The 144,179-nt window shown below is 35.4% G+C and overlaps 1 protein-coding gene across 1 annotated transcript; it reads right to left on the bottom strand.

Moving 5' to 3' along the window:
• Window positions 1–53,455: 53,455 nt before the first annotated feature.
• On the bottom strand, window positions 53,456–125,935 carry MEOX2 (mesenchyme homeobox 2). The gene is made up of 4 exons (XM_025381249.1): window positions 125,749–125,935; window positions 125,073–125,609; window positions 66,397–66,569; window positions 53,456–54,854 (listed from the first exon to the last, which is right to left on the bottom strand). Exons 1-4 carry the CDS (start codon window positions 125,765–125,767, stop codon window positions 54,630–54,632), a joined length of 954 nt encoding a protein of 317 aa, XP_025237034.1. The 5' UTR covers window positions 125,768–125,935; the 3' UTR covers window positions 53,456–54,629.
• Between the last annotated feature and the right edge of the window lie 18,244 nt (window positions 125,936–144,179).

Here is a 144,179-nt window from a genome sequence, read left to right as displayed (position 1 = left end):
TAGGCACCTGTAGTCCCAGCTACTCGGGAGGCTGAGGGAGGAGAATTGCTTGAACCCGAGAGGTGGAGGTTGCAGACAGTGGAGATCGCGCTATTGCATTCCAGACTGGGTGACAGAGCAAGACTGTGTCTCAAGAAAAAAATGTTTTTAATAAAAGTGATCATATTAGGCATACTGTTTTATTACCTGCTTAAAAAAAAATTGGAAATTAACAATGTGATACATTACAAGAGGAAAAAAATACAAACAATATAGTTGTATTTAAAGTAAAAAGTGACAGCATCCTTTCTTCTCAATATATGCACACCTTCCACTCCACTTCAGAGGGATAACATATCCTCTTGGTGGATATTTTTGCCATATCTGTTTTTCCCTAAAAACGGTAGTTATTATCATTGTTACCATACGAATGCATTTCTATATACACATAATGGTTCGATTTTTCGATGGGCCATATCAAACATAAGATACAACAACTTCCTTCTTGGAGTTAATAACTTACCAGGAACTTTTTTTTTGGTATATGGTTATACAGGTATAGCTTTTTTTTCTTGGTTTTACTGGCTGCGGAAGTGTGTGTGTGCATTCCAATGAGCAAAACAAAATTATTTCTAACTTTTTAAAGCAGAGGCAATTTTATACAAAAAAAGAGTTGTTACACAGATGATGGGAGAAGTAAAAAGCCAAACAGTAACAAAGAGGTAATCTAGAGATTAGTACCAATAGGAAGCCACTAGCATTGTTAAGCTGTAGGGACAAATAGAGAAGGTGGTATTAGTAGAGCCCAGGGGCTATGGCCATCCAGGAAACGTTGGAGCCACGATTGGCTTGTCTAGCAAGAGCATTTCCCATGGAGCAAAGCCAATCAATGCCAGAAATAATATACATGGCAGAGAGGGAAGGGAGAGAAGTACTACGGCTTATCCCTTCTTCCTGCCTACCAGTCTCCCAACAGTACTTCCCATTAGGCTATGACATGGTTTGGATTTGTGTCCCTGCCCAAATCTCATGTCAAATTGAAATCCCCAGTGTCGGAGGAGGGGCCTCGTGGGAAGTGTTGAATCACGGGGGTAGATTGCCCTCTTGCTGTTCTCCTGATAGTGAGTGAGTTCTCAAGAGATTGGTTGTTTAAAAGTCGATAGCACCTCCCTCTTCTCTCTCTTCCTCCTGCTCTGGTCATGTAAAACATGCCTGCTTCCCCTTCTCCCATGACTGAAAGTTACTTGAGGCCTCCCTAGTCATTCTTCCTGTACAGTCTGCAGAACTGTGAGCCAACTAAAACTCTTTTCTTTACAAGTTATTCAGTCTCAGATAGTTCCTTTTAGCAGTGTGAGAATGACTAATACAAGCTAAAGGAGTTAAAAGCTAGTTGAGAGAAAAAGCTAGAAAAAGAAGCCTGGTGAAGGTAACCTCTTACTACACACAGTGCTGAAGGAGAAAGGGAGGGAGGAATCAATCTATGGAAAAAGTCAACCAAGAACCAGCACAGCATCATAACTTATTTAACTACTCCTCTATTGCTGTGTATGTAAATGTAGTCTTCCATTTTTAACTAGTAAATGTAATGCAATGATAAACATCGTGCTATAAATACTTATACATTTTGCACATTTTTGTGTTACATAGATTCCTAGCAGCAGAATTATGCAATGAAGAGTAGGTAAAATTTACCCTTTGATAATTGCTGCCAGATTCACCTTTCAGATTGCCTTCCCCTCCACACTCTTGGTAACACTGGCTACTATTAATCTTTCATAATTTTTAGCCAACTCGTTAATGAAAAAATGATATCTTGTTTTAATTTGCATCTCCCTAATGACACTGAACATCTTTCAGTACATTTATTAACCTTTTGTGCTTCTTAATCTGAAATTTATTTTTTAATATGAGCTGCACATTATTTTATTTCATCGTCATTATTGATTTATAGGCCATTTCTATTATAAATATATAATTCTATATACAGTATATATATTCTTATATATGTGACAAATGTTTTCTCATTTCATTTTCAATAGTTATCTATATGTTGTCATACTGCAATTGTAACTGTGTGTGTGCTGTTATCCTTTGTTTTATTACTTCTGCTTTTGGATCTTGCTTATGAACATTTTCCTTGCCAGAATTCTGTAAGAACAATCTTCTGATTTTTTCTGAGATATTTAAAGGATTTCTGTTGTTTAAATTATCCGAAATTTGGTTTTCCATATGGTCTGTAGTAATTATTTGACTTTGTACCTTGCCTTTACGGATCACAGTTCTTCCCACACCATTAGTCAGTCAATACTTTTCCCACTATTCTATGTACCTGTACTATTTCCAGGCTCTTCATTCAGCTCTGTGGATGTTTTTATCTCCTCTTATGCTAGTGTCATGTTGTCTTCATCATTGCAACATCATAATAAATTCTGGTAACTTGTAGAACAATTTCTCATGCTTGAATTTTATTTCTCAAAAATATGAAGCTGTTTTTATACATTTGCTCATGTAAATGTTTGGACTAAACTTCAAAGTATCCTGTTGGCATTTTAATTGGAACTACATTAAATTCATGGATTAATATGAAAAGAATTGACATCAGAGGCACTCAATAAATTTGTTTTGAATGAATGAATATATATATAAAATCATTTAAACTTAATTCTACGACTAAATCATGTCAATGCTCACTTCCAACACTTCTCTTCCTTATATCTTCCATTCTTGTTTTTTTTTTTTTTTCCTTTGTACTGTTGTAGATTGCAAAAGTTTTCAGGAGAGTACATGTATAACTGCATATCTTACTATAATTTTTTTCTTACCTATGTATGTGAAGGATAAGTTGGCTAAATATACACTTTTTGGTTCAAATAGTAATTCTTTCAAAATTCAACAGAGACAGAGCACTTTGGCTGAAGGCCTGTTAAGTGAAGCCAAGATGGACAGAACAGAGGACTTTGAACTTTCACATGAACCAAAAAGAGGACACTTGTATTAGTCTGTTTGAACCCTGCCAATAAAAGACATACCTGAGACTGGGTAATTTGTGAGGAAAAACAGGTTTAATGGACTCGCAATTCCACGTGGCTGGGGAGGCCTCACAATCATGGAAGAAAGTGAAAGGCATGTCTTACACAGGCAGCAGGCAAGAAAGAGGAGAACCAAGCAAAAGGGGTCTCCCCTTATAAAATCATCTGATCTCATGAGACTTATTTACTACCATGAGAACAACAGGGTTAAAGCGACCCCATGATTCAATTATCTCCCACAACACGTGGGAGTTGTGGGAGCTACAGTTCAAGATGAGATTTGGGTGGGGACACAGCCAAACCATATCAACACCTCAGCCATTTTCAGATGTCTTCTTGTCCGAGTAACTGTTGGATCTCTGCTCAAAGCTACCTAGTCAATGGGAGTCTGCTGGGGATTCCTTTTTTTTTTTTTTTTAATTTTCTTCTTTTTTTTTTTTTTTGGTCTAATTCAAGGGAAAAAGCTTGAGAAGAGTCTAATATGAATGTCAGACATCCCATGAGAATGTAAGACATGAGGAACTATTTACTCTCAGTATTTGCATCTGCGAATCAATCAGCACAAAAAGACATCAAAAGATTTTTATTGAAACGACATGAAAAAAAACAACTGATTAGGAACCTCTGGTGATATTGATAATGGTCCAAATTTGAGAGAGAAAACACAGTAATTTGAGTAGGAGAAGTTTAATATAAAGGTTTGTCAGCTATAACAGGTAGCTGGCATAATAAGGGAGTAGCTAATAAGAGTTGAGAAAACTCAAAAGAACATAGGAACAGAAGACAGAAGAAAAAGCCACTACCCCCAGGGTTGGACTGGGGAACTTGCTTTAAATCAGCCTTTAGGATGAAAAAGAACAGAAGACACTGTTCACCAGGAATTTCTTACTAGAGGCACTTCCTACAAAACCACTTGAAGAGGTGCCAGGTAAGTTACTGGCTGCTACGCATTTCAGGAACTGGGCACTGAAGAATCTGCCTGTGTTTCAAGACCCTGCCAAGTGAGCATGTAGGAACAAGGGAGGAAAACCGTTTCCTTTAACAATGACTCCGCAGCCCACTCCTGACAAAGCTTAACATCAAGTCAGCTAGCAAAGAATAATATTTAAAGGACCTATTTCCCTTTCACAGATCAGGTAATAAAATTTGAATTTGGAAATGAGAGTCAATAAATCTATAATTAGCCAAGACATAACACTCTTTAGTAATTATAAAAGGTCTTCATCATAGTCTCTTATTTATATGATACTTAGCTTCAATGTTTATAAAATTATAAAAAATGTAACGACTTTTCTGGGAGGTGTTTATGTAAGAAAAGCAGAGTGGTAGAATTTCTATAATTATAGATCTGCCTTTTCTTTTGACATCTAATATTTCAAAATAATATTAAGTCTGAGTTCAACTTGCCTTAAAAAAAAAAGTCATTCATTTCTACCTCCTGAGTGCTTGTAGAATATTTTTGTGCCTTTGAAATTACATCATTTTTGTTTTGTATATTTTGGGTAGAATATCTTGAAGAGGTGAGCATCCTTAAACCTCAGATTTGAATCTTTCTTTGCTTTAGGGCAATGTCTGCCATTGTGTGTGTGCTTATTATTTATGTTCCATTGATTTTTTACACTTCTTCACAAATGAGATTTATGTGTTTACCAGATCCCATTTATCTACCACATCTATCATATTGTCTGTGTCCATTTTCATCTCCTTTTTATTTTCTGAGATTGTCTTCTCAAGTCTATACTTTCAGTATAGTTTTTGTTTTGTTTTGTTTTGCTTTTTTCTATTTTCATCTTCCTTCTGGGTCTACTTCAAATTTCACAATGGCATTATTTGTTTTCTTAAATATTTTCCTAAACTCTCTCAGTCCTTCTTTTGCATCTATTTCTTATCATATAGCATCATTTTTTCTTCAATTTTTTCCTATTTCACTTGAGTGTATACAACAGTTCTGCCTAAAATTATTCTTAGTTTCCCAGAGATAATACACAAAAGCTGTTCTTTATCAACTTGTAATAAGCTGTTTCCCCTCCTTCACTCCCAATTTTCTTGTTGTGGATGGATAAGTGTTCTTTACACTTATTTCACCCCCCTCCTCACAAAAAAAAAAAAAAAAAAAAAAGAGAGAGAGAGATGTGGATGAATAGTCCTTGTATCCACTCCAGGTATATGTGACACTTTGGAGTTTAGGTCTATCTCATCGGTTCAGCATGAGATGGTGTAGGATAAAACTATCACTGAGCAGCCCCAGCTATCTCTGCAGGCATTTGCAGTGAATTAGAGCTGCCATGGAACACATCAGCTTTCCTTATTTTGGTTTTGTTCTCCTTGGCCTCTACTCTTCCTATAAACATACAAAAATACCATTTAAGCTCTTCCTATCATTTGTATTTATTGAGGCTGGGGAAGTCCAAGGCCTAGTGTTTGGGGCATCCCAGTCAGAAAACATGGCTTTTGCTTTTGGACAAATTGACAGTTGTGACAAATGAGAATTTGTTTAGAAGAAAGAGTCTCAATCCATGACATTTGTAGCTTGTAACAATTCCTGTAACTCCCCCTACTTTGGATGATAATATTCTCCTCAGCTGTCATTGGCCCTCAAAGCCAAAATGACTCCAATTAGAATGGATCAATATCACTAACAGTTCTCCCCACCAGTGCTGACTACATGCAGATTACAGGGTTCATCCATTACAGTAGAGGAGGCAAATTCTATTTTTTTTTTTTTTTTTTAAAGAAACTGGGTTTTTTAAGAGTAACATGTAGAGATGCATTTCAAGGGGAATTCAAGAAAGGAAATCCTAAAGTTCTGCTTGATGCTGCCAGATTTCCAAACTTTAACTCTCCAAAAGAGGGGACATATGGTTTGCTAGATTGTACTCTAAAACTGATGAAGTCCTTTCTTTCCCCACGTATCTTTCTCTTTAGTCATTAGAATCCGTTACTGGGAATTAGACTGGAAACCTGCACTGACATGATCATCTTAAAAAGTTTGTTTTTACCTCTAAAATTATAAAATAATATATATTTACTGTAGAAATATAGAAAAAGAAGAAGATATTTAAGGAAAAAGCACTCATAACCACACCTGTCAGATTGTAGCCTTATTAATATTCTAATGAACATCTTCTATTTAGGGTCTTTTTCACGCACATTATTTTACATAGATGAGTTCATACTCTATGTGTTATTTGAGGTCCTGCTTTGTAAAATTTGGAAGCCACATGATGAAATGACAAAGCCCCAAATTAGAAGGTGTCTGAGTCTCTGAATTAGTACATAGAGAAGAGCAGCCCATCAATCAGGTCATTATATGAGCAAATACCAAATTTGTAATGTATTTTGTGTTGTATTTGTTATTATTTGAACCTTGTTCACCTAACGGCTAACAGTCTCCTAACTAATATATGCAGAAAAGTATTGGAGGGTTTTGAACAGAAGAGTCACATGGTCCAAAATATGTATAAAATGATCATTTTGGTTTCTTTGTGAAGAATGGACTTTAGAGAGGTAGGCTGGAAGCAGAGGGCTGTTCATAAATAGTTGATATAGTTCAGGTAAATCTTGCTTACTTTCACTAGGATAGTTGCAGCAGAAGGAGTCAAAGTGAAAGGGTGATTGTGAAAACATTATAAGTAAAGCTGATAGCGTTTGCTAAGAGATCTGATGTGGGTAATGAGATTAAAAAGAGAGAAGACATGAATAATTTCAAGACTTTGATTCAACCTGCTGAAAGAATAAAGTTGTTATTTACTGTGATGGACAAACTGCAAGATTTGGCTTAAACCATGATATGAGATGCTTGTAGACATCAAAGTAGAGATGGTTACACAGGTTGATATATAAATCTGGAGTTCAAAGCCCAAAGTAGAATTCAAAATAGAATTCTCAATGAAAAGAAAAAGTACTGACAAAACTAATTACAAGCCAAACCTAAGAATGATTTTCATATACTCACTTCAATCATATTCAAATGCATAAATAATACTAATTTTTAGTTTGAAAACCAGATCTGTTGTATTTATTTTATTTTCAAGATCATTTTGGCATTCAAATGCAAATATAACATATGTTAATTTACACATTAGTATCAGTAATCTCATAATATAAGTAATTTTTAAAGAATCCTGTTTATATTGTAATATATAGTATGGTAAACATATTTTAATATTAAGACATACCCAAACTGTTTTTCAAAGTTTAGTATTTCCATTATTATGAGAGTTCCAGTTGCTCTGCATGACTTGCAGAAATTGATATGTGCAGGTTTATTTGTATTTTTATTTTCCCTTTCTGATCTAATTGGCTACATTATTTGTACAGAACATTATTTCCATAATACAAAGTTAATTATTTCCCCTTTTACTACAGTCCCATATATTTTGAGGACTTTTTTTTTAAAGAATCTAGTTGTGTGTTGCCAAAATTTTAATATTGTCTTTAAGAGTCTTTGAATCCTTTGTATTAATACTTTTCATTAGAAAATAGCAGCATATGAAACTTAAATCACTCTCTATTTTCTCAGATCAGATTGTATTACTTTTGGCCAAAGTCCTTTCCACGACTTAGAAGGCAAAGATCAGGTAGAACATGATCTTTGAAGAAATTGATGGCATACACTTGAGTTCAGATCATAAAAAACAAATAGTATTTCAGAAGTTATTTCTTTAAAATCCCATCAAACTAATACATCTCATTGTTATTGTAACAGTAGTCAGTGCCAAAAGAACGACTCAAAGTGCTGCATACATATCAGTGTCAGAATCTATGTAATTCTCTTTATGGGACTGATTGTGAGTCAGTGTTGGAATTAATCCAAATTCACAGTGTAGAATAAAAGAATGTGGAAGATCTCCTGAGTATTTCCTGGAATGTCTCATGAGATGCTCTGCAAAGAGAAGCTTTTGCAAAAAGTTTAGAAAATACCAAATCTATATCTGCTACTCAGAGATAAATTTTGTATGCAGATATTTCAAAGGTTCTGAGAAGTCTGGCAGCATATAAATTTATTTTAATTTTCTCAACCTGCAGTTTCTTAGTTGTAATTTACTATGGCATTCCAATTAACCTATCACTAATGAACGACTCTAAAAGTGCACATTACCTGATTCATGATTTTAGGTTGCTACTCTAACTTAGAATGTCTATAGGACTTGTTTCTCTGTTGAGAAAATAATAGATAATGCTGACATTGGTAATCATAACTAACATCCATAAATTGGAGGAAAAATTATTATAAAAGATGTGTCTATGTTTGAAAACAAATAAGAAAAGATTGGTTTGATCATGTTTTACACTACAGAGTGTGTTTCAAATAATGGCAGCAGATCAGGCACAGTCTTTTACCTAAGGACTCATCACAGGGACTGCTGCCTGCTGGTGACAGGCCCTGTAAACCTTCTCTTATGAGACAGAGTTGAAGCAATTCATCATAGACGTAAATCCAGTTCTTATCATTCGTTAGGACACGTGGTTAAGAATGTCTCTAGTTTCAGTACCAAGAATAATGTGTTTCTCCTGAACAACCTTTATGTTATTTAATTTTGTGGATGCTATGAACCACTTACCTAATCATGTTTCCCACTTCAGATGGTTAAATAGGTAGCTTAGTGTCAAATGTGTGACATAGATCTTAAGTGTATAGAATTCAAACGGCAGCATACTATCTTAGTCTGTTCTGATAGCTATAACAGAAAACCATAGACTGGGTGGCTTATAAACAGCAGAAATTTATTTCTCACAGTTTTGAAAGTTCAAAGTCCAAGAGCAAGGTGCCTGCAAATTTGTTGTCTCATAAGATCCTGCTTCTGGGTTCATAGATAATAATTTTTCACTGTGCCCTCACATGGCAGAAGAGGCAAAAGAGATCTCTGGGGCCTTTCTTATAAGGCCACTAATCCCGATCATGTGGGCTGCACCCTCATGACACAATCATCTTCCAAAAGCCCCACCTCCTAATATAATCAGTTTCTCTGTTAGGATTTCAACATAATGATTCGTGAGAGGAAGGGACACAAACATTCAGATCATTGCACAGGCTGAACTCATTCCAGAATTCATTCCAGGAATCACTGCATATATATATTTTATATATATATATATATAAATAAAACCTAAATCTTAATCTCATCACCTATTTCACTTTGTTTCATTGAGCTTTATTAAGTGTGTTGATATACAATGTTTTCATCTCTTCTTGTAAAGAAGTAGAAAATTTAGTAAGCTAATAGATCATGTGATGAATAAAAATAGCAGTTCTCTAGTTAGATAGTGCCTCATTTTATAGGCATTTCTCAGAAGACACCTACACATCTTTATAATCCTTACAACAGCACAGATTGTAACTAAGAAGAGCCATTATTTGGTGGGACTAGACTGTGGGCTATGCCAATGGAAAACAACTAAGGATTTTTAGGACACCAATTCATGATCCAAGCAAATTGATATATTTTTCGTTGATTTTAACTTTTATTTCAAGTATTATCTCCCTAAATAAACACATTTCGATATAATTGATTTTTATTTTAGACTTTTTCTTAGAAGAAGATGATTAGCACTTACTCAATATTCTGCATAAGGAACTGGGCTGCTATAGACTTCCAATGTGTAACTTCTTTGCCCTACCACTGTGCTATTGTTACTATCACCTAGTCAAGAATTCTTGTGTCCAAGCTGAAATCAGAAATATCTGAAAGAAATCTTCTGTTCATCTTCCTGCCAGCGCTGGAACATTATTGCCCATCATCGTCACCTGCTCTGTTCAAAGAAATGAATTGGATGCCTCACAATCCGCTTGTTGCTTTTTTCTTTTTCCTTTTTCTTTTTTTTCTTTTTGTTACCATTTGGGGTTGGCAGGGGAGCTTCCTAAGTCATGGCAGTTCTTCAAAATAATAGAGAGGATACCTTACACAAACAAATCCAAACCCACGTAGCTTCCACATCTTCCCTACTTCCTCAGAACTATATGAAAATTTAAAGCTTTCACTCATCGAAAGTTACTGTTCTGAGAATAAAAAGGTAAACCGTAAACTCCTAAAAAGCTTACATAACCTATATTTAATAAAATACTTGGATCTAGAATAAATAATGCTGAAAACACTAAACTCAAAAACAATTTTTTTTTAAAAAAAAAAAGGGCAAGAGATTTGAAGAGATGCTTTACTAAAGAAATTCATATGCAAATAAATAGTAAAGAAATGCTCAATGGCATTAGTCATTAGGGAAATGCAAATTAAAAACCCTACACACCTATTAAATAGATTAAATTAAAGAGACATGCTGGTAAGTGTTTGTGAGAAGATGTGGAGGAACTGAAGCCATCATAACCTGTTGGTGGGAATGAAGAAAATGGTACAAATCATTATGTAAACTTGTTTGGTAGCTTCTTAAAAAATTAAACATACATTTATCAAATAATTAAGTCATTCCACTCTTATTTATCCAAGAGAAGTGAAATCATATACCCATGCAAATACCAGCACATGCATGTTCATGGCACATTCATTTGTACGTATTACAGACACATCACACTAATCCATAGGCTCCTTATACAACCTGCTAAAAGTTCCCATTGTGGTGTTGAGTTTCTGGAAACTATTCAATTGTTCTGTCAAATTTTCTTGCTCATCTGGGAGTTTTCTTTGATGCATCCACTGTCTTACTTCCCATACTTAGTTTAACATCAACACCTACAAGTTTTTCTGGTAAGTCAGTATACTATTACAACCTACTAGTGAGTTATAAAATCAATTTAATGGGTCATGAGTAGAATTTTTTAAAATTGGATGGAACAGAAAAAAAACAAAATTATTCCAAAATTTTAATGTTTTACCAGTGATAAAATTAATTTTATTTACGAAATTTTGTTTCACAGCCACAGACATACACTTACACAGAATTGAATCTCTTAAAAAATGTAAATTGCAGTTACAAAATTATTGCAAACCACTGCTTCAAATCTGACCCTTTCTCTTCATTTATACTACTATCATACAATACACATCTGAGCCGCTCTCTACCTTCTATTCTGCCTCTCTGTTTTCTCTCCAACACACTTTGAATCCACTGCCAGACAGCCACTAGAAATATCTTTTTAGCATCTGAATCATATCAATCTTTTCTCTACCTTATGATTCTCCACTGGCGTCCATGGCCTTTGGAGTAAAGTAATGCACACCCACATGCCCACTGTACCCAGACTTGATGTTATTACATGAGCTGGCTCCTGTTTCTCTTACCCCAGCCATAACCTCAGTATATGCCTCCCACCCTTTCACTTCACTCTTTGTGATCCTACTGTCAATACCCCCCATGTACCTCAGCACCTTTAAGCTCATGTTTACCTCTGCCTGGAATACTTTTCTTGACTTCTTAGAATTCCTGGATCCTTCTCATTTTTTCATCAATCAGTGTAAGTATGCCCCACTTAGAGTTGTCCTCTTTGAATACCAACTACCATCTGGATATCTCCACTTGGATCCTATACACATATTTAGAATTTAACATGTCGTTATTGAGCTCATCTTTGTTCATCCTTGCCTCCCTTTTCACACCACCATCAACAGAACTGTATATCTTTCCTATATCCCTACTTCTGTGAATGTTGCCACTTTTCTAGAGGCTGGACGCATCCGTTTTCCTCTCATTCTCTCCACATTCACATCTATTCTATCTCCAAGTCTTTGAAGATTCTAATTCTGATACTGCCAGGTAGCTGTCTCCTTTTTAATCAAATTGTTTAAGGCTGGGCGCAGTGGCTCACACCTGTAGTCCCAGCACTTTGAGAGGCCGAGGCGGGCATATGTCTTGAGCATAGGAGTTTGAGACCAGTCTGGGCAACATGGTGAAACCCTATCTACAAAAAAATATACAAAAATTATCTAGGTGTGGTGGCACATGCTTATAGTCAGAAGCATACTCAGAAGGCTGAGGTGGGATAATCCTCTGAGCCTGAGGAGGTCAAGGATGCAGTGTACTCTAACCGGTGAACATGCCACTGCACTGCAGCCTGGGTAACACAGCGAGACCCTGTCTCAAAATAAATAAATAAATAAATAAATACAATAAAAATAATCAAAGAGCTTAGTATATAAGTTTATATTCCAGAAAAAAATGAGAATATTTGAAACATATAAATTTCTAGGATTTTTCAACTTTGTAGATTTTATTGTCATGCTATGATATGATTTACAGCATCCATGCTTATCTCTACAGCAGAATAATGTCCAGTTACTGTGTGCATTTAAAGCTTGGAGGATGGAGCATGAACCTAGATCATGCCTACATTAGGGCAGAGACCACTAAGCCCAACAGTAAAGAAAGTTTATCTGGAAAGTTCCAGCTCCCTAGAAGTTTCAGCCACCAACTGGGCCTTGCACAGCTACACAGCAGTGCTGAATTTTATTTGTAGTCATATCAATAAATTCCTGATTTGTACTAGGATTTTATTTTTTTCCTTTCTTTATATTACCCAATATTCTTTTAAGATAACAAAAGTTTGACAGCTTGGTTTAAATTTCTAGGAAATTTAAATCAATTTTTTGTCAATCTCTCTAGATAAGTTGAATAACTTTCTTAGCAAAAAATCTAGTGTTCTAAATTTGTTATAACTGGTTCAGTATTTCACTTGAACTTTTTGCATGTTAAAATAAAGCCTGGTTTCTTTGATAGTGTGTAGTCTCAGCTGAATTGAGTAAAACACATCAGAATTTTTAAAAAATCACTCTCTTGAGGGTGTTTATTTTTCATTAAAGAGTAAAGGCATTGTTTCCAAACTTCTTATGTTGGAAACTTTGATAATACAAAATGATACTTATATTGCTAACTGAATGGTAATTACAGGAGGTACAAAGTAATTCAGGGGAGAGAAAGAAGTTTGTGTTGTGGTCAGGAAAGACCCAGGAAGGAAAGGAGAAATGAATTTAAAGTACAAATCGGGGGGGCGGAGCAAGATGGCCGAATAGGAACAGCTCCAGTCTCCAACTCCCAGCGCCAGCGACACAGAAGACCGGTGATTTCTGCATTTTCAACTGAGGTACTGGGTTCATCTCACTCGGGAGTGCCAGACAATCGGTGCTGGTCAGCTGCTGCAGCCCGACCAGCGAGAGTTGAAGCAGGGCGAGGCATTGCCTCACCTGGGAAGCGCAAGGGGAAAGGGAATCCCTTTTCCTAGCCAGGGGAACTGAGACACACAACACCTGGAAAATCAGGTAACTCCCACCCCAATACTGCGCTTTAAGCAAACAGGTACACCAGGAGATTATATCCCACACCTGGCCAGGAGGGTACCACGCCCACGGAGCCTCCCTCACTGCTAGCACAGCAGTCTGCGATCTCGCAGCAAGGCAGCAGTGAGGCTGGGGGAGGAGCGCCCGCCATTGCTGAGGCTTAAGTAGGTAAACAAAGCCACTGGGAAGCTCGAACTGGGTGGAGCTCACAGCAGCTCAAGGAAACCTGTCTGTCTCTGTAGACTCCACCTCTGGGGACAGGGCACAGTAAACAACAACAAAAGCAGCAGAAACCTCTGCAGATGCAAACGACTCTGTCTGACAGCTTTGAAGAGAGCAGTGGATCTCCCAACACGGAGGTTGAGATCTGAGAAGGGACAGACTCCCTGCTCAAGTGGGTCCCTGACCCCTGAGTAGCCTAACTGGGAGATATCCCCCACTAGGGGCAGTCTGACACCCCACACCTCACAGGGTGGAGTACACCCCTGAGAGGAAGCCTCCAAAGCGAGAATCAGACAGGTACACTCGCTGTTCAGCAATATTCTATCTTCTGCAGCCTCTGCTGCTGACACCCAGGCAAACAGGGTCTGGAGTGGACCTCAAGCAATCTCCAACAGATCTACAGCTGAGTGTCCTGACTGTTAGAAGGAAAACTATCAAACAGGAAGGACACCTGCACCAAAACCCCATCAGTACGTCACCATCATCATCAAAGACCAGAGGCAGATAAAACCACAAAGATGGGGAAAAAGCAGGGCAGAAAAGCTGGAAATTCAAAAAATAAGAGCACATCTCCCCCGGCAAAGGAGCGCAGCTCATCGCCAGCAACGGATCAAAGCTTGATGGAGAATGACTTTGACGAGATGAGAGAAGAAAGCTTCAGTCCATCAAACTTCTCAGAGCTAAAGGAGGAATTACGTACCCAGCGCAAAGAAACTAAAAATATTGAAAAAAAAGTGGAAGAATAGATGGCTAGAGTAATTAATGCAGAGAAGGTCATAAACGAAATGAAAGAGATGAAAACCATGACACGAGAAATATGTGACAAATGCACAAGCTTCAGTAACCGACTTGATCAACTAGAAGAAAGAGTATCAGCGATTGAGGATCAAATGAATGAAATGAAGCGAGAAGAGAAACCAAAAGAAAAAAGAAGAAAAAGAAATGAACAAAGCCTGCAAGAAGTATGGGATTATGTAAAAAGACCAAATCTACGTCTGATTGGGGTGCCTGAAAGTGAGGGGGAAAATGGAACCAAGTTGGAAAACACTCTTCAGGATATCATCCAGGAGAACTTCCCCAACCTAGTAGGGCAGGCCAACATTCAAATCCAGGAAATACAGAGAACGCCACAAAGATACTCCTCGAGAAGAGCAACTCCAAGACACATAATTGCCAGATTCACCAAAGTTGAAATGAAGGAAAAAATCTTAAGGGCAGCCAGAGAGAAAGGTCGGGTTACCCACAAAGGGAAGCCCATCAGACTCACAGCAGATCTCTCGGCAGAAACTCTCCAAGCCAGAAGAGAGTGGGGGCCAATATTCAACATTCTTAAAGAAAAGAATTTTAAACCCAGAATTTCATATCCAGCCAAACTAAGTTTCATAAGTGAAGGAGAAATAAAATCCTTTACAGATAACCAAATGCTTAGAGATTTTGTCACCACTAGGCCTGCCTTACAAGAGACCCTGAAGGAAGCACTAAACATGGAAAGGAACAACCGGTACCAGCCATTGCAAAAACATGCCAAAATGTAAAGACCATTTAGGCTAGGAAGAAACTGCATCAACTAACGAGCAAAATAACCAGTTAATATCATAATGGCAGGATCAAGTTCACATATAACAATATTAACCTTAAATGTAAATGGACTAAATGCTCCAATTAAGAGACACAGACTGGCAAACTGGATAAAGAGTCAAGATCCATCAGTCTGCTGTATTCAGGAGACCCATCTCACACGCAAAGACATACATAGGCTCAAAATAAAGGGATGGAGGAATATTTACCAAGCAAATGGAGAACAAAAAAAAGCAGGGGTTACAATACTAGCCTCTGATAAAACAGACTTTAAACCATCAAAGATCAAAAGAGACAAAGAAGGCCATTACATAATGGTAAAATGATCAATTCAACAGGAAGAGCTAACTATCCTAAATATACATGCACCCAATACAGGAGCACCCAGATACATAAAGCAAGTCCTTAGAGACTTACAAAGAGACTTAGACTCCAATACAATAATAAAGGGAGACTTCAACACTCCACTGTCAACATTAGACAGATCAACGAGACAGAAAGTTAACAAGGATATCCAGGAATTGAACTCATCTCTGCAGCAAGCAGACCTAATAGACATGTGTAGAACTCTCCACCCCAAATCAACAGAATATACATTCTTCTCAGCACCACATCGCACATATTCCAAAATTGACCACATAATTGGAAGTAAAGCACTCCTCAGCAAATATACAAGAACAGAAATTATAACAAACTGTCTCTCAGACCACAGTGCAATCAAACTAGAACTCAGGACTAAGAAACTCAATCAAAACTGCTCAACTACATGGAAACTGAACAACCTGCTCCTGAATGACTACTGGGTACATAACGAAATGAAGGCAGAAATAAAGATGTTCTTTGAAACCAATGAGAACAAAGATACAACATACCAGAATCTCTGGGACACATTTAAAGCAGTGTGTAGAGGGAAATTTAGAGCATTAAATGCCCACAAGAGAAAGCAGGAAAGATCTAAAATTGACACTCTAACATCACAATTAAAAGAACTAGAGAAGCAAGAGCAAACACATTCAAAAGCTAGCAGAAGGCAAGAAATAACTAAGATCAGAGCAGAACTGAAGGAGATAGAGACACAAAAAACCCTCCAAAAAATCAATGAATCCAGGAGTTGGTTTTTTGAAAAGATCAACAAAATTGACAGACTACTAGCAAGACTAATAAAGAAGAAAAGAGAGAAGAATCAAATAGATGCAATAAAAAATGATAAAACAGATATCACCACCGACCCCACAGAAATACAAACTACCATCAGAGAATACTATAAACGCCTCTACGCAAATAAACTAGAAAATCTAGAAGAAATGGATAATTTCCTGGACACTTACACTCTTCCAAGACTAAACCAGGAAGAAGTTGAATCCCTGAATAGACCAATAGCAGGCTCTGAAATTGAGGCAGTAATTAATAGCCTACCAATGAGAAAAAGTCCAGGACCAGATGGATTCACAGCTGAATTCTACCAGAGGTACAAGGAGGAGCTGGTACCATTCCTTCTGAAACTATTCCAATCAATAGAAAAAGAGGGAATCCTCCCTAACTCATTTTATGAGGCCAACATCATCCTGATATCAAAGCCTGGCAGAGACACAACAAAAAAGAGAATTTTAGACCAATATCCCTGATGAACATCGATGCAAAAATCCTCAATAAAATACTGGCAAACCGGATTCAGCAGCACATCAAAAAGCTTATCCACCACGATCAAGTGGGCTTCATCCCTGGGATGCAAGGCTGGTTCAACATTCGCAAATCAATAAACGTAATCCAGCATATAAACAGAACCAAAGACAAGAACCACATGATTATCTCAATAGATGCAGAAAAGGCTTTTGACAAAATTCAACAGCCCTTCATGCTAAAAACGCTCAATAAATTTGGTATTGATGGAACATACCTCAAAATAATAAGAGCTATTTATGACAAACCCACAGCCAATATCATACTGAATGGGCAAAAACTGGAAAAATTCCCTTTGAAAACTGGCACAAGACAGGGATGCCCTCTCTCACCACTCCTATTCAACATAGTGTTGGAAGTTCTGGCTACGGCAATCAGGCAAGAGAAAGAAATCAAGGGTATTCAGTTAGGAAAAGAACAAGTCAAATTGTCCCTGTTTGCAGATGACATGATTGTATATTTAGAAAATCCCATTGTCTCAGCCCAAAATCTCCTTAAGCTGATAAGCAACTTCGGCAAAGTCTCAGGATACAAAATTAATGTGCAAAAATCACAAGCATTCCTATACACCAGTAACAGACAAACAGAGAACCAAATCATGAATGAACTTCCATTCACAATTGCTTCAAAGAGAATCAAATACCTAGGAATCCAACTTACAAGGGATGTAAAGGACCTCTTCAAGGAGAACTACAAACCACTGCTCAGTGAAATCAAAGAGGACACAAACAAATGGAAGAACATACCATGCTCATGGATAGGAAGAATCAATATCGTGAAAATGGCCATACTGCCCAAGGTTATTTATAGATTCAATGCCATCCCCATCAAGCTACCAATGAGTTTCTTCACAGAATTGGAAAAAACTGCTTTAAAGTTCGTATGGAACCTAAAAAGAGCCCGCATCTCCAAGACAATCCTAAGTCAAAAGAACAAAGCTGGAGGCATCACGCTACCTGACTTCAAACTATACTACAAGGCTACAGTAACCAAAACAGCATGGTACTGGTACCAAAACAGAGATATAGACCAATGGAACAGAACAGAGGCCTCAGAAATAATACCACACATCTACAGCCATCTGATCTTTGACAAACCTGAGAGAAACAAGAAATGGGGAAAGGATTCCGTATTTAATAAATGGTGCTGGGAAAATTGGCTAGCCATAAGTAGAAAGCTGAAACTGGATCCTTTCCTTACTCCTTATACAAAAATTAATTCAAGATGGATTAGAGACCTAAATGTTAGACCTAATACCATAAAAACCCTAGAGGAAAATCTAGGTAGTACCATTCAGGACATAGGCATGGGCAAAGACTTCATGTCTAAAACATCAAAAGCAATGGCAGCAAAAGCCAAAATTGACAAATGGGATCTAATTAAACTAAAGAGCTTCTACACAGCAAAAGAAACTACCATCAGAGTGAACAGGCAACCTACAGAATGGGAGAAAATTTTTGCAATCTACTCATCTGACAAAGGGCTAATATCCAGAACCTATAAAGAACTCAAACAAATTTACAAGAAAAAAACAAACAACCCCATCAAAAAGTGGGCAAAGGATAGGAACAGACATTTCTCAAGAGAAGACATTCATACAGCCAACAGACAGATGAAAAAATGCTCATCATCACTAGCCGTCAGAGAAATGCAAATCAAAACCACAATGAGATACCATCTCACACCAGTTAGAATGGCGATCATTAAAAAGTCAGGAAACAACAGGTGCTGGAGAGGATGTGGAGAAATTGGAACACTTTTACACTGTTGGTGGGATTGTAAACTAGTTCAACCATTATGGAAAACAGTATGGCGATTCCTCAAGGATCTAGAACTAGATGTACCATACGACCCAGCCATCCCATTACTAGGTATATACCCAAAGGATTATAAATCATGCTGCTATAAAGACACATGCACACGTATGTTTATTGTGGCACTATTCACAATAAAAAGACTTGGAATCAACCCAAATGTCCATCAGTGACAGACTGGATTAAGAAAATGTGGCACATATACACCATGGAATACTATGCAGCCATAAAAAAGGATGAGTTTGTGTCCTTTGTAGGGACATGGATGCAGCTGGAAACCATCATTCTTAGCAAACTATCACAAGAACAGAAAACCAAACACCGCATGTTCTCACTCATAGGTGGGAAATGAACAATGAGATCACTTGGACTCTGGAAGGGGAACATCATACACCGGGGCCTATCATGGGGCGGGCGGGGGAGGGATTGCACTGGGAGTTATACCTGATGTAGATGACGAGTTGATGGGTGCTGACGAGTTGATGGGTGCAGCACAGCAACATGGCACAAGTATACATATGTAACAAACCTGCACGTTATGCACATGTACCCTAGAACTTAAAGTATAATAATAATAAAAAAAATTAAAAAAAAATAAAAAAATAAAATAAAGTACAAATCAGGATAGTCCTAAAATATTATATTACTTGAGAGTATCAGATTCATCAGTTACACCATTAAAATATTTACACAATAACATAAGGACTTACTATATTGCCAATTAAGGCTTGGCTGTAAGGTAATGAGGCCGTGAAGTGTCACATATAAAATAAATAAAAGGACAGGGTGGGTGCGGCGACTCATGCCTGTAATCCCAGCACTTTGGGAGGCCGAGGTGGTTGGATCACTTGAGGTTGGGAGTTCGAGACCAGCTTGGTCAACATAGTGAGACCTCTGTCTCTACTAAAATTACCAAAAAAAAAATTGCCTGGCATGGTGGCTGGAGCCTGTAATCCCAACTACTTGGGAGGCTGAGGTAGGAGAATCGCTTTAACTCTATTAAACCATTAACATTAGATATCTCTGGATTAAAATGGGCGTGTAACAATTGTTGGGGACTTTCAAACTTTTTCTGTAAAAGGCCAAGTAGCAAATATTTTACACTTTACAAACTACCCAGTTATTCACTATCACAACTACACAACTATATTGCAGTGAGAAAGCCACCATAAACAATATATAAACAGGCGAGTGGGACTGAGTTCCAGTAAAAGGTTATTTGCTTAATAGGCAGCAGCAGCATTTGACCTGAAGGTCCTATTTTGTTAACCTCTGCTTTACAAACAGATGAATTATTAGACAATTTTGATAATGATTATATATTAATTTTAATTTTAAAAAGAACTGAATATTACAATGTTTTAAACCACATTATGGAAAAAGTAGCAAAGGAGGAGACATTTAGATTTCATTTTCAGATATTGCTCACACAGCAAGTTAAGACAAAGAGATCAGAATTAAAAAATATATGTCCATTAGTTCAATGTTTCTCTGTTGCCATAACTACAGGATCATTATATGAAACATGAGATGAGTTTGGAGGTTCAAGGGCAACTATTTGTCCAGGCGTCCCACTGAGGCGACTGAGGAAGTTCTTGGTACTGCTCCCTCTTTGCTGCTCAGGCTGCTGGAAGAAATGGCTTGGTATAAGCTGACATCCATCTGTATGTTACTGAGGTGGAGGCCACCATAACCATGGCATTCTTTCGCAACCGGAAATGGCAAAAAGAATGTGGTAGTATGGAGGAGATTAAAGCTCCAGGCCCCTCCATTTTCCCTGTTCCTCTCCCTCTACCAGGGCAGTTACAACCCTAGCTTATTAGTGTTGAAAGAAAAACTTTAGACAAGTTAAATTTAACAGTGTTGACTTGAGCCAAGAATAATTTGCAAATCAGGAAGTTCCCTGAACCAGAATAGGTTCTGAGCAACTCAGGCAGTGCTGCGGGGTTAAAGAGGATTTTTGAACCGAAAAAGGGAAAGTGATATATAGAAAACGAAAGGGAGGTACAGAAACAGCCGTACGGGGCGACCACTTTCTTGGACTGGCTGCCTGTGAGTGGTTGAGGTATGGCTGCTGAGACTGGCTGAGACTGGGCTACTTGTTACAAGTGTAGGTTACCGTCTACTTACAAATCCAGTTACGTTACAGTTTAGTAGGTAAGGAGAACCGTTTAGGCCCAACTTAATATATGTAAGGAAGCAGCTTTAGGTCAAATGTAATTTAACAGTAGGATACCTTATAGGGAGCGATAAGTGGGGTGGATGAAGTTATTTTAATTTCATAGGTTTCTTAGAATCCCTTTTCCTGAAATGAGGGTGAAGTGGCACCCAAGTCTGGGATGAGTGGGCATGAGTGAGTTTGTGTCTACTTTGTTCTCCTCCTCCACTTAACAGTCAGGCTGCCCACCTGTATGAAAATTCGAAGTAAGAATTCGAGTATGTCATAACGTTTATTACTGCTCTATACATGTACTATCTGTTATTCCTATGCTAATGGTATCAAAGGAAAACACAGAAACTTCTTGCAGTAAACACTCTCATCTTCATCTTAAAGAAAGCAATGCTGAGGCCAATGCAGAGTTCGTTGTCAACTGATATTTGATAATTTCATTTATTCATTCAGAAACATTTTTCAGTTATGCATTTAATAGATTACATTTTCATAATTTGTATTAAAGTTGTTATTTTTGTTAATTTTTAGACTATTGAATGATACTTTATTTTTATTGTATTCTTTCTTCAATTACCATCCATTTATAGAAAGTAATAAAGTTTTCTTTCTAAGTAATTTTATTTATTTATTTATTGTTTTATTTATTTATTTTGAGACAGAGTCTCGCTCTTGTTGCCCAGGCTGGAGTGCAATGGAGCAATCTCAGCTCACCACAACCTCCGCCTCCCGGGCTCAAGCGATTCTCCTGCCTCAGTCTCCCGAGTAGCTCGGATTACAGACATGCACCTCCTTGCCCAGCTGGTTTTGTATTTTTAGTAGAGATAGGGTTTCTCCATGTTGGTCAGGCTGGTCTTGAATTCCCAACCTCAGGTGATCCGCCTGCCTCGGCCTCCCAGAGTGCTGGGATTATAGGTGTGAGCCACCGTGCCCAGGCAATTTTATCTATTTTTAAGGTGGAATTTATTTAATAAATAGTCTGGCAAAATTTTTAAAATTGATATTCATATAAGTAATGTTTGATGAACATTGCATTATCTGATCTTATAGGAGGCCTCATATTTGAGCCGCCTTCTGTCATTGTTTATCGGTTAAAGAAAACTAGGGGTCATAAAGATTATTAAATTATTTAAGGTCATGTTAGTGATTTTTAAAAGCGACTAAAGACGAAGATAACTATGCCTACGTTAAAAAGAACATTTACTGATTATCACTTTACTTTAAAGCTGAATAAGAAATAAAAGCTGACCAGGCGCAGTAGCTCAGGCCTGTAATCCCAGCACTTTGAGAGGTCAAGGCAGACTGATCATTTGAGGTCAGCAGTGTGAGATCAGCCTGGAGAACATGGTGAAATCCTGTCTCTACTAAAAGTACAAAAAATTAGCCAGTGTGATGATAGCGTGCTTCTGTAATCCCAGCTACTCGCGAGGCTGAGGCACAAGAACCACTTGAACTTGGGAGGTGGAGGTTGCAGTGAGCCAAGATCATGCCACTGCACTCCAGCCTGGGCAACAGAGCAAGACTGTGTCTCGGAAAAACAAAACAAAACAAAACAAGAAATAAAAGCTACCTGAGGAAATTGCAGTCCTATTAATGCAAATCGTGTAAGCTCATCCTTAAGTTATAACGTGCTCAGTGTCTTGGCAGAAATGACTACACAAGGACGCCACAGAGAAGGTAGAATGCTGTAGCTATACTGACCCATCTGGGAAGTGAAAACTGAAATTGTGCAGTCTGGTTCAAACAATGGAAATATTTGAAAATCTTATGAATTAGAAAGTAAGAAACTGGAATTTTCCCACCTACTGACTTCAAAGTGCTTTATATGAATTACATTTTTACATTCCATTTGATGAAAATTATTGCACTATCTCAAGGAATTAATGATATCTGTCAAACTTGGGTGGAATCGGAAATTTAGCCCCCTTGAAAAGCAGGCAATATTCTCACCTCGCTAGGCTATTCCTGACCCATCCTTGCTTCAAAACAGAGAATCCCCAGATGCTTCCTGTTTGAATTTCTGAGTTCTGGACCTGAACTAAACACAACCCCTAAAGTATAAGCTGGAGAGAGGCTAGACAGAACAATGTGAAATAAGCCTCCACTGATTGGATTTGAAATGCTATTGAGAACTGAGCCAATGCAACTTACTTCTATCATTTAACATTATGTTGGAATATTAAAACAAGCTAACAAAAAGAGAATATCCTTGAAAAGGTGACTTTTATATTGTTTTTCCTGGGCAAACTATATCAAAACTGGCACTGCTATACTTTTAGGGATTTATATGACATTTACTATTAGTCTGTTTGCCAAGGGTAGCACAGTCTTGGTGCAGAGTATGCCAAACAAAAAGCTGCCCTTTGGCCAGCCACTCTGGGTTAAATGTGGTTTCACTTTTGTTGGTGTTGTGTGTATGTGTGTGTGTGTGTGTGTGTATGTGATTGTACTTAGAAAACAAACATGGCACTGACATATCTAACTGAAAATTGAATATGCTTGGATCAGGTCATTATGACTGAGCCAACTTGCTTGGTAAAGCTTCAAAGTAAATGATAAGACAAGTCCTAGTTAAATATTATTCCTTAACATGCTACATTGACAAAATACATGTAGTCAGATTTATGTAGGTTTTAACAGTGTTAAATGTAATAGCTGCTATTGCTTTTACCTCAATTTCCTATTAGTTTCTTTCTGGGAAAACTGGGTATTCCAAGTCAATAGCGTGCTACTCACAGAGCTGTAGCTCAGTTTGGGAAAGTAGTTGCAGACTGTCAGCCTGTTAATCGGAGATGAAAAAAGCATTGTCATAATTCTGGAAGATTATTCAAGGATCAGAAATAAAGTCCTTTCTTTAAAGTCAAACAAAACGATATTAATTTAGAAAACAAAAGCTATGATACTGAGCTACCACACAGAACCCACAGGCTGATGCCAAGTGCCACATTAGGGCATAATGGGAATCCCTAGTCTCTGAGGTTGACCAGATATAAATTTCAAACCGCTTATTGGCTCTCTTAATAGTAAAACTGAAAAAAATGCTTAAGTTTTCTGATGCTTTATTTACTCATGTTTTCAACTGAACTAATTATATCTTTTGAGGATATGTATTTGTTCAATAACCACTTATTGAGGCTTATACCTATGGTTGTTGTAAAGATTAAATAAAATTATATGAAGCAAGTAGCAGGCACTCAAAAACCATAACTATTTTCCCTTCCTTTTCTTGCAAATGAGCACTGACCACCAGCCAATAATTTATTATATACTAGAATTTGCTAGAATGAAAGGCAGAGAAAAGTAAAGTCGCGGATAAAATTACTTAAACTGTGTTGCAGTATTTTTTGAGGCAACAGCATTATCATGGCAGCCTGTATGTCCATGCCATATTTATTGAGCATCTACTATATGATAGACATGGTAATAAGCATCAGAATATAAAGAATAAATAAAGTATATACACCCAAGGTGATTCAACTTAAAGATGAGGCATTATTATAGAAGCAACTTATATGAATTAAATGCCAGGGAAAAAAATAATTTATTGTTTTACATAGTAATTTATATACTTTATTTATATAATTTATGAATTATATAAATTACACAATTATATTTTATAAAATGCAATCTAATATATAAAGATATAAATATTTTATATAATTAACATAAAACACATGACTAATGCATATTATATATTTTATATAATTACAATATAATTATTTATTTAATAACTGCATATATTTGAAAAAAGTGCTACAGAAGACATAATGTTGAAAAGCATCATTCTTCCTCTGTACCTCAGTACTATTTTCTACAAATAGAATTCTATCAAGTTTTTAATATTTTTAATTATGTTAGTGATAACCTTGAATTATCAGTTTGAACAGTTAGTTCCTGCCCACCTGATTATTTGAGCTCACTCTTGCCATCATGCTCCTCTACATATTCTGCTTTAAATGTTGCTGTTTCTAGGATTATTTATGTTGCTATTACAATTATGACTTTAAATAACTTATTTAAATCTCTGCTCTTGTTCAATCAACTTTCAACAATATCCCTTGCCTCCTATTTTTTAACAACTTATTTTTCCCTCTAACTTTCCTGCCAATTTCCACTGTCATGCCCCATCCTTGGTGAGCTCTTCTTCCATGACATCAGTGTTAATGCATGAATCTCTTTTGCAATTCCAACCAAGTCTTACAAGATTTGTTCACTCTAAAGGTTGGAAATAAATAAACAGGATCAGTGAATTATGTGACTATAAAAATATTGTTGACTGCTGGCCAAAAAATATACAAGGATTATATTTCTTTTCCTGTGTCCCAATGTCAGGAACCCTGGACTATACAAATAAAATGTTACTAACATTCTTTTTTAAAACACATACTCAACTGTTTAAAATCATGTCACATTTTAGTTTGCTTCATATTTGAAGCATAATTTACTTGTGCAGCTTTTAGAGGTTTGTTCCCTCGGTGTTTTAGATTCTTTGTTGTGTACTATTTGCCTTTATTATAACCTCAATTTGGCTTTTTTTTTCCTATTTTTCAGTTATGTAATGATTTCCAATGGTTCTCAAAGTGTGGCCTGCAAAAACTTGTGGTTCCCCAAGACCCCTTAGAGGACTTGAAAGACAAAATTATTTTTCATAATAATAAGACGTGATTGCCTTTTTTACTGTGTGCAAAAGCAATGGGAGGTAAAACTGGTAATAACCTGTACTAGGCACCTGTCATGACTGCACACTGGCAGTGGGGGAGAAAATGAAAAAGCTGAATGCCCTTGCTGAAGCAGTTAAAAATGCTAAATTTATTCAGTCTCAATCCCTGAGTGCACATCTTTTTAATATTCTGTGTGATAGATTGGAGGAGTGCTTACAAAGCACTGCTGTTACACACAGAAGTATCCTGGATGTCTCTTGAGAAAAATACCTTGTGGTGGAATGGCTAAATCATATAGTAAGTATACATTTACCTTTTTAAGAATTGCAAGCTGCTTTTCAAAGTAGTCATCCAATTTTCAATTCTACTGACAGTTCCCCTATATCCTTCTCAATACTTGGTAATAGTTTTCCTAAATTTAGCCTTTCAAATATGTATGTAGTTATATTGTGGTCTTATTTCACATTTTCCTAATGAATAACATTCAACTTCTTTTTGTTTACTTATTTGCCATCTTTATAACTTCTTTGGTGAACTCGTTGTTCAAATCTTTTGCCTATCTTTTTATTTTTTTTTAGTTGTTTTTTTGTTTTATTTTAATGGAGTTTTAAGAGTTCTTTATGTATTTTTATTAACATCCTGTATTAGACATATCATTTGAATTTATTTTCTCCCAGTCTGTAACTTGTCTTTACATTCTCTTAACATTGTCTGTTGACACCGAGGTGTTTTAAATTTTGATGCAGTACAGCTTATCAGCTTTTTATGAATTGTACTTTTTTTTGTCTTATATGAAAAAGTCTTTGTCTAGCCCATGGAAATAAATGTTTCTCCTATTACTAGAGTCTTATCATTTTTTAAATTTTATGATAGGTCTATAAAATGTTTTAAGTTAACTTTTATGTATAGTGTAAGATATTGATCAATATTCATTTTTATTTTCCATTTAAATAGTCAACTAGTTTGTTATCATATGGTGAAAAGACTATTATTTCCCCACAAATTGCTTTTGAATCTTAAGTGAAAACCAGTTGCCCAATTACAGTGTGGGTCTGTTTCTGGACCATGTATTGTATTTCATTAATGTAGTTTTCTCTCTTTACACCAATATACTTTCTTGATTATGGTAGCTTTATAATGATTATTGAAATCAGGGAAAGTTCTCAAACTTTGTTCTTCTTATTCAAAGTTGTTTTGGCTACTTTAGATCCTTTGAATTTCAACATGAATTTTAGAATTAGTATACCAATTTTTACAAAAATATGTTAGGACTTTAATTGGGACTACACTGAATTTATAGATTAGTTTAACTGGAAATGCCTGAAAGTCCAGGCAGAAGTTGGCTGCAGAGGTGAAGCCCTCATGGAGAACCTCTACAAGGGCAGTGCAGAAGGGAAATCTGGTGTTGAAGCACCCACACGGAGTCCCCACTGGGATACTGTCTAGTGAAGCTGCGAGAAGAGCGCACTATGCTATAGACCACAGAATGATAGATCCACTGACAGCCTGCATCATGTGCCTGGAAAAGCCACAGGCACTCAATGCCAGACTGTGAAGGCAGCTGTGAACACTGTACCCTGCAGAGACATGGGGGCAGAGTTGCCCAAGGCTTTGGGAGCCCATTTCTTGCATCAGTGTGGCCTAGATGTGAAATATGGAGTCAAAGGAGATTATTTTGGAGCTCTGATTTGATGATTGCCCTCCTGGGACTTGCATGGGTCCTGTAGCCCCTTTATTTTGACTGATTTCTCCCTTATGGACCAGGACTATTTACCCAATGCCTGAACCACCATTGTAATTTGGAAGTAACTAACTTGCTTTTGATTTTACAGGCTCATAGACTGAAGGGATTTGCCTTGTCTCAGGTGAGACTTTGGACTTGAACATTTGAGTTAATGCTGGAATGAGTTAAGACTTTTGGGGACTGTTGGGAAGGGATATTTGTGTTTTGAAATGTGAGAAGGACGCGAGATTTTGGAGGGCCAGGGGTGGAACAATATGGTTTGACTCTTTGTCCTCATCCAAATCTCAGGCTTAATTTTGATCCTCAATGTTGGAGGAGGGGCACTGTGGGAGTTGATTGTATGATGGGGGTGGATTTCTCCCTTGCTGTTCTCATGATAGTGAGTGAGTTCTCACATGATCTCATTGTTTAAAATTATGTAGCACTTCCCCCTTTACTCTCTCCCTCTTCTGCTTCACTATGTGAAGATTATGATTGCTTCCCCTTTGCCTTCTGCCATGATTGTAAGTTTCCTGAGACATCCCCAGCGATGCCTCCAGTACAGTCTGTGGAACTGTGTGTCAATTAAACCTCTTTTCTCTATAAATCACCCAGTCTCAGGTATGTCTTTATAGCAGTGTGAGAACAGACAAATACAAAAGGGCTTAAGTTTCTACATCCTTACCAATTTCTATGTGTGCAATTTCTTTTTGAGAAAGTGATAATTGAAACATCTGACTATAATTGTGGATTTTTTATTCTTCTTACAATCATTAAGGTTTTATTTCATGTACTTTTGAGCTCTGTTATGGGGTGACAAATATTTAGGAATGCTATGAGATCTTAATATATATATACTCTTCATTGTTATGAACTAGACTTCTTTATCAGTGAGTATATTTTTCTCAGAAATTCACTTCTTCCAATTTTAATATAGCCATTCCAGCTTTCTTTTGATTAGGATTATCATTGTATATATATTTGTATCATATTACTTTTATATTTATTTGTGTCTTTATACTTGAAGTCTGTTTCTTATAGGCAGCATATAGATTGCTGTTGGTTTTATGTCTAATCTGACAAGTTCTTCCTGATCATTGTGATACATAGTGCATTTATATTTAATATGATTATTGATATGATTAAGTTTAAGTCTATTGTCTTTCTATATGTGTTCTATTTGTTTTGTCTGTTCTTTTATTTTCTTCTTTCTCTATCTAGTTCTCTACTACTGGAGAATTATTTGATAAATAGAGCATCAAAAAAAGTTAAAAGTTTTGACATAGTTTTGCTTCTAGTGACTATTAGCAAAAGTTTATATTAACATCTTTGCAAAGACATTTAATCATCCTATATAATTATTAAAGTTTCTAATTAATTAATTCATATATTTTGCAATCTATTAAATTATCAGGATAAAGGTATTCATATCGAAAATTGAAATGAATTTTATTTAACTCCCAACAAAAATCTAAAGGCATGTTTTTTATAACTCCTGCTGCAAACAAGTATTACATAAAATATATTTTATTGATTCATATATTAAAATTGCAAGAAACTTTCAATGAACTGAGATATAATAGAGTATGATTTTTATAGAACTCATTAATTTCTAAACATCAGCAGTAAGTGCAAACCTTTTTCAAAGCAAGTTAGAGGAAATTGAAAGAAATTCTGACATTATGCACTTTGAAAACGGAGATGTTTGGATGACTTCAATGCTCACGGCTTAAGAGTTCTTAAAATAGGAAGGCCTGTTCTCTAGATTTCGCTGAGGCAAAATTGGCATAGACCCTGGCCTGCCTGGAAAAACTCCATTGTGTTGATGTATAAAGCAGAGCTAAAGACCTGTCTCCTTGGCATAATGTGGCCATATAGAGAAGAACACATATGGCTCTAGTTTAAATAGATTTTTCCTCAATTAATGTTCCTGCTGCTTTGAGGTTTAAGGATTTTTTCCCCCAACCTTGAAAATATTTACACAACTTACGGCTAATAAATTTTTCTAAAAGACTTAGGCCCAAGAAAATTAAGAAGACACTTTGGGAGGCCAAGGCAGGTGGATCACGAGGTCAGGAGATCAAGACTATCCTGGCCAACATGGTGAAACCCCGTCTCTACTAAAAATACAAAAAAAATTAGCTGGGTGTGGTGGTGCATGCCTATAATCCCAGCTACTTGGGAGACTGAGGCAGGAGAATCACTTGAAACCAGGAGGCAGAGGTTGCAGTGAGCCAAGATCGTGCCACTGCACTCCAGCCTGGGCAACAGAGCAAGACTCCATATCAATAAATAAATAAACAAATAAATAAACAAACAAACAAATAAATAAATAAATAATTAAGAAGACATAACACAACGTGCCTAGAACAATAATTAATAAAACCTTTAAAGTGTTTTCTTCATTGCTGGTATCATGGGGCCTGGCCCACATTCTTGTAAAGAGGAAACTGCCAGAAAGCATTTTAAAATAAATAAATGTGAAATTATGCCACCTTTCCTTCAGAAAAGGAAACTGTGCCACGGTATTTTCTCCTAGTGACTTTTTCTGACTGCAAGGTCGCCATTCAGTATAGAAAACATTGAACCACACCATATAAATCATGGTCGTTATCTGGGTTAGGAAGAGGAAACTCATCTTATCATCCCCAACAAGAATTTGCAATAGTGTTGTGAAAACACACAACCTAAAAAGATGACTCACAATAAAATGAAATAGTAGACTCCATAAGAGTTACAGAAATTGAGAAGAGTGAGCGTTTAGGGACATATCAGGTAGAAAGTAGGATGCAGGTTGTTGACATTTGAGTAAGAATGAGAATAAAAATACAACATTTTAATTGGGAGTGTGGGTCATAAAGTCCTGGAGGCAAGCTCTGTGAACAAACCAGTGGTTTTAATTTGCTGGATATATACAGGGTCTTTTCTGCAGTGAGAGAGAAATCTGAAGAGGTATTTGACAGTCACATTAGAAAAAAGCACGGAAAATGATGTAAGAAGATTAATCTAGCAGTGTTTCACAGGATTGATTGGAAAGATTAGAAAGTGGAAGCAGAGTGACAATTAGCAAGCGTCAGCAATCCCCTCAGGTGTGAGGCGATCAGTACCTGGTAGTGATGAAAGGAATTCAGTAAAAAGAATGGATAAAAGAATGATTAAAATGTAAGACTGGATATGGAGAAAGAGAATAGTTGAAGTAATTATTCCAAGAATTTAAGACCACTTTTCTTTAAGAATGAAGTCACATATCATTGAAATTGGAAAATACGCATTTTGGAAAATAATGGTAAACTCAGTTTTAGAAATGTTGTGTTTTGAGGTGAAAGGTCAAATGGGAATAATTTTATAGGAAGTTGTATAGCATCCAAGTCAGAAATTTAAATGTAATACAGTGATAATGTTAAACATTGGACTATAGAGAATTGACAAATCAAATTAAAAGTAGGGTTAAATACAGTGTAAAGTGTGTGAGATAAGTACAGAGCCACATTTAAGTGGGGAGGGATGAAGTAGATTCGATGGGGAATAGGTCAGAGAAATTGAAAAAACAATATACTTCAGTATAACGTAAATAATGTTTTAAGGTTGGATTAACACAGTCCATGTTTTAATGTATAGTCTCATAATAGATGCCTAAGATTAAAATCTTTAAGGATTTTATGTTCCTTTCTTATTGCTCTCAGATACATTATAATTTCCTTGAGACTGTTATTACAGCTTAGACTTCATATTGCTATACATTTAACTCTCTTTTGACAGATTTATAAATGGCATTAAGGAAATGTTAATTAGAAAATGCAAAAGAGAAGAAAATTGTTTTCTTACCATAATGCTATTTTCTCATTGAGGCCAACTGTGTACATACACACACACACATACACAGACACACAGACACACACACACACACACACATAGAGTTTACTATTGACTAGCTTGTAATCTAATAAAAAAGTGAGAAAGGGCTATAAACAGATACAATGTACTATCTTAAATACCTAAATACAATAGGAACATGGAACTACGTTTGCTGTACTCACTGTTGCGTACCAAATACATAGCATAGAGTACTTGGGCCAGAGTAGGTGGTCAATAAAAGTTTGAGTCTAAATAAGCCTTTGAGTGTTTTAGAATTGTACCTTCAATAATGGTAGACAACTTTGTTGCAAAGGAACTCTCCCATGGATTAAAAAAACAGATAACATGAAAAAATTATACTTAAAAACTCTATTTGATCATTAGGGAATTAAAAATTAAAATGACAATAAAATATGACTACACATCTCTTAGAGTGATCAAATTTCAAAACACTGACACATACCACATGCTAGTGAAGATGTGGAAGATAAGAACTTTCATTCATTGCTGGTGAGAATGCAAAATGCTCCAACCACTTTGGAAACAAATTTGTCAGTTTTTTACAAAACTAAACATACTCTTACTATGTGATCCAGAAATTGTCTTCCTTGACATTTATTCAAATGAATTAAAAACTTTAGTTCACACAAAACCTGCACACAGATGTTTATAGTAGCTTTGTTTATAATCACCAAAGACTGGAAGCAACCAATATGTCCTTCAGTATACGGATGGGTAAATAAATTGTGGTACACCCAGACAATAGAATATTATTCAGTGCTAAAACGAAATGAGCTACCAAGCCATGAAAAGATGAGGAAAAACCTTTAATGAGTAGTACTAAGTTGAAGGAATCCAATATGAAAAGCTTAAATGTTATATTATTCCAACTACGAAAAAAATCTGGAAAGGCAAAACTTCGTTGGCAATAAAAATATTGACGATTGTTGGGGTTATAGTGGGGAAGGAATCAAAGGATGGAACATAGAGGATTTCTGAGACAGTGAAAATACTCTATAGCAGACTATAATGGTGGGTACACTTCATTATGTATCTGTCCAAACCCACAGCATTTAAAACAGAAAGAGTGATGTACTCTTATGTCAAGTATAGATTTTCGATGATAATGTGTCAGTGTAGGTTCATTGATTGCAACAAATGTGCTATTCTGATGCAGATATTGATAGTGAGAGAGCTGTTGGGGATGAAAGGGAGCAGAGGGTATAAGGGGATTTTGTGTACTTTTCATTTAGTTGCACTGTGAAAGTAAACCTGGTCTAAAAATAGTCTATCAAAAAATAGTGTTGAAATAAATTATAAACACCAAAGTAAATGTGTTTATGGATAGGAAAATTTACTGTTATTATTCCATATTCATGGATTAGAAAACCTACTATTATTAAGATAGTAATATCTGCAGATATCAAAGTGATTTACAGATTCAACACAATCTTTATCAAAATCCTAACAATGTTTTTGGCAGAATTGAAAAAATCCAATCTTCAATTTATATGAAATTGCAAAAGGCTCCAGTTATCCAAAGCAATAATGAAAAATAAGAAAAAAAGACTCACATTTTCCAATTTTAAAAATTTATTAAAAGCCATTGTAATCAAAACAGTGTAGTACTGACATAGGCATGAAATATAGACCAGTGAACTATAATTGAGAGTTTAGAAATAAACCTGTAAACATCTATGTTCAATCGATTTCTGACAAGGGTCTCAACATCATTCAAAGGAGAATGAATAGTCTTTTCAAAAATTGGTTCTGAGAAAACTGGGTATCCACATACGAAAGAATGAAGCTGAACTCCTATCTGCTACCACACCACATAAAAATTAACTCAAATGGATTAACAACCAAGAAATGTAAGCTAAAACTATAGAACTCTCAAAACAAAATGTAGGAGTAAGTATTTATGACCATAGATTCCTTAAATTAGTCAATGAATTCTTAGATATGACATCAACGCCATGAGCAACAAAAGACAAAATAAAAAAATAAATCAGACTTCATCAAAATTATGAACTTGCATGCATCAAATAATATATTTAAGAAAGTAAAAAGCCAACTTACAAAATGTGAGAAAATACTTTTTTTTTTTTTTTTTGAGACAGAGTCTCGCTCTGTTGCCAGGCTGGAGTGCAGTGGCGCGATCTTGGCTCACAGCAACCTCCGCCTCCCAGGATCAAGCAATTCTCCTGCCTCAGCCTCCTGAGTAGCTGGGACTGCAGACCTGCGCCACCACGCCCAGCTAATTTTTTGTAATTTTAGTAGAGATGGGGTTTCACCATATTGGCCAGGATGGTCTCAATCTCTTGACCTCGTGATCCACCCATCTTGGCCTTCAAGTGTGCTGGGATTATAGGCGTAAGTCACCGTGCCTGGGCAGAAAATACTTTCAAATCATATATCTGCAAAGAGTAGTGTCCAGAATACATAGTGAAGTCTTACATAGAGAACCCAGAATACACAGTGAACTCAACAACAAAAAAGACAACCCAATTTAAAAATGGGATCAAGACTTGAACAGCCATTTCTCCAAGAAAGGAATACAAATGGCCAATGAGTACATAGAAAGATGCTCAAGGTTTGTCATTAGGGAAATTCAAATTCAAACCACAATGAGTTACCACTTTATACCTACAAGAATGGCTGACTAGTATCAAAACAAACAAAGAAAACATAACAAGTGTTGGAAAATGTTAAGAAATTGGACTTCTCCTACATTATCTAGGAATGTAAACTGGTTCAGCCTCTGTGAAAAACAGTTTGAAGGTTTCTCAAAAAGTTAATCATAAGAATACCATATCACCCACCAATTCCACTCTTAGGTATATAATACCCCCCATAATCAAAAACATGTACTTAACAAATACTTGGACATACAGGTTTATAGCAGCAGTATTCATAAAAGCCAAATAGTAGAAACACTCCAATGTCCATCAACAGATGAATGAACAAATATGTGACCTCTATATAAAATGGAATATTATTCACCCATAAAAAGGAATAAAGTGTTGATACACATTAGAGCATGGAAAACTTTTGAAAACATTATGTTAAGTGAAAAGTGAAACACAAATGTCATATACTATATAACTTCCATCATATGAAATACCCAGAATAGAAATTCATGAAGACAGAATTCATGGAGACAGAAACTAGACTGGTGGTTTTCAGGGGCTCTAGAAGGGTAAGAGGGAGATGGAAGTACTTGTTTAATGAGTATAGGGTTTTCTTTTGGGATGATGTTTGGAATTAGATAGAGATAGTGATCACCCAAAATTGTGAATGTACTAAATGCCACTGAATTGTTCACTTTAAAAGGGGTTAATTTTATGTTGTGTAAACTTTACCATATTTTTTAAAGTCACCCCTATTTTAAGATATTAGAGAGCAAACAGTGTAGGTAGGACTTGATAAGCTAAGGTTCTCAGGAGAAGGCAAGTGAAAATAAGTCATCCTGACATTTAGTGATAATTCCAGGCACCAACTAAGAGGCTAAATGATTGGACTGAGAGAAAATAGTTGACAGAACCTGAAGCTCAGTAGAACTTTCAGCAATCTGCTGGAGCTCAAGATGAGTGTGGAATATGGGGCAAAAATTAAAGCTCTTGTTTCCAATAATGAAGAGAAACCCAAAGAGTTGCAAGAATAAGGAAGAATTAGAAGTAGATCATCCCTACAATAGATTCAGCTTCAAATTACTTCATTCCTTATTGAATTAAGATTCTATGCCCTACCCTAAAAGAATTTCAGAAGGAAACAAATCCTTTCTGGAGAAAGATAAAGTCATCCAGATCTCCAGTGCTAATGAATGTCTTTGTCAAGGTAATGAGACCAAAGATGGGGCCCAAAACAATAGACTTAAAGCATAGTTAACTGAACTATCTACCATCAGTTTCAGTGTTAAAATAGAGAATAAAGCAGAAGGAAGAGGCAAATTTGACTTAAAATTCTAACTTGGGCATCTAGGAGGATGGCAGTGGTATAAATTCAGTAGGACATAACACAGGAGGAGTGGGTCTAGGAAATGAAAGAGCTAATAAGTTTGGATGGGGATTTATTACACTTTGAAGTATCTGTGGATTTATTCCAGGTGGAGATGTGTCCTATTACAGGAAAAGTGTCTAGGAAAACAATATTTTTTATATGTCTGGACCTGACTGCTTGCATTTGCCATCACTGGCAGCCTGAATATGCGTGATGTGAACGCTTTGCCACCTGTTACTGTTCATCTGAAATAGCTATGTGGTGAAAATCTAAAACATACAAATTGTCATATTAGTAATGAACTCTTCTAAGTGCATAAAGGAAAAGCAAATTTATAAAAGAGAAATGGAAGTATTACTTTACATATTTGAAGTACAATTTATAAAACTCGTAGTCCATTTGTTGAATCTCAGTGTGGTTTTCCCACTCAACTGGAAACGTGATGCTACTGAAACATCAGTATATGCTGGAAATATATTGTCTCCTTTAGTTTGCAACTTTACAGAAGACATTCCTCTCTCAATTTCAGTCTACATATAATGATTTAATAATATCTGAAATGGTGGATAACTAAAGAGATTTACATTTTTAACTGCTTGCAAACCTTAATCTAATCTGTAATTACATGAATATGCTAAATTCTATGTGATTTTTTCTCTTTCTTTCTCTTGGCATATTTACATAAAAATCCCTTTCCAATAAATGGTAATTATTTTCATGGTGAAAAATGAGTGTATAAATCAATCCGAGGCTATATAAAGAAAAAATATTTGGTGAAAAATGATTAATCCATTTATAAACTTGTTATCTAAAGGAAAATAATGCATTTTTACATTCAACACAAGCATATATCTTATAAATACATTATTTTCTTGATTATAGTAAAAAAAGTAGTGTAGAGATCTAAAAGTAGGGTTTATTTTCAATGAATAAGAAATGGGGATAGGGGACTACAAACACTTTCATTGCAGGAAAAGTTTCCACCTTGATTTTGGTAGAGAAGCCAAATGGTTAGTTTGGATAATAATTACTATCATTATTTATTGAAACTTTCAGAAAGGTGGTGAAAGAGTATAACAGCCAATCCTGCCAACTGTTTCAGAATCTCAGTTCAGCTATTTAGATTTTATCCCCTCCTGGTGTCTTTCCCTCAGACAGCTTCCTAGTGCAGAGGAGACCCTGTACCATCCTGCAGAGGCTCTGTATAAGCAGAGCCTGAAAGAATAGGTGCAGGCTTGTTAATTGCAGACAAGGAAGGGGTTCCAAGCAAAAGGAGGAATGAATTCTGCCAGGTAAGTGTTCAAGAGAAGCTACAAAGCTACAAAACAAACAAATGAAACTTGGAGCATTTGTTACAATGTTAGCAGGAGAAAAAAGATATTATGGCCAGGTCCAGTGGCTCAAGCCTGTAATCCCAGCACATTGGGAGGCCAAGGCAGGTGGGTCACGAGGTCAAGAGATCGAGACCAGCCTGGACAATGTGGTGAAACCCCGTCTCTACTAAAACTACAAAAATTAGCTGGGCGTGGTGGTGCAGGCCTGTAGTCCCAGCTACTCAGGAGGCTGAGGCACGAGAATTGCTTGAACCTGGGAGGCAGAGGTTGCAGTGAACCGATATTGTGCCATTGCACTCCAGCCTGGTAACAGAGCGAGACTTTGTGTCAAAAAAAAAAGTAATCCAAGGTTTGGAGATGTGACAGTATCACATAGAACTAGTAAATTGTGACTCCAGTGTCGGGTTTCTGGGAGTGGCTGGAAATAAGCTAGGAAGATGCCTTCACATGTTCTGTATAATAATTTAACTAGAAATAAGGTAAAATCATTTTCCTGCTAAAATGTGTGAAGACATATAAGGCCTATAGCTATAATCAAACAAACTGATATATCCTGGATTATTAAAATTACTTCTCTACATGTTTCATGTCAAACCTACTATTGGGAAATATACATTTGATTATATTTTAAATTACATACATATTTTCAAAGCCTTAATATGGGGCCTTAATATGGGGCCATAATATTCATTTACCACATATGAGTATTTTGTTAAATGTCATTTTGACTGTGAAAGAAACTCTTAGTTGAAAATTTCTGTAATAGTACTTGCAATGTAAGGCTAAAAATACTTGTCATTATTCCCAATTTCCTACAGCTGGATTTATAGACACTTTAGAGATAAAACTACTGCTAACAGCAAAATGTCATTCATTGACTAAAAAGGTAATAGCAATTTAAATATAATATCATAGAAGCAGGAGTGAAGAGCAAACACTCTTCCTAAACAAGGGGAAAGCTTGCATCAAGACCAAAGCAAAACATATTATGAATTTTTAGCAGAAAAGCACGGGTAAGATACAGAAAAATAATAAATTATGCTTCATGTAAAAATATAAACCAAATGTATAGCAGACAAAATCATGTTTTTATAACATACTATTTTAATTGGTCTTGTGAAGCCACTAAGTCAAAACCATAAAGTGCAAGAGTTATGTCTTTAGTTTGTTCATCTTCTTTGCACAAATCACCTACCCCTCCTTTTGTGTCATGCTTCCCCCACTTATGAACACAAGTAATTTGTACTCTCACTTTTCATCTCCCGTTGTAGGGGGAAAAGTGATCATCCTAAGTAGATATATGTGGTAATCTCCTAGAAAAAAAAATGTATTTTCAAAAGTCAGAACTCAAAGCAATAGTTTAAAAACAGAACAATATTAAAAACTTAAGGAGATTAGGGAGCCAGTCTTCCTTGGTCCCTCCAATTTCAGCCTTTGTGCCAACCTCAGAGATTTGTTCACAACTGACTTATGATTATCAATAGACCCTTGCTCCTTCAGCTGCAGCAGAGGCTCAGGGACAGAGAATATACACACAGACACCGACATTTTGAGAACCATCTCACATATACCTTTCACCCAGCTAGATTTTCCAAGGACAAGACTGAGTTCAGGGAACAGTTTCAGAAAGGAAAGACATGGTGAGAGTGTGGACAATAGTACGATTTAGTTTTTCCCAGAAGATGAGAAGATGTTAACCAACTGGCATATATTTTTTAAAAAAATATATACTACCATATTTCAGACTTTTTTTTTTTTTTTTGAGATGGAGTCTCTCCCTCTTGCTGGGACTACAGGCATGCACCACCACGCCCAGTTAATTTTTGTACTTTTAGTAGAGACAGGGTTTCACCATGTTGGCCAGGCTGGTCTCGATCTCTTGACCTAATGATCTGTCCGCCTCGGCCTCCTAAAGTGCTGGGATTACAGGCATGAGCCATTGTGTCCAGCCTCAGAAAAATGTTAAATGGAATTTTGAAAGGAAGAATATCATCAAAATGAAGTGAATGAAAGATAAAATAATTGCAATTTCCTATCAAGTGTTTTTTTGTTTGTTTGTTTTGTTTTGTTTTGTTTTGTTTTGTTTTTACTAAGGATCTTTAAAATGAATTCAAAACACAAAGTTAAAAAAAATTTTCTAATAAGAGGCATAAAGGAAGAAATAACCTTTATTGCTTTTGACAGAAGACGATTCCCTAATTATATTTTTGGTAGACCATACACATGTAAAGCTTACTTCAATCTAATGTGTAGGTGTTCTGGAGCTCTCCCTTTGACACAGGAGCTCTATAATATTGACCGTCCCAGGATTGTGCAAAAGAGCAGCATCCTGCCATTGTGCTTTTAACAATAATATGCTCTCTTTCCTTACCTTTTAATATGTTCTTATTTTCTTATAATATTTTATTCTTCCTTTTCCCTGACTAGCTGCATAAGATCTATATGGTGTATGATATTTTTTCTGAAAATGGAAACCTTTTCTTCATTTGTATATAATGTCACAAGCTACCAAATGTTTACAAGGAGATTAGGAGGACCAGTCCCAGGCAAATGGTGTGAGTTAGAGTAGAAACTCCTAAACCTTTCTCTCTTGATGAGTTCTTTCCCGTCTCCTGTCATATAATGTAGACAGATGTGGTGTTTTATTAGGAGCTAAAAAGGGGAGAAGGCTATAAATACTGTGAAGGATATGTAGAAGCTCCTTATGACTATGTAAATCCAATGAAAAGGAAAAAGCTACACCTTTGAGATGAGATTTAGGTATTATATTATCTCCTTGAGTGCAGAAAAATGGTAAATTATATTATAAACCAGATTAGTTTTTGTCTTTTTTTTAAACTACTCTAAGACATTTAAAAGCATTGATTGTTGATAGTAAATCCCTGGAACAACTTTCAGAGATGCTCCAGAATCCTGCACTCAGGTGAAACCTGGATAAATACATTGACACCTACAGTGGATTGAACCTGTGAAAGTAGGACCATGAGGGTGTCTGATCTAAACTTCTAGCAAGAGTTAATTTTTTATAAAAATCAATTTTATTTATTAATGAACAATGATAGATAATATAAGTTAATAACAAAATTTGGTTAAGCAATGGACACAGCAAGTCACTGAGCTCCCTAGAAAGACGATCATATAACAAGGTCTAGGTAAGAGAATAGTCCTACGCAATCGTAAGAGTAATCATTCATCAGTCAATGTTGAGTACAATTCAACATTGGTTGTCCTACACAGTTTTGTTGAAATGCATAGTTTATAGTCATGTTACTTCAAAATATGTAGTTATGTGTTTTGCTACCAAGTCACTCACTACAAATAGACACCATAGATTAATTTTTGCCATTAAAAATTAAATTGCATGTAAAATAATTTACAATCTCATAATTTCATCATGGTCTCAATATACGATATGTTCTAATTGTTTAATTTGTGAAATTAGTAATACTGTCAGTTCTCCTTGAAATCCAGTATTCATTTGAAGGATGAGAATAGTAGGATAATTTGCAAGATGCTCGCTAGCATTTATCAGCATAGAACAACTCTAGACAAACTATTAGAGATATTTTAGGAAGAAATGGAAAGATATTTTGGACCCTACATTTAAGAATTAAGAGATCTAGAATCATAGATGTTTCATGATTTGAAAATATTTCTAGTCTATGTCATTTTCCCTTAAACAATGTTATAGTCCTCTCTTTTTTCTTCTCCACTGAACAAGGGTAGCCAGTGTTGATTTGCGCTCACTTATTTTCTTAAAATATTTCAGACCATTTTCGTCTTAATATGTGGACTTGGATAATGTCAGATTCACTTGGCTTGGAGAGAATCTGAAGTGATAAATATCTAAAGAAATCTGTATTCTCCATGGCAGATCGTGGGATCAGCGAGGGACCTCACAGGGTGAAGGGAGAAGCTTATAGCAAGAAGCTGAGTTTTTCTTTCTTTCTTGACTGATTCATCCATCATTCATTCTTATGAGGGAATGATTAGGGTGTAAGGTTGGAGAAGGAATAAAATTTGGAGCGAAACATAAAATGTGTTGAGGGTAAGGATTTCTTATGTTTTATCTATGAATAGCAAAAAAAAAAATTATATTTTTGAGGCAGTTGTATGTTCTTATGGCTGCAGAAGAAATAATAAAACCTCCCAAGTTTAGTCTTTTTATGACTTACTCTACTTCAGGATTGCAATAGAGCAGTACCATAGTACTTAAAATGGGGTACTGACTCCATTAAAAGTACAAAAATAGTAAATATTTTATTATTGATTTTAGCTGAGTATTTTTTATATAGTGATGATGTAGGGAGTTTCTTCTTCTTGATGTTTTTAATATTTAACTACCTCATTTTTTTTTTTTTTACTGACACTGCAGTTTAAATGCACATTTTGCATTGCATTCTTTATACAACAATAATAACACTTTTCCCCCTTTTTATGCTTGTGCTTCCCATAGGGTTTTGGCACTTGAACTCATTAATCTTGACAGATATTTTTAAATGATTAGGTATTAACCTGAAAGGCTGTATGTGTGTATGTGTGTGCACACGTGTTCATGTGTTTTCTACTAGTGAAAATCATAATATTAGCATTTCCAAACTAAAATTCATTTTAAAATCATATATAAGTATATTTATATGCTCTCCATAACTTTAAAAATGGTTAATTCCCTAATGCTCCAAACTAGTATTGTTGCCTTAGGTGTTAGGGGACTTAGAAGACTACACTTCATGTAGTCACTACATGTGGCAGATAAAAGTAATTACTTTTATTAGGGTGCTAAATATTCTGTCATGGGATTCTTGGAGCAATGTTTTTCTGGCTGGAAACCTCTGTGGCCAGTGGTTCCTTTGCCGAGTTTTGCTCAGACCTGTTGGGCTCGTTCCTCCCACTTGGCCTGGTAGGCTGCACTCAGCTCATGCTACTCACCTCAATTCCACACCTGCCAAGGGCGAGTCCGGAATGGAGTGGTGAGGGGTGTGTGGGCAAGCGTGGGGTCTGGCCACTGTGCACAGCCAGACATGCTGGCTCTGGTGAGGCAGGCAGCTCCAGGCACCAGCACAGGTGCTGGCTCCCCGTGAGGCTGTGGCTGAACCAGTCATATGACAAGCAGCTTCCATGCTGGCACCAAGGAATGTGGTGTTGCCCAGAAACTTGGAGATGCCAGGAACTGCAGAGCCCCAAAATGGATGTCATAGCCCTGACTGGGGAACTCCTAGGTCTGGGGTCTCTGAAGGGCCACAGCTCTTCTCTCCTTCCCATTTCTCTCCTTCTTGTTGCAAGCAACATAATGAGCAGGGGGTGTATTTCAGTCCTGTTTGTATTATAGCTTTTTTAGCCCCGCCTTTTGGCAGGTCCAAATTTCTAGTTTCACGCACTGGAAGAATGAGGTATGCCAACAAGTGGAGGGTGAGCAAGGCAAAGAGGAGCTTTATTGAGTGATAGAATAGCTCAGAGGATACTCACAGTGAGTACCTCCTCTCTGCAGCTGATGTGTCCCAGTGAGTGTTCAGCTTCCAGCAGAGAGGGGACGCTGGAGTGGAAAGCTCCTCTCCGCAGCTGCTCGTTCCATCCTCTACTTGAGTCTGCCTGGGTCTGAGGCTTTTATGGACCGCAGAGGAGAGGAAGTGCATGCTGATTGGTCCATGGGCAATGGCCGGAAAAAGCACTGCAAACTCCCACTCAAGTCTGCAGGACCAGCTATCCGGTCCCCAAGCTTCAGGCCCTCACTGACTTGAAGGCAAGGCTTCATCAGAGATCTGCCCTCTTTTGCCCAGGAACCTGTATGCTTCCTGCCCCCATTCATGTTGCCCAGGCTGTGCCAAGGGCTGTCTGCAGATTAGCACCAAACTGCTCTCTGCACTCTCTCAGCCCTCCCTCCCATGCTTGTTGGTGCCCAGAGTTTAGAGGGGCCATGGTGGCAGAGGGCAGGTGTGTGTGAGCACTGCCCCAAGAGTGCCCACACCCGACTGGGTTGCAACAGTGCCCAGGCTCTGCCCCATCCTCACTCCAAGATTGGAGCATGTGTGCCAGGAGTGAGGAGAAGCCAGGCTGCAGGAGCAGACATCTCCAAACCTGCAGAGGTGGGGGGCCTTCCTGTGCCCCGAAGAGCACAGGGAGACCTGGATCCACACTGTGACTTGGGCTGCTGCAGCTGTGCCCAGAAGGGCAGTGCTGCTGCCTTCTGCCAGCCCCCAAGATCACAGGGGGGCCTGCCTGGGGAGGCACGATTTGGGCAGCTACTGTTGCATCCGGAAGGGTGGGGATCCTGCCTGCTCCCAGCTCCTGCTGGCTCCCTGGAGCCTGCAGCTCTGCCACACCTCGACTGCAGTCAGCATCTTGGTGGTGGCTGCTCCAGGTGGGCCACCACTGCCATCAATACTATTTTCCAAATTTCAAACATGTGACTTGAGATAACTAAATACTTTACAAAATTCGCCTCAAGATAATTTGTATTTTAGAAGTTTTGCTGTTTTACTAGATAAAATAAGAACAAAGATGGCTGATGAAAATTCTTAAAATTAGTTACAGATTTAAAAATATTTTTTCTCGCCTAATCGTATTTAAAATTGTTATTCTTTACATATCAGGGCAATTCAAAAATGTTGCTTCTGGAAAATTATCATTTCTTTTGGTAGCTTCATAGATTGCTAAGCTCATTTCTAGAGCTTTTGGTTCAGTTGGTCTGGGGTGGAGCCTGAGAATTTGCATCTCTAGCAAGTTCCCACTGCAATGAATTATTCTATCTATAGGTCATAATAACCAAATCCTCCTATACTACTATAATAGGCACATTTTTAATCTAAAGGCAATAGCTCCAAATTACTTTTTGTTTTTATTCTGTATCTTTGATATTTAAAATGCTAGTTCTGTTCATAGCCCGGTGTCTGGAAGCAAAAACTTTCCATTTTCTATTTGATACTTGTAATCCACAGCTTGATGAGAAACAAGCTAACTAAACTAAATGAAATTGAATGTAAGGATAAGCCTTCCACTTTTTGCCTATTGGCTTTAACAAACCCACTAATTACATGATGAGAGGGACCACTAAGCTTCCGGTTTGTGCTCCTATTTGCCTTGACTACAATGGCTGACATTTTGACTGTGACCAAGTAATATGCAAATTAAAATAGTTTACTATGCTAATGATATTTCCAATGAGATTAGATTGGCTAATAAAGTAAATCTGAGACCATTTATGGAGTAATCAAAACACAGACTTTGGAGGTCAACAGATCTAGAGAAATGTAAGCCTGAGCTCTGCCAGTTAACTGTCCTCTGTGACGCTTCAACTAAACTTCAATAATCTCACCTGAAACCTGGAACAATAATGGAATCTAGCCGCTGAGTTACCGTGAAGAGTAAATGACAGAATGTATTAGCTGTATTGCAAGCAGAAAATAGGTCACACATAAAGGCAATAACAAAGTTAGATTCGTATAATTATAATAAACTTTTCTAATTGTAGTAGCAATATTCATATTCATGCCTTAAAATTTATCTACAATAGAATTTTCTACTTTGCTACCTATAAGTTAGGATAGTATCAAATATATCATCATGAATCTGTAGTGAAACTGAGACAAGCTGTAATACTTCTAATGATTAATATGTTTAAAGAAAATAAATTGATCATTTTTTCCTGCAGGGAGCTAAATAAGTCTATTGAGGCCTATTTCCTGTAATTATACAAGGAATTCCAATGAATAACTATGGAAGACTGAGTCTAGTTTCTAAACTAATTAATTTATGTATTTTAGAATTAGCTGTGATACTTTTCAGGTTCCTCTTTCATCGACTTTCATTTAAAAATATATAATTGGGAAGATACTGTAGTAAGAAAATATATAACTTTGATCTAGTCAATAATCTTGATTTAAAGTAAAGCTTTCTCTTACTGTTGATGATGGAAGTGAAGTAGTTTAAAAGTTTTACAACCTTGCTATGCAACCTGACCTCTGTAACACCCAAAAAAATGGAATGCCTACATGCCATGCTTAAATTCCATTTTACCATATGGAATACCATTCTTTCTCAGTATAATTTGGTCATTTTAGGCAATTGTAAGCTTGACACCTGATTTTACTTTAACAGCACCTGCCCAGAGCATAATTAGCAGCCCGTTTTTAAAAAGGACTTCCATACTGCACAGATGGCATTCCTCATACCAGACAAGCAATGATGTATGTTGGAAGCCAGCCAAACTGTCTGCAAAAAAATGTGAGAATTTCAAGATGGGCATTTAAGAAGAAGGAAAATTTTCCCTTCTTCTCTAAATCATGGATGAACATCTGTTAAAACATGCTCTTAACTTTTCTTTCTACTTATTCTCTTCTGATTGCATATTATTAGTGCAATGATGTTTGAAAGATCATAACCAGATTTTGGGTTTGATTTGTGAGATTTGTAGACTCCCTATTAAAAAATATTCTAGGGCTCCATTTTCAACTATATTAATTTAGATATACAGATATATTTTGGATGAATCTTATGCCATTTAATTCATGCAATTACTCAAAAATATTTATTGATCATTGCAAATTGTCAAATTCAGAGTCAGTGCTTATGGTAGTGCAAATTATGAATTGCACACCTCCAGGGGGTATAATTTTTTCACAATTAGCATAGAGTTATACCATTTTTAGGTGGTCTCCAGGCAATGCTAGTGTTTGAGGCAGCCCTTTTCTAATTCATAAAAATTCTGGATGTGGGTTGGTGATGAGGCTGCCAGAGACCGTTCAAAGTGCTAGAGACATATAAATAACATAATAGACAGTCTCTGCTCTTATGAAACCTACACTCAATAAGGGAAAAGAGCTAAGTAGATAACTATCCAAGGGGTAAGAGAAAAACAATACTGTACTTCTTAAAATGGTAGAATGTCACAGTGCCATTTTGTTTGAGAAGATCAGATATTAGCTATGTGAAGAAATAAAAACCTAAAGGAAATGAGGGAGTAAGTCAAATGTATGTGGTGGAAGCGCATTCCAGGCAACAGGATTGGGAATACAGGCCTGAATGAGACAGGAGTGATCTCAGTGTGGGCAGAGATCAGGAGGAAGCCATGAGTGGTTGGAGCTGTGAGGTTATTCCGGGAAAGTGTTGGCAACAAGATGGGTGACCAGTGTGTGGCCAGATACTACAGTGTTTTGAGGCCCAGGTAAGAATCTTGGGGTTTATTCTAAGTCATTGGAGTGTTTTCTGCAAAGAAGGGCTATGATCTCCTTTGTCTTTTTAAAAATGTATAAAAATGTTTCATTACGGACCATTACAGTCTTCACAAGGTATTTTACATTTGCAAGTTACTATGAACCGCTTATTAATCTGATTTGCATTTTAGAGGGACCGCTGTAGCTGCAGTGTAGAAAATTGATTATATACGGCAGAAGAAGAATGGAAAACATGGGAGACAGCTATTTTAATGTGTTACATTACCCTAGACAGTTTGTTAAGTGACTTCAGTGTAGGACATTGTATTCTTCTGTCCTCTTGCCCAGGGAACTATCTAGAACTTCTACTGCTACTTGGAGAAAAGTCACTGTTTCATACAGCTTTATTAATAAAATTTTTTAATGCAGATGGCTTTTTAAATTTTGAACATGTTCATCAAAATTATTTTGAATATATTTAAGTCATGTTTTGATTATTTTATGTAATTGGACTCTCGATTAGAAAGAATAACACAAGGAACTGTAGATGCACTCAAACTCCTAATTATTTACAAGAAATAAACTTTTTGCATGATCTAATGACATTTTATACAATGAAAATGTGTAATATTTTCAAAGTAACAGCGATAAAATAATAAGTAATGATCAAAATAAATTTCAAAATATAAAGCATAAATGTCAGAATCAATATTGGTTTTGCCACAGTAGCTTGAAAATTTACTGGTGGAAAAATAGTAATAGTTAAACACACAGAAAAGACAAGTCATAAATGTCAGCCAGCCCTTATTAACTGCCTCTGAAGGTACTACAAGGACGGCTTTGGCTGCTCCTAACCCGTATTCAAAGAAATTGAATTGCTTTGTGCATTAACAAAATGGAACTGGGCTGAACAATATCCACAGAAATGCTGAATAGGTAATTATTTAAAATGTTCTCCAAGATTGAGGAATATGTTAACAGAAATCAATAACACGGCAAATTAAATGATGATTGAGCAGAACATTACCTAAAATTAGTACAGAAATATTTATAGAATGAATGAACTAATTAATTTGACTATAATAAAATATTGGCCAAGGTAGCCTGAAAAAAAAATTAAAGCAAATTTAAAGTAATATTATTGTGAACAACTTCTTTGATTCATTAATTTTGTAATATCTGAATGTTATATAGGCTTCTCCATAATGGTGTCCACTAATAATTTAAAGTTTTTCAATAGGTTTAAGGTACATTTAAAAAAATTAACAAGCAAAGTCCTCATGAGGAACAAGAAATGATTTTCTATTTGTTTCTATTTGGCTCTCACTATAGCAACTTATATAATGCTTTGCACACATGAAATTTTTAATTTTTAAATTTATTTTCTAGAGATGGAGGTCTGGCTCTGTTGTCCAGGCTGGACTCCAACTCCTGGCCCCAAGCAATTCTCCCGCCTCAGTATCCTGAGTAGGGGAAAAATTTTGGTAAACAATGGATTTTATTATCACCAATAATTTTATAATTAACATTAGCATTTACACAGGATCTTTAATACATCTGTAGTTCATTTTGATTGCTCCTCTAAAAACTAAAAGACCAAGAAAAAGATTCCCTCAAAGTATTTGTTTCTTCCTCTTTCTAAGACCTTATGCCTCTGTTAAAAGGCGCAGTTCTCACACCCACCAGCTCCCCCATGCCTGTTAAGGAAAGTTTTCCACAATGGTACTTTTTAAAGGCATATTTTTATCTTTGCAGCTCTATCTAGTGTTTTCACAGCTACACATGTGAGTTGCCTGGAAGACATGGCTGGAACTTCTAGAAGAAATCTAAATTGTAAAGATATAATCATTAGAAAATACTTGTCATTATGGATAGGTAGCTTTATTGTTGTGGCTTTGTTTTTCTGTTTAAAAAAGTTGTTTATTTTGCCTGTCTAACTTTTTGTGGATATACTACTGCCCCTAAAGGAAGAAAATATGTTTAAGGGAGACATCAAAGTTTGTCTGTGTTCTTGTTGTCTTCCCCAAACCAAAAGACCTAAGAGATTTAATAATAATTATATTTGTTACTATTAAGATATCATTTGCATGACCTCCTATTAAGTGAAATAATGTAGTTATTTAGTATTTTAGAATTTATGTATTATTAATAAGTAAAAGATTTACTGAAAATAAAATAAGATATATTCATTTAGTCTATTGCTTACATATGTAAGAAATGAGTTCTGAATGTATAGGTTTTTTCATTTGATCAATTTCTTTACTAATTACCTGTTGCTTTTTAAAAAGTAACATACTCTGGAAATTTACCAAAGTAGCAAAATTCTTAATTTTTAACTTCATAATTTTATAACTATATAACATGACATATCAATACTTAATACACTTAATATGTAAAAAGTTCGTACCAATTAATAAGAAATGAAACATTACAACTGAAAATATTAAGACTATGATCAATAATTTAAAAACTACAATTATCAATAAATACGTGAAGATGTTCAACTTCATTAACGATTGAACAAATACAAATTAAGATAGGCTTTATCATCAGATTCAAAATGATTTTTTAAAATTCTAATAATTAAAATTATCATATTTATGGAGAAATAGGTATTGGAATGAGTGTATATTTGTGATACAAAATTAACAATGTGTATGTAAAGTCCTAATAATAAACATACTTTCCTGTCCCAAATAATACAATTTCTATAAAATACCCCATGGGAAAAATTAAACTTTACAAAGAGGTATGTAAACAAAATACTTCAATGTTATTAAAGGGAAACTTGGAGAAAAAATAAATAATAGTAAGAGATTGCTAAATACCATATAATAGATCCATAAAAATAAATACTGTTAGCCATTAAACATATTTATATTTTATTATTATGCAAAAAAACCACCTCCACTTACAGAGCAGCATATACAGTATATTTCCAAAATTATTTAATAATATACATTTATACAGTTATATATTTTCTAAAACTATGTATCATGTGAATAAAAAGATTTCTCTTTTATGTTCTTTTTAAAAATTGCATTTATCCTAAGGAAATATCTGAACATGATTTAATATATGTTAGCGTTGTTTCTTAGCCTTTTGGCTAAGATCAAGTGTAATATATTGTTAGCAAGGACGTCTAAATCTATATGAGGTTTCCAGATAAGAATATGGTCACGACTGAACATCTCTTCATTTAACCAATCTGATTTGTGGTCTGTTTTTACATTGAATTCAAACAAGATATATCTCCTTTGATTTTTATTTCATAACATTTAGCAAATACTTTATTTCAGATACAAATGATAAGATTTTGCCCAATCATCATTCTTTGACACTGGATACAATCACGTTCCTCCAGTAAGTAAAAATTTGCCCAAAAATGTGGTAATCAAAGGCAACTTTGAAAGACTTATTTCATACAGTCTTCTAAAAGAAGTTAAGTTGGTGATACTTCTAAAAAATGTGCAATTTCATGAGCCAATTGTTTTTTGGTATTGAACAATTCAAGAAGTATTTTTAAGTTCTCTATCAGTGTAGCATCCACTTTTCTTTCAACTTTTTTGCTGCTTTTTAATACCTAAACACTCTCTTACACCATATATATCTGTGATCATGAAAAATTACTATATTTCAATGTTGATTGAGTTCAAAGAAAATAATTAACCTCTGCCCTAGAAAAATAAAAGCCAAAGAAATAATCCAATTGAATTAATAGCTTGACCCTAAATAACAGTTTGGGTCCAACATTTCATCAAATAGGAAAATTAGGAGGATCTTGATTGATTGTTTTCCTTTATTGACAGTAGTATATTCAGGAAAAGGTAGAATAAACCACCTTTCTTTAAAGAAAAACAAAGCCAGCAATGGTCATTTTTTTAAAAACTACCTATCCTTGCAATTCCTCAAGGATCTAGAACTAAAAATACCATATGACCCAGCCATTCCATTACTGGGTATATACCCAAAGCGTTATAAATCATGCTGCTATAAAGACACATGCACACGTATGTTTACTGTGGCACTATTCACAATAGCTAAGACTTGGAATCAACCCAAATGTCCATCAGTGACAGACTGGATTAAGAAAATGTGGCACATATACACCATGGAATACTATGCAGCCATAAAAAAGGATGAGTTCATGTCCTTTGTAGGGACATGGATGCAGCTGGAAACCATCATTCTCAGCAAACTATCACAAGAACAGAAAACCAAACACCACATGTTCTCACTCAAAGGTGGGAATTGAACAATGAGATCACTTGGACACAGGAAGAGGAACATCACACATCTGGGCCTATTGTGGGGAGGGGGTAGGGGGGAGGGATGGCACTGGGAGTTATACCTGATGTAAATGACGAGTTGATGGGTGCAGCACACTAACATGGCACATGTCTACATATGTAACAAACCTGCATGTTGTGCACATGTACCCTAGAACTTAAAGTATAATAAAAAATAAAAATTAAAAAATAAAAAACTACCTATCCTTAATGACAAGTATTTTCTAATTACTGTTTTTAAAATTGATATGTATTCAGCAAAAAATAATTTTTAATGTTTTCAACTATAGTTATTACATATATTCAAAAACAAAGTGTTATAGGATAATTGATTGCTCCCAAACCATCTGATTACTCTTTAGTTTAAAAAAATACATGTCTATCTCAGTGAATCACTCTTTGAAGTACAAAAATACAAAGTACAGCCTAAACTTGATATTACTATGTCCTCAAATCACTATATCATCTCTTCCATGAAATGAATGTGACAATAATTTGTATTTGCAAATTCATTCTATTCTGGGAGTTGTTTCTGAAAACCATCTGTAACCAAAATAAACAATATTTTAATGGGGGATTACTGAGCTGGCTAAATACATTGTGATGCAATAAAAAGTTTTCTGGAATTTTTCAAACCACAGTTTGAAGCTGCATTTGAATAAAATTTAGCTATTAAGGGGAAAAATAATACGTAAAATTTTTTGAGTCTTAATTATACTTTCAATGTATTTAACCATTGTAAATGTGAAGATAAGAGTATTGTAAAAATACATGATATTAGAGAATTACTTAAAGAAAAAAACGTATTTAAATTTTGAGCCTCATATTTTTATAGGTTCTTAGAGTTTGGTGTAGCAATCCTGTTTTCTGGAGCCATTTTTGTTCCTTTGTCTACTACTTTTAGCAACATTTTGCAAGAGTTGAAAGCAGAAATGTTGAGGTGCCCATGAGGATTATTATTCAATTACCCTGACCAGCTTTAGGCAGGAGATATAAAAACATAACCAAAAAAGCCACTTTTATGACAGTATTTGCAGATCAATCCTGCATATTCCATGCTTGTTAAGATTTGGAATGTTTGTAGCTTAAATTTATTTTTATTTCTAGATTGCTTTTTACTGAAAGAATGCAACAAAGGGAGCTGCCAAGAAAATACAATTATTCCCCCAAATATTTCAAAGAACTATGCCAGCTAGGTATTTGTTGCTCATAGTTTAAATATTATATTATAGTCTAAATACCAGTCACCTCAAATATGAACTGAATTATTTTAAAAGCATTTTATTAGAAAATAGGGCATGGCATAAATGGCTGCTTCTTAAAAATTACCAGCCTAAGTGTATTTAGAAATCAAAGTGAAAAATACTTTCTTCAAATCTTTTTAGTCACTACCAGGATACTCCGTTCTTGAGACTGATTTTAACTCCATAGTTTCTCAAAACTTCTGTCAGGCGAAAATTAGCATTTGTTGTCATCAGTACGCCAGGAATTTAAGAAATGTTCTAAAAAACTAGTAGCATTGGAAATACAAAATATTTGTTTTTATAACTTACTAAATATTTATTTTTACAACTTTCTTTGTTTTAACCTGGCCTCTAATCTTAGTTTACTAGTCTGAGAAAAGCTTTTATTGTATTTCACAAGTGATTCCCACATTTATTTCATGTAATGACATTCATAAGCATATTAAAACTGTAATTGGGATTATTTAAAATGCATTTATTTCATCTTTAAAAAACAAAATGACAAACTCAGGTATAATGCATGGTTTCTGAAGAAGAAAATATAGTCTGACAGCAAATGGTAAATATGGGAAGTAGGAAGTAATTGGGGTCGTGTGAATAATGAGTTAAAAATATGTGGATCAGCCTTTGGAAAAACTTTGTAGTGTTCATACCTCTGAATCCTACTGAAAAAAAAAAAAATCATCCTAACCATGATTTCATACTATTTTTAGAGAAACGTGCTTTCATGCTATTATGAATTTCCACAGAGCCACAGGATCTGAGATAGAATTACATGAAAAGGGCATTATGTAATAAGATACCATGGCATGCCAGGAGTCCAGTGTAGATTAAAAACAAGTAGAGTTCTTTCAGATTTTTGGCACCTTTGGAGTGAATTAAGCCCAAATAGTTCATGAGAATATCTTAACTTTCCTCTTAGAATTTTAATTCTAAAATTATATTGGGATATAATGTAGCTAACCTACCCATCAGTTTGAAGACAGGAGGATACTGAAACACTTTTTAAAAAATAGCAAGTTCCACTAATAAAAATTGCTCTGGCTTCCCTGTTTAATTGTCATTGTGTTGACAATGTGATAATGTGTCAGGTGTCTTATGCGGCAGATCATTTTAATTCATCATAAAGAAAGCGATGTCTCTTTTCCGTCAGCCATGTGGCCTTTCCTACCACTTTGTGCTCTCTGGATCAAATTTCATTTTAGGACTGCTTACAATTCTCTAATAAAGATATGGCCATGATACAAAAGCCTCCTATTTCCTGAATGTTATATCTATTTGGAATCTCTTTTTCCTATTTCATTTTCATACTACATTGGAATTCTTACATCTATTTGGCTACAACCTTTTAGCTACTTCTAAGGGGTCCTTTTCTCTTATTTCTGGAAATTATTTTCCTGCCCAAATGAATTATCCTCCACTTTGTCCCTATTGAACTCAATTTGATTTACATCTTCCCACTCCACCAATTTGTCAAGATGTTTTGAATTTAAATCCTATTCTACAATAAGAAAATCAGTCCACCCAAGTAGATGTCATCAGCACAAACAGACTTTGTATTAATTCAAGTGACTAATAGAAAAGTGTCTGTTTCATGTCTGGGAGACTTCAATTTGAATGGTCTATTTTAAAATACTGTCAACTTTTAAAATACTGTCAACTACTGAGATAAAATGTATTACAACAAAAGGAAAATGTGATACAAAAAAAATTTACTTTATTTCTGGAATACTCTACATATCATACTAGATTAAGTTAAAATATATGGAATCTAATTTTTGCCAGTCTAATCATTCTAAAGCAAGTGAAATCAATTAACTGATGAGTTTTTGGAAATTTTTACTGATTGTTTTTCTGTATTTGGTTCTGATTGTGGCAGGGAAGCAAGGCTGGCAATGTTTCCAAGCATTTCCTCTTAGAATATGAAACAAATGAAAAACAGTGTGGTAAAGTTATAAGTAGGACTCAGGCACCCTATGCGTGTACAATCAGGCATGATGCAAAATGCATTAGATTAATAGTATCCTTTACTTCTTACATTAGTCCCATTAGGACTCAGGACTCTGATTAGCTTGTTTAGCTTATATTTCACATCAGAGACTCTGCATATTCAGACTATAAAACCACTGTTGGATTAACTTACATATATCAGACATAACTTTAAAAATGTATGACTATTTTATTGTCCTCACTGTGGTGAATAATATTATTTAATACTTTTTTCCTACTTTTATCTGTGGCTTCATAAAACACACACCAAAAATCCATTCACTGTATTCTTCAAATTAGGGAAATAGCTTAATATATCTCCATTCTTAGGCATCCTTTGATTACACAAGGATTGATTTTTTTCCTGCCATAATAAAAAAATCGGAAATGAAAATATGTAAATAATTCACTAATTATAATCATTTGGATTTGCACAAGTGAGATAGATTTGAGACTTTGTTAATTATTGATATTGAAATCTATAAAAATTAAGGAAATTATAGTAGGGAGACCAAAGTTATTTACAAAGGATCATTTATTAAACACATTTTAAAAACAAAATACAAAGATTGTTGTTCTGCATGAATACATCACATATGAAAAAAATAATGTGTTTTTACCGAATTTAATTTGAAGATATTCAGAATTTTGTTTTCTATCAACTTGAGCAATCAGTTTTGCTTTGCACCTTGTCTAACACTGTTGTCAATCAGGAAGAAATGTTTCCTTGTTAATTAAATCATATTCATACAGCTAATATTTTACAGATATAAAATAAGACAATGTCTGTCATACAAAGCTCTTTCTGCAAGGTAACTGATTTGCCTATGATCCTAATTTTTTTAAGCTATAAGATAGGAAGAATTCAGGAGCTAGGTAAGTTTTATAATAATGTATTAGCAGCAGTTGATAGTAAATGCAACATAAGATTTGTTTTGTCTGTGGTACAAGAATATGTCCTATCAGACTCTACTGTATTTTTCTCTACTTGAACACAGGTAAGCACATACTGATTGTCTCTGGGATGACAAAATGTATAAAAAAGACAAGAAGCTGGCTCTGGTTGTCATTGTGAGTGCCTATTTTCATCAGCTAATATGAATGCATTGCTAAATTAGTGAAGACAGGAAAATGACTTAAGGGTAATATATACAGAGTTAAAATACACTTTTTATCCACTTGAGTGATTTCAGGCACTGTGGCTGTTCAGGATAAAATGTTTCATGGTTTATTCTTGATAGCAATTTAATTTTCAGTGCAAGCAAAAGCAAATACCTGCCCACTGTAATACACATGACCTCACACATCTGGAATGTTCAATGCAAGTTCATCCTCGGCATCTTCACTTTGGAGGCATCTTGAATAAAAACGTTTCATAGTTTGCTCTTGATAGCAATTTAATTTTCAGTGCAAGCAAAAGCAAATACATACCTGCTCACTGCCATACACACGACCAAACACATCTGGAATATTCAAAGCAAGTTCACCTTCTCCATCTTCACTGTGAAGCTCTTTAATAAGTGGCACTTCGTGTAAACCCTCTATAAATCATGAAAAACAGATTCGAGATGCCTGGATTTAATAATATTAAACATCACTGCCATAGTCATCTCTCTGTGTAAACGATGTTTGGGTAAGGCTTGCCATCACAACATTTCTTTCCTGAGAATGGAGCTAGTCCTCTGTGTATATCATAAGTGCGCATGCTCCGAGCTGTGGTCACTATCGTGACTGTCTTCATTTGCTAGAGAGTCCCCTGTTTGCTGGAGGGTGGCTGCACCAATTCCCGACAGCTCTGATGGGAGAAGTGTTCCCTTTTTCACATTCACCAGTTCCTTTTCCCGAGCCGCAGCTCCTTGCTGTCCGCCCTTTACCCTCTTCCACTTCATCCGCCTGTTTTGGAACCAGACTTTCACCTTCAACCACGAAAGGGAACAAACAAACAGAAGAAAAAAGATGATTAAAATGATATTTTCTTCTCCTTAGTGTCATCAATGAAAAGTAGCTCCTCAAAGGCTTGTACAAAGACACCTTGAAGGAGTGAAAAGAAAAATAAATCCACATTGAATTTAATCAGGTTGTATGTTCATGATAATAATTTTTAAACTTTCAAAAGGTGCATACAAAGTACTGTATTTGTATTTTACAGCACACAGTGTAAAATATGGAACTAGACAAAAACTTTGTCATTTACTCAAAGTACTTGTGTCTATAAAGAGTTTCTGTGAATTGGAGCTAACATAATATTGTGTTGGTCAAAGCCCCCTCACTCCTAACTTCTTCTTGGATTTGATATCTAGCTGTCATTTCCTGAACTAATTTAAAACATGTTCTGGGAGCTACTGATTAAGTGGCATCTGAAAGGCCATTCTCTGCCATTAGAAACCACTGCTGCTTTCACAAATCTTTATTTGACCATTCCACCTCACACTGAGCCTATCTTCTTTTGAACTATTCTTCTTATTTTCTACCTTAATTCATTTATTTTACTTAGCAAATATTTGCTCTAGTGATTTGTTTAAAATATGGTCACAATAAAAAATCTCAACATTTGTTAAATCACCAAGATTATATACTACATCATTCACATCAACTTTGTACAGATATTTTCCTTTTAAAAGCTTCATTGAAGTTGCCTAATACATTTAAATAAATATATATATATATATATAAAAATAACATATATGTGTTAAAAACAAAACAAAACAAAAAAACAGCAAACAGACGTTAAAGGTCTATCCATTATCAGAACTAGAATATTATTGGCATTATTGCATCTTGTTTAGGAGGAAATCCGTTTCTTTCACATTGCATTTCTCATAATTATAGCTTCTAGTAAGCTAAGTGTTCTTTTTACATTGTATTTCTCTGTCTACCCCACCTAAAATGCCACAGGCCTGAATTGTGTGTATCATCTGCAAGTCTTTCTTAAAAAAGAAAACAAATTTTTTTCATAACACGTAACATTAAAAATATACTCTTTAATTTTATTTGTTTGTTAGGTTTATCAATGGAATGTTCTTAAGTGCAGGCTTTTCGCTATATCTATGTTGATTCAAGAGACTGTATTTATTCATTTTTTATCATTGTACAACATTCTAAATTCTGTCAGTATAGCACGATTTTTCCACTCCATGGAAAAATCCATGGATTTTCGAAAAGTCCATGGATATTTGAATTCTTTTTTTTCTATATGTAAGCTGCTACAGATATTCTTGCATTTGTGTTCTGATAACCATATCATGGGAACTTGCCTGGAGACCACAGTTATATGGCTGCTACTGTCTATCTTCTCTCAATGTATGCTGTTTCTTTTTCCTTTTCTTAGAGTATCTTTTGATGATTAGAAACTCTTAATATTAATATGTTTAAATTTATCTACTATTTCTTTTATGACTAGTGTTTTTGTGTTTTCTTTTTTAAAAAAAAATCTATTTTCTGAGGCTACTAAGATATTCTATTGTGTCTTCTTCTAAGAGTTTTAAAGGTTGCCTTGTCCAACACAATAGGACCCTGTCTCTACAAATAAAATAAAATAAAATAAAATAAGCTGGTTGGGATGGCACAGTGCCTGTAGTCCCAGCTTCTCAGGAGGCTAAGGTGGGAGGATTGCTTGAGCCCAAGAGGTTGAGGTTGCAGTGAGTGGTGGTTGTACCACTGCACTCCAGCCTGGGCGACAGAGCAAGATCCTGTCTCAAAAAGAAAAAAAAAAAGTTTTCCTTTCAAATTGAAGTAGTTAATCAATGAAGTACTGATTTTAGTATTTGGTCTGAGGAATAGGCTTAAATTTACTTTATTTTAAATGGATAACACATTGCCTCAGGTCCATTTATTAAATAACTCAGCTTTTTTCCAGTGATCACTGTTTCATCTGTGTTCATAAATCAAGCTTCCATATATGCATAGCTTTATTACTATATTCTGTTCTGTTCCTATATTATTTTTTCTATAGTTGTGACAGAACCACATTATCTTACTAATTATAATTTTATAATAAACCTCTGCATCTGCTAGGGATAATTCTGTTTCATTCTTCTATATTAGGAATATTTTGAATATTCTCTATTTTCATTTTAGAAATAATCTCAATTTCTGTAAATAGTGCTATAGAGAAAGTGAGGAAAAATATATTAAATTTCCAAAGGCATTATTATATCAGTGATCTTCAAATCACGATGTTTTATCAGCATGCTTTCACAGTGAAATATTTAAACTGAGATATTTCTCTATTCTGGATTTTTCTTGGTCTCACTTTGAGCCATGGTTAAATTCGTGTATCATATATTACCCAAACATATAGTAATCAATTTGACAATAAAAAACAAGAAAAAATAGTACAAAGACGATTCACTAAAAAGTAGTTGATGGGTGTTCACATATTATTATTACTTACTAAACAAAAGAATCAGTAATTGCCTTTTATTATAGACCTACTTAGGGATAGACAGTATTCTCATACAGTTTTCCAAATATTATTACCATTATTCTTACATTATAGCTGAGAAAGTTGAGGTAAAGGTTAAGTGACTTACCTAAGATTACACAGAAAGAAAACCGTGGTGCCAGGATTTAAACTTGAGGGCTGGGGTTTGTTTGATTCCAGATTCTGTTTTGTTTGTTTGTTTGTTTGTTGTTTTTTGGTTCCTATTATATTTCAATCTCCTATTTTTAAAGCATTTGTAATAAAAAATAAAGCATATAGAGTATGTGAACGCCATCCATATGATTACTATCATTCAGGTAATTCTCCCACTTGATATAATTAGGTTTGTAAATACGACACAATTTTTCTGTACTATAATTTAGGTAATTATACTACTGAGTTCAATTACCTTTGCAAGCTTGACATTGCATTTTGCATTAGATCTATTGTACATGAGTTGGGTTCCACTCTTGGCTTTACTTGTTCATTTTGTGTGAATTTGAGAAAATTTTACTTCTCTCTACCTCAATTTTCATATTTCTAATATTGGAATCATAAGCCTTTCAAGACTTCCTATAGGGATATTTTCTCATGGACAACTCCAGATGGAAGAAATACATATGCCATGATCATCATCATTGTCCCCAAGAGCTGAAACATTCAGTCTAAATAATCCTGGCAGAAAAAGAGGAGAAATATACTTTTTAAGATCTACATATATTTCCTTTTCTAGAAGAAGGGGTATAGTAATTATATAATATCAGTATAAAAACTGTTATGGGCAATTCTAAATAAGAAAATTCTAAATGTAAGAATATGGTATTGATTTTAGATATATTATAGCCTATTTTGTGTGTTGTTTTCCATGTCTATCATGTGAAATTTTACCATTTCATTTTTAAAAATAGACTGAAGAAAGACTGAATAATTGCCAATAGTAGCTACATGTATATACATATGAATAGATATATACATATAAGAATATGCATTTGATTATATAGAGTAACTCTAATACCTTATATACTATTTCATTTAAAAACTAGATTATATATTTGATACTGAAATTCCATAATATGGGCAAGGAAACAAAAAATAGCAACAAATATATAATGGGCATATCTTATAGAAAAGAGAAGGAAGAATATAGAACTCTAAAAGTCAGTATGTTCAGATTTATTTTCAAATATACTATAAAGTATTGGGGTGAATTAAAATAAGTGGACAAGGATTTTGGGAAAAACACACATTTTTCTATTAGCATTACAGTATTAGCAACCCCCCCAACAAAATCTACAAATTTAATTCCAGATTATAAGTCAATATTGTCATTAATGTAGGACAGTAGTCAATTTATAAATAAAAAGACTTCATAGTATAATTTAGTATCATTTTATTAACCCAGCTTTATTGACTGTAATGAAAAAAAACTTTTTCTTTTAGTTTTTCTTTTTAAGACAGCTAAATTAAAATCATCCAAATGCCTAAAATTTTATTTACTAAAAAGTAAGTGTTTGAATTATTTTCATTAAAATTTATAAGCATATTTTATATAATAAGATTAATTTATAAACTACATAGAGTGCAAGAATTCTCACATCTCTTTGGTGACTTGGGATCTCTATTCATTCATTCATACATTTAAAAATATTACCAAATGTCCAGCAACCTGTACTGTGTTAGATCACAGATGGGAGGTATTGAAGCACAAATAAAACATAGTCCCTGCCCTTAAGGTATTCACAGTCAAGAAAATGAAGGAAATGTAAATGTAACTTATTTGGACATCACCTTACACCCTTTATCTTGTAAGTTCACAATACCTGTCCTTTTAGGTTTCACAATATATTACCAGACAAAATAAGTGACTTACGAATCTGTGTTGTTACACAATTTCCTAAGGTGTCCAGAGGCAAATAGGTTGATAGAAAGTTGAATCCATGTAATGCCATAACTCATATTTATGTAATAACATAAATGTCTGTGTTTTGAAGAAACAACCATGACACCAAACATCTGGATGAAAACTAAATATTTCAGTGACATACCCAGATGCCTCTAAACATCTGGGATTTGTAGATTCAACAGTCCAACTGTTTCCATTTTTATCTGGGCACTTGGAATATTGTAGACATGGTCTAATAAATATTTATTTATATCTTTGAGATATGAAAACATGCAAAGGATAATTGTACAAATAAAATTTTCAGATTTAATCACATCCCTAGTGATTACATTTGATCATGGCAGTGTGTCTAGTAAATTCAAAAACTCACCCAAGTAATTCAGTAACAAAGTAGCTGAACTACTGATTTAGCAGTATTAGAATCAGAAGCAAGAATGCTTAAAAGTAAAGGTGAAAAATGGGGAAGAGAAAGCTTTTTTTACCCTTCCTGAATAGATAGATTTATATCTGATTAAGAGAAGGAATTCTTCAGCTATTTCCAAAAGCTTATTGGAGCCACGAATTGACTCTGTTGTTTCTACACAATTAAAGGGTGTTTATGTGTGTTGGGGAGGCTGTGGAGGGTTAGGATACACTTCGTAGCTAAAGGCTGAAGTCCTGTTTACAGGACTGCCTCTCACCTTTACCCACTGATTTAGCACATTGGGAATCATTTTCTCCTTAGTAGTCATCAAAAAAATGATAGCTATTTTGAAAATACTTGGCATTGGGCCATTTGATGATTTATGAGTAAAAAACAAAACATAATCCCTCTCATTTCCACCAATGGAGTATGATCTAGTTAGGTGGGATTTTCCATTTATCTTGGCAGAAGTATGATTAATTTAGTCTGTTTATTCCAGTAATCTTAACTAGTTTACAAGTCTGCAACATTGCACCTTTATTAGCTCTGTGAAAAAGATGTTTTGAAGGGAAAAGATCTCCCATTCTTTCTACATTTTGGCAGCCTTAACTCTATAAAAATGTCCATTTTACCACTTCTTTTATATGCTCCTGCAGCTGCTTTCTCTCGTCTTCCCACTGTGAGATATTAAAAATCTGGTGGGAGTTTCCTCCAAGTTTATCTGGATGGAGAAAAAACACCAGAATAAGCTTGTCCAACTTAAAAATACCTTGAAACTGGAGAGCCTTTATACTGAGTTCTCTGCAAATCATTCAGGGTGACTCTGACAATTGAAGATTATTAGCTGTTGATCTTGAAGGGTATATGAGCATATATTGTAAACTAGAAGCTGTAAGTTAGAAGCTGGAAGATTTACTGGAGTGATCTGTAACTGTTTGACAAATAACACTATATAATTAAAATATTTGAAGCTCAGCTTCATTCTAGGTTCTGCATTTTTATTTAACATAATATAATTTTCTTTAACACTTGTATGCTAACATGGAATTACTTTGCAGAATGAGCCCTTTTTTTTTTACTTTTTATTTTTTTCTTCTTTAGCCGGATTAAGTTCAAAGAGAATTACAGACTACCCTGACACTGCATTATGGAAGATGCAAATGTAAGAGTGTGACATCTTTGTGTGATTCCATGACTATTCTTCAGAATGAAATTTGGAAATTCAAGTCCTGAGTGATATTTAAGGATTTAACATACCTTATGTTTTTCTAAAAGGAAACCTAATTATTATTGCAAATCTTCATGACACATATATGATTCATCATAAAATTTGAGTTAGATATACTGATCGGTGATATAAGTAAGGTAGGGGTAGCCACAAATAACATCGAATATAACATGCATATTTTATAAGCAATCATGTACAATTTCCACATGACAATATGTCTAAAGACTAGTTCTGATTATAAAGTAAGTTTTCATGTAGGAGAAAATTATTTCTCAAAAACAATTCTGTTACAGGCCAGGTGCCGTGGCTCAAGCCTGTAAATCTCAGCACTTTGGGCGGGTAAGGCTGGTGGATCAGGAGGTCAGGAGTTCAAGACCAGCCTGGCCAAGATGGTGAAACCCTGTCCTTACTAAAAATACAAAAAATTAGCCGGGGATGGTAGCAGGTGCCTGTAATCCCAGCTACCAGTGAGGCTGAGGAAGAGAATGGCTTGAATCCAAGAGGCAGAGCTTGCAGTGAGCTGAGATTGCATCCCTGCACTCCAGCCTTGGTGACAGAGCGAGACTCCATCTCAAAAAACAAACAAACAAACAAAAACAATTTTGTTATATAATTTAATTTTTTTTTCCCTGTTTGCATGATATCTTTCTTTTGATGTAGATAGATAGATATATGTATAGTTAGAGGTATGGAGATGTGTATATATCTATATGTACACACACACACATATATATCTGTGTATACATGTGTGTATGTGTTTGCATATGTATATATTTACACTCACCCACATAAAATGAGCCTATAAGTCCTGTCTCTGCATTTGACTCTCAAAAGACCTTGACAATGTTAAGGAAACTATTTTATATTCAGATAATTCTATTAAAGCTAAGGAAAATATCGAACAATATGAGGTTAGATGTAATATTCCTTGGTGTATATGTTTATTTTACTGAATCTCAGGTTATTTCAACATACGAAAAAAAAGTCTTAAAGAATGAATATGAAAAGACAACATATCTATAGTTAGATATTTTACATATGGAAATCCTAGGGAAAGATGTTATTTAAGATTATATAGGGTCAAGATATAGACTACATAGCTAAACATAGCATTTATGAGATTAATATAAAATCAAAATAATGGAATAGCTGTCCTGTGGTCTAAATATTTATGTCTCCCCCAAATTCTTTTTTTTTTTTTTGGGGGGGGGATGGAGTCTCGCTCTGTCACCCAGGCTGGAGTGCAGTGGTGCGATCTCAGCTCACTGCAAGCTCCACCTCCCGGATTCATGCCATTCTCCTGCCTCAGACTCCCAAGTAGCTCGAACTACAGGCATCCGCCACCATGCCTGGCTAATTTTTTTTGTAGAGATGGGGTTTCACTGTGTTATCCAGGATGGTCTGGATCTCCTGACCTAGTGATCAGCCCACCTCAGACTCCCAAAGTGCTGGGATTACAGGCGTGAGCCACCGCACCCGGCCTCTCTACCCCAAATTCTTATGTTAAGATCCTAACCCTCAAGGTGATGGCATTAGGAAGTGGGGCCCTTGGAAGGAGATTAGGTCATAAGAACAGATCTAGCATTACTCAGATTAGTGCCCTTATTAAAGAGGTTCTAGAGAGCTACCTAGCCGCTTCAGCCATATCAAGGTAGAGTGGAAAGACGGAAATCTATGAAGAAGTGTGTGCTCACCAGACACCGAATCTGCTGATGCCTTGATCTTGGACTTCCCATCCTCCAGAATTGTGAGAAATAAATGTGTGTTGTTTATAAGCCACCCAGTCTATGACATTTTGTCACAGCAGCCCCAATAGACTACAAGCTGCATTACAAATTACAGAAGATGGATTTGAAAGTGTTCTGATTATAATTCTGTCAATAACTTTAAAAGCCCAACCTCCAGAAAATAAACTGAAAATATTTCACTGGGATGAGAGCCCTGGCATTTTGAAAGAATATGCCATCTGACCTTCAAAAATAGCAAAGCTGATGACTGACATCATACTATATTTTTTCTGATAAATTCAGCATAGTAAAATTTAGCCCGGAAAATACAAATATAACTTAAGGTAGAAACATAATTAAAATATGCGATTTTTTTTTTTTTTTTTGATATGGAGTCTCACTCTGTTGCCCAGGCAGGAGTGCAGTGGTGCAATCTTGACTCACTGCAACTTCTGCCTCCTGGGTCCAAGTTTTTCTCCTGCCTCAGCCTCCTGTGTACCTAGGATTATAGGTGCCTGCCACCATGCCTGGCTGATTTTTGTATTTTTAGTAGAGACGGGTTTTACCATGTTGGCCAGGCTGGCCTTGAACTCCTGACCTCCAGTGACCGGCCTGCCTTGTCTTCCCAAAGGGCTGGGACAAGTACAGGCGTGAGCCACCACTCCCAGCTTGATTGTTAATTTAAGATATTTTGTGCACAGATTCTCAATTTAAGAAACTTAAGATAATATGTGTGCATAGAAATGTTGGAATGAAATGGTGCAACCAGAAACATTATCCAACACAATTACATCATCCCTCTCCTGTGACATTCTACATTCATAACAATTGTGAATACTTGTTCAACTTTTACCTCTTCTGTGAATTCTAACAGGTATTTCTTTAGCTTATTTTAAGAAGATTTTATTTCCAGCACTTAGCTTAAGAAATATTTGTGTTACAAAAGGATTAATTCAACATACTTTGCATAGCAAAGGTTTTTCCCACCTGGGTGATAATTCTGTTTTATAGTTTATGCTAAAAATTATTTCATATCCATCATGATATATAAATCTACATAGAAGAAAGAGCAGGTAGTTTTAATTTCCATTTTGTGCCTTGGGGAGATTGTTACTTACTTAAGAACACACAATTCTAATCGGCAAACCTTGGATTTTTATTCAGACTTTTTTCAAAACAATTACACTCTTTTTGACTAACCCATGTAGGCCCTCTAAAGACTTAGTGTTGATTAGGAATTTAAATTCTGCATGCATACATCTTTTCACATTAACTTGCAAAACTATACATAGAGATTTATTAAATAAAAATATATTGTGCACAGTAACAAATTTTCAATTCAGTGAAAACCGAATTATCTCTCATATTCTTCATTATTCTCCCCTCGTGATGCTGTGGTTAGATTATTTCAGGAACAACTTCCAATGAAGTGGTCTGTCCTATACTGGCACTGAGTTTGGTCATGTGGCTTGCTTTGGACATTGGGACATTAGAAAATATGACGTAAGAAGCCTGAAAAACCCTTGCTTACTAGAGTTTTCCCCCTCAGTGCTCCTGAGAATGCTTCTATCACCATTGGAAGGATCCCAAGCTAGCCTATAAGAAGATGAAACCACAAGCAACAGAGACTAGCTGTCCCAGCTGAGGCCCAACCATCTCTTTCTTAGTCAACCCACCAGCTGACTGGAGCTCCATGAGGATTCCATGTAGGGCCAGCAGTATTACTGTCCAACTAAGCCCAGTCAAAATCTCTAACTTACAAAATCTAAAGCAAATAAAACTTTAGTTATTATTTGAAGCCACTAAGATTTGGAGTTGTTTGTTACACGGCAAAGGGTAGCTAACACAAAATTTTAAAAGAATCTTTCAAAAAACATTAAAATAGTATGTATATCTATATATAATTCTTGCATGTAATTCTTTACCAAGCTTGTCAAGTCAGTTAGAAAGAAGAAATATCCAAGACACCTTCAACATTTTCAAACCAGATTTACAAAACTGCTTCTAAAAATAAATGATTCTGCTCCATGGTCAATGACAGATAACCCTAGAACATCCCTGAACTGGCAAGTACAGAATCTTGTTTTTCATCTTGGCTGAGAGCACAGTAGTGCATCCTGTCATTTCTACAGATTGGAAGCAAATCCTAGTTTCCTAGTTCCTTCGTGTATTGTATAAAACACACTTGCATTTCCTAGAGTTCACCATCTCTATATAAGAACATTACTGTGTAATTCTCCCTCCACATACACCTTTTTATTTTCCTGTTCCCTGTTTTAAAAAAATAATAATAAAATAAAGGTCTGATGATGTAGATTTTGGATCCTGCTTTCCAGCATGCCAAATGTTGAATACATAGAGGGAATTTTGTATGTGAAGTCCAAGGGAAGGAAAATGCTGCGCTCCATAACATAGGTACTAGTCATAATATGTAATAAAATATAAACTGCCAATAAATAAAACCACAGAAAAGTGTTCCTCTGCATATTTCTACTACCCATAAATAACCTACCAAAGCTGAAATGTAAAAATTAACAGAAGGAAAGCAGATTATTTAAGAAATTGGATAAAATAATTTGCTCTAGTAAGACATGCATTCATTTGTCCACACCCTGTTGATATTTCTTTGGTTCCAATGGGATCCTGGAGGAGGTACACACAGTGAAAGAGGAAATGAGACTCTAGCCCTAAGAGTGCCAATCATAACTGCACTGTCCATAAAGATGTTTGCATTCGCCTTTCAGGAATGTTTTTGTAAAGATTAGCAACTGTTAACCGGCAGTAGGCTAGATTCTCCTCGGGGAAACCAGAATCTGTACAAGGAGTTCACTGGGAAGACTATTAGAACAAACCATTTGTCATTAAAAAAAATGCAAGAAAGGGACCTGAAAAGCAATTAATTTAAAAATATTATTTAGGTCTCATTAATTAGAGTCCAAAAACATTAATAATTTCAAAATATTCTCTAAGTGGATAGCAGATTTTTCAATATCTGGGAGCCATTCAATTTCAAAAATATGTTGGGTAATGGGGCAGAAATATTTACCAATGATCTATGTGACCTTGCCTTTCATCATTTCCCAGCCATCTTGCACCTAAGCTGCACCATTTGACTCTTCTAGACATCAGTGTGTAAATAGAAGTGACATGGGTAATTTCCAGGTGAAAACATTTAAAGGTCAGTGCATAAACTTCCAATTCTTTCTTATTTCTTGTGGTTACCACGGACACCACATGTTGAGATGTTAAAGAGTCAGAATGGGTCTGTGAGTGATTATCTGGAATGCTGGACATGTAGAGTTTGTATGGAGAGTGAGTAAGTAATGAATATTTTTGTGTTACGCCATTGAGGTTTACGGGTGAATGTGTTACTGCAGGGTAACATACCCTATCCTGAGCAATACAGAAAACTAATCTGGGGTTACCAACTTTCTCATATGCCAAATAAGGAGATTTTAGCATATAAGCATACACAATTCCTCACTGTATGCCATCATTATGTAAAAGAAATAATATTTTAAAACCAAAAAATACAGAAGGATCATAATCATAGGAGGATTCTTTCTTAAACTCAGTAAGTATGGTTTTCTTTTAAATATCATTATATTATTTTTAATTTTGTCATTTTGCTGGCAAAATTTTATCGTGGAATAGTATACCTGTCTTCCAAATGGTATTGAAGAATTCTGGATCTAGGTATTTCAAATATGGCAAAGAAAACTGTGGACCCAGAGCAATTAAAAAAGATCATATAATGACAATGTCCAGCTTTACCTGTCTTTCAGTGAGATCCAGATTCACTGCTATCTCGTATCGCCTCAGTCTGGTGAGATAATTATGATGGGCAAATTCTGCTTCAAGTTCTCTGATTTGCTCTTTGGTAAAGGCTGTCCTTTCTTTCCTGGGTTTGCTGTTGACTTCTGACTTGTAATTTCCGTCCTGGGAGTCTGAAAAAAAGCGAGACAGAATTGGTAATAACTCATTTATTCAAACACATGCAATCATGTCATTCACAATTATTGAGTTACTACTTTTCCAGGTTCCGCACAAGACATGGAACAAATATAGACCAAAGACAGTAAGACTGATGGCAACTCAACATGGGGAGATATGTTTCTTATTTTTCTCATCTTCCTTCAGGTAACTCGCAACCTAATTGGGAAAGCAGGTAATTTTCCTCTTATAAAAGATTGACAAAACTTCTAACTGCTTGTAATATGATTTTAAGATAAACCAAAACCTCTCTAGAAAACAATTTTAGATATGAAGTTTTGTTTCATAAGTTGTTGAGCATACGTACTTGAGGTCTAAGTAAGATTGAACATAGTAATCCTTTAAAAAGTGGCATCTAGTACATGAGTATTTGAGAAATTCAAACATTCAGCAACTGGACCACAAAAAATTTTATGCTCAAACTGAGCATATGTAGAAGTATGTGTGTACTTATTGGTCTTTTTATCTGTATTTAAGTAAAGTTCTTGAGGGCAATAGCAATGTTCTTTTATTATATATGATACTTAGTCCAACATGGACTCTAAATGAAATTGTGTTCATATGACTTAAACTATGAACAGAGTTTTTCAATGTTTTTCATTACATATAAGATAAACATGAGATGCACAACATGTACCATCAGTGATCCACAACATCAAATCTTATAATGCAGTGTAAAATACCAATAACAATTTTGAGCATATCATTCCATTTTTCCTCTTAAGGGTTCAAGACATAATTAATGTATAGAATTTCTTTCACCCTCATAGTACCCCTGAAATGTAGGTCAGAAGATATTCTTAATACACGAAAAAACAGAATGTGAATCAATAGTAAACACACACGCTAAGTAAAAAGTAATCATACCCAGCTCTAATAACTTATGGCAAATTTATCCTCTGTGAAATATCAACATAATCAAGATAAAGGAGCACATTAATGCTCTCCTGAAAATTATTTCTGCTATCTAATTATTTTTGCACATGTACAAACAAGCTGTGATATCTTTAAAAAGTGTGAATACAATTAACTCTTTAACTCTTCTAGGAGCCCAAATGATACAAAATTGATGTAGAAAGATCATCATTAACCAAAGGTTTCAAAGAGTGACATTTTAATTGTTTTTTTAATTGACAAATGTAATATTGCATGGCTTATACAGGATCTTTTTACATTATGGTTTTTTTTTTGTGCAATGATGCTTAAATATGCTAAGAAGTACAAAAATGAATTTTTTAGTGTTCTACTTCTTTCTATCTGCCTGAGGGATGTTTAACTGAACTAAAGAGAATCTGCATAATAGAAATTCACTAGACAAGGCACTGTAACGTAAACACTTTTATTTTGATTCTTAGAAGTATGTAAGTGAGCCAGATGTAAGGTTTTTTAGGTCTAGTAGCAGCAGCAGCAGCAATAAGTTGCCTCAACAACTTGGCACACTGGTCATTATCCTCTGATGGATCACAGAGTGTTTCACTCACTGGTGCACTGGCACTATCTAAAGCTCTTCATTCACTGACCACATTTCTGGGCTTGTCACTTACCCCTGTATCAGCTAGCTTCTCACCTTAGCAGGGCACGTGGGGCTTTATCCAGCACAAAAGTAGTTTGTGACATGTCATGCACAGGCTGACTGCACTTTATAGAAAGCCACTGGGACCGGGAAAGTGACATAAGAGATGATGCGTGTACTCTCAGGTAGGCCATGTTTACATGGTACCAACTTACCTGGCTGTGAGGATGGAAACTGCAGTCTACCATCCAATTTTCTCTAGCTACAGATATGTCAACATCCACACTGGTGGAGCATTTAGCTATTCTGGCATTGCATGAACATTTCCAAATGATTGATTATTTTTTTAACTTTTCCGTGGGCTGTTCTTGCAGCCTGTGAACTGTTACAGTACAGAATATTCATATAACAAGATCCTCTCACAAGCATTCATGTTCTCAGGTGAATTGAAACAACTTTTTCAAGTTTGAATCCCTGCTTTGCCTAAAATCTGTGGCTGATTATTCTTTATGTGGAGACAATGCTCTTTTCCTTTCACTCTGGAAACTGAGAGTAAAGCCAGCACATTTCTTCTCATGAGCAATTCAATTTGAATGATTCATAGTTAGCACATTCCCTTATGCAAGCATGAATGAACAAATTCAAATTCAGGAAAGCCTTTGACTTGTATTTATTTGAGTTTCTTTGAAAGTGATCTTCTTTAACTTTTGCAATATTCAAAAGTACTTCATAAATACCACACAGTAACACAAACCAAAACACAAAATACGGGCCAGTACTCAAAAGAACACTCACAGGTACTGGGTCTATATACACACTCATTGTAACTAGAAATATACAATAGGAGGTTTATACAGCCAGTGACTGGATTTAAACTAAAATCTGGCTGTAATTCAATATTTAAATCCATAAATTATTTACTGAATGCCTGACTACTAAACCAAAAATTGCTCACAAAGTGAAATCCAATGACTGAAATGAAGTAAGTTGTGCACACTCATATTTATAACCACAGAAGGAACCATTAAATTGTAATTAAATTACATTAAATTAGATGACAGAGAGTGGATGTGTGCTTCTTGACCTTACCTCCTGTGAGAGAGAACGTACATGCAGTTGAAGTGGCACCAGTGTTGATTAATCCGGCCACTACTTTTACCCTTGTATGGTAAAAGGTACTTTTACCCTTGTAGTGTGGTTTCCATCACAACCCTCCTTCTCTTTTATTAAAAACATGCTTCTTGGAATTGCATTTCTGGATTTGTATTTCCTACAATCTTGGGTTTTTAATTTTTTTTTTTTTTTTTTTTTTTTGCTTCTTTCTTTACAGTTTCCAAAGCCTATCACTTGCTGCCATCGCCTAACTAGACTTTCTTTGGTAGAAAATGGGTGGAAGATTTGCACCATGCATTTGACAATTTTCGCATCAGTTTCCATCTGTTTCCCAGCTGTTTTAAGTGAGGCAAAACTCCCTCCCTTTTCTTCAACCTCCCATATCCTATGCCAAATGGTAGGTGTTGAGGGGGGAATCTGGAAACTGCCTTCCTTTCTTCCCTACAACCACAAACAAAATGTCACCATCTGTACAGTATATTCCCATGTAAAATACTACAATTGTTGTTTTTCGTCTCAGATACTTTAATGCACCTGTGGGTCCATTCACACACTCTCTCAGCGCTTCGAGGAAATGTTGACTTATGTGTTCAGGTATGGTTGGCAGTCCCAGTTCCCTAACCTTTTGCTCCCTGGGACTACGCTAATGGAAGAAGTCTGCAATACTTCCGTGGAGGATAAAAATTGCCCTCCAAGGATCATTTCTGTCTAGCATTTAGAACTTCTCCACATGTGACTTTTTATTTCCCCTAGTGCAAGAGAATGCCAAAAGATAATAATGTTTTATTGAAGACAAGTAATGGGAGGGCTTGGTCTGTTCACTAGTGGCACAGAGTGCTATTTAGCAAACGAGAAATAAAAGTACGATTGAGTATATTTTTGGCTACACTGGGTAAATGTATTAGCTCGTCTAAATGAAGAACATAATTTACCTGTGTCTGTAAAATGTCAAAATTGAATGGAATGTCTATATAGCTTGGACTAATATAAATTCTTCTTCCATATCCTGAATAAAAATGAATACTAAGCCTCAGCATATTGATGTAACCTTTGTATCAATGTTTTGTAAACTATTCAAAATGAGAGGTATTTCATTATTTATTAACAAAACAGCACAAACCCGTAGTTACGGAAAGCTAATAATTTTTACGTAGGCATAGGGATTGTGGATGGAGGCAGAAAAATTTATGAAATCGTTCTATTGGTGCTAGTAATTTTCACATTTAAAGGGGAAATTGCCTTCTTTATGGGCACTTATCCAATTTGCTACTCCAGCTTATTAATGAATGAGCATTTCAGCTTCTCAGTGTTTCTTCTTTTTTCAAAGTAAACAACCTTCTCCAGGAGTTCTTAAATCCTCTTACCAATCCACTTTCCAGATTTGAGAACCACAGTCATAGTGAGCTACTAAGATTCATGAATGTGTCTATTATACACTAAGGTGTGTGAGGAGTTAAAAATTGGATCAAGTACCACTATGTTAGATCCAGAATAGGATAGCCAGAAAACATCTATTATTTCTTGTACCTCTTTGATAACGATAATAATATTTTCTCTTACAAAGCAAACCCAAATTTGACATACCAAAAAAGGAATTTCCATTGATTTGTAATTATTATTGTAATAGTTGTCTTCAAAATACAAAAAAAAAAAAAAATCATTGTACCTGCTGAGCAGTGATTATCAATTGGCAGATGTACTCTTTTCACTATCTGTCCTCTCTGCTCAACATCTTCATTATTCATGGGTTTGTCTAATATGCTTTCAGGGAGGAAATAAATCAGATAAATCCCAATTTAGTATAATTGAAGATAGATTTTTTTATTATATTTGCATAGCCAATTATATGTCTTGAACAAATAATTTATATAGGACATCCTAGTTATTCCTGTTAAAGGCATTTAAGTTCATACTTAGTGGTCTACATTGAAAGAGTAACGGTGTGGCTAAAAATTTTATCTAATAGTCTTTCAATTTAAGTTTATAGATTTGACTTTTTCTCAATATATTTAGGTTTATGTTTATACCACTCATTTTTAAAATGAGATCGATGAAAATTTTATGCACATGATTGCATCAGTATTTAGCAATAGCTACTTACATAAGAAAATATTTCAATTGCTAACTTATAACACAATTTATGCTGTACAAAGCAATAATATAAAAGGGAAAAGTATAAAGATTTGAGATGCTTTATAAAATCTATATATTTTACATATTATTTTAATATGAAAGAGAATTTTAATTTTTGGAAATATCATAAATTTATCACAGGCTATAAAATTTTACCAAAAAGTAAAGAGCAAGTTAAGCCAAGGTTAAATGTGTGTGTGTGTGTGTGTGTGTGTGTGTGTGTGTGTGTGTGTAGAGAAAGAGAGAGACAGAGGAGAAAGTAGCACAAGATTATTCTTAAATGGGTAGAAATTTAGCAACTTAGCATGGATATGGATTTGAAAAATTTGCAAACACGTATCTCAGAATTTACACAAAAGTAAAATACTTAGGTCTCTAAAGTCCTCCACATCTTAGATGTAGATGTTTCCTTGAAGTAGGTAATAAAATTTCCTTGGCATTGCACCGCATTCCTGGAATAAACTGGCGAGTATTAGAACAAAGTCTTTCATTTTGCTTCCTCCTCTCTTCTCCACAATTTTGAGGTGATGGAAGTTACAGAAATTTTAGCTGTTTTAAAATAGGTGCATAGTACATAACTCACTTTAATTCCTTATTTTTTGTGCCCATCATATATGAATTCAGTTTTACCTTACAGCCTGTTTAGTAAAGATCCTTATTTTTAAATGATGAGATTTTAAAGTGTCATTTTGTTTTAATTTTATCTTTCCTTTTCTATAACTTATTATTATGTAATGCTTCCTCATAGTAAGAAGATGCCAACCCAGTGGTTCTTCCTCCATGACCTAAGTACAGAGACAAATTCACAAAGAACTAAAAATGGTGATGAAGTTACTATCATGATTAATGTGCAATTCCAAAACCATTTAACAAAAACAAAGTATTTTTGTTAAAAATATTTTTAAAGGCCAGAGACATATAAAACAGGAATATAATGCAATTTACTTGAGTCAAATTTGACACAGATTTGATTCTTCTAACTACCAACTTCAAAGCACAAAAACAAAACCAGGACATGTCTTCTGGGTAAAAATAAACTTTGTAGATTTTGCTACACATTTCTAGGCTTAGAAAGAGTTTACAGAGCCCAGAATTGACTTTATGGCTCTTGCTATAGTCCAGAGAGAAAACATAAACTACAGAAAGATCATGGCCACCCATCCAACAAAACAAGGCACATGTGCCTGGATCTGCCTAATAGCAAAGGACTTCTCAAAGGTCATCGTTTGTACCTACAGTGGGACTAAAGGCCCTAAATAAGACTTTTTGACATAAAGCATTCCATTCCATTTTCCATGATTATATTAGTTTAAAGAGGGTACCCCTTCTGTTGGCTCCCTTCAAACTCTTTTTGTTCTTTTCTTACAATGCTTACCACATTCTGTCACTGTATGGATGCTTTCTTTCCTACACTAGAACATTAAGTGTTTGAGGCCAACTCTTGTTCTAGTTTATTCAGATGTTGGAGGTCAATAAGAACAATACTTGCATTGACACTTACATTTTAATACATGCAGAAGCAATAGGCAAGATAGTGAAGAGAACTCAAGCTTCCACATGTGTCCCCCATTCACCTCCTATTCAGCTCTTATGTCAGCAAATGGCCTGGAATTACATGGTATTACTGCATATTTGAGAAGATGGGGAGGGATAGAAACTATTTTCACAAATTAAGGACAATAGTAACTTGGCAACGACCAGAAGAATTGTGACACTTCTAATTTACAGCTGTCAACAGAGCAAAAAGGATTGAGCCCTCTTATGATATCAGATAACACCATACAGATTTGCAGTGTGATGCCAGAAAATTCAGCACCAATTCTGCTAGTAGTGCAGTAAAACCCTTGGACATGCAACAGGAGAACTTCCATAGAGTTTTTTATTTATATTATGAAAGACAAGTTCACGCCTTCTCAGAGTGTAAGGACTTGCATTTATGCCATAATTCTGAGCCATTTCTTCAGCAAGTCATCTTAGCGGCTTTAATGTATTTTTAAGTAGTGACATAGAAATTATTGAACTTTTCATTTATTTTCGTGTCTGCTTTGCTTCTCTGGACTCTAGACTCTGGGTAACTGAAGATTATGAATTTCGGCCGGGCACGGTAGCTCAAGCCTGTAATCCCAGCACTTTGGGAGGCCGAGACGGGTGGATCACGAGGTCAGGAGATCGAGACCATCCCGACTAACACGGTGAAAACACGTCTCTACTAAAAATACCAAAACAAAATTAGCCGGGCACGGTGGCGGGCGCCTGTAGTCCCAGCTACTCGGGAGGCTGAGGCAGGAGAACGGCGTAAACCCGGGAGGCGGAGCTTGCAGTGAGCTGAGATCCGGTCACTGCACTCCAGCCTGGGCGACAGAGCGAGACTCCGTCTCAAAAAAAAAAAAGATTATGAATTTCATCTTCTTCATCTTTGTATTTCTAATACTAAACACCTAATATTCTGCTGTATCTTTGATTTTATGATCTGGTTATAGATTACAATTACAAAATAACCCTAACCCTTAAGAAGCCTCATTCTAGTATAGTAATTTAACTGACCTTCAGCTTAGAAAAAGGAAAATTATCATTTATTATTGCTTTCTATTAACTTTTAAGACATGTTTACACATATCTCGTGTAACTAATGGCAGACTGGTATTTATAATGATACCTCCAAACATGTTCACATAGAAAAGTACCAAATCAGTCTCCCTATTGTAAAATTTGAAACCAAAATGATTGAATGCTATACTAAGTGAAGGAACATACTGCACAGAGATTATAGTTCTGAACCTCAGCACTATTGACATTTTGGACTGGATAATTCTTGTTACATTTATATTCAATGAAACATAAACATATTCAAAATAAAGACGTCTGGTGTGAAGTAGGGACAGTTCTGGGCATTGTAGAATGTTTAGAACATCCCTGACTTCTTCTACTCACTGGATGCCTACAGCAAACCCCAACCCTAATTTTAGTGTTGCCAGATAAAATATGGTTCTCCCGGTCCAATTTGAATTTCAGATAAACAATAAATAAAGTTTTAGTATGTTACAAATATTACACAAAGCATACTTATATTTTAAAATGTTTATTGTTGTATGAAAATAATTCAACCAGATATCTGTAGTTTAATTTGTTAAATCTGGCAATCCTAAACTGCCAATGTACCCAAGGGGAAAAACTGCTCCCAGTAGAGAATCATTGCATATGGATAATATTTGGATGAAGATATCAATAACTTTCAGTTATACAACTCTGTCTAGGAATGATCAACCTGATTCATAAGTTAGCATGCATTATTTATGTGTAAATAATACCACCTTTATACTGTGATCAAGCCTTGTCTCCTCCAAGCCAATGATGAGATTATTTGCAGATAAAATTGTTCAAGAAGAGATTTTGTCAGTGCTAATTCACCCAAAATATAACTACAGAATAAATGACTCTAACTTCAGAGGATTATCTACACAGAACAGTAAAATGACACATATGGCATCACCATAGAAATTGTTATGTCCCTAAGCCATCCCTTAGAGGTGTGATAGTTTCAATAAATTTCAGAGGGAAGTATCATGTTTCTACAATGCATCAAAGCACATAAGCGCTAATAATAAATCAACTATTTGATGACATCCATATCATTTAATTAATAAACACTGACTGAATTAATAAATATTGACTTTGTAGGCACACATTTTAGAAATTGAGGAGATTCTTACAAACCATCTATTTCCATCTGCTCTCTACCTCAGAAAAGTGAGGCTCAAAGTGGCTGAAGGGCTCATCAATGGTCACAAATAGTCACAGAATGTTTCTAGGCCTAAGTGTCATTCATCTACAGAAACCAACAGGAATACATTTTATGAACTCCTGAAATATCTTTTACCTACTGCACAGCCTTTTCACAACAAGGATTTGAGGACCACTGCCATTTAATTGTGATACTAAATATGGTTATGAAACCTAAAATACTCAAACAGAATCTTGAGTACAAAAGATTCCAAATACGCAGATATTAAGAGCATTGTCTCTACTCCTTATCTGCTTATTCAACCCCTATTGTCTCCACTGTGCTCATCTTTAATACAGAATTTAAGTGAAGAGGGTTAAATTAAGCAAATCATGTAGAACAATGCCTACATATTACGGACACTCAATAATCCATTATAAACTCTAGCCGTTATTAGGAGAGGATTGTGGTCCAAGACCTTAGCAATCGAAGATTATGCATTTGACAAAATCATGTGTTAGAATTAGCTTTTTTAAAATGTAGGAAAATTTTATTTTTAAAATGGACCTCAATCTAAAAATCTAAGAATTTAGGAATTTACACAGTGACTAACAGAGTTCCACTTTACACTGAAAAATGGTTGGGCCCCTAAAAGTATCTATGTGTTATTTTTGGCTAATGTACAAATGAAGCTGAAAGTTTAATTACAGTTTTCCAAGGAACCTGGGGAGGTGACACTTTACAAGTCTTAGTGGTATCAATGTATGAAATTTTATTTCCTCTGAAAGTTTTATTTGGAAATTCAACGAAACATAACCAAACCTGGTATACCCAATAAAATGGAGTCAGATAGTGTGCTTGTGTTTGTGTGAGTATGTGTGTTTCTTCTCCTTTAAAGTTCTGGCAAACAGGTACATAAATTTAGGAAGATAGGAATCATTCTGCCTAGTTGTTAAGGTATAAAAAAAGTTTAATTAATACTTTTAAATGGATTTTTAAAAGAGCAAGATAAGAAGTATTTACTGAAAACACTTACAAGCCAATTCTCTTAAATGTTGTGCTCTTATTTGTTTACTTAGAAATATTCTCTAATTATGAGTTTCTTCATATAGAGGGTTTGAGAAAAAAAATCCCTTAGATATTTTTTCTGAAATAATCATATTGAAGGATTAATGACTAAGAATTCATAAATTGATTTTCCTTTAGTTTCAAAGTATAATAGACAAATTATAAACAATAACAAATAATGCATAAAGGTAATGAAATCAAACTAATTATAAAATCCAAACAACATAGGGTTCTAGCTCAGGCATCAGTTTCCTTTTGACTGAGCCAGTGAAGTTAAATTCTTGTGATCTATTTCATGATTGCAACTGTACTGGCAAGAAGGAAAACAATCTCAGGTTGACGAATCTGCATTATAATCAAATTGTGATTGTTTTTTGCAAAGATTTTCCCAATTAGAGAGCATCTAAATCATTTCTTTGAAGATCTTAAATTCAATTATACATGAAATATCGAAATTTAAGAACTTAAATGTAATTTTTATCTGCCTCAGTCCATTTTGTGCTGCTATAAAAGAATACCTAAGTGAATAATTTATTTAAAAAAATTTATTTCTGACAATCCTTGAGGCTGAGAAGAAGTGCACAATCAAGGCAGCAACATCTGGTGAGGGCTTTCTTGCTACATCCTTAATGGCAAAAGGCAGAAGGGCAAAAGAGCGTGATCCCATCCATACAAGCCCTTTTCATAGTGGCATTAATCCATTCGTGGGAGTGAAATCCTCATGACCGAAACACCTCCCAAAGGCCTCACCTACCAACACTGTTGCCCTGGGGATCAGGTTTTCATCACATGAACATTGGGGAACACGTTCAGACCATAGAATTATCCATTCATTTATGATATTTTAAAGACTAACTTTAATGTTCTGTTGAGTAAATTATACTAGGAAAATAATGTCACTGAAGTCTGAAACTTTTTTAAAAATCATACTTAATTTCATATTAGATTAAATGTGAAAAATGTTCTACTAGTTCTGATCTCTCCCAAGATAGCCTATAATGATACAACATTAAGTTTTTGTGAATGGGAAACTTTCATCTAGGTCTTACAGGCAATCCTTGGGTTGTAATTGTATAACAAATTCAGGCATTCAAAACTCACAATACTTTTTTCACATGTCATAGGTTACATCTTATAATCTTTGAAATGATTCGTAAGTTTCTTACAGTTAGATATTAGACCACATTCAGTATTCTATTACACAGTGGAGAGAAAGGGACTTGAAGCATACACATTTGTATTTTACTTAACACCTATGCTGTCATCCACCAAGAGAGTACGTGCTTACTTCTAAAATGTAATTTTCCAATACACACACACACACACACACACACACACACACACGCACATAAAACATACCATCCGCTAATCTTGCAATACTTCTCAATAAGCAGAAAAATCTTAGTAGTATCCAGTTTTTAACGGTTTTCATTGATTAAACAGAACTGTAGTTATAATTATAGCTGTATAACTTCTGTAGTTTTGTTTACAATTCAAATATTTAGAAGGAAAGAATGGCTGGGGAATATATCAGGGGCTTTGAAGCCAGCAGAGTTGAGTTGGACATCCATTGTTGCTACTTACTGTGTGGTCTTCTGAGCCTGGTCTTTTGAAATTCAGATTCCCCATCTAAGAATCCACAAGATGGTTGTAAATAGGAGAATAAGGGAATTTAAAGTGTGTGTATCTGAGATGTAGTAAATTTAATCATACAAACTTACTATTAGCAATATTAAACTTAAAATGTACCAGGAATAGGATGGTACTGTTAAATTTATTAGCCTTTTCTAAGTCAAATTTATTAGTTTTCCAATTCCATTTGAATCATTTAACTTTCATTTAACACCTATCATTTAGTGAAATACACCTTTATTTCATTTTTAGTGATCTTGAACTTAGTAAAAAGGTGATTTTTATTTTCTAGCTCTTTCTACCTATGTGTATTTTAAAAGATCCACAATCCTCATAATTTCTTTAAGCAATCAGCGAGAGTAGTATATGATTACTTTTTAAAAAGTTAATAGGTTGTGAAAGTCTGTATGCTTTTATTTCTTTCATGTCTTATAGCTTTGCTGCTAAAAAGTGCAGTCAAGTTTAAAGCATAAATTATTTTTCTGAGTCCAATTAAATGGCGTTATCTTTTATTTATGTACATTTGTATGTGTGTGGTCATATATATTACAGTTAACACACTTAAAATACTTTGTTTTATTTAGTCATCATTGGTCATATATGCATTTAGTCAAATTCATGCAAATGTTGTGCATACGTAAAGCATTTCTAGATCTTCTGTATTTTTTAGGTTCAGAGGGGTACATGTGCAGGTCTGTTACGTAGGTATATTGCATAATGGTAAGGTTTGGGCTTCTAGTGAACCCATCACCTAAATAGTGAACATGGTAGTATTTTTTACCCTCTCCTCCTTCTCTCTCTCCGCTTTTGGAATTCCCAGGGTCTATTATTTCCATCTTTGTGTCCACGTGTACCTATTGTTTAGCTTCCACTTGTAAGTGAGAACTTGTATTTCATTTCTTTCCGAGTTATTTCACTTAAGATAACAACCTCCAACTCCATCTCTGTTGATGCAAAGGACAGGATTTGATTCCTTTTTATGGTTCCATAATATTCCATGGTGTATATATATCACAATTTCTTTACACAGTCAATGGTCGATGGACATTTAGGTGGATTCCATAAATTTGCTATTGTGAATAGTGCCGTGATAAACATGATAAACAGGTGACTTTTTGATACAATTATTTCTTTTCCTTTGGTTAGAAACCCAGTAGTGGAATTGCTGGGTGAAATTATAGTTCTTTTTATAGCTGAGAAATCTCCACACTGGTTTCCATAGGATATAAGCTAATTTACTTTCCCACCAATGGTGTATAAGTATTCACTTCTCTCCACATCCTCACCATCTGTTATTTTTTGAATTTTTAATAATAGCCATTCTGACTGGTATGAGATGGTATCTCATAGGGGTTTTTATTTGTATTTCACTGAAGATTTGTGATGTTGAGCATGTTTTCATATGTTTATTAGCAGTTTGTATGTCTTCTTTTGAGACGTATTTGTTCATGTCCTTTTTCTACTTTATAATTGGGTTGCCATTTTCTTGTGGATTTAAGTTCTTTATATATTCTGGATATTAGTCTTTTGTTGTATGCATAGTTTTTGAATATTTTCTTCCATTTTCTGATTGTTCAATTGATTGTGTCCTTTGCTGTGCAGAAGCTCTTTAGTTTAATAAGTCCCATTAGTCTGCTTTTGTTTTTGATGCATTTTCTTTTGAGGTCTTAATCTAAAGGCCAGTTTCTAAAAGAGTTCTTTCTAGATTTTCCTTTTATATATATATATATATATATATATATATATATATATATATATATAGTTTTGGGTCTTATATTTAGATCTTTGATCCATCTTGAGTTAATTTTTATATACAGTGAGAGATAAGGTTCCAGTTTCATTCTTCTGCAAGTAGCTAGCCAGTTTTCCCAGAACCATTTATTAATTCATTCTTCTGCATGTAGCTAGCCAGTGTTCCCAGAACCATTTATTAAAAAGCGTGTCCTTTCTCCATGTTTGTTTTTGTTCATTTTGTTGGAGATCAGCTAGCATTGGGAGTGTGGCTTTATCTCTAGGCTCTCTACTCTGTTCCATTGATCTATGTGTCTATTGTACCAGTACCAAACTGTTTTGGTTACTAAAGCCTTCTAGTATCCTTTTAAGTTAGGTAATGTGATATGCCCAGTTTTGTTTGCTTTTTTGTTTGTTTGTTTTGCTTATGACTGCTTTGGCTATTTGAGCTCTCTTTTTTGTTTCCACGTGGATTTTAGAATTGTTTTTCTAATTCTGTGAAAAATGACCTTAGTAGTTTAATAGTAATTGTGTTGAATCTGTAGATTGCTTTCGGCAAATATAGTCATTTTAATATTTATTTTTCCTCTCAATGGGATGGTTTTTCCACTTGTTTGTATTGTCTATGATTCTATAATCAGTGCTTTGTAGTTCTCCTTGTAGAATTGTTTCACCTCCTTAGTTAGATATATTTCTAGGTTTGTTATTGTTGCTGTTTGGGTTGTGTGTGTGTGTGTGTGTTTTCTGGCTACCGTGAATGAGACTGGGTTCTTGATTCAGTTCTGAGCTTGAGCACTGTTGTTGTATAAAATACAATTGATTTTTATACATTAATTTTGTATCCTGAAACTTTATTGAAGTTATTTTTCATATCTGGGAGTCTTTTGAAGGAATGTTTATAGAGTTTTCTAGATATGAGATCATGACATCAGTGAACAGAGGTAATTTGACTTCCTTGTTTCAAATTTGAATGCCTTTTGTTTCTTTCGCTTGCCCTGCTAGGACTTCCAGTACTATGTTGAATAGCAATGGTGAGAGTGGGCATCCTTGTCTTCTTTCAGTTCTTAAAGGGAATGTTTTCAAATTTTCCCCATTCAGTATGATGTTAGTTGTGGGTTTGTCATACATGGCTTTTAGTATTTTAAAATCTGTTCTTTCAATGCCTGTTTTGTTGAGGGTTTTTATCATGAAGGATGCTGGATTTTAACAAATGCTTTTTCTGCATCTATTGAGATTATCATATGGTTTTTGTTTTTAATTCTGTTTACATAGTGAATCATATTTATTGATTTGTGTATGTTGAACTATCCTTGCTTCCCTGGAATTAAACTCACTTGATCGTGATGAATTCTTTTTTGATATATTGCCAGATTTGGCTTCCCAGGATTTTCTTGAGAATTTTTGCATCTGTGTTCATCAGAGATATTGGCTTATGATTTTCGTTTTGTTGTTGTTGTAGTGGTCTTGCCATATTTTGATATCTTGGTAGGATGAGTTAGGAAAGAAACTCTCTTCCTTGATTTCTTAGAATAATTTCAGTAATACCACCTTTGTCTTGTATGTCTGGTAGAATTTGGCTATGAATCCATCTGGCCCCGGGCTTTTTTTCATTGGTAGACTTTTTTTATTACTGATTCAATTTCATAACTCATTATTTGTCTGTGCAGAATTTCAATGTCTTCCTGGTTCACTCTTGGGAGATTATATGTTTCAGGAATTTATTCATTTGGGTTGCATGTATGTTTAGGGTAGTTAAATCTTACTGAATTGAATTGAACCCTTTATTTTAATAAAATCCCCTTCTTTTTTTTTTATTTTTTGGTTTGTTTGTTTTAACTGTTGTTGGTTTAAAGTCTGTTTCATCAAATACAAGAATAGCAACCTCTGCTGTCTTTTCTTTTCTGTTTGCATCATAGATTTTTCTCCTCTTCTTTACTTTGAACCTGTGTCATTACATGTTAAGTGGGTCCCATGAAGGCAGCAAATGGTTGGGTCTTATTTTTTTCATCCAATTTGCCAATCTGTATCTTTTAAGTGGTGCAGTTAGGCCATTTATAATCACGGTTAATATTGATATGGGAGGTTTTGTTTCTCTAATAGTGTTGTTAGATAGTTGCTTTGTAGTCCCAGTTGTGTAATTGCTTCATAGCATCTGTAAACTTTGTATTTTCATTTGCTTTTGTCCTAGTAAGTATTGTCCTTTTATTTCCATTTTTAGAACTCCCTTGAGCATTTCTTGAAGGCCTAGTCTCATGGTGATAAATTCCATTAGTGTTTGCTTGTCTGAAAAAAATATTTTATTTCTCCTTCATTTGTGAAGCTCAGTTTGAGAGGATATAAAATTTTGGGGTGCCATTTTTTTAAAAAGGCTAAAAATGAGCCCCCAATCTCTTCTGGCCTATAAAATTTCTGCTGAGAAATCTTCTGTTAGTCTGATGGGATTACCTTTATAGGTGATTTGACTCTTTTCTTTATCAGTCTTCAAGATTTTTTCCTTCATGTTGACCTTGGATAGCCTGAAGACTCTATGCCTTGTTGATGTTCATCTTGTATAGTATCTTGCAGGTATTCCCTGCATTTCTCGTTTCTGGATGTTTACCTCTCTAGCAATATTAGAGAAATTTTCTTGAATTATCCCTTCAAACATGTTTTCCAAGTTAGTTACTTATTCGTCTTCTCTCTCTGGAGAGCCTTCAAGTCATAGGTTTGTTTGCATCACATAATCCCATATTTCTGAAAGTCTTTGTTCATTTCATTAAATTATTTTTTTCTTTATTTTTGTCTGACTGAGATAATTCAAAAGTACAGTCTTCAAGCTCTGAATTTCTTTTTTTCTGTTTGTTCTACTCTACTGCTAAGTTTGCCACAGTGTTTTGAAGTTCCTTCGTGCATTTTCCATTTCCAACGGTTCTGTTTTGCTTTTCTTTAATATATCTATTTTGTCTTTGTCTCCTAAATTGATTTTCTGGTTTCCTTGTGATTATTTTCAACTTTCTTTTGGATCTTATTGATCTTGCTTACAACCCATGTTTTGAATTCCTTATCTCTCATTTCAAAGTTTTCATTTTGGTTAGGAGCCATTGCTAGAGAATTAACACGGTCCTTTGGGGGTGTCACAGCACTCTGTTTCTTCGTGGTGCTAGAATTCTTTATGCTGGTTCCTTCTGCTCTGCAGAAGCTATTATTTCTTATTTTTTAATTTACTTTCATTTGGGTGGCGGTTTCCCCTTCTTGGGGATGTAACTATTGCATATGCTGGGTAGGGTCCTTTAGCTTTGCTTCTTTGTGTTTTAGGGGGCCGAGGCTCTATATGAATTCCTTGGCTATAGAGAACCTAGTTTAGTGGTTTTCTCAAGTGCTAATTGTTTTCATGTTGTAGTAGTGATGTGCAGTGCTTGTGATCAGACTCACTGTCTCCTACAAGGATAAGGTGTTGGAGGTCTAGAGAGGCTTATCTTGTTCCTTGCTGTGCAGTTCTGTCAACAATTATATCGGGTTGTGCAGTTTATGCTACAGGTCAATAGGTAGCTCTTGCAAGTAAGAGCCAGTTGAGTTCCTTACAATCAGGTTAGAAGTTGTAATGGGACATACAGTTTGACCTCTCAGCTAGTAGATGATGCTTGCAGGTGAGAGGCAGTTCCACTGTTGGCAGTGGGATTTTTGCTTGGCCTTTGTGGATCAAAGGAAGTATTAGTATGTCCCTGATGAAGGGTGGCACTGGGGCTCCTGGGGGTATGTTCTGCACTTTGCTGCCAAGGTAGCTGGAGGTAGCAAAGCTGGGTGGAGCTGGGTCAGGCAACTCAGTCACCAGGCTCTCCAAGGCAGGTACAAGCATTGACCTTGGTCAAGGTCTAGGGGCAGCTCTCAGGCCACTGGGCCTACCCTTCAGGGAAGGGCTGTGTTGTCCCTCCTGTGCCACAGAGCTCACATAGGGGAACGGGGTTGGGGGAGGGTGCTGGGGTTTACAGCCTAGCAGACAGACATGGGGCATGCCCAGGGGATTCTCCCTTCCATGTCCAGCCCAGCAACAGGCCTGAGCTCATCCCAAACTGCCTGTTTCAGGTCACTGAGCCATTTTAAGCTTTCTAGACTGTGGGACTCCCTGAGGGAAAAAGTGCAGCTATCAGGCCACATACCCTTCACATTCCAGTTTCATGAAGGGAGGGGTACCCAGCCCCTGTGCTCCTAAACAAACCTGTGCACACTCTTCTCTGTTTTCTAACAATGGGCAAGTGAATCTGTAGTGAAGATCAAGCCATAAATCCCATTTTCATGCCCCTATGCAGAGTGCTTGTGTCCTGGGGAACTGGGACCAGACCAGCAATTTTGTTCTCTGGCCCTCGGGGTCAAGCATCAACTGTGATGGGGTTGGTGAGCTGCTCCCAGGCCACCAACAAAACAAGACAATGCTGTGGCCCCACTGCAGGAACAGCCAGGCAGGCAGTCTTGGTTGCAGGGGTGACTGGAAGGCAAGGGGATATGTGTTTAAGAGGCATCTTGGTCCCCTGACAATGGCAGTTGACCTGTCCTGGGTGCATGAGTGTCTGGGCTCTGTTTTCTCCTAGCCAGGCAGACAACAGGAGCTGTGGCTTTTCAGTGCAGGATGAGGGCCTTGGGAGATGAGCACTCAGAGTCACATTTTCTTTGTAGCTGCCCAGCACAGCAAAGCCTTCTGGGCTCTATGCAGGTTCAAGCAGTGCCTCCATATGTTCTCCATTGGCTCCTCTGCCAATCCAAAGGTCTGTGAGGGTGTGGAAATTCCTCCTGTCGCTGGGATCTCAGAGTTCTGTGGCAAAATATGGTGCCTCGGGGTTCCCTCTTTTACCCCTTATGATAGAATTTCAGTGTTTTCTCTCAAAATATTTGTTCAAAGTGTTTCACAAGGAATCTAAAAGAGCAAAATCCTTCTATGCCTGAAACAGAGGAGGATGGAGAAGCACATGGACCCAGGAAAATTCTCCAAGAAAAGGTGAATCTGCTCCTGGACCTCGGACAGATCTGCAACACAGCCTTTCCTGTGATGTCACTTTCTGCAGCTCACCTCCTTGCTCCAGGATTCGAGGGAGGTGCTCTGGATATGCTTTAGATAGTGGTAGAACCCAGAAGGACGAGAATGCAAGCCTGGCCTCGAAAAGAAATCTAGATTTTTTTTTTTGGTTGTCAATTACTTATGCAACACATGAATCTTTTTCTGGAGTAATTTACAGTGAATTATACCCAGTTGTGTGCTGGTAGGAGGGAAGAAATGCTCGTTTTGTATAATTTGCCACCTTCCATGAAGTAAATACACCCACCAAAGGGGATTCCAAGCCATTAAGCTAAGGTGACATCAACAGGGTTACAAACTTCCTGAAAATTTAACAGTCAGCCTCCTAGACCCCCTACTCACTGGCCCCAGAACACCCACTGCTGTAATACCTTACTACTTCACAAACTAAATCCTGGTATTCAGAAGCTGTCATAAAACAATAGATAAAGATCTCCTTAGTGATAACCTAATAAAGAAAGAAGATTAAGGGTAAGGAGGTATGATTAGCTAATTTGAAAGTTCTCTCAATGATTAGACAGCAGTATTGAAAGCGATATTCTAAAAATTCATCTATAAAACTGATTAATGAATTATTAATAATTCATTAATAATGTTTCTTATAGTGTTAATCTGACAATCAATTCACCAAAATGGGTAAATCATAGAGGCTATGCAAATGTCATTGTAAGCGAGGAAACTGCTAGGAGTAGCCATAAATAAGTGCAAAAGATGTCTTTTTAATCATGTGCAATACACAATAAGCAGTGTTCTTTAAATGAAATAACAGCTATGACAAATCTAAAGCATTGAGAAAAGATATCAAGGAGAAACCAAACATCCTTTTATATCCAAATATCGAAATGTAAAAGTATAGACATGGCCTCGTACCAGTGACCAGTGAAAAGAAACACCAAATTCCCCATGACTGCAATAATAGTTTTCTTTTAAGACGGATATTGGAATTATTTTTTCTTGAAAATATTTCTACATTGAAATTACTTAAGGAATTTACAACTGAAAACAAACAGAAATGTAAAGAATTGGTTGGTAAAAAACACCCTTGGTAGTTACTGAGTAACTGAATTATCTGGGGACTATTAACAAAAAAAGAAGCATTTCTCAAGTGGTCTCTTGGCTGTCATGCTATTTTAAATACTAGACAATGAAAGTAAAATATGCAGAGTGCCTGACCTCTAGAAAGAGTTGGCTTGCAAATAGTAAACAGGAGGGAAATTATCACAGAAATATACATATACCTTGTATTCTGAGGAATGTATATGAATATTTTTGTGTCACAAGCATCGTGTGTGCATATGTGTATGTCCTTGTGGCAGTGCTAAAAGAAAGTATTTCTGGTTTATATCTTCTCTTTAAGTACAGAATCAAAAGAAATCTTTCGTAAGTGGATGCATAATATTCAAAATTAAGAAGAATTTATGAGATAATATCTATGTTAGTAGCCACACAATAAATGCTAATTACTCGGCACTAAAACCCTACATTTTGTGGTGGTAGCTATGAAAATAAGAATAGCAACAAACTTGGCATAAAAACCTCTGTTCTAGTCCCTGTTTATTTATCTGATAGTTTTAACATCTCTCTACTCTTAGCTTACTCCCTGACTTACAAATTTTTGTAAATGAGCAAGTGGGATAATATATGTGAAAGAATTTTATAAACTCCTCCATAAATAAGCATAAATTTTCTTCTTTGGAAACTTTCTATAGCACTTATATCTTCACAATATAATTGTGCTTTTTCCTTCCCAAACCTCAGATGAAACGACACTGGCTTTCTATTATTCTACTATCATCTGTCACATAGCTACACAACTACTTCTCCCTGCTCTGGAACGTATGATTTCTCAACTGAAGGAGATTCTCTTTGTAACATATACAAGTTTAAAATTTGAGTTTGACAAAGTATAGTCAATAAAATCCATGCCATTAAAACTCTGGGTTACTAAAAATATTACTTGTTTGATTATATTTTAAATCCTTATTATTTTACAAACAGAGCTCTATCATACTTATCAATGAAATAATGTCTTCTTAAAAGAAAGCACTTCAAGAACATAAGAAGGTTTTCATAGTGGAAGGAGAAATCTCCATAATTCATAATTACATTTAATCACAAATTTGAAAAGAGCACCAATATTCACCACTTAAAAAAATCACACTGACATAAAACTAATGTTCAGAATATGAAAGATTGATATACAAATTATTGAATCAGCATGTACTCTTCTTCTCTAAGGTGACAGTTGCTTTTAATTAATGTTTTATATTTATTAATATTCTATTATATTCAAGATACTATATTGGCTGTGTTGAAGTGCTTATGTCAAAATATATTTGCTATATCAAAGGCAATTTATAAACAGCACTATCTACACATTCAGTGCATTTATATATCTGGACATACCCCCTCAAGAAACAAATACAGCAAGTATATATTTATTATGTTACACTATAGCTAAAGATTGCATTTGTTTGATGCTCATAAGAGTCATATATTAAAAATACTCCTTAATTTAGGTATTTCAGTACTTCTACAGGAAGAAAGTTTTTATTAGCTAAGTACAGTTGTTTTTGATAGATATCATGCCTTAAAAATAGTAAAGTTTCTGTTGAGAAAAAAATAATCATCCAATTCCCAGAAATCTATGTTACTCAAACATACATAAAATGAGTGTTGGAAGAACATCACAATTGCTTATTTTTACCAATAATCCAAGTTTGCCTCATGAACCTACCATAGCAGTATCTCAGAGAGGTTCTCATGCTTTCTGCGTTAAATGGTAAGACATTTCCAGACATATGGCTGCAAGCTACATTTTAGTAAATTCTCTAGCTAAGCTCAACAAGCATTAAGAGTCTGCTTATTATGCAAGAGTCTACTTTGATGGTTCAATTTCTTTGTCTTCTCATATTACAGTATTTCCTTTCCTTAGCAATCTTATGCATTAGCATAGACATTCTCAAGGATAATGATCTAGGTTCTAAAATATAAAGACAGGAAGCTCAATTTTATGGAACATGAAGATGAAACTAAAGCTGCTGTGAACAGTCACTGTATACTAGTAGCAATGCTACATGGCTGAAACTTTATAATTGTTTGTAATAGCCAAAAACAAAAACAAATCATGAAAAGTTTTATTATTTCAATTTTCTTGAAATTACTAAAATGTAATTTCTCATTTTAAAAGATAATCTTTTAATGAAGCAGTAGGAATTTTAAAATTAATTGACCTTAAAAAATGATCACTGTTTCTAGGATTACCACATATGCATTAGCCTATCTTCTAATAAATAAATGACTTCAGAACTCTCCTTTATTTTTAAACTTCTCAATTTACAGACCATGTTTTGGATCACTTGTAAGACACATTCAAATAATTGAGACATAATAGTGTCAGAAGCATTTCTTTTACTCACTCATTGAAGTTGGGAAATCTGGCCTTCAACATGCTGAATATTAAGATATTGATACTATCAGGCTAGAGATATTCCCATAGCATGCAAATACTTCCTTAGCGACATATATTTTTAATTAATAGGTATTTTTAAAAAATCAAAAATAGACAAGTTTACCCATTTTACATTTTTAAGTTTTTAAGATTTAATGTAATATTTACTTCTCTGAATTATTATGAACAGCATGAATAAATATTTACAGATAAAACACAGCTATTTAAAGAAGTAAAACTGAATAAGCATTATTTAAATGAATGAAAAGCAATTTTAACCCTATAATGATAGTATACTAGACTGCTTTTTTCCTTAAAATTGTAACCAACTATACATAAAAAATAATTTTATGTCGGTGCGGATGAAGGAATAAAAAGAAAGCGTAAATTACATCCCAGAATATACAAAAGAGAGATTGTATTTGGAAGGTTTAAGATGGCTCTTTTTTGGAAACTCTGTAATCAGTGCTGGGATACAGAGGAAAGGATAGCAGGCCGGAGAAAGGGATCTGGGTCCTTTATTGTTACCATTAAAGTCTTACATAAAACTGTCTCCACATTCCATAAAAATGCCATGGTGCTTCAGGAAAAATACAGACCTGAGATAATAGTTTATTTTGGCTGGGACTAAGGTTCCAGAACTGAAGAGTTACTGCCAGAAATAGAAACCAGCTTTGAGAAAAAATTTGACTGAACTAGGATGCAGCGAAAGTGCTACAGCATCAATAACCTAGCGCTTCAGAATCTGAATCAAGGGTTCTTTGTTTAGAACCTTGTAACATAATTAATCACCCAGAGGAAGTAAAGAGATTTGAGGTTGGAGTTTAGTTACCCAGGGAATTCCCTCTTCCTTTGGCACCCACTTGCCAGCACAACTATAAAACAGGAGCAGAAATGCCTCACTCTATAAATGATTAATAATAGCTGATTTACATGAAATTAAGTTGTTCACTTGCTGAGACACAGTTGACCTGAATTCTGGGAGGCCCTCCCACAACTCCCTGAGTAACAAAGCAAGTCACCATCTCCAGGACGCCTCATCTCTGTTTCCATTACTCTTTCCTCCCGAAATAGGAAATTCTGCAATAGCCATGCATATGCTGATCTTTTCTATAAATAATTTCCATATCTTAAACAGTTCACCGTTTTTAAGGTGTTAACTACCACATGAATTCCACTCAACAAATACACTATTTATTGAATATTTACAATGCAAGGTATTGTTTTAATCACTAGGAAACAAATTGTAAGTAATATATTATGTAACTTCATTAAGGAGCTTATAAAAATAGTGTGCAGTAAAGGTGGGGGGAGACATCAGAAACAGATAAAAATTATTTCAAAAATAGCTAAAACATCAGAGAACATGCTTTGTACTAGAAAAGAGATACAAGCATCTACGGATGATGAAAGGTGGGAGAATCACTTAAATTGAAGAATCATGAAGTTTCACAAACAAATTACATTTACGATAGTTCTTCTAGAAAGGACAGAGCTTCTGCGATAGCCGAAAATAACTTCCCAGATGACAAGAAAAATAAGAACAAAGACTTTAGGTTAGGGACTGACTAGTGGTTGCAGGAAACAGTAAGTATCTGGAATACAGATGGGAAAGATGGTAAACTCATTTCAGAAAAATAGTTAAGGCCGTGTCAATGCCATGAGTGAATGGCAGGCTGAGGGATGAAGTTGAACATTTTTGAGCAGAAAAACTGTTCTGTGACAGCAACAAGTATGGGGTATTGCAAAAGTACAGGTGTCCAGGCAATGGTATCATGGGGCTGAGTAGATCAGGACACTGTGCTGCTGATAAGCCATCAGGAACTCAGGACAGGGGTCTCGCCCAGCAGAGCATCTAATATTTTGGGGTAAGCAAGGCAGAGGTCTCCGTATTAAGTCAACACTGTAGAAATTAAGCAGAGTGCTAGAACCATATTAAATTGCTGCAAAGCAATTTGGTCCAAACTCACAAAGCTGGTGACCAGGTAGGCCCAAGCATATAGATCAAAGGTTTTAAGGATCGATAGTAAATAGAGGTGGATCTCAGGAGACTTCTCACCAGTCCAGCTCTTCTAATTGCCTACTGGGAAACTGCACTTGGATGTTTGGCCATCCCTTACAAGTCAACTGGTTTAGAGTTAAATTCCTCTTCACAAAAACGACACTTGCTTCCTTTTCCAACCTCTCTGTAAATTGCACCACAATTTTCCCAACTGTGGGCTCAAAATCATTAAAGAGTTCTAATGTTTTCCACTTTTCTCCATACCCCATAACTTAGTTGCAATGTTCTGTGTAATTTTCCCTTGAGATGGCAAGTAACACCTGCACCAGATTCAGCATCTTGTGCTAAGATGACTGCAATAATCTCTTAGTACAATTCACACTTAATTTTTTACCTACCTTCTAGGTACCTTTCAATTTGCTTTTACTGTTCCTTTGAAAATTGTTTCTATTTTACCATTTATGTTTCATAAGTGCAAATGATGCTGATCTCATTACATATTTCAGACTAATGCCATATCTTGTGAATATGTTATTTATAAATGTTTACTGAATGCTTCCTATGTGCCAGTAACTGTGCGGGGCACTGAGGAGACACAAAGATAAGTGAGAAATTATTCCTTCCCTTAAGGATCATAGCATTTCACACAGGAGAGAGAAGAAATAGAGGGGAAAAAAATTGACACTCATTTATTTTCTTGCACTTTTCCATACTTTTAAAATTTTGAATTATAAAAGCAATTAAACGAAAAAAGTCAATGCAATGAAAGAATTACTATTAGCATGGAGGGATTTCCACAGTGATTTAAAAAGAGAACAGACAAGAAGACAACAGAGGCACTCAATCTGTCTGCCTTTTATTAAAAGGGACTTCCAGAGAAGGTAAATATGAGTCAGGACTTGGAAATGGAGAGGAGTTTGCCTAAAAGAGAAATGAGGGCAGACTGCATTTGGACAAGTGAACAGAAGACTGAGATAGAGCATGTGGAATGTACTGGGAACACTTACTTTCTTAAAGTGCTGGAAACAAGGACATGGAGCAAAGAGGAGAGATGAGGCTGGGACCAGCCTGTGAAAGTCCTCGATCTTCATACTGAGTATTTTCTCTTGTTAATAGGAAGCCATTGGTGATTTTTAAAATTGAAAGAGAGTGGAGAATAAAATAGGTTTGAATGTCTAACTTTGGTATGTATAAATGAAATGTGATATACTTCCCCTCAATACTGCTATGAAAATATTCATGCTCCTTGGATATTCTGAGAATTTCTCCTGCCTATAATAGTATATATATATATATAGTATATATATATATATATAGTATATATATATATATATATATCTCCAGTATTGTCACATTGTAGGTATTGAACAAAAAATAATCAGTTAACCCTGGCATGTTCTTAATGGTCAAAAAATTGTAAGAAATTGTCTCTTATAAAATTGCAATGCAATACTATTTCTAATCACTCAAAATAAAAGAAATTATTTTAGAATATAATGTCATTTCTACAGTGTTCTTGATATTGACATAATAATATCTAACCTTTAGAGTCCTGATTATGCACCAGGCTGTATTCTGAGCACCTACATTTATTTACACTACCCTGCATTTCAAGACTGAGGAAACTGAGGCACAAGAAGTCTAGTAGCACATGCCAGATCACATAGCCAACAAGGGCTGGGGTTTAATTGTGTGAAGTCTTGCACTAGACTCTGTCCTCTTGATCACTACTCAAGACCCCCTTGTCCAAGTGTTCTATTTTGAGCCCACACTAAGAAAGACTCTACTGAAAAAAAGGAAAAATAAGGAGAAAAGATATGAACAACATTTAGTGGCTTCTACCTTCCCTACTGAAAAACTTCAAAGTCATATATGATTTCAACAGTCTCAGGGTCTTCAGTTACACAGGTGACCACATCATTAACAGACTCACATGATTACTTAGTAATTTCACTTCCCCAACAGAAGACAACTGAATGTTAACAAGCATATCCTGAGAAGAAGGAATTATCTAGAACCCAGTCAATGATTAACTCATCTTCTTCCCGGTCTTAGAATCTACCAACAAAGGATCTGAACAGCTTACAAAATACCATCTTTAAAAGAAAAAATCTTTTAAGATAATAGGGATTCAAGACTCAATTGCTTTGAACCTATAGGCTTCTCAGCAATTAATTCATTTTCATTTGACTTTTCTGAAAATGTGTTTTCAAATGCAGTTACGTGCTTTTACTGTTCAAAAGAACTTTTAGGTAAATTAATTGTGACTGATTTATAGGATATTTTGGGATGCCTCTTTAGAACTCTGTTATAAAGTAGAAAATGTATTTACTCATGCATTTGAATACTCTCATTAAGTAATCTATAATGTTTTAACAAAATGTACGTGACATAAAAGTATGTAATATATGTCGCAGTATCTTTTGTAAACACCAGTCATATAAGCAGATCTTCTACTCTCAGCCAGAAGTATTTTCCATTTTAAAGGCAGCACTAACTCTGCCACATTGGAAAATAAAATATCTAGAAAGAGTATAAAGCATATCATAGCCCATATAAATAGTAAACATATAAATAAATAAATATATGTTACAAATAAAGATATTCTAAAAAACTAAGCCACCATCTTTTTAATTACGTTAATCTTTTTATTTTGAGATAGTTGTTGATTCCCATGCAATCTCTATTTCTGCAAGTTCTTGATGTCTGTAATTTTTGTCCTCTTGAGAATGCTATTTATATGGAATAATACATTGTTAGTCTTTGGGGAATGACTTTTTTCACTCACCATAATTCTTTAAAGATTCATCCAAGTTGCTATAAATACATCAACAGCTCCCTTCTCTTTAATTGCTGAGGGTATTCCATAGTATGGGTGTACCACCGTTTGTTTAACCATTTGCCTATTGAAGAGCATTTGTACTGTTTCCAGATTTTGCATATTATGATTAAAACTTCTGTGGATATTCACTCACAGATATTTGTATAAACATGTTTTCATCTCTCTGAAATAAATACTCAAAAGTGCAACTGATGAGTCATATGGTAGTTGCATGTTTTGTTTTTTTAAGAAACTGTCAAACTTTTTTCCAGAGTGGCTGGGGCATTTTACATTCCCACAAGTGGTGGTGTCTGGATGATCCAGTTTTTCCACATGTTTGCCATCATGTGTTAGTATCACCGTTTTTCAATTTTAGCTAGTATGATAGCTGTGTAGTGCTATCTCAGTGTGGTTTTAATTTGCTCTTTCTAAATAGCTAATAATGTTGAACACTTGTCGTGTATTTATTTGCCATCTTCATATTCTGTTCGATTAAAAGATCGCTTTCTATCCTTGGCCCACTTTCACATTTGATTTTTTTATTGTTGGGACTTGAGAGTTCTTTACGTATTTTTGATATTCATCCTTTATCAGATATGTGGTTTGTTAACATGTTCCCCCATTCTGCAGCTGGTCTTTTCATCCTCTTAACAGGGTCTTTCACAGAGCAAAAATTTGTAATTTTGATGAAGTCTGCTTTATCAATTTTTCCTTTTATGGACTATGCTTTTGCTGTCAAGTCTAACAAGTCTTCACCAAGCTCTATGGATTCAAAAGATTTTCTCATATGTTTTATTCTAATTATCTAAGTGAATGTTTTGTATTTACATTCATGATTCATTTTGATTTAATTTTTGTATAAGGTCTGAGGTTTAGATCAAGATTCTTTTTTACCTATGGTTGTCCAACTGCCTTAGCACCATTTGTTGAAAAGAGTATGCCTTCTCCCCTGTTGATTTTCTATTTTTTTCCATTAATATATGTTTCTATGTCTCCACCAATAGCACACAGTTTTGATTAATGTAGGTATGTAATACATCAAAACAGAATCCATGACTTCTTATCACTTCATTCTCCCTGTTCAAAATCATTTAGCTATTCTAGTGTCTCTGATTTTCATATACATTTTAGAAAATCTCATGTCTATAACAATTCTTGTTGGGAATTTGATAGAGTGACATAAAACTTACAGCAAATTGGAGGAAATTGACATCTTTACTATGTTAAGTTTTCCAGTCCATAAACACAACATGTCTGTCCATTTATCTAGATCTTCTTTGATTTCCTTCAGCATTTTGTAGTTTTCTGCATGCAGATCATGTGAATGCTTTGTTAGATTTATACCTAAGATATTTCTTGTTGAGCTATTGGAGCTTGAATTGTGTTTTAATTTTAGAGTACATGTGTTAATTACCAGTAAATAGAAACACAATTATGTAATTTTTATATGTTTATCTTGTATTCCACAACTTTTCTATACTTACATATAAGTTCTAATATTTGGGAGATTTTGTTGGTAAATTCCATGGTTTTGCCTTGAAAACGCATGTATCATCTGCAACTAAGGCAGGCTTTTTTTTTTCCTTTCTGATCTGTATGCATTTTATTTCCTTTTCTGGCCTTATTGGATTGGCTATACCATTCAGTCTTATGTTGAATAAGAATGGTGAGGGAGGACATTCCTGATATTAAGGGTAAAACATTCAGTCTTTCATCATTAGTATGTTAGTTGTAGGCTGCCACTAAATTTATTTTTATCAAGTTGAGGAAGTTTGCCTCCGTTTCTAGTTTTCTGAGAGGTTCTATGGTAAATGCTTCTAGAAATTTGTCAAATATTTCTTCCGCCACCAACTGGTTTAATCATGAGAATATTTTTTGCTTTTAATATAGTGAATTACATTGATTTTTAAATATTTAATCAGCTTTGCAACCCTACAATAAACAGTACTTGATCATAGTATATAATTATTTTTATATACTACTGAATTTTATTTTATATTATTTTAAGAATTTTTACATCTATATTCATGAACAATATAACTCTGTAGTTTTCTTCTGTTATACTGACTGTCTGCTGTTGATATTACAATAATACTATCTTCATTAAGTAAATTGGAAAGTATCCGCTCCTCTGTTATTTTCTGGAAGAGATTGTATAGAATTAACATAATTCTATGTTATGTCTTATTTCAGTTTGGTAGAATTCTGAAATGAGTTCATATGGGTCTGTAGTTTTTTTTTGACATTTTAAAATCATAAATTCAATTTCTTAAATAAATTTAGAACTATTGAAATTATTTTTTTCACATTGGGTGAGTTGCACTAGTTTGTGCTTTTTAAGAAATGGGTCCATTTCCTCTACATTGTCAAATTTATGTGAGTGGAATTCATCATGGTATTTTCTTTTTGTCCTTTTGGTGTCTGCAGGATCTGCAGCAATATCTTTTATATAATATCTAATGCTGGCATTTTTGTGGCTTCTTTCTGTTTTTCATTATCTGTCTTGCTAGAGGATTATCAGTTTTAAAAATCATTTCAAAGAACAAGCTTATTATTTCACTTATTTTCGTTATTATTTTTATATTTTCAACATCATTGATTTCTGGTCTTATCTGTTCTATTTCCTTCCTTTTGCTTGCTTTGAGTTTATTTTTCTCTTTTTTTCTAGATGGGAGATTAGACAATTGTTTTGAAACCTTTTCTCTTTCCTAATGTTCATTACTGCTATAAATTTCCTTCTCAGGACTGCTATAACTAGATCCCAAAAAATTAACAATGTTGTATTTTCATTTTCTTGCAGATCAATGTATTTCTTATTTCTATCAAGATTTCCTTTTTGATCCATAATATTTAGAAGTGTGTTTAATTTCTGTGTTTGAAAATTTTCTATTACTAATATCTGGCTTACTTTCAATGTGGTTAGAAAACACATTTTGTAAGATTCCAATTCTTTTAAGTTTGTTAAGATTTGTTTTGTAATTCAAGTTACGGTGTACCTTGATATATGTTTAGTCAGCTTTAAAAATGTGTGTATTCTACTATTTCAGAATAGAACATTCTATAAATTGTCCATTAGTTCTTGTTGGTTTATGGTGTTGTTAAGTTTTTTTATATCCTTGCTAGTTTTCTGTCTAGCTGTTTTATCGATTGAGAGAAGAATATTAAAATCTCCAACTATAATAATGGGTTTATCCATTTCTCCTATTAGTTCTATCAGTTTTTGTATGTATTTTGAAGTTCTGCTTTTGGTGAATATACATTTAGGATACCTACATCTTCCCGATGAATTGACTTTGATCATTTTTAATATCTCTCTCTGTCTCTGGTAATTTTTTTCTCCAAAATCTACTTTATCTCATATTAATATAGCCACTCCTTCCTTCTTTTGATTAAAGTTTGAGTGGTAAATCTTTTTTTTATTTTAATATTCTTTGATCTCAACCTAGATTTATCATTGTATTTAGAGTGAGTTTTTTGTACACAACAAATGGTTGGTTCATGTTTTTAGTCCACTCTATCAATCTCTGACTTTTAATTGTGTGTTTTTAGGCCATTAACACTTAATATAATTATTGTATGCTAGAGCTTAAGTCTGCCCTTTTACTTTTTGTTTTTTCATTGTTACCTTGTTTTTTCATGGTTTTTCTTTCATGTTTCTTTTATCTGCCATTCTCTTGGTTACTGAACATTTAATTAGAACACAGTTTTGATTTGTCTCATGTTTTTGTGTGCTTTAACCTCTTTGAGGTTAAAACCTTTTTGTTTAACCTTTTTGTTAAAACCTTTTGATGTTCTAAGATTACTTCCTTTATCATTTCTTTTTTGTCCAAAAAAAAAAAATTCTTCAGTCATTCTTTTTGGGTAGTCTTACTAGGAAAATTCTCTTAGTCTTCCTTCACTTGAGAATGTCATAATCTCCCTGTCCTTCCTGAGAATATTTTTTCTGGGTACCAAGTCCTGCATTGACTGTTATTTTCTTTCTGCACTTGAAAAATGTTGTACTACTTCTTTCTGACCTCCACGGTTTTTAATGTGAAATCTACTATCATTGAAAAATTGCCCTTCATTGGTATAGCTTCTCTTTCACTGATTTAGACATGCTTTTATTTTCTTTGTCTTTAGTTTTCAGAAGTTTGACTGTGATGTGTTTAGTGTAAATTTCTTTGTGTTTATCCTATTTAGGATTCTCTCAGCTGCTTGTTTTTGCAGGTTTATGTCTTTTGCTAAATTTGGAAAAGTTTCAGCCATTATTTCAACAATTTCTCTGTCAGTTTCACCCTCTTTTTTTCCCCTTAAGGAATTCCAATTACACAAATATTAGATTGCTTTTGGTCACAGACTCACAGATCCACAAGGTAAAAATCTTTTCTTTTTTTTTTTCATTTTTCTTTTTATCATTCATTTTGGACAATTTCTATGGTTTTATCTTCATGTTTTCCAGTTCTTCCCTTTGTCCTGTCCATCCTGCTATTAAGCTCATCCATTGAGATTTTATTTCGGCTAGTATATTTTTAGTCTTAAAATTTATGCTTGTTTCTCCTTTATGTCTTCTAGAGCATTGTTGAATTATTTGCTTCTTTGCTGAGATGTTCTATTTTTTCATTTGTTCCAAGCATGTTTGTACTTAATCATTGAAAAGATTTTATGATTATTGATTTAAAACATTTTTAGCCAATTACTACATCTAACTTCTCTATTATCTCAATTTTAAGGTGCAATGATGGTCACTCTTCATTCAACTTCAGATTTACCTGGTTATTGGTAAAGGTCTGATGAGTGATTTTTTTCACTGAAACCTGGAAAGTTTAAGTATTATATATGGTGCTCTTATTTAAACCTTCTGTTTCAGCAGGCTTCTTTTGACACTGCTGTGATAATGAGTGAATGAGGGGTAAGGCAGGTGGAGCAGGCTCCTTACTGCTACCTGAAGTAGAAGTATAAGTCCCCCACTAAGCCTCAGTTTACATCAGAAGTGGAGAAGGTTCTTGATTACTCTCAGCTGGAGGTAGGATTTCTAGCTCCCCACTAGGCCTCTGATAATACCACCTTAGTTGGTAAGGATAAGACTAGCTTTTTGCTAATACCACAGAGTAGGTAGGTGGAGTCATCCTCATTAACACTGCTTGGTTCTGAAAGTCCGGACTTTCTATGAGACCTCCTCTGGAACCATCCCTTTGGGGAACAAGATGAGTAACTCATTACTGCCAGTTGGCTCTGGGTCCTTATTCAGGTTTCTCTGACTTCAGCCTGGTGGGGAGGTGGGAGGAAGATTGGGGTTCTCATTAAAGCCTGGTGAGGGCGGAAGTCTAGGCTATTCACTCAGCCTTCACTAGTGTGGATGCAGAAGAAGCCAGGGTTTTTTTTTTTCCTACGGTGTTTAACTGGAGTAGAGAGGTGGTTGTCTTAAATTGGTATGCTTTGCGAGGCTCCTCCTTTCCTGGATTTTTGTCTAAAAACAGCAAACATTTGTTAGAACTTTTTGTCTGTATGTATCAGTGTATTGGATTTCTGGCTTCTTCAATTCTGGTATTAATGAGGCAAAAAAGCAAAAAGAGAACTCACGATCTCAAAATCCCTAGCTGTTATGGACCAAAAGTTTGTATCTTCCCCCAATACATATGTTGAAATCTCTAATCCCCGATGTGATGGTATTTTGAGTTGGGGCTTTTGAAAAGCAATTAGGTCACAAGACTGGAGCCCTGAGGAACAGGATTTGAGCCTCATAAGAAAAGATGCAAGAGAAATGATCTCTGTCTGCATGTGAGGACATAGTGAGAAGACAACCATATGCAAATCAGAAAAAGGATCATCATAAGACACTCAATCTGCCACCCTGGCCTTGGACTTCCCAGCCTCCAGAACTGTGAGAAATAAAGATTTATTTTTTAAGACAACCAGTCTATAATATTTTGTTATAGTACCCTGAACTAAGACACTAGCTATTCTGCCTCCTCTTTCTACCTTTCAGAAATTCCTTCTGTTTGTTTTACATGTAATATCCAATGATCCAGTACTTTCTTTTGGTAAGACAGGGTCTCACTCTGTCACCAAGGCTGGAGTGCAGTGTCATGATCATGGCTCACTACAGCCTTGATCTCCTGGGCTCAAGCAATCCTCCTACCTGAGCTTCCCAGGACTACAGGCATATGCCACCATGTCTGGCTATTTTTTATTTTATGTTATTTTGTAGAGATGAAGCAGAAGTCCAAAAATTTACTTTAATATATAACTTATTTATAAACTAGGCAATGTTATTTTAAAATATGAAAGGTGTGGAAACCATAATGTTGCATCTTTATTGCAACCAATTTTCATATATTTATATGTAAGCATAGGAATTAGTGGTAGTAAAAAAAGAAATGCTTTTGCAGTCGGGTGTATGCATATAAAACGAAAATTTTATATCTATGTCTGCTATGTGTCAAAGAATGCCTAATGTCTAAACCCAGAATTTTAAGCACTTGAAACTAAAGCGGGCCGGCACAGTGGCTCATCCTGTAATCCCAGCACTTTGAGAGGCCGAGATGGGCAGATCACGAGGTCAGGAGATCGAGACAATCCTGGCTAACATGGTGAAACTCTGTCTCTACTAAAAATACAAAAAATTAGCCCGCGGTGGCGGGCGCCTGTAGTCCCAGTTACTTGGGAGACTGAGGCAGAAGAATGGCGTGAACCCGGGAGGCAGAACTTGCAGTGAGCCGAGATCGCGCCACTGCACTCCAGCCTGGGCGACAGAGTGAGACTCCTCTCAAAATAAAAAGAAAGCGAAGAGGATCCAGCTTAATGATTTTTAGAAGTTTTATGTGATATAGATTCTTTATTCTCTTTCCACAATTATTCAAATATTTATTTTATTCTTTTATCAAGTACTTGAGTGATATTCTGTACCAGTCATTGTCTTAAGCACATGGAACTAAAGACTTGGTCTCTGTAATCAGGTATAGGAGACACAAGTTAATAAATGATTACAATGCAAAATGACTTATTCAAAAATAAAAGCCTGTGCAATGATCTATCATATTGAGAGGAAAAGTGAATACCTTTCCTCCTTGAATGAGCTAAGGATGGCTTCTAGGAGGAAGTGACACCTGAGCTAGATCTTAAAGAATGAGTGAGATTTCTGTAGATGCAAAAGTAAGGGTATTCCACACAAAAGAAAAAGCAAGAACAAAATCTAGAAACACAAAAGAGTACAGAATGTCCTGTGGAAAATCATACTGTCCTGGGACTAAAACCAGCACATGGAGAACACCGGAGAATGGTAGAAAAAGTTAGCAAGAGAGTGTAGACTGTGAGCAACGGGAGTATAAATAAAAATCAAGAATTTCACTCAGCGCAGTATTAGATGAGTATGCCTGAAGAATAGAAACCTGATCTTATTCTTTAAATCCTGTCCACCCTACTCTCTCGAGGATTTTTCAGCTTTGGCACTATGCACCTTTTGGGTGACGTAATTCCTGGTTGTAGGGCACTGTTGTTTGCATCGTAAGATATTTAACAGCATCTGTGGCCCCTAATCACCAGATGCCAATAGAACTACTCCTACTTCCAACGTGTCACAACTATTTGTCTCTAGAGATTACCAAATGCCTCCCGAGGGACAAAATCACTGTGACTTGAGAACCACTGATCCCACATGAAAGGTCCATGCCTGTCATAGAATGCTCAATGAACAATGGTTAAATACACGGTCACAATGGCATTAGAAATGAGAAAGGAGCCAGGCGTGATGGCTCATGCCTGTAATCCCAGCACTTTGAGAGGCCGAGGCAGGCGGATCACCTGAGGTCAGGAGTTCAAGACCAGCCTGGCCAACATGGTGAGACCCTACCTCTACAAAAATTAGCCAGGCATGATGGAGGGTGTCTGTAATCCCAGGTAGTCGGGAGGCTGAGGCGGTAGAATCACTTGAACTCGGGAGGTGGATGTTGCAGTGAGCCAAGATCGCGCTATTGCACTCCAACATTGGCGACAGAGTGAGATTCAGTCTCAAAAAAAAAAAAAAAAAAGAGAGAGAGAGAGAGAGAAAGGAAGCATCAGGATACACTGAAGAGGGGTTGTTGTAATGACACAGGTGAATAATAGCATTTCTAAATTAAGAAAGTGGGTTAAGGGAAATATTAAACAGTTGTCTAGAATGTAAAATTGGTAGGCTTTGATAACTAAAAAAATAAATAACTTTTCTGTGGATAAGTGGCTATTTTTTTCCTTATCAAATCTGCCATGACCTATAGCTGAGCTACTTCACATAATAAACTAAGAAGCGTATTCACTCACATCTCTAATTGTTCTTAGAGCTAAGCTAATTATGGTTTGAGAGAGGGATATTCAAAGTTTCTCAATTTTCTGTATGATTGATTAATATATTAGCATATTCACCAAACTGATTTGATCAAATAGCCACCTACATAAACCATGGGGCCTGAACTTTTGGAATACCTTTTCTTTTAAAATCAACCACATGTGTTTTTAGAAGTTCATCACTTTGCCAATGGGAGGGACTCAATATGCACTTTATGAGTGACTGAATGACTGAAGGAGTAGGGAGATGAATCAGTCATTCTAAAAAATATGATCAGCCATTTCAAAGTGGCATTCTTGATGTGTTTTCCATTTATGGCAAGGCAAACATACAAAGTTCCCTGTGTAACACAGAATGCATTTATTATATGGCTGGTAATGATTGGGGCAGTGCTCTATTGTCACAAAAGAAAATCATTCTCTGAGAGAAGCTAACGTTCAAAACCTAAGCCTGTGGTTTTGACATTATTAGTACCACTCTACCTACTTAAGCATTGACAAATTATTCAGTAACAGATAATGACTGGCTGGGGTGGCAAACATAGATGCTACTACCTCCATAGTTGCACACTACATACTATAAAATTGCATTATGCAATGGAAATAGTCAAGTTAAATAGGGTAAAATAAAATAAACTTGTTTTGTATTTAGACAGAACTTTGCAAGGATAACAATTTCATTTTCATTTGAAGCATGTTCATCCTTACACCCTGGAATTAAAATGAAAAAGATCAGTGTTTCCCCACCCCCCACCCCACCAACTCCATTTATTCTCTCTACCGGTGTTGACCAGGAAAATCTCGAACAGAAAACTAGCACTACTACCACTATCTATATTTCAGTTAATTTTTGAAAAGAAAAAATAAAATCAGTCAAAGTCTATTATTTAGAGAAGTCTAATTTAGCAACTTTGAGGTCTTCAAATAAGAGTGTAATATTAATGTTATACATAATATTTTTTTCTTTAGGGATGTGTATTAGTTATAGGGGTTTTCAGTTCTCCATTTTCTTAAACTAAAAGCAATTAAGTAGATAGGGAAGGAAAGATTGAGACAATTTTACTTATATTTAATTTTAAAAGTGTGTATGCCAAACTGCTCCAATAGCATGAACATCAGCTGTACAATAGTCTAATGAGAAGTGAACTGTCAGCAGAATAGAACTTTTGAATGATACTCTTTTCAAAATAAAAGAATAAAGACAGAAGGACTGGGAAAATTAAATGGATTTTGTAGTTGCCAGGCAATATAATTTTTCAAGGTTGAGTAATGCATTAATCCCCTATAGAAATAAGCAGACTTTTAGTTTCCATAGTGTTATAAGCCAAATTTTGATATTTTTGGCTTAGAACAATGGAGCAGGTCCCCATTCCTTCAAAGTTTTTCCACATCCTCTTTAAAATCCACACTGCACAGTGACTGAGAGTATTTTTGGTAATTTATTTGCATTTCATACTGAAATTTATAAAAAATGAAAACACTTCAAAAGATATATGACTGAATGCAGGACATATGAAAATTTAAAAACACAGTTCATTAAACCAATCAATGAGTCCCGTGATTAGAAAACAATAATCTAACAGACAATGCATTTTTTTCTGAAGGTCAAAGTCTAAGTTATTATCAATACTTTAGGAAGAGAAGCCCCACACTTAAAAGACCTCCATCCCCTTTAATCACATAATTCATGGATGTAAATAGCATGAAATATACTAACATAGTGGTCATACCCACATCTATAAATAACCAATCTCCAAATCTATTCTACAGAGAGAACCCCAGCTTTCTTACCGAAGTTCCCAGTGACTGAGGCCACACAGAACACACAGGCATGACACTCTTTCACAGCCACAAATAACATTTTATTTAAAAAATATCAGAGGTTTCTGAAAATCAATATAATTATAAATTTATTATTGAAAATTAATGAGTAAGAAGATTCAATTTTCAAAAGTGATGTAAGAACTCATCTTGCAACCAACCGTGTTAATGTCAAGCAAGATACATTTCTGTAGTAATCTTTTTTGCTGGTTTTTTTTTTTTTTTTTTTTTTTTGAGACGGAGTCTCGCTCTGTCACCCAAGCTGGAGTGCAGTGGCGCGATCTCAGCTCACTGCAACCTCCGCCTCCCAGATTCAAGTGATTCTCCTGCCTCAGCCTCCTGAGTAGCTGGGGTTACAGGCACATGTTACCACACCCTGCTAATTTTTGTATTTTTTTTTTTTTCAGTAGAGATGGGGTTTCACCATGTTGGTCAAGTTGGTCTCGAACTCCTGACCTTGTGATCCGCCCACCTTGGCCTCCCGAAGTGCTGGGATTACAGGCATGAGCCACCTCGCCCAGCCAATAATCTTTAATATAAACGAATGACATAGCACTAAACTTATGTTTTGAAAGATGAAAATAACATGCAAGCTTTCTGAAGGCTGGGACTATTGTAAATTAAATTAAATGCACAGTGGCAGGTATGTAAAGAGAAAGATAGACAGGTATAAGGCAGGCAGTAAGAAGCAAATCATAGCTCATAGGAACAGCATCATTCCAATGACTAAGCTGCTGGAAGACACAAAATAACTTGTGATTTGATCTCCTGATTAGGCTCTTGCTCTTTTCAATACTATCTGTTTGAAAATATAGAGATATAAATAGATAGATAGATAGATAATAGATAGCTAACTGATTTAAGAAGTTTATCAAATCTTGAGAGAAAGAAAATTTTGAATTCATATAAAAATTTTAGTTCAGATCAAGATTTGTTTCTGTTTTTATTTTGTTTTAGCTAAAGCAAATATAAACTACAGTTGACTGTATTAAAGAGCCAATATATGTGAAGGAGATCGGTTAAGAGGGATTTACTCTGCTCTTGAGACAAATCAATTCATTAATTAAAAAAAATAAGGAATTAAAACAAAAATATGCTTTTCAATTTAATTTTGGGATATACTTTTTGTCTTCCTCTTAACGTCTGTTTCTTGCCTTTGTGTTTTATTTGCTTTTTGATCTTTCTAGTTGTTGTGACATTTGGCTTCTCTTTTTCTTACCTCTTACCTGACCTTGTATTTCCCTATTAAATTGCTGGCGAGAATATATATGCAATTACTTTGGAGGCACTCATTTGTTTTGATTGAGGTAAATAACAATGAGTCATATCTCTGAAATTTTCCAACATCAAATATGCCAGCAAACAAACAACAGAAACTCAGCAATAGATGCTTGATGTTTACTCCTTAAGCAAGACCCCACCTTTCTAGTAAAAGCTCCTATATATGGATCAATTATCATTTGACTTAAAGTAGAATATGAAATAATTTAAAGATAAAAATAGTTCAGAGCTAATTCATTGGGTGGGGGACACAACCCTCCAGCTATAATTACTAACATTTTATCTTCAAACTTCATATGTTCCCACAAATCAGTCTTTCTAATTAAGAAGTTTGCAAAGGCTGTACAGATTTCTTTCTTGGCTTAGTCTCTGCAATTTTGCTAAATGTCAAAGCTTGAGATTTGTTAGAATTCGTGCTCTGTGGATATCTGCTGGACTTCTAGCAGGTGTGAAGACTCCACCACTCCTTCTGTTGCATCTCATTTCCACTTATTAAATACTTTATCTTAAAGGATGAAGCAAAAGTGATTTTTGTGTTTCCTGGCAGTCTCCTATTTCAAAGGACTTAATAGTGATTTGTTTATTTCAGAGGAAATGAACACCAGTCAGTGATGACAGATTTATTATTAAGTGGACATCACACACACACACACACACACACACAAAGCCTCTACTTTTCTTATATTTCAGGGTTCCTTCTAACCACGCTCTAAATTGTCAAGACAACGTTACACATTTTGGCAAACCGGAGGCATGTGATTCAATATCATCAAATCTGTGAATCTATATAACTTCCTCCAGATATGTTTCCAGAATAACCCAGGGAAAATAAAATGAGCAAAGAAAACTAAGGTTACCTTAAAGTGAGAGAAAAAAGCACCTTAATGAATCAATAACCCTAATTATCTTTTGGAAAATACTTGAAGGAATATTAAAAACAAAAAGAGATTAATTTCAGGAATTCAAGTAAGATGCCTGTTATTTAGAAAGAGCATACAGGAAAACCCTGAAACTTCAGATCCTGAAGTAGTTTCAAGTACAACAGCACTATAGATTTACTTGTCATTTTAGTCACTAATGAAATATATTAATGTTAAGTGGAATTTTCAAAATAAATTTGAAGAATAAATATCAACTCCAGAATGGTCCAAATTATTCTTCCCACAAAATGACCAATTTTACCATGTAGTAAATATCGTGCAGGTCAGACACTGAGCTCTCATCAATGAGAATTACATCCCATTTAGATTCAATTTTTAAAATACTGGCAAACTAATTTGCAGTATTCATTCAGATCAAATGGACAGCAGTAATGGAACAATAATTTTGTTAGACTAGGAAGGTAGACTTACATGCTATCTTTACCCTTATTGCTGAAAGTGCTCAGCTGAATAATCCTCAAAGGTAAAATTTCAGTTACTTGACACTTTAATAAATAAATGAAATGAAATGTTCAAACAACAGATTATAGAAGACACTTAATTGGATGCTATTATTCCCAGCTCTGCATATATGGTCTTAGGGGTGCCACTTTCAGAGCCTCAATTTTCTCAACTTTAAGATGAGATGGTGGTTTTGATGGATTCTAGATCCCCTTCCAATTCTAACATTCTGCAAATGTGTTCAAATGTAGACTGCAGGAAAGTATTAAGAGCTCTCAAGATAAAGATGGAAATAAAGGAAGAAATGCCAAGACCAATGGAGGGAAACTCAGAAAGGGCTAAAAGTCACATCACTTGTTTCGTAATTTTCATCTAAAGTCAGTCCTTGAAACATGGGAGAGCTAATACAATCAGTCATGCCTGTAAATGTAATTCTCAATGACTTCCATAGGCCTAGTCCTCCCTTACCTTATCAAAATGGCATTGATTTCATGCCCAAAATAATACAGCTTATATATATTTAACCAGCTATGAAAATCTGCCTTTCACTGTGACTTTATCTAATGATGTCCTAGGAATTGTATTTTTGAAATACAAAGTTTAGTAACCTTGGATCGATTACTGCTTCACAAACCTTGGTGCATGAGACAAAGAAATATTCAAATGGGGCTGGGCAGGGTGGCTCATACCTGTAATCCCAGCACTTTGGGAGGCCAAGGTGGGCAGATCATGAGGTCAGGAGTTCGCAACCAGCCTGGGCAACACAGTGAAACCCTGGCTCTACTAAAATACAAAAAATTAGCCGGGTGTTGTGGTATGCACCTGTAATCCCAACTTCTTGGGAGGCTGAGGCAAGAGAATTACTTGAACCCGGGAGGCGGAGGTTGCAGTGAGTTGAGTTCATGTCACTACACTCCAGCGTGGACAACAGAGCAAGACTCCATCTTAAAAAACAAAACAAAACAAAAAGAAATATTCAAATGGTAAAAATTGAGGATATGAACAAGAATATCCTCGGAATAGATTTTGCACAGGATTCCAGGAACCCAAAAGCTACACTGAATTAAATATCCTCATTACTTGACAAGGTTCCTAATATTTTTCTTCAAAATGATTTGATCCTGGCCACCATCTACTAGATATTCATGTACTCATCACCTTTTGTAAGTAGGAAATACGACTGGGTGCAATGACTCACACCTGTAATCCCAGCACTTTGGGAGGCCGAGGGCAACAGATCACGAAATCAAGAGATCTAGACCATCCTGGCCAACATGATGAAACACCAACTCTACTAAAAATACAAAAAAAAAAAAAAAATAGCTGGGCGTGGTGGTGCGTGCCTGTAGTCCCAGCTACTGAGGAGGTTGAGTCAAGAGAATTGGTTGAATCCAAGAGGCAGAGGTTGCAGTGAGCCGAGATTGCACCACTGCCCTCCAGCCTGGCGACAGTGAGACTCTGTCTCAAAAAAAAAAAAAAAAGAAGTAGGCAGTCAGAGGTGAGAGGAGTTGAGGCAGCCACCATCCTTTTCCTGGAACCTCCCGGATTTCTCTGGATATTTGCATCATGTTTGCTGCATTATTATACCCTCTATCACAGGTTGTCACCATTTGTTTCCATCTTTGGCTTCCCTATTATACTGTGGACCCTTCCAGAAACCTCAAGGTGTTCTATTTATCTTAGAGTACTCAAAACATAGGGCCAAGTCCCTGGAATTTAGAGAATTATGTACAAGCTTATTAATTATTATGCTGCTGAAACACCGATTGCATTGGTGTGTGTTGGGGGCCCTAGGGGAGGTAGGCTACAATTTGAAATGAATAACCATTTAGGAAAATCCTCCTTTTCTGAGCTACCTGCCTTTAAATAATTCATCTTGGGCTAAAATACTAATGTGCTTCCTAAGGTTAATAGGTGATTTTAAGTGAAGTATATTTTCATTAGGAAATGTAGAAGGAGAAAGTTTTTAAAAGGTAGAGAAAATGTGAGGAAGTATTTGTATCTGACCTGAGAATAGCACAGCTACTTGATGAGGAAACTCCCTTCATCACATTCTGTGTGTGATTCTTGTGGTAAGTAGTCCCTCCCTAGTTCAGCACCTCTTTACAACACAGTTAAACAACAGATCCACTTTATTCCATCCCCTTGGAATAACATATTTAAATTTCCTGTTGGTTTAATTTGTTTTTCTCACATCTCGAGTTTTCAAGGTGAAGCCAAGCAATGTGGAAACTACCTATTTCCACTGTGTGCTAACATGCATTTAACTATAGCTGACCTTTGAATAACAGGGGGTACAACTGCCTGGGTCCACTTATGCGTGGATTCTCTTCCACCTCTGCTACCTGAGACAGAAGACCTTTCCCTTCTCTTGCTCCTTCTGCTCATCCTGCTCAACCTGAAGGTGATGAACACTGAAGCCCTTGATGACAATCCACCTCCACTTAATGAAGAGTAAATATATTTTCTCTTCCTCATGATTTTCTTAATAACATTTCTTTTCTCTGGTTTACTTTATTGTAAGAATACAGTATACAATACATATAACATTGAAAATGTGGATTAATCTACTGTTGATGTTATTGATAAGACTTCTGGGCAATAGTAGGCTAGTAGTAGTAGTTAAGTTTGTTTTGGTTTTTTTTTTTTTTTTTTTTGCTCTGTCACCCAGGCTGGAGTGCAGTGGCGCGATCTTGTCTCACTGCAACATCCGCCTCCTGGGTTCAAGTAATTATCCTGCCTCAGCTTCCTGAGTAGCTGGGATTACAGGCATGCACCACCACGCCCAGCTATTTTTGTATTTTTAGTAGAGATGGGGTTTCACTATGTTGGTCAGGCTTGTCTCGAACTCCTGATCTCAGATGATCCGCCCACCTGGGCCTCCCAAAGTGCTGAGATTACAGGCGTGAGCCGCCACCACTGGCCAGTAGTTAAGTGTTTGAAGACTCGAAAGTTATACATGGATTTTCAACTGCACATGGGGGTCTGCCCCCCTGACTTCCGCATTATTCAAGGGTCAACTATACTTTACTGCATTTAATTAACATTAATTTAATTAGTGTCTCTAATAGGGATGCTATACATATGCAAACTATTTCTTCTAAGTGGTTTCTATTTAAAACATCATCTCTTATCTCTCCTTACTATGTCCATGGAAGAAACAATAGCACCTTTTCTTTATTTGCAAAAAGTCAGTTTTATTAATCTAAAGGAAAAAACAATTGGTATTAATAACACAATTACCACATCCACACATTTACACACCAATGACACTGATATCATGAGTAAAGTTTCAATATAAAAGTAAACTCATAAATGTCACTCAGTGAAAACTACTGAAAGGTTTTCTCTACCCTTCTGCTATACTGCCAATAAAACTTTACTACAAATTATATTTGGTCTAGACTTATTTCTGTTCCAAAACCCTTTGTGAATAATGAGAATTGCCTGGGCACTTATTTATATTTGGCTCAATGTTATAATATGTATATTTGTTTTTTTGTGTTTCTAAGATATCCTGATTGCAATCATTAACATTTTTTCTACATTTTCATACTTTAACGCACACTCTCAACTCATAAATTCTAACGTGAATACATCCAGTAATATTTTTGCCTGATGTGTAGTGTTAATACTACCTTTTCTACCACAAATCACTAACAGGTTAACCCTCAATTAATTCCTAATTAACCTTTATTAAAAATGAATTCACTGGTGAATAGTCCTCCTGCTTCCCACATAGTCAAAACTCTGCAGTCGTGGCAGCTGAATTGTGTAATGTATGGCCACAGCCAAACAGGCCCAGATGTTTCACGGTATAGACCAGAGACTCCCTATACGTCACTCTTACTTGCATTTGCTCTTTTCTAATGCCAAGATGAATACTTTATTCCCATTTTCCTTCTAAAAAGTTAGAAAACTCCTCTAGTAGCTTCTCCTGTTTCTCAGCTACCTGACTTGTGATTCTGGAATTCAGACCACGGATTACTAAAGATTACATCTTTTGAGAGGCTTGAAAGGTGAATGATTCCAGGTCATTAGTTGCCACTGCCTGATTCGATTAAGTTTTCATACTTTCCCCCTGGAAAATCTAGCCTAGTTCCTGGCATGTTCCCCATCCTTTCCCAGAAAAATATCTCCTCCCCATTCCTCAAGAGGCCTGGAAGAATCTCCCTAGTTGACCTTACATTCTTGAATAGGCTTTTATTGTTTGCTTTCCTGCTTCCAAAGTTCCACTTTTTTTTTACATTCACTTCCATTGTTATGTCGTGCTTTACTCCATTTTCATTGGGTATCTTCACTTGAATGATTTCATATTTCTGACTTTGCTTTTATTTTGATAAGTCCCCATAACTTACATGTATGCATTATATTTAATAATTATTTTAGGATGCATTTGTCCTCTTCAAAACAATGAATGCATTTTATTTTCATAAATATGTGGTTGATAGATGCAAGAATTTATCCACAGAGGCATTTGGTAAAATAGTACTCTTACATTTCACTTTCAGATATGTTTCAACTTTTTATTATAATTGGCTTCTTGTGGTATTTGAATCTCATAATCTCTTTGTCCATTAAGGTGGGAGAGGGATACCATCCTTGATGCTTCCTTCAGTAGCTGAAGGATAAGAAAGTTTGTCTCGTTGTTTAGAATGACTGTCCAACTGGAGTTACTAACAGATGAAAATGTTCTATATTTGTGCTGCCCAATACATTAGCTAGTAGCCACATATAGTTATTGAGTACTTCGAATGTGCTTAGTGGAGCCAAACAATTGAATTTTAAATTTTATTTAGTTAAAATTTAAATTTAGACAGCAACATGTGGCTTTACATACCATACTACATGGAATAAAACAGTATTACAATAATTGATGCTAATCATATATGTACAGATGGCCATTTCTAGCACATTTGTAGTATTTGCTGAGCAACCCTGTCTGACATTGGTCTCCAGGTGCAGAAAAAGATCATATTTAGACTACAGGGTCCTTGACTCTCAGAACTTTTCAACTGAGAAACAAGACTATTCTAAACTGGTAGTTCTCAACTTTGTCCATACATTCCAGTCACCTGGAAGTTTTTTTAAAACTACTAATGTCCAGATAAAATAATAAGATATCTGAGATGTTTTCAAAATAATTGGGACACTATGAGGCAGAAGTGGGATGGTACAAATAAATAAGATTTGCCAGGTGTTGATAAACATTGAACATAATGGACACAGGGAAGTCCATTATACAATTATCTCTATTTTTTAGATGCTGCAATTTTCCAATATAAAATTTTTTAAATGCCAGCTCCATTATAGATGAACTTAATCATATTCTATGGGGTATCATTATTTCTTTAAAATGCCCATATCATTCCAATGTAACATCCGTGTTGAGAATTACTGGTCAGAAAAAAAGTAATTTTATGATAAATTAAGGAAGCATGGAGAGTCTGACAGTGATCTGTTCTTATGAACTAAATAAATTGCTAAAATGGAATCAGTATCAGAGTCATTGGTAACAAAACAAATCAGATTTAACAGATTTTTTAAAACCTATCAAAATGCATTGCAATATGGATTGATTTTTACTTTCTTACAGAAATAAATGCTAACTCAATTGCACAAGTAGACTTATTGTACACTTCCCTTTCATTAGACTGTTTACTTGACTAAGCCCAGAACCACAGCTGAAATGACTTTATTAGCTTGTCCACCCCTCACTATCATTGCTCCTTCCTTACAAGCCAGACCACAGTGTGGTTACTTATCAGTGCCTCATAACCACATAAACAAACAGCATTAATGAATATGGTTAATCAGTCATACTAAAAGCAGAGTGACATGACACAGGTATTACAGTTTAAATCAGTATCATCGTATCAAGGTCCTCATAAAGGAGATTTTTCATTTCTTTTTTAAAAACTGGTCAATCTGGGCTGGGCATGATGGCTCACGCCTGTAATTCCAGCACTTTGGGAGGCCACGAAGTGCTGATCACTTGAGGTCAGGAGTTCGAGACCAGCCTGGCATATATGGTGAAACCCCATCTCTACTAATAATACAAAAATTAGCCAGGCATGCTGCTGCACGCCTGTGATCCCAGCTGCATGAGTGGCTGAGGAAGGAGAATCACTTGAACCCAGAGGCTTAGGTTGCAATGAGCCAAGATTGCACCACTACACTCCAACCTGGGTGACAGAGTAAGACTCCATTTCAAAAAAAAAAAAAAAGTAGTCAATTGAAAAATTTGCAATTAATCTATTTTTTATTTTCAGATCACCAACTATTTTTACCACTATCCAATACTACAATGCAGATTGCTTGATATTCCATATATTTCTCAGTTGTCCAATGATTCCATGTCTTATTTAATGTTTTGTCTCTGTGAGACTGGCATATTAAACACTATGTTTCTTGACTGTATATAATGCTGAGAAACTCAACAATGTATAGCATAACTGCATAGAATCTATATAGAATCTTATGTCTTACTTAAAAATAATGTACTGAGGCATTCTTACATGTTAGTTAGAAAATTAGACTTGACAGTTACCAAATTCTTAAAAATATAGACATCTTACCTTTCAAACTATAGATTGTTTCGCTGGTTTATGGTAACCTTTTAAAAATGCATATTTATTTTTGTCCTGATTAATCTAATAATAGCAAATATATCACATCTAATCAAGGTATTTCACTTTAGAAAGTATCCGTAAATATTGGGCCGGATGCAGTGGCTCATGCCTGTAATACCAACACTTTGGGAGGCTGAAGTGGACAGATCATGAAGTCAGGAGATCGAGACCATCCTGGCTAAAATGGTGAAACCTCATCTCTACTAAAAATACAAAAAATTAGTCGGGTGTGGTGGCACGTGCCTGTAGTCCCAGCTACTTGGGAAGTTGAGGCAGAAGAATTGCTTGAACCCGGGAGGCAGAGGTTGCAGTGAGCCGAGATCGTGCTAATGCACTCCAGTCTGGGCAACAGAGCGAGATTCCATCTCAAAAAAAAAAAAAAGAAAGAAAGAAAAGTAAAAAGAAAGTATCCATAAATATCAATTAGATGCAAACACAGATAATTAAACTTAACCTGGACAGTCATTCAACTCTCCTACAGATTGCCCAAGCATCTTCAAAATTTGCCCTACTACTAAAAGCCTGGAACCAAAACAAAAGCAAAACCAACATCAACAAAAACGGTCCTAGCTGGTCAATAAAGGTTGTAATGATTAGGATGAGAGACTGTAGACAGAAATTCATTAAAATATAGTCTAAATTCTTTTCTGAGGAAATTAGATAGTAAGACATAGCATGTCACTGGGGATTCTTGACTAACTGAGAGATGTGGAAAATCCTGTAGAAAACTTGAAAGTAGCTAAACTATAAATATTTAGATATTCACATTAGAAAGTATCAGAATATTGTCTTAAACTCTTAACATTAAGCATCATGTTCCAAAGACTAAGAGAAAAGTTCACTTTGCCAGAAAAGCACTGCTTTAAATACACACACACATGCATATATGTGTATGTGTATATAGATAGATGATAGATATATATAATAATACATATGTATCTATCGATAAATATAATATTAAACAAAATTTGGTTACACACAAGAGCCAGTACGAGTGATATCTAATAACATATTATTTATTCACATTAGCCACTCCCTGTGTCATGTGTTTCAAAGCCAATAATTCAACATTTGTATTTTAAGTGTAGAATAATTTCAGGTTAACGTAGAATTCCACGAAGAGAAATGATAGGGTCAAAATAATACTACATGTTGTATTATTCTACAGCATTTAATTAGAGAAGAATGACAACAGATAAAGATGCTTAGAGAATACTTAGGGAGTCCTGGGGAAAGAACTAATTAAGTGCAAGTGACTTGAAAGTAGGTATAGAGAAAAAATACAGAAGAATATGGAATAGAATGGATTTGAACCATGCTCTGGTACGATGAAGCAATTGAACGAGTCTTAAATACAAGTCTAATAGAAAAAGAGAAATCATCAACTGAGACTATGAATGTGAAAGCATTTTGAAAGTAAATTAAAATTAATTAGATAAAAGATTGTGTGTGTGCGTGTGTGTGTTTGTGTGTGTATGCATGTTTGGAACTGGTGTTGTCTTTAGAAAACAAAAGGAAAAAAGCTATGGAATAATTAACAGTATTTTTGACATTTAATTCTGTATTTTGAGAGTCTTGTAAGAACTAAGGATCTGAAATAGACAAGAATGGTCAATGTCAGAGTGTTCCAGAGGTTATACAGTTCATTGTATTAGAGAGGAACAGATGGGTCTGGTGTTTACACATTGTGGGGAAGATGGGTGTGAACAGGAGAGGAGGAGAAACAAGGAAAATATGCCTGGTTAGCATTAAAAAATGACCAATCATTAATATTTTTCAGCATCTTCTGTGCAAAGAGACTATATTCAATTTTCGTAAATCAATTGCTTTCTAAAACTGGGGATAAAGTTAAGGACTTGAGATAAGGGAAGGTTGCCTGGACTCTACTTGTAATAATGTTTTTTATTACTTTATCTGAACACACACAAAAAAGGCAAATACAATGTAGGTAATGCTCAACTTAACAAAATTACTTGGATTAAATGTTAAATTTTTAAACAAAAAACAGATTCTTCAATTCACAAATAACTACCTAAAATATGATTCGGTTCACATAAATATCTACTATTTATAGCAAAGCCCATCTACACATTGCCAGATATTAAACTCTGTCAAATATATTCAAGTACTTTGGTAATTGACCACAAGAGCTATATCATTAAAAAATTTAAAAATTGAAGCTAGGAAAGTTGGTCACTGTTCGCATTCATAAAACAAAGCTGAAAAATGTCTGAGGTAATCATGAAATCAGACTCTGGGAGAGGTAATTTACACCCAAGCAAAGCACTTCGTCAAATTCCATTTTGTTCACTTAAAAGCGGTAGCCAACATTTTAAATGATGCTGAAATTTATTTTTATTGGGAAGACTAAAAACTTAAGGCTTCAAAATATTTTATGAGATATTCCTTTTAAGGGCACTAGGCTGAAGTCAGGATATGGGAGCTCAGCTGCCACTACTTGGCTGAATGAACAGACATTACTTAACTTCTCTGGGCACATTCCCTCATCTAGGAAATACATTCATTGAACTGGGTAGTGCTCTGAGTCTCTTCTAGTGTCTTGATTATTTTGATTCTAATCATCTGTTTAAACATTACAGATTACTATTCATTAAGAAAACTTTGACAAATCAAGCCTCTTCTAAATTCAAAGAGTTGATGCACCGGTTGATGCCGTTGGACCCTTCTTGTCCCTGCTGTGTATTATCGGACATTTAATATTTTGTTCTTCTTCCTGTACTCTTCTCCCTACATCCTGTACTCTTCTCCTCCTCGTTCTACTATTATCTAGCAGAGAAACACTATTCCTTTAAACTTCTCTCATTTTAGGGATCAAATTGCTGTGGATCTGAAAATGCTTAAAGAGTTAACTTTGCATTTGTGATTTTAATGTAATGTTTGATTCTATTGTTTATTCAAAAGGCACTGTAGAAGTCTAGCATATATAATCATCTACAGTTTTGCTGAAGTACATTTCTGAATTCTGCACACTGCATTGTGGATGTGGGAGAGGTGACTAAACTAAATAGAGTCAATGCAGTCAACCACCCAGGACTTGCAATTCCAGGGGTTTTGCGGTTCCCTTTTACCTCAATCTAAGTGGTATTTCTCAATAACGTATTAAATATGCAAGCGTAAACAAACAAATAATTAAAATATTTTCTTTGTAAAAAGAAATTATACCACCAAAATAAAATTATTGTTATGCATTTTGTGTGAGACATACATGTTTTCAGCTTTCAGTAATATTTGCACATTTGCCATTCTTAATGGTCTCCAACTGGAACTGCTAAAAATAACAGAACTACAACAAGAAAACTCTCTCTGCCATAAAGTTTCTAACATAGCAGGAAAATGTCATTCCCACCCTCCTAGTTAACAGCTAAAACAGAGACCCAAAATTTCATTGTCATATTTGAATTCCTTTTATTTAAGTTCTGTTTCCTCTTGACTAAATGCCCTGCCCCTCTGTACACTCTTTTTAAAAAGTTAAGTTCTGGCCAGGAGCGGTGGTTTACACCTGTAATCCCAGCACTTTGAGAGGCCGAGGTGGGCAGATCACTCGAAGTCAGTAGTTCAAGACCAGCCTGGCCAACATGTGAAACCGTGTCTCTACTAAAAATACAAAAATTATCTAGGCATGATGGTGGGCACCTGTAGTCCTAGCTACCCGGGAGACTGAGGCAGGAGAATAGCTTGAACCCGGACAGCAGAGGTTGCAGTGAGTCGAGATAGTACCACTGCACTCCAGCCTGGGCAACAGAAAAAAACTTGGTCTCAAAAAAAAAAAAAAAAAGTCTTCATTTTATTCTTTATTTTGTTCAATATGTACTCTTCCTGAAAACAGCTTTTCAATGGAGAAGTAGCAGGAGACACAAGAGAAGAGGAGGTTAGGAGAGGCCCAAGCAAAAGAGGCTGTGGAATGGGAATCTTAAGGGTGGGAAAGGCACTTGAGCCTCTTACATAACTTGGCTAGAATTCATCTTACATTTCAGGGAAATTTCATGCCATTTACAATTCTGACGACAATGATTATTTTAAATCTTTAGTAATTACTTAGGCAAGCCACATTTCCTACAGCAGTATTTGTAATAAAATGCAAACAGGTAGCATAAAACAGATTATTTTCAGATGGTGCATATGCATGACATAACGACACCTTCATTGATAGATGATAAAAATAATAACACTTTACTAAGCCAGTCATTGTTCTAATTGCTTTGTGTATATTAATTCAATTTCATTTTGAGAAACGATGGTACAAAAAAGTTAAAATTTGTGGCCGAGGGGTGACAATAGTAAGAGACAGAGCGGGGGTTTAGCCCTAACCATTGTGTTCTCCCAGATATGCTCGCCTCATTTCTTCTTCGGTTGACTCTTAGGGTTTCATCCACCTAGCCCCCGGGGTTCTGGCTTTGGATAGTGTTTGGTCAATGGGAAGCAACAAAAGAAGACTGGAGGACATGAAGACAGGTTATTGGATGATATTTGACATGAGATGCAATCCTCCATCTGAGGTCCCAACTTTTCAAGAAAGCTTCTATCCTGTTGCCCTCATTGGATTCTGGTAAGAGCTCCCTGCATTTGCCCCCTCAGGTTAGGGGAGCTAACATATTCCAATTGTGGACAGATCCTGGGTGATTCATCATTTCCTGTGGTTTCCCTACATTCTACCCACCATCAAATTGCCATCATCAAACCCTCTTCAATTATCCCTTTGAGTGTGACATCTATTTCCTTGTCTAATATGATAACTAAGAAATAGGATAAATCTTTTATGATTTATCAACTAATGGCTAAATATGCAAAAGTGTTGCCACTTTTTTATATTTTCCTAAACATCTGGGTATTCTAGAGAATAAATTATAAAGCTCTACTTCCAGGAACAAAGAATAGTTCTGGAGGAAAAATTACTTATAATTCTTTGAATTTTGAGTGTGGACATTCACAAGATGGTAATCCTGGAAACGTGGGTGGCAGCAAGCCTCCAAATAGGGATGCCTAAACTCTGACTTGCCTGTCATTTCAATCTGTCTCAATCATTTTTACATCTACACTCTGTCTAGTTTAATGCATTCAGATCTGTTTATACTTCAAATAAGAAAAAGAAATTCCCATGTAAACATAGCCTATAGGTGAGAAAATTTTAATTGTTAACGGCAGTAAACATACTAAGACCTCATTTTATCTTTGAATAATATTAAATAAGAGACATCACTTGATTCCAACCTATGCAGTGAGTGTTAAAGCATTATTTATATGGTTCTTTAAATGTGAAAGTTATTTGCTAAATTGCTGTTGTCCCACAAAATCAAAGCTAGTTCCCATTACATTTCAGATGACACATATTTATTTTCCTAAATATTTTCCTGCTTGTGTTACCTACCAACATAAATCAATGGTTTGCGAAATTTGCTTTGCATTCATTGTTAATTTGATAAGAGTCATGCCCACTTAATTTTTTCAACTAATAAGAATATACCTCAGTTTAGTTTGCTAGTTTTTTGGGTGGCTAAGAGTAATCATCCAAATGTTTACTGTGCAGTCCAGATGGTGGACAAGCTACCTCGACAGACTCCGAATATATTTCACTACTGCATTTGCAATTAACTATCACTTTGCAAAAATAAGTTTTCATTTGGGTGTCATTTCTGGCAAAAATTTAAGGCTGTATTTTCAAAGTGTAAAATTCCAGGCCTTTAAAATTCTACTGGCATCTGCCAACCTAAGCTGGACCCTCCTCTAGGTTTTGCAGAGCCTGACAGATGACTTCACCTTAGTCATCTTCTTGCCCACGGTCACGTAAGATAACTGCAAATTTGTTTTTTTCTTGTAACATTATGAGAATCTCTTGAAGTATGTGAAGAATAATGAGCTAAAGAAAGAGGAAAAACAAAAGAAAACAAAAACTGCAGGGACTTGGCAGGTTTGACTTTTATGACTATCATTGATTGCCAGCTTAAGCCTGCTGGACTCCTCATACAACTGTATATGCTTCAAGCTTAATATTAAATTTTGTAATTGGAACATTTATATTCATATTATGACATTTAATAAGGATGCTCTAATTCAGATTTACTATTATCAGAAAATTAAATTTGGAGTTCTAGTAATGTATGCATATATATGTGTGGGTGTGGGTGTGCATATATCTATATATCTATATGCATATATAAAGTAAATGCCTTCTTTTAACATGTGTTTTAAGTATAGCTTCCACGTCCTAGTTAATTCAGCACCCTCCCTTTTATCCTTTCCTTGCCATTTTCCTCTCTACTAGATTACAATAAAAACAAAAAACTATGAAAGTAAGCAGCTTACAATCATAATTTTAATCAATGAAGCCTATGCAAGCTTTAAGAAACATACCTCTAACATCTTAGAAATAAAGCTTATGAACACAAACAGCAGAATACTTAAATACATTTGAAACATTCACATTGAATTGATTCTGTAAAATTTTGAAGAGCAACAGCTTTTGAATTTAAAGCTATAATGAATACCCTAAAGTTTTTACCACTGTGAGTTATCACCTAGTAAAAAGATGTTATATTTGCAATAAAAGTACACATTTTAAGGACATAAAAATTGTCATCAAGGTACACAAATAGTTTAGAATTATTAAACATTTAAGTAAATGGAAATTTTAAAAATAAAATAGCAATATTATCACACAAGTTAAAGATCAGTTTATTAATTTCTAATTCTATTGATAAAACAAGGGATTATTTTTTAAAAGCTTTTTCCCTGTTTCATACAAACCTTTTCCAAAAATGTATAGATACAGTACAGATTCTACCTGATCATTCTTGCGCATATGCTGATGTAAGAAACCAAAAACATGTAAATTATTTTCATAACACTGTGAAAACCAATATTAAAAAATACAGTACACAATTAATACCGAGTAACATGTATAAATTTAGAAATATTATGTTTCTGTAGACAGTGTAACATTATAAATGAAAGCTTCAGGAATAATGAGCTACTTTGCTATATATCAAAAATTTCAAATATAGAGGAAAGTTAATAACCACTCATCACCCATGAAAATTAATAACCCATTCAATCATACACTTACCATGTAACTTTCTGTTAATTTAGTAATACATAATGTCAAAAGGTTTTAAATGAAAATACTTATCTGAAACTTAAAAAGAACATCTGAGATGAACACAAATGCATCAATAGATACATTATAGATTATTTTGTGTCATAAAATATTATCTAGTAAAACATTCTTAAAAATCAATATTTTTATAATGTAAGTAAAGTAGGAAGAACTCTTAGGGAAAGGGGCATCAGATTTAGATTAATTCTGCCTCTAACGCAAATTGAAGGCTGAGCTCTATATGACCTTAACCATTGTAAGTTTTATTACATTAAAATAAATAAAATATTCTGCGAGGTTTTCTCCAATGGGATTTTGAATCTCACTGATGACTATGATTTAGAAGTAGTATAGAGAGTTTTGCAACTAACTATACTTTATATCGTTACCCCTTCTCTACTTGGGGGTTCAGTTCAACACGCTAATAAAAGAAATAGGCATAAGAACATCATAAGGAAAGTAGGCAAAATGTTAGTGCCTCATTATATTTACAATCTTTACAAAAAATGTATGTCAGTAAACCATATTAACATCTAAAGCACATAATATGTAGAAACAAATTGTGACTATAAAATGTGTCTTGTTTCTTAAAAACGCTAAATAGGAAATAGATCGCATTTACGTCAATTTTTAATCTGTGGACTTTGGCCTTAGTTAGTGTTTTATTTTATTTTTTTGCTTTTGATTTTAACCACTGAAATCATTCACCAAAACTATAAGCCAGGAAATACAATGTAACTGGCCAGTTGAGAATTAAGTCTTCTCATTTTATTATTACAATCAAGGGGGGAAATGCTTATATATCTTCCTGCACAAAATGCTTCATTCATTTAAAAAAAGTGACAAAAATAAAGAAAATTTGGGAGAGATAAATCATCCACAACTATTAATTCAACAAATATTATTTAAGGAATTCCTATCTGTAATTTATTTTCTAATATTTCTGCATCCTTAGCATTTATCGCTCAAAGACATTTGCAGTCCTCATAGCAGTGTGGAAAAGAGATATGCTCTGAAAATTTAGAAATAAATTCCTGAAGTGAATACAGTTCAAAACTAAAATATATTGTTGTACTATATTGGTTTTTCTCATTTGAAATGAAAATTTTAAAAGCCTTCACATTTGGTTTTGTGTGTCAAGCTGCCATTATAAAAACACTAAATGAATAAAATTTCACAAGCAAGGCAGCATTATCAGCCTAAGTACATGTAGTGGGCTTATATATGGTGACGTTTTACATAATTCAACTATTAATTCATCTACAGATTTACATTTCTTAAGTGCAAAAAAAAAAAAGCAATTATTTCATTACATACAGAATTCGCCTCCCAAATTTCCCAGAATCCAAGAGAAAGGATTGCTACCTTCTGATATTTCATTTTTGCTTAAAATTAAATTCTTAGGATGTTTAGATCTTATTATAAATATTACAACTTAAATTCTAGGGTTATAATGAATGGTCTATGTTTTCAAACACAGAGGGAAAATGGAGTAATGGCTGAAGTACTGTTTTTTCAGTTTATTAGTAAAAATCAGCTTATAATATGTCAATGTAATGGTTTCTATTGATAATTACCGTAAACAAAGATTAAAATTTTAAATACTAAGTTCTGGATTTCGAAGCCCAGTGAAAGTTTGTGCAATACCATGTCTTGCATTTATGATTTTTCTTTTAAAATGAACTATAAATGAAGAAATTTACACAGAAGTGGAAACTATTCCTACTTTTATTTGCATTCTTCCTTCCATTCATTGCTAACGTTCAACAATAAAGCATTTTAATTCTAAAGGAATTGTTGCTTTTAACTTGAGTGTGATTATTTTAGATCGTATTTTAGAACACTCATGTAGGTCAGTGATACTTAGAATTTTTTATGTCAGATTACCATTTTTAAATGTTCACACCCAAAATTAGTCTATGAGTCCAAGACAAAGAGTGAAAAACAAATCCATTTGATTTGTTCAATACTTCACTATAACCTTCAAGATCCAGTATATTATTTTTAAATTCTGAAGCAAATGCTGAAAAGCCACAATCCAGTAACACAGAAATGAAAAATAACACTATTTTATTCCTTTCAGAAAACACAATGATTGAAATGTCTTAGAAATATTACAGTGTAATACTGAATGAGGTTGAGAAGGTATTACTCTGAGTTTAACTTCCAGCTTATTAAATGTAATATTTGCTACTCATTCTGCATAGTCAAGCATATAGACAGACATAATTTGACAGCAAAGGCTTTATGATATAGTAGCTATAAATAAAATATTTGTAATTTTACAAGAATCTAATATGATTCAAAACCTAGTAAAATCTACCTCCCCAAATCGCTCTTTTCTTTTTTGATATAATTTTTATTTTTTATAAAATATGTATTCATAAATTTGAATAGAAAATATCTAGATATGTACACTGTATAATGCATGTACAAAAGCTAAAGTTAGATCAATGAATTAATTTTAGTTACTTTAACTAAAAGTGGGCAGTTTATTCCTACTACTAGATTGCTCAAACAGCAATCAAATGTAATTGAAACCAAGCAATTCACACTATTTATAGACATTTTTCAGAATCACCTGCTTTGTAGTGATTTTTTTCAGCACAGTTGTAAAGTTTTGATTTTTAAGAGTCCCTTTGAAGACGTGGCAGATGTTGGCTTTGCTAATAATGCTGGAAAGCACAGCAGGTTCAAAGTTACAAAAATGTTTAACACATATAAAATATAACGGCGTGCTTTTCTATTAAATTTGGTTATTTTCAATTGTCAATAAACTTATGTAAAGGAAGCCTAAAGTCCATAAATATTTGCTTCCAAAACATGAGGCTGCTAGAGTTTATATATGTGTGTGTCCATGTGCATTTGTGGAGGGAAAATGCATAAAATATATACTATAGAAGCTTACATATTATAGTTTTAAATCATTACTATAAATTAAATAGTAAGGTTTATAAATATTTAAGCTGTTTTTCAATATTTTCTGGTGCTTAAAATTCTATTAGAATTTAACATGGTAATTAGCGCAAACACATACAGTCTAGGTATTAGATGCAGGGATACAGAATTTTGGTTCTGACTTTACCCTGGATTTATGTACTAAATCTTCTCTCAACCATAAATGAAAAGTAATTATAAACTACCTAACAAAATACAAATGGTCTCACTATATAGGATGAGATTTTTATCTAACACAATTTTAAATTTCAGGAGTTCTGAAATCACTTCAATTTTGTTTTTTAGAAATACTGAAATACTAAAATGTGCTATAAACAATGAGAGATATACGTATTAATAGCATACCAGGATCATAATCATTTTCAATGTTGCTTTAGTTTGTGCTGGATAAAGATGTCTATGAAATAAAATATCTTTGAAGATAACTTATGGAAAACCTAATGCAATTGTTACACGAGAAAGATATCTTTAATTTAAATCTATCTGAATATCTGACAAATATACCTCAAGCTGAAATTGGAAAATAAAATTTTATTTTTAATAAGTGTACATAAATTTAAACAGAAATTATTGGGATACTTCCTTTTAGTCAATATTTCTTCAAAATATCAAAGGAAAGAAAAGCTCGTCCTAAGTCCCCAGTATTTTTATCCTTGGTGATGACTAATTGTACTTTCCACTCAAGTTTTAATCTGTTAATAATTTATGCAGCTGACACAAACACTTATATTGGCTTGTTTTTCCAGTACCCTCATTATCAGCTTCAACATGTAGAAATGAACTTAATTTTGTTAAATGGTTATTTCCCACTAAGTTAGGGGGAGAGATAAATATGTTTTGTTAAATTATTCCATTTTAAAAAAATTATTAAAATAAATTAAGGGAATCAGTTACTGAATTCCACTTTCTTGGTTTCCCCCAAACAAAATAACATGTGCTTGTATGAAAATTCAGTTTGCCCTAAGAAACTTAAGAGCAATGGCTCAGTTCAGGAAGCATAAAGGACAATCTGTCATGTAGGTTACTCATTGCGAAAAATAAAATGAACAGTAAGAGGTTACGGGAATTGCAAGAGTACTCTCATCAAGCTGAACTGGGATCTGCTTCCAAAGTGACACTGATATCAAATGTTCGGTTTATGAAATTGTCACTGCATTCTAAAATTGACTGTTTTTCTAATACAAATTGAAACCTTCTTGCTATGATTAACCATTCAACTCACTATCTAAAGAGACTTTCACTTATAGTTAGGAAAGTACATTAAATATCAGTGACACTACTGGTAGTTTTCTTATAAAAACTAATTTGTGACAGAACATTAAAAGTTCACCCCCTGACCTTGGAAAATAAAAGTTAGCTTTTGAGACCATGACAGAAGAATCCATCCCATAGGATCGCTGAATAACAATTGATATTGCTGTGAAGGGTGAAGGAATATTAAATATGCGGTCAATCATTTTCATTTATGTGGCATCTTCCCTAAAGCTTTATACACGATAAACATTTTTCCAATACTTCAAACCAACATATGGGATTACCTTCTAGGACTATTATTAACCCAATTCCGCAGAGGAAGAAAAATATGCAAATATTATATTAAACAAATGATATCTTCCAAAAATATGCAATCCAGGTTGCACTATAGCCACGAAAGAAAACTCACAAGTCTCTTAATTTTAAAGTATCTTTTAACAATTTTATGATAATACAGGTAGGTAAGAGCTTTGAAAAGTGGTCTGGAAAACTTTGAGTTTCTCTGGATTGCTACAGAAAAGTTACTCGGCAAGTTGTGTCTTCAAGCACCAGAGGTCAGAAAGGTTTCCCTTTTGCGTGGCTGCTCAAATTATCCCCACTGAAATCAGCGCCTCCTGCGCGCACCCTTGCATACCACCTTCAGGCACGTAGCTAACTAACACTACCCGAGCTACTGTTGCTTCGCTGTATTTGTCTCTACTAATACCCACTTGGTAGAGGGATTTGTTTTCCACTTTTGAAACGTAGATTCTGTAATTAGCTTACACCACATGAACATGTACTATTAAGGTTCGTCTTTCTTCCAATGTGAGCATCTATTAATTTACAATTCTCTGACACATTCCTTAAAATCTGAATTCCTAGATAATGTCTTTTTCCCCAATAAAGGGAAAATTTTACCATTTGAAATAGGGTGCTATTTAAAGAACGCTGAAATAATGTTAGAAAAAAAAAAAAAAAAACTAAAACTTTTTTTTTTCTCATGCGCTCTGCCAAGTTCCACTGCAAGTTCCAAATATTGTGCAATGATTTGGAAATCCAGTTAACGATGGGAAAAATCGAGCCACTCACAGTCGGGAACTTGCAAGAGAAAAGTCAAGAAGCGGCACCCGCACGCACGCCTGCCCAACCGACGCTGCATCCCTGGGCGCACGCCCCTCCCTCCCCAGCGCTGGGATGGAAGGTCACGCTTCGCAATCGATTTCACAGCCACTTGTCCTTTTTTATCAACCTTCTGGTAAACTAGTTTAGGACCTTGGAGAGCTTAGAGCTGCTGGCTGTATATGCATTGCTCTCGGATAAACACGTGTCCCCCAAATATCAGGACCAAAGCTTCACCGCCGAATTTGGCCGCGGGAAGCCACAAAGGGCAACACATTCCCATATTCCCCGCTGCCACCCTCTAGTGCGAGAATCTCCCCTGGCATCTCTCCGCCCCCTTTCCAGGCCGGCGCGCACTCTCGAGGGTGCCTGGTGCGCCCTTACCTGAGCTGTCGCTTTTCCTCTTGCCACCGCTTCGCTTCTCCGCCTCCGCAGGTGACAGTGCCTGGCGGCCGTAGTCCCCTGGCGCGCACGCGGCCCCAGTCGGGGTGCTGGAGCCCAAGCTGGAAGAGTTGGAACACAGGACCGGAGGGCTGCTCCCCAACTCTGGGGGTCCTCCGGAGTCGGGCTGGAGGCAGAGGCTGTGTCGAGCCGCACTCGGTGGGGAAGACATCTGCGGGAGGTGCCAGTTGGTTTGCAGAGCCTGGTGCTGCTGCTGCTGATGGTGGTGATGGTGGTGGTGGTGGTGGTGGTGGTGCCCCCTGTGATGCTGGCTGGCAAACATGCCCTCTTCGTTGGGGTATCCCGCGATTATGCAAGATGAGGAAGAAGTAGAGAGCTCGGGGTAAGACATATGGTCAGATCTTCCATGGAGGGCGAGAGAAGATTGGGAGAACGGGTGCAAGCCTTGCGCCGTGGCGTGAGGGCTGCGCAGGCAGCCAAAGAGCGGGTGTTCCATAGCATGCAAGTTTCGGGTTCCAGGCAGAAGACTTCAGGACGGTTCCAAAGGCCACCACCCTCTGTCACTTTTCACTGGAAACCGTATGATTTTTTTTTACCCTCCCAAAGCAATAGCCGTGCACTTCTGCAGAGCTCGGATAATCCCGGTTCTGAGCCCCAGCGGCCAGTCTCCTTTGCATATGAACAGTCGGACCTGGAAGAGCTTCCCTGAACTACTCAGATGTCAAGAGTGGGAGAGGTTGAAGCCAAAAGAAGGTGGTCCCAGAGAACTGCTTTCAGGGGGAAATGGCTCTGAGAGGTTATAAATAGAGTGTAACGTGAGCTGGGGGCCGGCTTAGGAGCCCAGAGTTGACCACATGCAAACTCCCTCCAAAACTCCCGCTCAGTTTGCGCCACGCGCTCCCAGTTCCACTTCCTATCGCCTGCTGGACAGACGCAGAGCGTCCACGCCCGCCCAGCACTGCCGGCTGCCAGGGCTACAAGCGGCACGCCAGTGCCTAAGTCCCGCCCGGGAGGGCAGCAGCTCTGCCCTCCAGACTCTGGAGGCCTGGGCGCGGCGCACACCACCCCCAACCCAGCACCCTGATTCCTACCTACTCACTTTCCTCTCCGGGAAACGTGATTTGTCAGTGTCATTTGTGAACTGTCACCTGCAGAAAAGCTAGGGATATGCCTAGCCTTTCAGGAACCCAAAAGAAGTAATAGGGTTAAACGAAAAGATCAGAGCTAGTTAGGCGCATCCTCGAAGTTTTTCAAACTTCGCATCTTCCAGTGCCCTGGGCGCCGCAGCGCGCCTAGGTTTTCACAGCTGGTTTCTGTGGGTAGATTGTTAATGGGCTGGGACGCCAGATCTGAGGTTGTGGGGATGAGTACCATGGCCTGGAAAAGGCGGTTCTCAGTGCGGAACGAAGAGGGATCCGGTAGGGTGGGTGGGAGGAAGGCGTGAGTCTGAAAGGGTTGCAGATGCCTGCTCCCTGGCATCCTCATGTGCGATGCCAGGTGGAGTCTCCCTTCCCCCTCTTTCCTGGTCCCGCTCAATTTCCTAGCCACTTGTCCACCAATAAGAAATTTTCCTGGGTCAAAAATATTTCCAGGCGATTTTGTCCCGGTCACATGAGATGTGTAGATTGCACGCACATTTCTAGCCTTTCCCCTCAGGAGCTAGCCCAGGTCTCCGCAGTTTCCTACAGAAATCTACTCTCTTCCGCTCAAAAATAAATCCGCTAATCGCATCCCTTATCACCACCGTCCCATTTACTGAGAAATCTTACATTTCGATAGCTCCCAAAATTCACTAAGCTTGGGCACTTGGCTATAACTTTGCATCCCTGAAAATAAATTAGAAAATTTGCCTCCAGTAAGCATGCAAGAACGAGGGCAGGACTTTGAGACTGCCACTTGTTTGGCGGGTGACAGGGTCCGCTGGGGGCAGAGTCGTTTACACACAAGTGAGTGGCTCTGTAATGAGCAGGAGAAACAGTCAAGTCCCATCTGGGACCTGTCGCATCAGGAGAATATCTGTAGTCACCTATTCCGCCCGGGGCCCCAAATGCGCCACCAGCAGTGTCGCCCCGTTATTTTCATTGTCTCAGGTGTCCAGAGGATGATGAGCAGGTCTTTGAAGTTGTTAGTGGGATTAATGGGTACAGCAAACTGGGCTAGACATCTGGTTTGAATTAGGAAAAAGTATTGATTAATCTTTGAGAGGTGTCCCCAAAGCAGAACCTTTCCCCTCCTCTTCCAGTCCCCCTGCTTAAGCCTCACTATCTTCTTTTCTTGTAAGTCATGCTGCAGAATAGTGGCTTCTCAAAAACATCCGTGTGAAAGATCGAATTGTTTTCTATTGCTTAGAGGTGGGGTGGAGTGGGGGTTGATCAGGAATTCTGAGATTTGTAAGCGCTGCTTTCTTTAACGGAAATTGAGCTCTATTTTGAGGGAAATTAGTTTTGCAGACTTCGTTTAAAAAAAAAAAAAAAAAAAAAAAAACTAAAACTTTTGTTCACCAGCTGCTCAGCTTTTCAGTCTGGGTCTGAGCTGAAACCTGCTGCAAGTCTTTGACGGTAAGAATTTCTTTGCCGATACTTTGGGAATCTAATATTGTTTTAGACTTCGAAAGGGGGTGTTGTTCAGGTTGCACGTTTCTAGGGGCTTTAAGCACTAGCAGGATGGCGTCCAGGACTTAGATCTTAAGAATATTTCTTCCTGCCACTCCCCACGCCCTTGGCTCTTTAAGAATAAAAAGAGGTGGGGGAGTTATAGTCCTCTAATATCGTCGGAATATTTTTTGTATTTTCATTGTGTTTATGGTTTCAATATGTGCTCTGATATTAAAAGTTAAAGTACAAAGAACAACACTAAACTTCCCCAACTTGTGTAGCTTCTCTATGGATTCTGGGTGAAAGCATTAAAGGCTTTATTTAAAGTGAGATTTAGGCAACCACCTCAATAAGCCTAACCAGAAATATTTACATAATACAATGCTGTCAACTAAAGCATTGTGGAAAATGTCAGACAAGACAGACTAAAATTACACATGATCTGCAGACATCAGTCCAAAACATCCACAATGGTCCTTTTGGTTTGCATTACATTGGTTTAGAGGAAGCTAAGCAATTACCAAATGAATGGATTTGAATTTAACCAGAGTGTTGCAGGTAACTAGCAACAAGAACACACAAATCTTTCATCTCCCAGAGCTGCCACTTCTTCTTAAACCTGCCCAGTGACTATGCTGGATTTTTTCTCACTCATTGTGTCAGATGTTAACAATCTGTCCAGAAGTTTCTCTACAACCTGCCCCAGTCAGTCAGCCTCTAGAACTTTTTCTAGAAGAAAAATTTAGAAAAGGTTAGAAAAGGAGGAAGTCATTGCAAAGGCATGCAATGAAAGCAAAGGTAGTAAGATAGGTCTTTTTAATTGGAGACACAAAACATTTAATATCAACAAAAATTATGAAGTCCAGTTTTCTTATAGAAAACACAACATAAGGAAAATATTTGGAAGGAAAAAAATGAAGGACTAAAAAGGAGGTCTTGGTAAATTCCAGAATTAAATAGGACTTTAATTTTCTCTGGATTTCTAAATATGTATTAATCATTACATAAAGATTTTTAAATATTAATTTATTCAAATATTTGGAATAAGATAGAATATTGAATTTTATGTTCTAGGTTTTAGAGAAATTTTTAAAATGTAATAAAAACAGGAAAAAAAATCCTTAGCTTTCCTATAACAGCTACTTCAGTGTTCACATCCATAAAATCCAATATTGAGAAGATGCCTCTTTATTTAATGATATCAAGAATGGTAAAAATTATAAAGTTTATCATAAAATTTCTATAAACAATCATTTAAAACTATATATGGTATAGTATTTATCCAATATTTGCAATATACTTGAGTTTTCCTGAAGAAAAGTTATATTAATGCCAATATTTCATGGAAGGTTTCAATATCCAGTAACACATTATAAAGAGGTTGACTATGTGAAAAGGTATGCTACCTAGCTCTTGTAGGCTCCACAACTATAATGATTTTAAATGTAGGCTAGGTTCTTTAAACTTGATGAGTGTGTATATCTATTGCTTCTTTGGCTTAAATACAATGACATTCAAGAGTAAAGGTAGAGATTTTTATTTTTATTAGGACTATTTTTTTTTAAGGGGAATAGAACTCATATTAAGCAACACAACAAAATTGTATTTAAATTTTACTAATGATTTTAAATGTAGGCTAGGTTCTTTAAACTTGATGAGTGTGTATATCTATTGCTTCTTTGGCTTAAATATAATGACATTCAAGAGTAAAGGTAGAGATTTTTATTTTTATTAGGACTATTTTTTTTTAAGGGGAATAGAACTCATATTAAGCAACACAACAAAATTGTATTTAAATTTTACTTTAAGAATCATGACGATTCTTTTAAAAGTTGCCATTCTTCTGCACACATGTGACATGAGTTATCATGGTACTTCAAATATTTAAAATTAAATAGAAAATTTTACTTTGAATTTTACCTAATAGGTAAATTTTCCTTGGTAACATATAGTCGTAATATAAGAACTTAAGGGTGGATAATTAAATTAATATTGTAACTTGTTTCTGAAAACTTTATTGAGTATAGAAATATTATTTCTGTTATATTTTGCCAAAAAGTAGCAGCTACGTCCTTCAGTTCGTTCTTCTAAAGTAAAGAATTTTGAAAACGTATCCAAATATGCTAAATACCCAACGGTAATTTATGTGATTTATGACGTACTTTATTTTATAAAACTAAGGAATTGATTTTCCCCCGGAACTATGCATTATAAAATTTATGGAACAATTTTGCTATGGTTAATGCATGTTATTTAGTGATTCCATATACTTTTACACATTTTTTAAATGTTATTATTTTTACATAACATTAATTGGTACATTCACAATAAAACTTGTTGCATTCATTTTACATGTACCAAAATAAATGAACACTTAAAACCTTACTTCTAAACTGTAAAACAATCCAATGTACTTTGTTTTTCTAGTTTCTAGGTCTTCCTGCATTTACATTTATTTCTTTCAGGAATTAGTGGTTTTCTTCAGTTCAATTCCTGTATACTATAATCAATGAAACTGTTCTAAACACTAAATATAACTCTGCCTAAAGCAATAAGACAGAAAACAAAATAAATCAAAATTAGAACTATTTAACAGATAATCTTTAGAAAGCCAGCATGCAATATAGATTATGACTAATAAAATTAAATCTAAAAGATTGAATTAAAAATCCAAAATATATGCATTCTTTCATAACATGTATTCACACAGTTAATAAAATTCTAATGATCTTTTGTCTTTCTTTTTCTTTTCTATTTTGTGAGGAGTATTATGACTGGGAAGACATAGATTGCCTCTCAAATTTCAAAAACTTCTAACTGGACTTCCTTTTGTTCACCTGTTTTAAATCCATAATTATTTGATAGTTACTTCATAATAATGCTAATAGACAATAATTAATTTCTACATTTTCATTTGCATTCATGTTGTATGTTATTTTTATTGATAAATGTAGGCCTTTTCAAAATTTTATTATTGAAAATTATATCCTTTCCAACACAGGGAAATGTATAGGCAAACTAATTCAAGATAATTTTATAATGAAATGCTCTACATTGTATTTTCTATAGCATCCAACTCATAACCATTACATTTCTATCCACAATTTGGGAATTACACCATTTATTTCTCCCATGTCTTAAAAAGCAATGCTATCCTTTCATATGAATTGAATTTAGAAAAGTTTACAAATCTCAGAGAAGAAAAATTGAATCGAAAATACAGACGAGAATTATAAGTAAAACCTTAGTCTTCTGTTTTAAGTTTTCCAACTTGAAGAGTTTAACATAACTAATGTAACTTTGGCACTATGATACGTTTTTCTTGTGTGTTTTTATTTTTCATACTTCATCAAATTGTAGCAAGTTTTATTCTTAAAGTGGCTTTTCCATTTTGAGCTCAGGTTTATGATTTGGATTACTAAAAACCTCTGTGTTTTAGCTGTTAGTATAGTTCTCCAAAATATTTAATTGCATGCTCGTATTTTATATGATTCAGACTCAACAAAGAAATACCAGCTGCCTTTTATGTCAACATTCTTTTTCAGGAATAAAGGAAAAATGTTGTATATTTGTATACCAAACAAAATGAAAAGTTAAGGCCAAATACATGATCTCTTATAAAAGCATATTTTTGAGAGTTTAACATTATAATAGTACTTGATGGAGGACAGGTTTTTTCCCGAAGATTTTGAGAGTGATACGGAGTATTTCATACAAGGCAATGGCCATATGGAAATGGAACAAAACAAGGATGAAATAATTAAATGACAACTGTCTGCCCATGTTTTAATTAACGTAAGAACCAAGAAAGGTAACAGAAGGTCAGAATGAGCCAAAAAAAAAATCAGAAGAGTATTTAGCAGGTAGAAAGACAGAAAGTGAGATAAGCTTAAAGATATTAAAAATAATTTTAAATTTGTTAATACATAAATTGTAAGCCACATATGATCATGATAAAAAGATTCCAGATTCATATCTTAGTTTAATTGGAATTTTAAAAATAAATAATCAGAAAGGTTCATATTTAACTGCATGGCATATATATTTTTGATAGAAGTAATAATGAAATATTACTAATCTGAGAAACGGTTTCAAATAATTCATATGAAATGTGGATATAGATGTGATCAGTGCTTAGATATGCGTAGGCTATTGAATATCTGAAGTTCTGAAAAATCACTGCCTTTTCGTCTTACAAATTTGTAACCTGAAACTCATCATCATCAAAAGGTTTTTCTAAATTGTATCTATTTTTAGAGGATGATTTCTGCTAAGTTGGGTTCATAGTATATGGGAAGGGAATAAGCTCGTTTTCAACAGCCGTTAGTGTCTGAGAAAAAAAAAAAAAAAAAAAGAAGTCTTGGGCCAACTGCACTCTAGAGCACTTCAAAGCACAAGTAAGGAAATTCTGTACCGAACACCAACCAGAACCCAGGAGGAATACCAGCTCTGAGCTCAAAGGCCCAGGAAAAGGCAATTTCTCATACTACCAGCTAACAGTTGTTTTCATCCACAAAAGGGCCTGTGATCAAAACAAAGCTTTCTCTATATTACATAAGACTGTATAAATACTAGATACAACCTCTTCAACCCTTAGAGTGACTAGAAAAGATTCTTCCCCCACCTCCCCAGACACGCATTATGCATGACCTTTGTACTATAAGCTCAAAGTTGTGGGACCTTATGTTGGTCCAATTCCACTTCTAACGATTCATTCTTGAGGGTATAAAAAAACTAATGGGTAGAAAAAGAGAACAGTGACTGAAGAGGTCAAAATAATCTTGTAATACTTCATGATAAAATAGAATCAAACTGACAACTGATGTTGAAAATGGACTTTATGAGTAAAAGAAAACTGATGGGTTTTTCATCTAATTTAGGACATCAGATTAGTAATCTGAAGCAGCATTTCTGCAAATAACTTATTAAAGATGATTAAGTGTGCTGGTTAAAGTGACGGTAATGTTTCTCTGAAAATATACTCAAGGTCAAATTAAATAGACTTGACCCATAGTCAAATATAATAATACCTCTATTTATTGCAAACAACTTTAAGAATATTCCTTTGATATAGTAACTATAGAGCAATAAAAATAGCACATTTATGACCTTCCAGGTTAATTATTTTATTCGTCATAGTTATCATCTGTGGGCCAGTACTACCTGTCAACAGCTTATGAAATGTTTGAATTTCTACAAATTTTGTTCTTGGTTACCTCTGGTATCCTACCTCTTACAGTTAATGATGTGATTTGATCAAAGTTGAAAGCTGAGTCCTTTTGGATTTTAAGATCTGATCATACCTTCATCAGATAGACCCCACCAGGCAAAGGTCTCAGGACCAGGTAGCACCACTTGGAATCCTTCCAGAACCAAAGACAAGCACATAAGTATAAAACTGCAAAAATGTTCACTGTTGCACATGTGGTGATAAAGCCTAGTGTGTATTTTTAGAGAAGAAAAATATGAAGAAGCACATTAGAAGCTTGTAAATGTTATGCACTGTAAATCTAAGGTTATTGAATTAGCTATTGGTGTTTCTCTTTCTGTAACAGTATTAAAGACTTGCTGATTCATGTCTATGTGAACAATATTTTTCTTAAAAAGCAATTGTCAGATCACTATAATTTGGTATTTGTGTCAAATATAGCCGTGGCTAGAACCAAAAAAGTGGGTTATTTTCCTTGTACTGTACTGGTAATTCCAGCAATCAAAAATCGCTAAATCTCAATTTTAAGTGAGCAAGTCCATGTCAGTCTCTCTCTAAACAGACTTATTGACAAGTCAGTTGCTTAAGTCAGAAGTAGGAACCCGCAATTGCCAGGCCCCTCCTTCCTTCTCCTTTTCCCCCATGCAGTCAATCATCAAGTGCAGTATTTACTTGATGATTACCAATTATACTTATTTAATGTTCATTAACTCCATAATCCTCTCCATCACCAGTCAGTACTTTCTTTGGGGGCCTCACTCTTCTTGTTTGACTTATAGAGGGGTCCCATGATCCTGTAGTTGCCTAGAGCATTCCTCCATCTTCAGAGGCAGGGTGGAGAATTGATTTGGATCTTAGCTCTGTCACTTTCTGGTTCTGTGGATATATTCATTTCTTAACTCAAGAGAATATTATAATAAACAATTTAGACAATGCTGTGAACATACTTACCATGATGACTGGCATAAGCTCAACAAATGTTTAACAAATTTAAGTTACATCTAGACCTCACTGTGGAACACAGATTCATGTGGTTGTTGAGCACTTGAAATGTGGCTTTTCCAAATTAAGATCCATTCTAAGATTAAAATGCACACCAGATCTCAAAGACTTCTTATGAAATTAATGAAGTTTTTCATTGACTACACGTTAAAATAACCATGGTTGGATACACTGGGCTAAATAAAATATATTATTAAAATTAACTTCTGTTATTTTTTACTTTTTTCAGGCAGATGCCAGAAAACTTAAAATGACCTATGTAGTTTACATTGGACAGTGCTAAGCTAGAGGATGTCATTTAACTTTTTCTTTCTTTTATTCCTTCCCCTTGCAAATAGGTACCAAATTACATATATATCTGTCAAAATGATGTAGGACCTAAAGTCTCTCTGTAAGTTGATCCTCTTGACCCCATGATTAGGAGCTTCACAATGTGATACCACACCTGGAAACCTCCAGAACAAGATCTCAAGGAAACACAGGAAATTCCTGAAACAGCAAAACCCCCTATGTAAAGACGCCTCTTATTCCTTTGTGCATCAGGAGCATCACTGTTAATTAACTGTTGATACACTTAAAAGAGCTTGGTTGGCAATGTCCTTTTTGAAAAAAGAAGAGCCAGGTATGTTATTCAGGATGAACTAGACAATGCTGTCACAAGTTTACCTCTACGTCTTATTGCCTTGGAAAAATTTCCTGCATATTGTGGCACAAGATGGTTGGCTCTCCAGGCAGCAGTGGGCATTGTGAATCAGTCTTCTCAGCATGTATCTCCAAGATCCCACAGCAGGAGAAAAAAGAGGTGGAGGGTCACATGCCTGGTGTTACATACTTCGAGGCGGAGGTGGTAGGTGCCATTTCTGCTCACAGCTCATGGACCAGAACAAAGCCATGCATACCTGCGAGAGGACCAGAAAATATTCTGAAGCACATGGCTATTTGGTGAGCAGTAAATGTTTCTGTTACAACAGGTTTTGACAAACTTCAAATGTACTCCTACTAGGCCTACTTCACACCACTAAACTCTATACTTCTTATTTCTTGATGGCATCTTATGTTGATGTTTTCTGTCATAGTGTTTGGCACAAAATGAGAGCTCAATACATATACTTAATAGTGCATTTAGATCTAAGAGTTTCACTTTACACAAGATTTTAGTACCCGTGTAGCGTTGGGCCACATCAGGAAAATGTAACTGCTTCTACAACTGCAAAGAAAAATTAACTAATTATATGCTCATCGCAGCTTCAGGTTTTTGTTTTGCTTTGTGTTTTGTTTGCTTGCTTCTTTTTGGTTTATAATTGTTGCTTTGTTTTTTGCCCTTGAGCAGAGGTTCATTTCTAATTTTCACTGGAATTAGAACAACAGTTGTGTCCATATGCAATGACAGTGTTTCAGATTCTTTGGGGATTTGCCCACAGTGTCTGCAGTCGTATTGTGACAGCAGTTGTGATGCCAATCTCTGTAAATCAGACTTATTCCCAGTGAGACATTATATATTTTTGCAGCCAATACTATTTATTTTATAGTGATTTGTAGCATTGTCTCTGAAGAGGATACTTTGGTTTGTGTCTTGTTTTGGTCAGTTTTCCACACTTTGATTGTGGCCAGGTTAATTAATATTTTTGTGTCTAGGTTTCCTCATCTCTAAAAAAAACAATGTTTATTTCTATAGCTTCATGTTGACAAATTATATAAACTATGTTACTCAACTGGCAAGTAAATTGATGTATAGTATATTTATAAATGATAGATACTCTCTTTATGTTAATTTTTATTATCATCATTATCATCAATTTTCAGGTCCATGTTCTAAAAAGAAGGCACACTGTCTAAAACAAGCTTTGTAAGAAAATTTTGAAGTATTTACATATATCTAACCATTCATTCCACCTTTTCTCCCAAATAACACTCTAATACCTTGAGACATCTTGTCTAGAGCAAGATTTCATAAATGTTTGTGAGGCAGGATAGTAGGGTCTGGAGGCAGGAAACCTAAAGCCAATTCACACTGACTTCCTAGTACTAAATCTAAAGGAAAACCCCAACTTTCCTCACCCAAGTAACAAAAGGATCAGAGGCTATACTCCCTTTGCAACCTGCCCCTTTTCTGCCTGGAAGATGAAAAATGAAACGTACCTCTGATTGGTCCCCTCCGGCGACCAGTCTGACTGGTTGCCGATCACTACTTCATTTACATAGGGTGTAAACCGAGTAACCAACGGGAAACCTCTAGAGGGCATTTAAACCCCAGAAAATTCTGTAACCAGTGGTCTCCAGCAGGTTGCTCAATCTTGCTCCCACTCTGTGGGGTGTACTTTTGTTTCAATAACTCTGTGCTCTTCCTCCGTGGTTTTGTTTGTGCTTTTTGTCCAAAATGCCAGGAATCTGGACACTCTCCACTGATAACACTTGTTGATCAAATAAAGAATATGCTAAAGATAAATGTGACTTTAGTTATCAACATTTTTAATTAAATGATTATACATTTAGGTTGTACATATTTCACTTGACTTTTCCACTTCCTTCAAAGTAATAGGAAAACAAAAACTCTTGGCTTATAAAACCTGGAATTTGAGATGCCTGACAAAAATGCTTCATATGGCCAAAAGAACTGTTAAGTTCTAAAGAAAAAGCCGTGTGTCATTTCTTATCTAAAGCACTTTGGATAAATTTATAGTGGAATTTGATTTTAGGTTGTACAGAATCTAGCCATTAGTTCAAAAATAATGAACAGTCCTGTAACAATAGAGGTTTAGTGAGATAATAACTACCTGACTAGCCCTAACCTCAATTATAGTGTAATATGCAACTCACTTAACTCCAAATAAATGAGCATACTAACAATGAAATAAAATGCTCATAAAATGAATAACATAGAACTTAAGATTTAACATCTATTTACATCATTATGCTTGATTCATATAGTGGGTATATATAAGCTATGCTGAAAATAAGCTCAATGTATGGCTTAAAGCTGACTAGAATGTACATTCTTTTACAACTGAATCTCCACTTCCAGAAATGTTTTGTGGTGATTTACAGTACAATTTGATAAAACAAAATGTAAATATAGAATAAAGACTATAGATTAAATAAATACTAAAGGTCAATACATTATAGACTAAAGTATAATATACAATAAAGACATGAGAACCTTCTGAAGGAGAAGTTTCCAAACCTTAAATATCAGAAGAAACCTCTGGGTTTTTGTTTGTTTGTTTGTTTTTAGGAAACGCATTGTAGCACACAGCTATGTAAGGGCAGTGAGAACCAGAGCAATCAGGATGGGCACAGGTCAGGGGCACCAAGCACCACTTGCTCAGTGATTTTTCCCTTCTCCTCACAGCCCACAGGCTCATGAGCGGCACCTACAAAGAAACAAATGGATCTTGAGACACAACCTAAAAACCAAACACGAATTTCTCCAATATATGTAACACAGCCAGTGAAATGGCTCCTCAAATGCTATGCCTGTGTTTTCTTGGTCTGTTAATTCATTTGATAGGCACATTCTTGGGGCAAATATTTGAGCAACATTATTTTAATTCTCATTTTTTTCAGAGGCAAGTTCTTCCTCTGTCTGGAGTGAAGTGGTATAATCATAGCTCACTGCAGCTTCAAACTCCTGAGCTCAAGTGATCCTCCTGTCTCAGCCTCCCTTGTAGCTGGGACTACAGGTGTGTACCACCACATTCAGCTAATTTTTTAAAATGTGTTATAGAGATGAGTCTTACCATGTTGCTCAAGTTGGTCTCAATCTCCTGGCCTCAAGCCATCCTCTCACCTTGGCCTCCCAAACTTCAGGGATTACAGGCGTGGGCCACCACACCCTATTTTCCTTTATTTTTCTCTTCAGCTGTTTAGTTATAAATTCTTTCCAGTTGTCTAAGTTTTGTTTAACATATACAGATAGATTGCCTAAAACTATGAATGTAGAAATATTTCTAATGCAGAAAAATTTAATCTAATACCCTTGTATTTATCAAGAGTCAATTTTTTAAAAAACAGAGACATCTCTGTAAGGCCTGAACAGCAAAATGTTAATCAGTGGAATCTAGAAAAATCAAATCCCCACAGAATTCAGAGCTAGAAAAACAGAGTCTAATAAAAAGAGGGTAAAGGACATGAATTACTGTATTATCAAAGTAGAACTATTTATGATCAAGAAATATTAAACTACTGGAAACTTATTTGTAATAAAAATGAAAGTTAAAAAAGATAGCATTTCCCACCTATCAAATTGATAACCATTAAAAAACAAATAGGTTATGATGACAAGGATTTTGGAAAATAATAAATGTTGTACACTTCTGGGAAGAGTGTAATTAGAACACATTATATAGTGGAAATTTTAAGAGTAAGTAAAATGCTGACTTTAATCCAATAATTGCAGATGAATTAATATAGTGAATGGAAATAATTAGATATCTCAAATGATGTACATACAAGTATATCTCTGAAGTGATACTTATTATATTGAAATATGTCAAAATGGATTAAATAAATTATGGTAAATCATAATAAGTAGAGCATAACTATTAAAAATCATGTTATAAAATAAAGAATATAGAAAGTCAATCATGATATAATGCTGAGAAAGAAAGCAGGTAACAACCACATGATTCAAATACACTCACACCATACGTGTTCTGTTGTATTTATTCTATATATATTTGATTTCAAAGACACACTCAAAAAGACAACAATTTGAGCTTATTAATACTGTCTCTAGTTGGTGAGATTAGTGGGTATTTGTATTGTTTCTAACAGTTTTAAAATAGTTTTATAATTTTTTTATAGTGAATGTGTACACTTTATTATCAGGAAAATGCCTTTGTTTTTTCTAAATATTTAAAAGATGTCCTATGTATTAGAAAAAAATCTGTAGTGGCTCAAGTCAAGTTTTCACATGTTAAATAAATCCATTATGTATAGACACAATTATCACATAATTTTTCATTGGCCAGCAGCTGTGTTAAAGGCCTTGATTATCTTTAATGAATCTTTGCCTTTGAAACTGTTGTTTCTCTTTCTAAATAACATCCATTACTCTAAAATTGTATTGTTCTGCTATCTCCAATTTGGCACTAATCCGAGTCAACTCAAATGTGAATGATTCAATGGTCTGCCTCTGAGTAAGGTGAAGCATATGGAGTGCATTATACTTAAGACCAAGAGTTTATACTGGCTGGTTGGTAGTATCTGGGGGTATAAACCAGGGTGTTGTCTTAGATAAATATAGCTATTTAATAGTTTGAGTTATGGTAAACGGAAACCAATTCTTCTCCCAAGTGTAAAAGTTGAAACTGGGGCAGGGACATTTTTGGGTTTTTTTGCTATGATAGGGTCTAATCTTTAGTGGGAGTCAGAATGGCAGCAAGTGTTCTCGAATGAAAGGATGACAAGGAAAAGTTCAGAGTGTCACATGACACCTTCTATTACCTATGAGGCATGAGCTGCTGCAGTGCTAAAGCACAAGTTTACAGAGTTTCAGTGTCTTGAGATTTTTACACAAAATTTCAAATGAAACTCATAGTGTTACTTTTTCTCCTGAGTTGATACCATTTTGCAAAATACAAATATTTAACTAACAATCCAAAAATAAGCACATTCAAATTGCTAATACATAACCAAAGAAATAGTCTTTCCTTAATACTAAAAATATTGCATGAAAAAAACACAGTTTAACATCCATTTGTAGTAAATATCCTCTTCCTCTCTCTCTCCCTATCCTTATCTTCCCCCTCTTACTCCCTCACCTCTTCTCTCTCTCTCTTTCTCTCACAAACGACTTAGATACTGTTATTGATGTCTCTAATATGAAAATACTCTTGGCATAATGAGAGCTTAAACTGTACTTAAAGTCCATTGAAACGTAAAGTTAAAAACAAAGCTTAGACTCAGATGGAAGCGACTTTAGAGATCATCTGATTCAATCTTCTTTATTTAAAAAGAATAATTCAAGGGCTATTTACAGCATATGAATGACCTATAAACTCACAAGTTAAATTAGAAATTAGTAGTAATTTGTTAAGAGGCTGTGACAAAATTTAAATTTCATACAATCAACAAACCTGATAAAATTACAAAGTTAATTGGGCTGTTAATATTTTGACCCAAAATTTCTAAGTGACCTCAGTTAATACATATTTATATCTAGAAGGAACTAATTTGATGATGGAGAAAAATGGAGTTCCCTAATTCATATCAAATTACTTGTATCAAATATTAATATTTTATTGTCCCAGTAACTGTTTTCTTTTTCTTTTCTTTTCTTTTTTTTTTTTTTTTTTTCTGAGTCATGGCCTTGCTCCATCCCCCAGGCTGAAGTGGTGCAATCTTGGCTCACTGCAGCCTCAATCTCCTGGACTCAAGCAATCCTCCCACCTCAGCTGCCCGAGGAGCTGGGACTATGGCCACATGCCACCACATCTGGCCAATTTGCAAAATGTTTTGTAGAGAGGAGGTATCATTATGTTGCCCAGGCTGCTCTCGAACTCCTGGGGTTAACTAATCCACCCACCTCAGCTTCCCAAACCGCTGGGATTATAGGTGTGAGTCATCATGCCTGGCCAATAATTTCCATTTAAGGAAAGTAAATAGCAAATATTTCAGACTGGCTATAAATTATTATATTACCTTAAAGTCCCATAATTCACTAAGGCATCAGTCTTTCTTATACTTTAAAATAACTTTTTGGTTCATGCCATGAGAAACCATATATAAAAAACATTTTCTCATAAAATAATTAGCCTATACACTAGGAATAATTTGATCTTCTCTTTTTTTTTCTTTTTTTTTTTTTTTTTTTGAGATGGTGTCTCACTCTGTAACCCAAGCTGGAGTGCAGTGGCATGATCTTGGCTCACGGCACCCTCTGTTTCCCAGGCTCAAGCAATTCTCATGCCTCAGCCTCTCGAGTAGCTGAAACTAAAGACACACGCCACCACACCCAGTTAGTTTTTTTGTTTTTTGGTTTTTTTTTTTTTTTTTTTTTTTTTTTTTTTTTTTTTTTTTTTTTTTGTATTTTAGCAGAGACGGGGTTTCACCATACTGGTCAGGGTTTTCTCGAACTCCTGAGCTCAGGCGATCCGCCAGCCTCGGCCTCCCAAAGTTCTGGGATTACAGGCTTGAGCCACCACACCCAGCTGAATATATATTTTTCATTGCAAAATGATGATGACACTGAAAGCTTTGTGGCAAAAATTGCAGTTATAAAGAAAAGAGGTTCATGTTTCCCCAGGTATAAAAATGGGCTACCAAGTAACTATGTGACCTGAGCTACCCACCATGAACTGGGTGTTATCTGACCACCAACCCATCAAGTTGCTGTGTGAAATAACACTCCATCATCAAACAGAAGTGGTATATTTGTGATCTGGCCCTAGCAGCTGTGAAGGCACAAGTCAGTTACATGAAGAAGTGGCCCAAATGCTCCTGGTCTCCGCTTCTGCTACCCTGGCTTCTCTCTCCCAGCCTACACCTGTGGTCTCATGGAGTTCCCGATGATCACTTGACAGAAGAAGAGAAGACTAGGGCCTGGTTAACAGATGTTCTGCGTAATACTCAGGCACCACCCTAAAGGGGACAGCTGCAGCAAAAATAGAACAAAAAGGCTTAGAAAGGGCACATTTGCTCACTGAGCTGGGACATGTATTGTCTCCTGCCCTTGGACATCAGCACTCCTGGTTCTCAGGCCTTTGGACTTTGATGAAGATTTCCATCATGGCTTCTTCTGGTTCTCAGGCCTTTTGACCCAAACGTCTCACACCACTGGCTTTCCTGCTTCTCCAGCTGGCAGATCGTGGGGCTTCTTGGCCTCCATAATCACGTGAGCAAATTCCCGTAATAAACCTCTCTGTATTTGTTTGTGTGTTTGTGTTTGTGTTTTTGTATTATGTTGGCTCTGTTTCTCTAGATGATCCTGATTAATTCAGATGGAGGAAATAATATCATCTTATCTGACAGTCAATAGTGTATCTCTCTTTTGAACTTGACTTCTTTTGTCTGTATTAAAAACTTTTATTGTATTTGATACATTGTGACTGTAATAACAGGAGTTTTTTAAATATATATTAACATAGTGATCAGAATATTTGACTCTAAAGTAGGCCATATATTTAACTTTTAATAGGTCAGATATGGCTTGGGTTTAAAGGTGAGTACAATAAATTTATACTATAAAATATCTCATCAACATTTCCAAAGAAGATATCAAGAATGCAAATATATACTACTTGTGTACATATTTGACAATAGTTCTCATGAAACACTTGAATAATTGTGACATTTAAGTAGCAGTTAAGAGACAAGATGGCAACATTTCCTGAGGAGACCAGTCAGCTTCCTGATGGCAGGTTGATTCCATTCAATCACTTTCATTATGAAACTGTCCACATTTTGTCCTTACTGGACAAAACTCAACTCTAGATATGGATTTTCCTTCCTTGCAGGCAATGATTTTGCCAAAACTACCACCTGTATACTTATAAAATGCCTTATCCACTGTCACGATATGCCATACAGCATTGCTTCTGATCAAGAAATTCACTTCACAGCAAAAAAAGTGTGCCAATGGGCTCATGCTCATGGAATTCACTAGTTTTACCATGTCTCCAACCATCCTAAAACAGCTGCCTTGATAGAATGGTAGTTTGGCCTTTTGAAGACTCAGTTACAGTGCTAGTTAGGTGACAATACCACTTGGCCAAGTTCTCCAGAAGGCTACACATGCTCTGAATCAGCATTCAATGAATGGTGTTTTTTGTTTTGTTTTGTTTTGTTTTGTTTTTGGGTTTTGTTTTGTTTTGTTTTTTCTATACTAAGGATTCGCAAGTCCAGGAATTCAGAAGTAGAAATGAGAGTGGTGCCACTCGCAATTACCCCTAGTGACCTATTAGCAAAATATATTTTTGTTACCATGACTTTGTGCTCTGCTCACCCAGAGGTCTTAGTCCCAGAGGGAGGAATGCTTCCACTAGGATACGCAACAGTGATTCTAATGAACTGGAAGTTAAGACTGCCTCCTTAACACTTTGGGCAACTCATGCCTCTGAGACAACAAGAAGGGAGTTTTGGTGTTGACTAGGGAAATTGAACTGGACTACCAAAAGGAAATTGGCCTACTCTACAATGGAGGTAAAAATGAGTATACCTTAAATATAGATGCTTCCCTAGGACTTCTGCTAGTATTACCATGCCTGTGCTCAACGTTAATGGAAAACTACAACAACCTCATCTGAACAGGACTACTAATGGCCCAAACTATAAAGGAATGGTTTGGGTCTCCCCACCAGGTTAAAAACCATGACCAGCTAAGGTTCGTGCTGAAGCAAAGGGTGTGTAGAAGAGGGTAGTTATAAACACCAGCTATGACAACAGGACCAGTTACAGAAACCAAAAGTTTTTCATGTGTATTTCCTCCTTATTTTGTTATTAATATATTTTGCTTATATATATATATTAAGCAAATATACTTGTTTTCTTTTTTCTCTCATTCTCCTATTATGTAACATAAGATATTTGACTCTAAATCAGTATTTAGTATTGTTAATTTTACATCATCGTATTTAAGTTATAAAATATCAGAAGGATAAATATTACTTAAGGACTGTATCTCCTCTTCTCTGGAAGGGATTAGTGGATTTTTTATTTTATGCAAGATAGTTGTATTATGTAAGGCAGAATTATGACCTTGTTAATTGTCATTATTTGGAAACTAAGTATGGTTAAAGGACGTGCATGTGGGTGCCAAGTAGACAAGGGTGAATTATGATGGTGAATGTCATGTATCAACTTGACTCAGCTAAGGAATGGCCAGATAGCTGGTAAAACATTATTAATGGGTGTGTTGATGAGGGTGTTGCTGGAAGACATTAGCATTTGAATCAGTAGAAAGAGTAAAGAAGACTGCCTTCATCAATGTGTGTGAGTTTGAAATAATAGAGTTTATAGGTGGATGTGTTTAGCACAAAGGCCCAAAATTGTTTTCTTAACATGATAGGTTTTAACAATTATATGACCTGCAAATAACACTAACCGTATGCCATAAAGACATTATATTTTTAGTCAAAATATGTCAATACTGGGCCAGAATTAGTAAATAAAATAAAAATCATTCTATATTTCTTGAAGACAAGTATTACTGATTTATCTGAGTGATAATTTACATATAAACCATGTATATTCTACTAGTATGTTTAGTGCAAATAAAAATTATGAAATCAGTTTAATAATTTATTTCTATAGTGAAAATCCCAGGGTAAAAATCAACAAATATAA

This window comes from Theropithecus gelada, chromosome 3 (assembly GCF_003255815.1).
Source record: "Theropithecus gelada isolate Dixy chromosome 3, Tgel_1.0, whole genome shotgun sequence".
Classification (NCBI taxonomy): domain Eukaryota; kingdom Metazoa; phylum Chordata; class Mammalia; order Primates; family Cercopithecidae; genus Theropithecus; species Theropithecus gelada.
The sequence above is the reverse complement of the archived record's forward strand: the minus strand, read 5'-3'. Positions and strand labels throughout refer to the sequence as shown.

Coding starts and splice junctions, on each gene's coding strand:
- MEOX2 (XM_025381249.1), bottom strand. Junction 66,570..125,072: donor GAGGAAAAGCGACAGCTCAG/GTAAGGGCGCAC, acceptor GCTTTTTTTCAG/ACTCCCAGGACGGAAATTAC. Junction 54,855..66,396: donor TGGATCTCACTGAAAGACAG/GTAAAGCTGGAC, acceptor TCGTGGTTGAAG/GTGAAAGTCTGGTTCCAAAA.